Source organism: Astatotilapia calliptera, chromosome 13 (genome assembly GCF_964374335.1).
Source record: "Astatotilapia calliptera chromosome 13, fAstCal68.1, whole genome shotgun sequence".
Classification (NCBI taxonomy): Eukaryota; Metazoa; Chordata; class Actinopteri; order Cichliformes; family Cichlidae; genus Astatotilapia; species Astatotilapia calliptera.
In genome coordinates this window covers 10,041,334-10,185,512 of record NC_137434.1, presented here as the reverse complement: position 1 = coordinate 10,185,512, position 144,179 = coordinate 10,041,334, and the positions used below count along the sequence as shown (strand labels likewise).

At 40.2% G+C, this 144,179-nt stretch overlaps 2 protein-coding genes, 3 long non-coding RNA genes and 2 pseudogenes across 8 annotated transcripts in view; 6 read left to right on the top strand and 1 right to left on the bottom strand.

Moving 5' to 3' along the window:
* The window catches only part of LOC145419804 (interferon-induced, double-stranded RNA-activated protein kinase-like), a 10,208-nt pseudogene extending 402 nt beyond the window's left edge, over positions 1-9,806 (top strand). The window contains exons 2-13 of the transcript XR_013901141.1: positions 830-959; positions 1,044-1,183; positions 1,267-1,390; positions 1,494-1,782; positions 2,001-2,059; positions 6,826-6,945; positions 7,039-7,173; positions 7,272-7,476; positions 7,794-7,922; positions 8,238-8,339; positions 8,543-8,605; positions 8,831-9,806. The product of XR_013901141.1 is annotated as an interferon-induced, double-stranded RNA-activated protein kinase-like (transcript). The remainder of the gene's footprint in view (positions 1-829; positions 960-1,043; positions 1,184-1,266; positions 1,391-1,493; positions 1,783-2,000; positions 2,060-6,825; positions 6,946-7,038; positions 7,174-7,271; positions 7,477-7,793; positions 7,923-8,237; positions 8,340-8,542; positions 8,606-8,830) is intronic.
* Positions 9,807-24,772: 14,966 nt separating this feature from the next.
* On the top strand, positions 24,773-32,401 carry LOC145419662 (uncharacterized). The gene is made up of 4 exons (XR_013900980.1): positions 24,773-24,863; positions 26,625-26,860; positions 27,699-27,750; positions 32,082-32,401. It is a non-coding gene; the product is annotated as an uncharacterized LOC145419662 (long non-coding RNA).
* A 26-nt stretch (positions 32,402-32,427) lies between these two features.
* LOC145419803 (interferon-induced, double-stranded RNA-activated protein kinase-like) lies at positions 32,428-44,044 on the top strand (annotated as a pseudogene). The gene is made up of 15 exons (XR_013901140.1): positions 32,428-32,483; positions 33,474-33,612; positions 34,234-34,484; positions 35,051-35,180; positions 35,265-35,404; positions 35,488-35,611; positions 35,715-36,003; positions 36,222-36,280; positions 41,057-41,176; positions 41,270-41,404; positions 41,510-41,714; positions 42,032-42,160; positions 42,476-42,577; positions 42,781-42,843; positions 43,069-44,044. The product of XR_013901140.1 is annotated as an interferon-induced, double-stranded RNA-activated protein kinase-like (transcript).
* Positions 44,045-49,413: 5,369 nt separating this feature from the next.
* Positions 49,414-50,728, top strand: LOC145419663 (uncharacterized). Its single transcript, XR_013900981.1, has 2 exons — positions 49,414-49,618; positions 49,698-50,728. It is a non-coding gene; the product is annotated as an uncharacterized LOC145419663 (long non-coding RNA).
* Positions 50,729-57,662: 6,934 nt separating this feature from the next.
* LOC113034717 (double-stranded RNA-specific adenosine deaminase-like) lies at positions 57,663-70,830 on the top strand. Its single transcript, XM_026189624.2, has 17 exons — positions 57,663-57,754; positions 59,518-59,753; positions 60,381-60,432; positions 63,334-63,472; positions 63,561-63,703; positions 63,827-63,959; positions 64,044-64,111; positions 64,199-64,241; positions 65,626-65,789; positions 65,913-66,045; positions 66,130-66,197; positions 66,285-66,327; positions 69,118-69,281; positions 69,405-69,537; positions 69,622-69,689; positions 69,793-69,888; positions 70,115-70,830. The coding sequence occupies exons 2-16, from the start codon at positions 59,522-59,524 to the stop codon at positions 69,872-69,874; spliced, it is 1,665 nt and encodes a 554-aa protein (XP_026045409.2). The 5' UTR covers positions 57,663-57,754; positions 59,518-59,521; the 3' UTR covers positions 69,875-69,888; positions 70,115-70,830.
* Positions 70,831-85,533: 14,703 nt separating this feature from the next.
* LOC113034718 (uncharacterized) lies at positions 85,534-114,996 on the top strand. Of its 2 annotated transcripts, none has more exons than XM_080287901.1 (17): positions 85,534-85,704; positions 92,269-92,401; positions 92,502-92,591; positions 93,585-93,649; positions 93,843-93,906; positions 101,472-101,545; positions 101,685-101,748; positions 103,921-103,994; positions 104,134-104,197; positions 106,649-106,722; positions 106,824-106,940; positions 107,060-107,185; positions 107,257-107,458; positions 107,742-107,885; positions 113,229-113,327; positions 113,420-113,482; positions 113,958-114,996. In XM_080287901.1, exons 1-17 carry the CDS (start codon positions 85,604-85,606, stop codon positions 114,093-114,095), a joined length of 1,692 nt encoding a protein of 563 aa, XP_080144027.1. In that variant the 5' UTR covers positions 85,534-85,603; the 3' UTR covers positions 114,096-114,996. The 2 variants fall into 2 exon arrangements, with proteins under 2 accessions (XP_080144027.1, XP_080144026.1); XM_080287900.1 differs by having other exon boundaries at positions 104,134-104,203.
* Positions 114,997-121,674: 6,678 nt separating this feature from the next.
* On the bottom strand, positions 121,675-125,767 carry LOC113034719 (uncharacterized). The gene is made up of 3 exons (XR_003274215.2): positions 124,929-125,767; positions 124,773-124,827; positions 121,675-122,463 (listed from the first exon to the last, which is right to left on the bottom strand). It is a non-coding gene; the product is annotated as an uncharacterized LOC113034719 (long non-coding RNA).
* Between the last annotated feature and the right edge of the window lie 18,412 nt (positions 125,768-144,179).

Genomic DNA, 144,179 nt, shown 5'->3' with positions numbered 1-144,179 from the left:
GTATCTTGACAGAGAAACAATGCAGCAGAAGCTTCAGTTCAGACGGTTCCTAGCTCTGAGGACACCAGCTTTACAGAGACAGATTTCAAAAGTCTTTTCAACCGCTATTGTCAGAAAACCAAACGTTCCCATTCATATGTTGAAGTGAAGAAAGATGGCCAACAGACAATCTACGTAGCTGAACTAAACGAGTATGCGCAGAGAAATCGCTTGAAGCTGAAGTATGAGTACCTTGGCTCTGACGGCCCAGACCATAATAAAGTGTGAGTACATTTGTAGTACCTGAGAGCTTTGAGCATTATAATATATCGACGATAATAGAAGTATTGGGTGAGATGAGTGTTTGATAGCACGGTAAGTCAAAGCTAATCAGTACAGTTTAAGAAGAGGACTTATGTATCTTATCGGAAAAATGCACAAGTAATGATGGTGACATCAAATACAGACTGGTGTAGTCGTAAGCCTTTATTACCTTGCAGTTATATTTTAAATTAATTTCAATCTGTCTTTCAATTACAGGAAATAATAGCTGTTAGGCCCAAAGGCTCTATAATGGCGCTATGCTTTGCCAAATCTTTATTTCTAACTAGTTGAATAGTCATGTTATTATAAAGAGCCCAGCAAAGCACTGGAAACCCGTTTTAAAACTGCACCTGCTTGTCTGTTGCTGTATATATAGGATGTCTTACTATATATATATTGCATATACACGCAATTTACATCTCAAGTTTCATCATAAAGAAATATTGCCTCCCAGAGGTTAAAAGTGGAAGGAGAAAATTCAAGTTATTTCTTGCAACCTAACCCTAACAGGTCATTTCCTCTACAGATTTAGCCAGAAGGTGATCATAGATGGTAAAGACTACCCCAAAGGTGTGGGGAAGACCAAAAAAGATGCAAAGCTTAAAGCAGCTGAAAATGCTCTGAGGTGCCTGCTGGATGGTAAATGTCAGGACTTGGTAAGTTTATTTAACTTTAGCATGTTGGAGAAAAATAAGTGGTGCATGTGCCCATGGTGTTTGTTTGTTTTTTAACCTTAACAGACAGAAAATGCAGCAGAAGCTTCTACACCAGCTGAGACAGATATCAACTTCATATGCTGGCTCAATGAACATGGCCAGAGAAACAGGTTGACTATAAAGCCTATGGAGACAACAAGGCCTGGACCAAATAATGCTATCCCGTAAGCCTCCTGACTGTTTCTCAATTATAGCTATTCTGTGCTCATGTAAAATAGATTAAATAAATGTTATTTTATGGCATTAGGTGGTGTAGCTTCATGGTTGGTGATAAGGAGTACCCAGCAGTCTCTGGGAAAACGGCAAGAGAAGCTAAGGAGGAAGCAGCCAAGCTCGTATACGACATAATAAATGGCAACAAAACTACAGATGTAAGTTATAGTTCAGTCCATGCCATTCTAGCTTGATCATAATCCTAAAACATAAACATTTTAATATAACCACATTAAAATTGTACTTTTTATATTTTTCAAGACTGCAGATGAGAATCACAGCGATGGATCAGGTCAACAAAGTGAGGACTTGAGTCAGTGAGTATGCCTGACGTACTGGACTCTGAATACACACTGCAGACACTGGATGCTCATGACTGATGTTCAGTAAACTGTTAATGTACTGTTCAACTTCTTTGCATCTCAGATTTTTCTACAAATTACGGATTAACAACAAGCAATATCCTGTGGGGAAGGGGAAGAGTATCAAAGAAGCCAAACAAAGTGCAGCGCGACAGGCCTGGTTTGTTCTTCAGGAGCAGTCAAGCAAGGTGCTTATATTTTTATCTTTACTTTGTCTCATCAGATATAGTTGATTAAAGGTTCCAACAGACAATCTGTTCTTTACAAGTAATTAAAAGGACCAGCTTGGAGGGATAAACTTACTGATATTACTAGATGTGGTTGTATGCCCTAGTTCTTAAAGAGTATACAGCTGATCAGAGCAAATTTTATCCTTTTAATCGATGTATGCTTTTTATTCTTTAAGGAGGATGCCAAAGACAAGAACGTGGGAAATGGCCAGAATGAGATGCCAACTGTATCACGGTATTTTAAATAAGGAAAAAGAAATAGTACTAAGAAACTGCTATTCTGATTTAACTCATGTTTTTGTTGTATTATGTCCTGAGAGAAAGGTTTAAATCCATCCATCCATCGGCTTCCGCATATCCTTTTCAGGGTCGCGGGGGGCGCTGGAGCCTATCCCAGCTGTAATAGGGCAAGAGGCAGGGTACACCCTGGACAGGTCGCCAGTCTGTCGCAGGGCCAACACACAGGGACAGACAACCATTCGCACTCACATTCATTCGCACATTCACACCTAGTGACAATTTGGATTATCCAATTAACCTATCCCCACAAGCTGGTTTAGACTATGGTCTTAAATCTCCCTCGCTGCTCCATGATAGACAGAATCAAGCATTCTGAGCATTCTATATACTGTAAATCAAATCCCCATAATCAAGTACAAACATAAAGGTGAAAACAACAAGTCTATTTCTTGCCTCAAAAGATTAATAGGACTTTCAGATACTTACTCAGTCTGTACAGTTCTTGCTGTAGTGATATTATAACCCAGATTGTTTATATATAAAATTAATAACAGTAGCACTTTAACCTTCCATCAGTTCTTTTGTTACATTAAGGGAGGTAGCAAGTGATTTATTCTATCCTTACACACTGATAGTTGCAAGATAAATAACTTTGAAACCATTCAGTTTTTTCTAACAACACTGCACTGACAAGTCTTTACTTTAAAATTTCATAATAAATGGTGTCAAATACCTCATTTAGATCAATAAAAATAGCTTCACAATGTTGCCTGTTATGTACCAAAAAAGAAAAGTTTCAAATTATCTGGACCTCTTGATTTCCTAGAACCTAAAACTTTGAGGGTTTTGTGGACATCAGATGCTCGTTAAAGGAACCAAACATGTCAGCCTTGCCAGAAATGTGATTTTAGTCTTTGTCTATATGTGGGTGAGGTCTAGACCAGTCCTTCAAATTTTAAAGGGGTTATTGATATTATTTTAAATCTCCATTAGACAATGATCTGCTTTGGCTTTTATTTTGTTTTTCAAGTTAACAGATCATGCAGGGAAATTAATTAAATTCAAGTCAGTGCCGTTTAAAAAAATCCAGTTGATTTTTTTTCAATGCTTTTGTTTTAAAACCACCAAAACAAAGGAAAAGAAGAAAATGAAAGTCTAATCTTAACTTGAATCCATAACAAAGGCCATTCGAGATAACCAACCAGTTTGTAACTTGTTTTATTCATACAAAACTTTATGAATCTACAAAGAAAGATACATTTGAAGAAAAGGAAAAAAACATACCAGCAAATAGCTAGTGGCGTTGCTCTCAGTAAGAATCAATATTATGTATATAATTAGTACCTCATCAAAAGAACAAATAGAAGAAGAAAAACAGAGCTCAGCTGATACCTGTAAATCTTAGCCTAATCACAGATGTTATCAGTATCTGCAGTTTTTCAAAAAACAAATTGGCCAATGAGAGTATCAGTTGGGCTCCAACATAGTTGTTGTGAACATCTGCTTAGAAAAACTCTTGCGAGGTTATCAGTACCTCTCCCTGCCTTTTGTCCATTTTAATTTGCAATTCATTGACTGGGGTTCATTTGCAACTCACAGCAAACTTATAATTAAATACACTTTACATAGTGATAAAAAACAAACAAACTAATAAATCATTCCTATGACTGACTATTTATTTTAAGAACTCTTAAACCTAGCTGAAAGGTAAATATAAGGAATAGATTACCATCACAAAGACTGATCAGGAATCAGAATCAGTAATCAGAAGGGTTTTATTGCCAAATGTTGAGCAGGTTTACAACATTAGGAAATTGCTGCGGTTGTCATGGCTCGGCTGTGTGGCAGGCAGGATGAGGACCCAATCGCAAAACTCACAGACTCAGGGGATGAACTCAAAAAGCAGCTTTATTGCTGACAAAAAGATAATAGGAGATACAAAACTAAACTGGGAAAAACTAACAAAAAGCTCACCAGGAAACACAGGGGGAATCACACACAGCATGAGGGAGAACGCGACACAGAACTGAGGGAGACGCAGACATAAATACACAGAGGATTAACGAGGGAAGTGGGAGCACACGGGGAACACAGGTGACACTGATAATCATAACAAGACACGGCAGGAGTGAACGCAACACTAACGGGAGACGGGCAAAGTAAAACAGGAAGTACAGAGGTTCAAACAGGAGGAGAGAGAGCACGGGGAGAACGCAGACATAACGGGATGTGGAAAACATAGAATAAAACACAAGGAGGGGAGACGAGGGCTCACAGATACATAGAGGGGCACACAGGGAATAAAAGTCACAAGGGGAAAACACACAAGGAACAAAATACAAAAATACATGAAAACTAAGAATACTGGGCCAACATGGCCCAGGACCATGACAGCGGTGCTTCAGTGCAAACATACTGTCATAAATGCTTAAATAGACATGAAAATAAAAATAAGAATTAAAAGAATTAAAAGCACATGACAGTGCAGTGTCATGTGTTTGTGGTGCGAACAGTCATACGGTTATTGTTCATGTGTCCAACAGCAGAGGGGAAGAAACTGTTCTTATGGCGAGAGGTTCTGGTGCGAATGGACCGGAGCCTCCTGCCTGAGGGGAGCAGGTCAAACAGACTGTGTCCAGGGTGAGAAGGGTCAGCTGAGATCCGAGCTGCACGCCCCAGTGTCCTGGAGGTGTACAGGTCCTGCAGAGATGGGAGTCTGCAGCCAATCACCTTCTCAGCAGAGCGCACAACACGCTGCAGTCTCTGTTTGTCCCTGATAGTGGCTCCAGCGTACCACACGGATGATACAGAGCAACCTAAAGCTGGCTGGCTAAAAGTGCTTTGCTCTCAGAATGACTTGTAGTAGTGAGTAGTTGAAAGGTTGATGTGCACTGGATCACAGTTTAAGGCATATATTTCTATTTGTGATGAGGACTAAGGACAAAGCACTTCTTTTCCACAGTAAAACTGTCTCATGAAAAAGAAAAGGAAAAGACAGAGTTTTTCTAACCCCATCTTTGCACTAAATCATTCACTGAAAAGCTTTTATAATGCTATGATCATAATATAACTTGGATTAAAATAATTCAATTGATGAAAGATTTTAAAGATTTTTCTGGACACTTTCAACAATTTTAAAGAGATTTAGAGAGTTGCAGTCAGTTCCAGTTGAAGTCCCTCATGAGAAATATTTCCTGAAGACTGAATTTAGATTAGCACTTCATTAAAGAGGTTAGCACACCGTTGACAGCTGAGGGTGTTTTATACTAATCAACAACTAATGTAGATTTTTTTAAACTATCAAAACCTGAAATTGCTTACTCAGAGAGAGGCAAAATTTACATAGAATTTGTGTTTGACAAATATCGCAATCTCTATTGATAACACTATTGGTAATGCATTGGTTTAACAAGGTTTCAGGTTAAACATTAACATTAGCATCAGTAGAATGTGTCCACACATGAAGCAAACTTATTTGGAACATAAGCTATGTACATTCAAGTGAGGCCTTATCTAGATTTAAAATCCAGAGGAGTGTTAAACCTTTCACTAAAATTGGGGCCAGTATTTGGTTTAACATTCCCAGAAATAACAAGTAACAGAGCAGTTGAGCACCTCTGCTTAAAAGATTTTCTAGGACATTATTTTTTATTATTTAAATCTATGATAAAATCATGGCATCTGTGTGAAAGAAAAGTAAAATTCTCCTGAAGGACCATGACACAAATAATACGGGTCAAGTCTACAGAGGAGAATAGTATGGGGATAGGTAATAGAATAGACCTTTATTATCCCACGGATGATAAATTTGGGTGTTACACAGCTTTTATAGCAGGGGGAAATATAAAATATAAAAGGAAGACACAAAGTGGTCCTATATACATAATCAACTGAAGATCGTATATAATGTACAGAAATATATATAGAAAAAATTGTACGGAGATATGTATAAAATGTGCAATGAACAAACAAACTGATGAGTAAGATAATCAAAAGGATGTTAAACTGTGTTATAGAGTCTGACAGCTGCTGGTAAGAATGACCTGCGGTAGCACTCATTCCTACACTGTGGGTGTAAAAGTCTACTGCTGAATGACTCAATGGTCTGAGTCCCATTAGCTGTACATGATCCATTTCATACGGTATTACAATTTAAGAGCACTGAAAAGGAGTCTCAGCCTTTGTGATGGCGTTAACTACAGATCCACAAAAGTAGCAAACGCAGGTCGGAAAGGAGCAATATCATTTATGTATTCTTTCGTGTTGGGTTTTGGGCCCGTCAGGCATTTTGCCAGTCCAATTCCAGAAGGTGAGGAGGCATCATGGCCAAAAAGTCACTGTTGCACAGACCCCTGTGGTCATTTATGCAAGTCTACCTTTTTTGTATGAGAAAGGAGGATTTATCCTTCCTTTAGAAGGAAACATCCGAATTGGAAACAGTTGTTTCTTATGGAGCTACAGCTTGACATAGCTTGAGGTCAACTTGGAGAACTTTTTAGCTTCAGCAGCAATCTAATGACCACAGTCTAATTATCAGTTCAATGCAGGATTTTTAATTATTAGTCAAGGGTAAGTGTCAAGTAACCGTGCCGTGTAGAAAAACCTGCCAAAATCACTGGTAGTTTTCAGAAACATCGAAATCAGTCAGCACACACACAGACATGCTGCCATCTAGGATTTTGATTTCTGAAGTTTATAAGAGCTTTCTGTATTTGATCATTACGTTACATTGTTGCATAAATGTGTTGTTGCTGTCCACAGGTTTACTTTAGAATTTGAACCCTTGGATCATCTTGGTAAGGGGGCCTTTGGTTCTGTTTACAAAGTAAGACATAAACAGTTGAAGATAGAATATGCTGTGAAGGTCGGCTGCTATAAAGAGTTAAGTATGCCACAGTAGGATTCCAGCATTCAGTGTTATATGTACAGTACTTGTGCACTTTCTGTACTGACACTTTTCTTATTGTGTTTCAGAAAATCTCTTCGAGAGGTGAGAACATTATCAGACCTCTTCCACCGTAACATTGTTAGATATTACACGTTCTGGATGCAGGATACTGGATACGAGTGGGACCTTAGAGACAGTTATGACAGTTACGCCTCTTCACAGTGAGTCCTGTGGACCTACTTTTATATATTAACTTTTTGTTAAAAGGTTAAAGTTAAATATTTACATCACTTTTTCCTTTTCTTTTTTACATTTTTAGCACTGCAGATAACCCCGAGACAAAGTTCCTGTATATTCAGATGGAGTTATGTGCCAAAAACACACTGAGAGACTGGATTGATGAGAAGAATAAAGAGAGTGAACAAGACTCCAAGCGAAGAGAAGAAAGTCTGAGAATTGCTCAAGAAATAGTTTGTGGAGTCGAGTATATTCACTCCAAGAACCACATCCACAGAGACCTTAAGGTGAGACAATGCAGCGAATTTCAAGACAAAATAAAATTGTTCTGCTGAAATTAGAAGGTACTTCAAGTGTGTGACCCCTTAATGTGTCCTCTGGTTTACTATGACAAGGGTCTTTAGGCGCCCTGAGACACATAACAGACTTTTGTTGACTATTTTTAAATCTGCTTTTAGGGCATTCATGAAACTATCAAACAATAGATTGTGCAACATCTTTGCTAATTTTTTGGTCCCTAGAAATGATCAAATAAATAAACATAAATATACCTCTTTGATAATTTTGCTCAAACATACCTCATGTTCTTCTTTTGAATGCAAAGCCTGCAAACATCATGTTTGGAGTGGAAGGAGAAGTGAAGATTGGGGACTTTGGTCTGGTCACCAGTGATGATGATGATGAAGAGAGAACAGTGTGCAAAGGAACTCCATCTTACATGGCTCCTGAACAAGTGAGATGGTCTATACTGACAATAATGTTTACTTCTTGTGTTTCATTGGTTAACAAATAGGATTTTATAATTGGCCTAAGTACTACATGTGAGCCTTTCACACTTAAAGCTCAGTCTCACCTCTCTTTAGTGGTGAAAGCTGTAAAATCATCAGCTTTTCTTCCCGCAGAATTTTATTTGACCCTCAAATTTAAGCAATTAAACTGAAAGATGAAAAGATTTTTTTAATTCAAGCATAACTGTAACATTTAGCACAGTGATTGAGAAAAATATGACATCAGATACATTTGTCCTTTGTCTGTTTGTCTATCACAGAAGACTGAGAGGAAGTACGACAGAAAAGTGGACATGTTTGCTTTGGGGCTGATATTCTTTGAACTCCTTTGGAAACTTTCTACTGGCTATGAAAGAGCAAAGGTGAGATTCACTGCAGTCATGTTAACAATTGTGCATATGCATGGAGTTATTATATACCAATAACTAGGTACCTGTAGGTTGTTTCTTCTGGCACAGCTTTTTTGTGTGTTTTAAATGTTTTCATTCTTCAAACAAGTGTAATTGGAACAATTATTGTATAAACTAACGTCCTCTTTCTTCTTTAATCACTTCATTAACACCAGATTTGGCCTGGCGTCAGAAGGCAGAGGTTCCCTGAAGAGTTTTCAGTGACTTTTACCAAAGAGGTAAATTACCATATTCATACTATGCTTACATTTTGACAGGATGGTCATCAGCAGAGTAGTGATAAAACTTACATTAAGTGGTTTACTCAGTTATAAAAGGTCCTCTTTGATTGCTGAGTTGTCTGGACACAACATATGCATTTTTTAAATATATTTATTATTTATCAGAGGTTTCACTGCACAAGACATTACACATACACTGTGTTTTTTCTTGTTTTTAAACAGAAGCAAATTATTAACTCATTGCTGTCTGAGAAACCAGAAGACCGACCTGATGCCAGCGCCGTGAAGGCAGAGCTTGAAGAGTGGACTCAGATATTCAACTCACACAAAGCATCTCGCCAGGAAAATCAAACTGTCTGATAGTCACAAGAGAAAAGTTTCAAAAGTCACAGGAGCCTTTACAAATCTGTCTTGTTGCATCTGCTTAATGAAATGATTTGATGTACTGTGTAATATTATGTTGGGTAACTGTTAACGTGCAAAGTTAATATATGGAAGAGGTCACATCATGATTCCCGGCTATTTCAGGGAAGTTTGTATTGGATTTGGAAATGAAATGTGAAATCATGATTTTAAAATCTAACTATTCAAATCAGTTTCCCGGTGTAGGTCGTCACTTTGTAACTATTGTTAACCTGCTGCTGTCCTGAGGAGGAGGAACTGTGATGCTACGTGTACTTCTGATGGATTCATGTTGAATGTCAGAGATAAAAAAGCACACTCCATGTGGCTCAATTTTAGAAACTTTCCTAAATGTTTTCACTCATTTTTAACCCATGAAATACAGTTTAACATTTTTTTTCTTCCATTTTTTTCTTTTGTTCATTTTAATCTGATTGATTGCAATATCAGTCAGCTACGTGTGACTTGGAACAGCAGGAGAAAGGTCATTAATTCTGTACTAGAGGGTTGAAATAATGAAAAGGTGTATAAGAAACTGAACTAGTAAATGTCTCTCATTTAACTCTGATTGTTCTTGCAGAAGCACTTGGTATATAATAATTACCAAAGATTTTCATTTTTGGTATTTAAATAATGAGCAGAGTGGCAGCAAGAATCAACACAATCAACTCACCATTGCAGTGTTATTTTAATTCAGTCACACTGGAGGGTTTCCGACTATGAAGAGCTTGTTTAAGGTTGTACCACAGCATCTCAATCTGATTAAAGTCTGGACTTTGACTGGGACATAACAAAACTTTCCTGTTGTTATTTTATAAGCATTCAGAGGTGGATTTACTGGTGTGTTTTGGATGTGCTTGAGTTTTGAGGCACAAACTAATGGGGGACATTCTCCTTCAGGATTTACTGACAGAGAGCAGAATTCATGGTTCCATCAATAACAGTAAGTCGTCCTGGAGCAGCAGAGCAGCCCCAGACCATCACATGACCACCCAGGGATGGCTCTAAAGAAGGAAATCAAGTGGGGGTGGCAAAAGTAAAGCCATTTTTTAAACACATGTGCAAGTGGTTACATACGGTTAAAATGATTCAAATGCAGTAAGTATACACGTTTTTCATATAAATATTGTCTATAACCTAATTATTTTCTGTAGCCCACATAATTAAACATTTTAGTTACATAAAACATGCGAATTTTGATTTTATGTACTGTAGCCTGTATAATAAATAAGTATGTAGCCCAATAAGTATCCAATCCAGAAAGCTACACAACATGGGTGGTTCATTTATAAACACGAGTCTAACTTAAGTTTCACACTTTTTTTGTTAGCAAAAATCTAATTGTTACATGCTTAAATTTACACAAAATGTCAGGAATCTGCACTGGCATGAACAAAAATGTAAACCTAATTTTTCATGATTTGTTCACCCTCTAAGGTCCAAAACATAAATGGCCATTTTGGACTCCTTTTGATTTTACATTTGTATTACACCTTCAAATTGCTTTATTTATTTATTTTTTCCTCACCTTGCTTTGTGTTATTCTTTTCAGCACAACCTCACAAGTCTGAATTTTTCTTTTTGCTATGTCAGCTTAAATCAGTCATGTAATTTGGAGGTACAGCACACAGAGGGTTAATAAAACCTTGATTCTATTTCTGGAGTTTAACAACAAACATTTTTCCACCAACACAAAAGGGGTGTTTTTGTTTTGTTTTTTAATTTTTTGGTCATAAGCAGGGAGTGCTTGCTACCGCTGTCCTTAGTAAACGTGACGAAAGTATTCAGAAAAAAACACCATGTATATATATTTTATCATGACTCAATTTAAAAACTGGTATATGTCACCTTGTTGCTTTGTCATCTTGAATTGGTCATGTGATTGGCTTACCACGACTACTTTATTCTTCCTCAGTCAAACAGCAGTCAACAGAGGTGGAGGATAGCGGATATATTGTACAACAGATGTTAAAGATCGAATTGACAGGCAGGAGGAAAACAGGAAGACCATAGAGAAGATTCATGGATGTAGTGAGAGGCGACATGCAGAGGGTTGGTGTGATAGAAGAAGATGTTTCTGACAGGGGTATGATGGAGTCAGCTGATCTACTGTAGTCACCCCTAAAGGGCAACCAAAAGAAAAAAAACATTTATGCAATCGAGATTCAGTTTTTCACACAACTAGATATACTGCTTCCCAAAGGCTGAAACTTGCAGAAGAACACCTTTGGGACATTATGTTTCAGTTGATCTGTTACCACCAGGTTGCGCCTCAAACTATCCAGGAGCTCAGAGATCTGGTGACCTAGTCCACTTGTGAAAGCAGAACCCAGAGGACACCAGCCGTTGTATCATTACGAGCATGATGTTGTTCTTGCATAAAAGCATGTGGGGGCCATACAAACTACTGAGTTCCATTTTGAGTCGCTGCAGTGAAACTTCGTGAGTTCACTGGCGTGCTGCATTGTTTGTTTTTTTCACTTTAATTTTCTGCATATCTATGAATTCAGCTCTCTGTAGGTTGATAATTATTTTTTCATCAAATGATGTGGCATCCTCTCGTTCTTAACACCTTGTCCAGCCCACATCAGTATAAATATGCAGCATGTTTTTTTCCTTTGAGACCTGATGTGTTTTCAAATTGTTCCTATACTTTATTTGAGCAGTATATAACAAAAACTCATGTCTTTACCTTCATTCCATTTCTAGAGTGTAAGAAGAAACCACCTGTGTGAAATCTGAAATGCCCATGGTGTTATTCAAAATGTGCTCTGGCCAGTGTTGGGGAAGTTATTTTGAAAAAGTAATTACTTATAGTTACTAGTTACTTCTTCAAAAAAGTAACTGAGTTAGTAACTGAATTGCAAGATTCTAAAATTAATTAATTACTGGGAAAAATAAGTATTGCGTTACTTTAAAAAATGTTAAACCCTCTTTGGTCCAGGATATAATTGGCCATTTTTAACTACTTTTGATTTTCCCTCCACATTTTACCTTTAAAAACTATTTACTTTGCCTTGTTTGGTATCATCCTTTCAGCACAAACTAACATGTCTGAGTTTACAGTTATGTTTTCATTTTGACATACTGTAGTAACACAATAGATCTAAAATCAGACAAAAACATAATATCAGAGTAGAAAAAGTTATATTTTTTACTGTAACAACCACAAACATGTTTAATGAATCATATTTCATAACTTTAAATGCAAATATAAACAGTTTTAAAATCTTATACACAAAGTTTGCAAAAAACAAAGTTATTTGCACCCATTTTATCTTTTACCTTGTTTTTATAACCATTTCAAGCTATTTGCATAACAATCAGGTGTCCTGCATTAAATAAGATGCCACACAAATTATTTGTGCCACTCCAAAAATTTCTGTTCACTATAAAGAGAACATCACAGCCTGATACCTGCAGGTCTGACAGCAGCAGGTGTATCACTCCTGATCTCTACCTGGAGACAGCAGTCGCCTCATTGTTCTCACACACAATACAAAACTATACAAAAGACAACACATTAACTACACACTCCAAACACGCTAAACGTAACAAATCTCTCACATCTCAAAACTCACACTCTCTCTTTTTTCTGCTTTCTTTCTCTCTCTCACTCCTAAAATTTCCCCCTCTTCCTAAACAACCAAATGTCATGTTGCCATATCATTTGTCATAGATGGACATTGTACATTTTTCCACCAACACAAAAGGGCTGTTTTGGGGTTTTGTTTGTTTTTTAATTTTTTGCTCATAAGCAGGGAGTGCTTGCTAGCGCTGTCCTTAGACAGTAAAAGTATTCAGAAAAAAACCACACGTGTATATTGTTTATCATGACTCTGGTTTTACGTGGCCTATCAACACTATTTAAAAACTGGTATATATCACCTTGTCGCTTTGTCATCTTGAAGTGGTCATGTGATTGGCTTACTGTGGAGATTAGAAAATTATTTTACTGTTACTATTCATAACCATTATCATTACAATGTAGGAGGGCCAGGAGAGGAAGATGTCAACTCCACGGAGCATCAAGTGGTTACCTTTCTACGGTCCAAAGGTGTGGAAGTGGATTATAACAACATTGAGGCTTGCCACCCTCTACCCCGAAAAAATGACAGTAACAAACCAGCCATCATTGTGAGATTTGCAAACAGAAAACAGAAAACAGCACTGTTAAAACAAGGAAGGAAACTGAAAGGATCCGATGTCTTCGTGAACGAACATCTGATAAAAAGAAATGGGGACATTGCCAGGAAAGCACGTTACTTGAAGAAACAGGGAAAAATTCAAAATACATGGACCACCAACTGCAAAGTATTCATTAAACTCAATGGAACACCGGAACAAGCCAAAGTGTTGGTCATCAGAAATATGGAAGAGCTGGACAAATACTGAGGTCAACTTACTCTGGAGGTATGAATACACATGTGACGTGACACACAACACAACACATGGCACAGTCCAAAAGAACTTCATCTGCATCCGGCAACAATATCAACATGACTCATTGGAATTCTCTTTATGATAATCTGGAACTGAGAACATTTCGATACACAGACCATAATGTTCTAGACTTAGAAAAGGATATAGACCCGGAAAATAATTTCTTCTACAACATCAGCTGTAACTGCTGCTACTTCACTGATGAACAGTTTAAGCACACCATCAACACGGAAAATAAATTATCAATAATCCATTTTAATAGCAGAAGTCTGTATGCCAACTTCAACAATATAAAGGAATATCTAAATGAGTTGACAAATCCATTTGGAATTATTGCCATTTCTGAAACATGGATCAATGCGGAGAAAGGAATGGACTTTGGACTGGAGGGATATGAAGTGAATTTTGTAAATAGAAGGAACAAGAGTGGAGGGGGAGTAGCTGTGTATGTGGATAAAAACCTAAACTACAAGGTGGTAGAAAGTATGACAACTGTAATTGATAATTTACTAGAATGTATAACAATTGAAATTTATAAGGAAAAAGAAAAAAATGTAATAATTAGCTGTATATATAGAACACCTGGCTCTAGTATTCAAGTATTTAATGACTTCATAGAGGAAATATTCTCTAAAACAAATCAAAAAGTTATGTTTATCTGTGGTGATTTTAATATTGACCTGTTGAATCCAAAAAAGCATAAAATGACCGACGAATTCCTAAACACTATGTACAGTTTGAGTTTACATCCTAAAATAACCAGGCCTAGCAGAATTACACCACATTGTGCCACCTTACTTGACAATATTTTCACTAACAATATGGAAAACAACATTGTGAGCGGAATATTAATTAATGACATCAGTGATCACCTACCAGTTTTTGCAGTTTATGACACTAATTATAAGAAAAATCAGCATGAAGAACAACTGAGATACAGACGTGTAAGGACAGAAGAAACTATGACTGCATTTAAGAACGATCTATTAAATCAGGACTGGGACAATGTGTACAAAGAAGCTGATATTGATATTGCATATGGCATATTTTTAAGAATATTCATGGAGTTGTACGATAAAAACTGTCCAACAATAAAATACAACAGAAAGCACAAATATTCAGATAGACCATGGCTCACTAAGGGTTTACAAAATGCATGTAAAAAGAAAAATACACTCTATAGGGAATACCTAAAACAAAGAACAAAAGAAGCTGAAAATAAATATAAAAAATACAAAAATAAGTTGACCAATATTATACGTGTATGTAGAAAGGAGTATTATAGTAAAATATTGAACAACAATAAACATAATATGAAAGGAATATGGGATGTTTTAAACGGTATCATTAAAAATAATTCTGGACAACAAAGTTATCCACAATACTTTATCGATAATGGCAATATTATGGAAAACACTGCTGATAAGGTCAACAGCTTTAATCATTATTTTGTAAATATTGGACCAAAACTGGCAGAACAAATTCCTGAGTCACTGCCATCAGTAGAATGTAGTGAAAACCTGATTGATAGGAACCCTAACTCAATGTTCCTCACATCAGTGGAGGAAAAAGAAATAATTGACATTGTACACATGTGTAAATATAAAACATCCACTGATTGTAATGATATTGACATGAAAATCGTCAAGAAGGTCATTGAAGGAATTGTAGGACCTCTAACATATATTTGCAACTTATCATTTCAGACGGGAAAAGTGCCAAACAAAATGAAAATAGCTAAAGTTGTGCCACTTCACAAATTACAGGCCTGTTTCTTTACTACCACAATTCTCCAAAATCCTAGAAAACCTGTTTAATAAACGATTAGACAAATTCTTAGATAAATATAAATTACTCTCTGACAGTCAATATGGATTCAGATCAAAAAGATCAACATCTCTGGCATTAATCGAATCAATTGAGGAGATTACGAATGCTATAGATCAGAAACAGTATGCAGCTGGAGTATTTCTGGATCTCAAGAAAGCATTCGACACAATCAATCATGACATATTAATTAATAAACTGGAACGGTATGGGATTAGGGGGGTTGTACTGCAATGGGTGAAAAATTATTTAAGTGACCGGAAACAATTTGTGAAGCTGGGTGTCCATTCCTCATCATGCTTGGACATTGCTTGTGGTGTTCCACAAGGCTCTGTACTGGGTCCAAAATTATTTATTATTTATATAAATGATATTTGTAAGGCATCTGATATATTAAAATTAGTATTATTTGCAGATGACACAAATATTTTTTGTTCTGGGGGGAATCTAAAGGAGCTGCTGGATACAATTACTTCAGAAATGTGCAAAATTAAAAAATGGTTTAACAGGAACAAACTATCGCTAAATCTAAGTAAAACTAAAATGATCTTATTTGGGAATTCCCTTAGAAATGCACAAGTGCAGATTCATGTAGATGGTGTGGAAATTGAAAGAGTACTTGAACATAAGTTTCTTGGTGTGATTATAGATGATAAATTAAACTGGAAGTCTCATATAAATCATATACATAACAAAATTTCAAGAAGTGTCTCAATCTTGAGTAAAGTAAAACACATTCTGGACCACAAATCACTCCACATTCTCTATTGTTCCCTGATTGCACCGTATTTGAATTACTGTGCAGAGGTTTGGGGCAATACTTACAAATGTTCGCTATCATCAATCTTTATATTACAAAAAAGGGCCATAAGGATAATCCATAAAACTGGTTACAGAGATCATACAAATCCACTATTCTTAAAATCAAAAATTCTAAAATTCACAGATCTGGTTCATTTTCTCACAGCACAAATTATATATAAAGCAATAAATAACCTGCTTCCTGACAATATTCTAAAAATGTTTTCTAAAAGGGAACGGGGATACAATTTGAGGGGGGAATTAAATTTAAAACATCCTCGTATCCGTACAACATTAAAAAGTTTTTGCATCTCTGTGTGTGGAGTGAAGCTGTGGAACAGACTAAGTAAAGATATGAAGCAATGTCCAAGCATGGCGCAGTTTAAAAAGCGGTTTAAGGATATGGTTTTTACAGGGTACAGGGAAAAGGTAGAGATTTGATAGGGTGTTCTTGTCTAATATTTTCATGTGTGTGCGCATGCACGGGTTTGTTGGTATGGGTATATATGTATGTATATATGTATGTATGTATGTATGTATATATATATATGTGTATATATGTGTATATATATATATATATATATATATATATATATATATATATATATGTATGTATATATATATATGTATATATATATATGTGTATGTGTGTGTATGTATGTATGTATATATATATGTATAAAAAAAAAAAACACCCAGCACGCCCCTGCGGGCGGTTTATCCTTCAAGCTCGGGTCCTCTACCAGAGGCCTGGGAGCTTGAGGGTCCTGCGCAGTATCTTAGCTGTTCCCAGGACTGCGCTCTTCTGGACAGAGATCTCCGATGTTGTTCCCGGGATCTGCTGGAGCCACTCGCCTAGCTTGGGAGTCACCGCACCTAGTGCTCCGATTACCACGGGGACCACCGTTACCTTCACCCTCCACATCCTCTCGAGCTCTTCTCTGAGCCCTTGGTATTTCTCCAGCTTCTCGTGTTCCTTCTTCCTGATATTGCTGTCATTCGGAACCGCTACATCGATCACTACGGCCGTCTTCTTCTGTTTGTCTACCACCACTATGTCCGGTTGGTTAGCCACCACCATTTTGTCCGTCTGTATCTGGAAGTCCCACAGGATCTTAGCTCGGTCATTCTCCACCACCCTTGGGGGCATCTCCCATTTTGACCTCGGGACTTCCAGGTTATACTCGGCACAGATGTTCCTGTACACTATGCCGGCCACTTGGTTATGGCGTTCCATGTATGCCTTGCCTGCTAGCATCTTGCACCCTGCTGTTATGTGCTGGATTGTCTCTGGGGCATCTTTACACAGCCTGCACCTGGGGTCTTGCCTGGTGTGATAGACCCCAGCCTCTATGGATCTTGTGCTCAGAGCTTGTTCTTGTGCTGCCATGATTAGTGCCTCTGTGCTGTCTTTCAGTCCAGCTTTGTCCAGCCACTGGTAGGATTTCTGGATATCAGCCACCCCCTCTATCTGCCGGTGGTACATACCGTGCAGGGGCCTGTCCTTCCATGATGGTTCCTCGTCTCCCTCCTCTTTCTTGGGTTTCTGCTGCCTGAGGTATTCACTGAGCACTCGGTCAGTTGGGGCCATCTTCCCAATGTATTCTTGGATGTTCGTTGTCTCATCCTGGACTGTGGTGCTGACACTCACCAGTCCCCGGCCCCCTTCCTTCCGCTTAGCGTACAGCCTCAGGGTGCTGGACTTGGGGTGAAACCCTCCATGCATGGTAAGGAGCTTTCTTGTCTTTATGTCAGTGGCTTCTATCTCTTCCTTTGGCCAGCCTATTACCCCAGCAGGGTACCTGATCACGGGCAGGGCATAGGTGTTGATGGCCCGGATCTTGTTCTTACCATTCAGCTGACTCCTCAGGACTTGCCTGACCCTCTGCAGGTACTTGGTGGTTGCAGCTTTTCTAGCGGCCTCTTCATGGTTCCCATTCGCCTGCGGGATCCCCAGGTACTTGTAACTGTCCTCTATGTCTGCAATGTTGCCTTCTGGTAGTTCAATCCCCTCAGTTCTGACTACCTTCCCTCTCTTTGTTACCATCCGACTACACTTCTCCAGTCCGAACGACATTCCAATGTCATTGCTGTATAGCCTGGTAGTGTGGATCAGTGAATCGATGTCTCGTTCACTCTTGGCATACAGCTTGATGTCATCCATGTACAGGAGGTGGCTGACAACTGCTCCTATCCGTAGCCAGTCTTGTTAATGATCTCACTGAGGGGGTTTAGGCCTATGCATATATATATATATATATATATATATATATATATATATATATATATATATATATATATATATATATATATATATGTATATATATATATATATATATATATATATATATATATATATATATATATATATATATATATATATATATATATATATATATATATAAAATTGTAGGTTGTGTATCCTTCAGGTGTTAATGGGGTTATTGAAAATGTGTATATGTGCGTATGTGTGTATATACGTAGGTATGGATAGATAGAAACATATATGTGTATATATTAAAAAAAAAAAAAAAAAAAAAATTACACATAACATATAATGTAATTACAAGGAGGTATTTCTGTAGTCTGTTGATACTAGATAGTGGAAAAGGGGTGGGATTAAATAAGCTTATGCTTCTTCCTGCTCCTTTTTGAACATGGACGTTATTTGGAGTTGTGGTTGCTCGTTTTCCTTTTGTTTGCTTTGTTCATTTGTCTCTTTTAATTCTATTTTTTTTTTATACTTTTTCAACATGTTCAAAATAAAGATTCAATCAATCAATCAATCAATTACGATTGCGTTACTTATCATTTATCATTATCATTTCATCAAAGCATTTACTGAAGCTGGTGAAAGCATTTATTGAAGATGTTCTCACAGAAGAGAACATCTGTGATTATGTAGAAAGTGTCACATCACTCATAACTGTCTAGTTCTTTACAGCAGGGTGTTGAGACAACGCCGGTCTCTGCGATTCTTTTGGTCCTGGTAGAGATCACGCTGAGATGTTTCCATGTTTTACACAATCCTTTTATTACCCATTATTCTTACAGATGCATCTGGAGATCAGCACACTGCATTCTTATGCAGTCCTATGCTAAATGCTGATCTAAAGAACTCCACACAACAGTTACAGTTATAACCTCTGGTCTCCTCCCCCCTACAGTAAACACCCCCATAATGGAAATACACTAGTACAGTGGCCAAGGGTGCTGACCCCCTGACCCCCATCTCCTTTTATGGTAGTATGGAGCTTGATTTTTCAAGATGAGGAAGGGAAGCTGCAAAACAATTCAGCCAAAACGCAGGCTGGGTGTTTCTAATGATGTTAACCTACAATTTTCTTCCAACTGCTGCTCGTGGTGAATTGATCCAGGTCCATTTCCCCACCTGCAAGTGACACACTGAGACAACTTGATCATTCACTGTCCTGGTCCGGAGTCTGTGGACTCCGTGTTTATGTTTAAGTTTATTAACATTCTGTGGTTTTGTTTATTTTGGGTTGGTTGTGATTATCACTAGTGTTTGTGTCCTCTTTGCCCTCCTGTTCCACGTTTCAAGTTCCTATGTTCTGTCACCCCAGTCAGTGTTAAGTTTGCATCTGTGTTAGAGTTCAGTTGGTGTGTTTCCTGCTTTATTTTGAAGGTCCGTGTCTGTTTTCAGTGTTTCTAATTTCACTTCCCCTTGTGTCGTAATGTCCAATTAATTCCAGTCGTGTCTCTCTCCTGTCTTAAAAACCCCGAAAGTAAGATTTTAGTTGTTCTTGACTGAGAAAAACAAAACTCTCTTCATATTATTATTACTTATTTTCATCAACCACACTCCTATTCTGTTTTTCTTTTGTGTCCACTGCGGGGAGCTGGTGACCTGCAGCATCACCCGCTCCCCCCAGTTGGAGACAATTCCCTTCTCACACTTCCACACTCTTTTTTTGTTTTGTTTTCGTTACTTTTTCTTTTTCATTTTTACCCCCCCCCCCTTTTTTTTACCCCATTGTTTTAAACCCACACATTAACCTCTTAACTCACTTCTCCAACCTCTCTTTTCTTTTCTCTCCAACTGCTCTCATCTAGTTCTAGATTAAATTCTCCATCCATACTTGATCACCTTTAAATCTCAGTTAATTTTTGTTATTTATTTATCATTACCATATCACTAATCTACTGTTTATTTTATTTATTTATTTATTTTAGTTCATCTTCTCTTCTCTTATTTTATTACTATTATTGTTTCACCAATAATCCCCTGTAATCCGCTCTGTCTCCCCTTTTGCCCTTCAAAGGAGCACACACACACCTCAATTTTGCTCCTCACCTCCATTTTCCCCCTCAGGGCACTTACACACACCTCCTCCATTTTGGTCCTCAGGTAGCTTACACACACACATCTTTCCTTTGTCCTCAAAGGAGCACCCCCCTCCCCACACACACACACACCTACACACCTGTTGTTCTTCAAATTCAGCCACATGCTACTGTCTGCACATGTCCACAATCACACTTTGCAAACCTAAGTTTTCTTACAACACAAACTCACAACAAAGTAGAATTTAGGGAGGACTATTTAACCAATCTACTCCCTCGGCCTCAAACCGTTTTAGTAGAATTCGGGGGTCCGGAATTTCCCAGGCCTCAAACCTAGTTCCAGAAACGCCATCTGAGCCTATGAATTAGTCAACTCATAGGAGGGGCAGCCACATCCAAGGACAATGGAATTTAGAAAGTCCTGCTTTCCGGGACTCCAACCCTTACTTTTAGAGAAACCAGCTCTCTTCTACACACAACTCTTATCTAAATTTATGGACTTCTGCATTCAGGACACCTTTGGGTGAAATTTATCTTAATTTCCAATATGCAGATTTGATTAAACAGGTTCTGCTTACCTTGTTTTTTGCCGGCAATAACCTCAGTGTCCATTCCGCTTCAGCCAAGGTCCAAATGGAGATCAACTACCAAGATCCGGGTCACGGCACCAAATTGTTGAGACAACGCCGGTCTCTGCCATTCTTTTAGTCCTGGTAGAGATCATGCTGAGATGTTTCCATGTTTTACACAATCCTTTTATTACCCATTATTCTTACAGATGCATCTGGAGATCAGCACACTGCATTCTTATGCAGTCCTAAAGGCTGATCTAAAGAACTCCACACAACAGTTACAGTTATATCCTCTGGTCTCCTCCCCCCTACAGTAAACACCCCCACAATGGAAATACACTAGTACAGTGGCCAAAGGTGCTGACACCTTGACCCCCATCTCCTTCTATGGTAGTGCCCGTTTACCCTTTGTCTGCTCCTCACCCTCAGTAACTCTTTCTACTGTCCTGAGGGTGGGGGTTGATTGTCCTCCTGCCCTGTACCTCAGTTCTTTGTTCCAATCCCAGGCCTTTTTTTCCCCTATTTTGTATTCTTACACTCATTAACCGCAATATTATAATGTTGCAAGCAATCACAAACTATATTCTCTTTAACTTTGATGTACATGTTAATTTTATGAATACATTTAAAAGTTGCTTCGTCTGATTTATTTCAATCCGTGTGTTTTGAGGAGGGCATACAAATCTCGACAGGTACAACACCTGTAGGTGCTCATTTTCAGTTTCGTTTGTTATAAAATGTGAAAATCCGCGTAGGCTATGTGAAAACGAAACCTATACATACACAAGCTAGCTGACTCAAAATCAGATGGTGATTGTGTAATAAACGTATGAACATGTATTTATAAGTTACACTTTTGTTTGAATCGTGCAGCTTATCACATTTGAGTTCCATGTGTGACTGAGGGACCCACTGCTGCACATCAGCAGTGTGTGAGGAAGAGGAGGAGGAAGAGCCAGCAGCAGCTGACAGATGGAGAGAATAGACAGACTGTTCCCTGTTTGTGAAGGACTGCTAGAAAAGTTTAAAATCACTAATTGTCTGTCCTGAATCAGTCTTATTAGGTAATGTTCAAATAATTTTACCATTCCAGTGTTTTCAGTGTGGGAGAAAGTACTCAGGGCCTTCAAGTTACACACTATGAAAGGCAGCAACAAGTTTAATATTCAGAAACCTAAAGTATGTATCAGCAGCAGAATGGAGCTAAAAATAAATGTTTGTTTCAGTTCTATGAAGCTTTGAGTATTTTGGATTAGTAGCACTGCTGTGTTTGTTGCATCATATTACTGTAATTGTTTATATGCTTTATATATTCTGAGGTAAGTTGATCTATAGTGTTACATCATATTCTATAAGGATGTTATGTGTTTGTATACTTTCTGCCCAGTTTGACCCATTTAGCAGAAGTCAGCCTGTTTAAGGCTCTGATATCTATTCTTTATGACTTAAAGCAGTTATGACATGGTCTGATTTTCTCACCCAATAAAGGAATATTCAATATTTTCTCTTCATTTTATCAGACACAGTTATCACAGCTTGTACATTTTATTTTTACACATATATGTAAGCATTGAGCCAAATGTAATAATGCCAACAAATTAAACGAACAATATTTGTCTGTTATATATGATACATCTATATATACACTGTCAAAAATATTTGTCTTTGAGTGAAGATTTAAGGTGATAGGAAATATAAATAAATGCAATTTGAATCTTTACTGAAGCTCAGTATTTGACACAGAGTTCAAGTTCACTGCTGTAATAACTAATAATGATTACTATAATATTGGCCATATTATATTTACATTACCAAAGTGAGATGACCTTAGTCTCATGAACAACATTAGCTAATTGTTATTTACTAACTAATCTTATATGACTGTTCAGTACAGAAATGAAGCCCAACAATCATGTTTTTACAGTCCTGTGGTCTCAGCCTCAGATACTCAACAAATCAAAGTGATGCCATGACAAAAATGAATGAACAAAAAAACATTTTTTGTCCTTCATTTCTGTCAAACAATGCTGTATGAAACGTTACTCATGGTTAGTATGGTTGTTAGGCAACCTGAGCAGCGCAACGAAGGCTAGACCGTCCCATTTCACAAGCCTCTCACCAGAGGTGGGACCAAGTCATTGTTTTGCAAGTCTCAAGTAAGTCTTAAGTCTTTATCCTCAAGTCACAAGTCAAGTCTCAAGTAATGTCAGGCAAGTCAGAGTCGAGTCTTAAGTCACTGGTGTAAAAGTCCGAGTAAAGTCACAAGTCTGAAATTTTGAATTTCAAGTCCTTTCGAGTCTTTAAAAAAAAAAACGAAAAAATAATGTTGCAGTTATGCTAAATGTAAATATTAGACCATGTAATTTTTAAATCTGTGCTTTTCTCAACACATGACGAAATAGTGAACGTAGAAAATATACACAAATTGTGAAATTGCACCTCTTTAAAATGCAGCTCAATTAAACCTAGCTCCAAGAATAATTTTCACCGACGGTTCTGAGATAAGCTGCATGTTATTCTTGGATGCGGTTGTAGGACCGGCTTTAAAATCGCATGACAAAAATATCATACACATTTAAAAAACTGCATCACCAACGTAGCCTGGACAACATTTGCTAGTTAGATGAAGTCAGCTATCTCATCGTAGCATATTTATATGCATATTTATAATTATACGCTTCTTGGAGTGAGCGCATACACTCATGAAAGTTTAGTAACTTCCAGTCACTGCAACAAGCCCAGGTACAGTTTACCGATGGATGGGTACAGGACCTTGAAATGCACCGTGTAGAACGAAAGACCATCGTACGTATCATAAGTTTACCAGTCTCACAAATCGTCGTCATAAATACACATTCGTTAACCGTTTATTAATATAACCTTTGAGCTCAATGGTAATAATTAGCAGTGGAAATAATTTCTGGTACGCGTTACAGAAATGTAGCAGTGACAATAATATTGTATGCTGTAATCGTACTGGGCAATTGGTGATACAAAAAACTGTTTTATCCTGTGAATAAAAGTATATGTTTTTGTCAATGTGCCATAATAACAGAAGCGAAACACAATATTGTGTCAGGACAATTCACTATTTATGCACAATAAATAAAGGAGCATAGCGCGACAATTTCTGTTCAGCGCCAGACTTGCTTGTAACCTATATCACCAATTATGTTAAGAAAAATGACGCATTAACTACTACAGCAGACTGACCTTTGTGGAAATGCTTGGAGCAGACTAACCTGTGAGCTGGAGTGTTCTGGGACGTTATAATTGGTCTTTGAATGGCTGCAATCCAGGCCATCCGTCGCCTCTTTGTCACTTCGGAAACATGGCTCGAACAATTTCTCTTCCACGATGTAATCCGATAACAACCGATCTCTTTACCCGTCGGCTTCCCGTGGCTGTCATGCGACCGGCTATTGCAGTTAATAATACAACAGCTTCTTGACATTTTTGTGTTTCTTTTTATCGCTGTGTAACTGATTTCAATTGAAAGCCTGCGTACGCTAGTACCTCTTGCCACGAGTTCCCAGAATCCTTTGCGATTTTACCCCTGAATGACGTCACATTTTCAATCTCTATATAATATGCATGTTAAATTTTATATTTGGGGTGAAATATCAAGTCTTTTCAAGTAAACCGGTTCAAGTCCAATTCAAGTCCCAGGTCATTGGTGTAAAAGTCCAAGTCAAGTCACAAGTCTTAGAACATTTTTTCAAGTCAAGTCTAAAGTCATAAAATTAATGACTCGAGTCTGACTCGAGTCCAAGTCATGTGACTCGAGTCCACACCTCTGCCTCTCACTTCCGCACTTCCTGGTACACGCCGTAACTAGTACACGAACTGCGCTTACTCCAGAGCGTGAAGTCGCTGGATTGGGACACAGCCTTTGTGAAGAAACTGTAAGTTTGCTTTTTTCCTTCTTTAACAGTTTGACTCTTTGCTTCTGTGATGTCTGGACCAGATGTTCAGCTCTTAGTTCAGGATAAACTTTGATCACTGTTGTGTTTGAAGACAAATCCACATGATTATAAATTATTGATTGATTTGAATCAAACAGTTTTATTTTATTCTCGTGTTTGATTGATTACTTCATAAACAAACGGTGCCTTTTTATTTCTTGGAACGAAAACATTGTCTCACTATTAAATCACATACATCAGTGTCCAACTGTTTTCTGTCAGGCCTTTCAAAATAAAATGACATAAACGTTAGTTGTAATGTATTTGATTGCAATCGGGTTATAAATCATTGTGTTCCTGTTTGATTTGCATCAAAGAATCAGCCAACAAACTGGAGTAATAGCCTCTGAAAATCTGAAAACAAAGACAAAGTTGCTCCACACTGATAGGCCCAGATGAGGCACATCCTCATTTTTCAGGTGTGAGTCAGACAGTCAGACAGTTGAAACCATATCAACAACAATCTTTATTTATAGAGCACATTTAAAAACCAGCGGTATACCAAAGTGCTTAACATAAGAGACAGAGAAGTAACACGAGTATTATAAGGCCTTAGCAAAGTATCAAATATACTCACAGGTCAATGCCACTAATACACAGGGGTAATATAAAATGCATATCAAATAAAAACATAATTAAAGCGAAAGCCATAAAATATATATATATATATAAGGAAAAATAGAGTAAGTCTAAGAGTCAGGTGCGAGCATTAACAAGCAGGAAAGGCGAGATTAAACAAATAGGTTTTTAACCGAGATTTAAAAGATTGGATGGAATCGGATGCCCGGATCACAATCGGAAGGTTATTCCACAACTCTGGTGCAGCCAGGGCAAACGCCCGGTCACCTCTAGACTTCAGCCGAGATCTAGGCTGCACCGAGAGTAACTGAGTAGATGATCTTAATGCTCTGGCAGGAACATACGATTTAAGGAGTTCATTAAGGTAGCTCGGTGCTGTGTTGTTGGTAATTTTTAAACGTAAGCAGCAGTATTTTAAATTGGATGCGGTATTTATGTCAAAACAACTTAGCTCTTATCATGTTCCTGAACCTCCTAAGCTGGCTCTCTGAGAGGGTGCTCAGGTTTTTTGAGAATACCAACACAGAGTGGAAAAATCCTCTCACTCCCTCTTCTCCCAGCTGGCTGGGTCACTTAAATACTCAGCACCAATCCATCTGTCAATCTCCTGCATCCTCCCCTCACTCGTAAACAAGACTTGAGATACTTAAATTCCTCCACTTGGGTAGTAACTCATTGGGTATTCCACCATTTTGGGTGCTGAATCTCATTTCCATAACAAATGAGAGGTGAAGGCCACCACCTGATGAAGCCAACAGAACCACACTAACTGTGAAAAGCAGAGATGACATTCTGAGACCACCCAAGCGGAAACCTTCTGCCACTTGGCTACACCTAGAAATTCTGTCTATAAAAATTAAGAAGAGAATCAGTGACATAGGGCAACACTGATGGAGTCAATCACCCACTGGGAAATAGTCTGACTTTTTGCCAGCAATGCGGCAAAAAGGCCACAAAACACATGTAGACTGGTTGGTGAAACTCACATACACCTAAGTATCCTTGAGAGAATAAAGAGCTGGTCCAGTGACTGGGACGAAAACTCCGTCTTTCCTCCTGTATCCACAGTCAACTGATACTCTCTTGTTCTTTCAGATGAAAATGCCCTCTCGTTTTTTACAGATAAATGATGGCGACGTCTGTTCCATCACAACTCCTGGAAATGCTGGATGATCTGGGAGAGGAAGAGCTGAAAAGTTTCCACTTTTACCTGCAGAATGAACCTGTAGATCGTTTCCCAACCATCAGAAAGAGTCGTTTGGAGAATGCAGACAGGATAAAAACAGTAGATGTGATGATACAGAGTTATTCAGATGATGCACTGAAGGTGGCAAGGTCGATGATTATGATGATAAATGGTAAGTGAAAAAAAGACATGAAAACAACAAAATAAACACAAGTTTATTTTATTAAGCATGTTGAGAGTCAGGTTGTGTCAGTTTATGTTTTTAAATTTCTCACGTTTCTCCTGAATTAGAGGAAATGTCCTAAAGGTTTTTTTGTTTGTTTTTTGTTTAAGCCATGCAGGTTATTTCTAGTTTTATTTATTTTTCACCAATCCCAGTTACTCCCTTAATAAATAGCATGCCATTAATTTGTTAATTGTCCAGCCAAACTTTTAATACATTAAATAATAACATTTCTAAAAAGATTATCCTGTTATCCCTGTTTTACCTTCACCTCTCCAAAAACTGCATCAAGAAATTCACACTTTTGATTTCTGATATCTAAGAAATTCATCTTGCTTTTAATTTCATTTTCATAAACTGACTTTCTTAGAAAACATGCTATACCCAATGTTATGTTTTTACTTTGTCTACTTTTTATTATTGAGCTTAAATAAAGTTATAAAACAGTTAGTTCAGTGGTTCTTAACCTGGGTTCGATCGAACCCTAGGGGTTCAGTGACTCAGTCTCAGGGGTTCGGCAGAGCCTCCGCCATGACATGCATGGCTCATTTTGTGCACCAGTAAAAAAAATCACATTTTATTTTTCACTAAAGAGGGGTTCAGTGAATGCGCATATGAAGCTGGTGGGGTTCGGTACCTCCAACAAGGTTAAGAACCACTGAGTTAGTTACTACTGCAGTTCTCTGTGCTGTACATAGTTAGCAATTCAATTGAAATACCTTTTTTAGGTGTTGCCCACTGACTCAATATTTTTCTTTCTATTTTCTTTTTAAATTTAAAAATTAAGGAAGGGTGCTGAATAGTGGTCTCACTCAGGGCAGCAAAGTAACCCAGAAACGGTAAGTAAAGTTCAAAAATCCATTTTCTCTGTCACTCAATAAACTTCTCAGATGCAGACGTGGACAAAATCGTTGGTACCCTTCAGTCAAAGAAAGAAAAACTCATAATGGTCACAGAAATACCTTTAATCTGACAAAAGTAATAATAAATAAAAATTCTATAAATCTTAGCCAATGAAAGTCAGACATTGCTTTTCAACCATGCTTCAACTGAATTTGACAGGTACAACACCTGTACGTGCTCACTTTCAGTTTCATTTGTTATAAAATGTGAAAATCCGCGTAGGCTACGTGAAAACGAAACCTATACATACTCAAGCTAGCTGACTCAAAAGCAGTCACAGAGACAGGGAGGAAGAAGAAGACAAAATTTAATCTTGGGTGGTGAAGCGTTTTTGAGCCTTAACATGTGGAAATACATAAAGACTCAGCAGGGATGAACCTTTTCTGAGCAGACACGATATTTGTGCACCGCCAATTTAAGTTTGCCGATGCAAAGATTTTTCACTAGAAGTGACCAGAAAGGACAGTATGAGTAAATCAAATGAGTAAATCAGAGGGACAGGGCAAGGTTGAGATGGTTTGAACATGTACAGAGGAGGAGGATAGTGGATCTACAGTGGCTTGCAAAAGTATTCGCCCCCCATTGAACTTTTCCACATTTTGTCATATTACAGCCACAAACATGAATCAATTTTATTGGAATTCCATGTGAAAGACCAACACAAAGTGGTGCACACGTGAGAAGTGGAACGAAAATCATACAAGATTCCAAACATTTTTTACAAATAAATAACTGCAAAGTGGGGTGTGCGTAATTATTCAGCCCCCTTTGGTCTGAGTGCAGTCAGTTGCCCATAGACATTGCCTGATGAGTGCTAATGGCTAAATAGAGTGCGCCTGTGTTTAATCTAATGTCAGTACAAATACAGCTGCTCTGTGACGGCCTCAGAGGTTGTCTAAGAGAATAATAGGAGCAACAACACCATGAAGTCCAAAGAACACACCAGACAGGTCAGGGATAAAGTTATTGAGAAATTTAAAGCAGGCTTAGGCTACAAAAAGATTTCCCAAGCCTTGAACGTCCCACGGAGTACTGTTCAGGTGATCATTCAGAAATGGAAGGAGTATGGCACAACTGTAAACCTACCAAGACAAGGCCGTCCACCTAAACTCACAGGCCGAACAAGGAGAGCGCTGATCAGAAATGCAGCCAAGAGGCCCATGGTGACTCTGGACAAGCTGCAAAGATCTACAGCTCAGGTGGGAAAGCCATTGTTAACAGAAAACCATAAGAAGTCCCGTTTGCAGTTTGCCACAAGCCATGTGGGGGACACAGCAAACATGTGGAAGAAGGTGCTCTGGTCAGATGAGACCAAAATGGAACCTTTTGCGCAAAATGCAAAACGCTATGTGTGGCGGAAAACTAACACTGCACATCGCTCTGAACACACCATCCCCACTGTCAAATATGGTGGTGGCAGCATCATGCTCTGGGGGTGCTTCTCTTCAGCAGGAACAGGGAAGCTGGTCAGAGTTGATGGGAAGATGGATGGAGCCAAATACAGGGCAATCTTGGAAGAAAACCTCTTGGAGTCTGAAAAAGACTTGAGACTGGGGTGGAGGTTCACCTTCCAGCAGGACAACGACCCTAAACATAAAGCCAGGGCAACAATGGAATGGTTTAAAACAAAACATGTCCATGTGTTAGAATGGCCCAGTCAAAGTCCAGATCTAAATCCAATTGAGAATCCCTGGCAAGATCTGAAAACTGCTGTTCACAAACACTGTCCATCTAATCTGACTGAGCTGGAGCTGTTTTGCAAAGAAGAATGGGCAAGGATTTCAGTCTCTGGATGTGCAAAGCTGGTAGAGACAGACCCTAAAGGACTGGCAGCTGTGACTGCAGCAAAAGGTGGTTCTACAAAGTATTGACTCAGGGGGCTGAATAATTACGCACACCCCACTTTTCAGTTATTTGAAAATTTGAAAGTTATTTGTAAAAAATGTTTGGAATTATGATAAATTCGTTCCACTTCTCATGTGTACACCACTTTGTATTGATCTTTCACATGGAATTCCAATAAAACTGATTCATGTTTGTGGCTGTAATGTGACAAAAAGTTGGAAAGTTCAAGGGGGCCGAATACTTTTGCAAGCCACTGTACTGTACAACAGATGTTAAAGATCGAATTGACAGGCAGGAGGAAAACAGGAAGACCATAGAGAAGATTCATGGATGTAATGAGGGGCGACATGCAGAGGGTTGGTGTGATAGAAGAAGATGTTTCTGACAGGGGAAGATGGAGGCAGCCGATCTACTGTAGTGAGGGCAGCCAAAAGAATCAAAACATTTATGCAATCGAGATTCAGTTTTTCACACAACTAGATATATTGCTTCCCAAAGGCTGAAACTTGCAAAAGAACACCTCTGGGACATTATGTTTCAGTCGATCTGTTACTACCAGGTTGAGCCTCAAACTGTCCAGGAGCTCAGAGATCTGGTGACCTAGTCCACATGTGAGAGGAGAGCCCGGAGGACACCAGCCGTTGTATCATTAGAATAGAATAGAATAGAATAGAATAGAATAGAATAGAATAGAATAGAATAGAATAGAATAGAATAGCCTTTATTGTCATTGTACAGAGTACAACGAAATTGGAGTGCCACTCCCTTGGTGCAAGTTTCAATAATAAATATAAATGTAAAATATAAAAAGTAAAAAAAAAAAAAACAATCGTAAGTACTCAAACAATAGTATGTACAATATATACAGGATAGCAGCATTAATATAATGACAGTATGAATAGCAGCATAATATAATGACAGTGACGGTATGGAATAGGTTCAATTGTTTTTGTGCTTATTTACTACGGTGATAGCTCTGGGAAAGAAGCTATCCCTGAATCTGTTTGTCCTGGTTTTATGTGACCTGTACCGTCGGCCTGACGGTAATAGTTCAAACAGTTGGTTGCTGGGGTGAGAGTGGTCCTTGATGATATTGCCAGCTCTGCTGAGGTACCGAGAGTTTGCAGTGACCTCCAGGCTGGGCAGAGAGCAGCCAGTGATCTTCTGGGCTGTGTTGATGACCCTCTGCAGTACTTTCCTGTCTGCAGCTGAGCACCCTGCATACCATGTTGTTATGCCGTACGTTAGGATGCTCTCTATGGTGGCTCTGTAAAATGTCACCAGCAGCCTCTCCTCCAGGTTGTTCCTCCTGAGCACTCTCAGAAAGTGGAGACGCTGCTGGGCCTTTTTAACCACCGCTGTAGTATTTGCAGTCCAGGAGAGGTCATCAGATATCTGCACGCCCAGAAACCTCATGGAGCGTACCCTCTCCACACAGCTCCCGTGAATGTAAAGTGGGGCCGGGTCTGCTCTGCCCTTCCTGAAGTCCAAGATAAGTTCTTTAGTTTTCGTGGTGTTCAGTTGGAGGTTGTTAACTGAACACCACTCAGTCAGTCTGTTGACCTCATCTCTGTAGTCCGACTCATCCCCCCTTGAGATGAGTCCAACCACTGTGGTGTCATCCGCGAACTTTATGATGGTGTTTGAGAGATGGGTAGGGGAGCAGTCGGATGTGTAGAGCGTAAACAGGAGGGGACTCAAAACACATCCTTGTGGAGACCCGGTGCTGAGTGTGATGGTGCTGGACCGGTGGGGGCCGAGTCTGACAGACTGTGGTCTATTTGTCAGGAAGTCCTTGATCCAGAGGCAGATGGGGGTGGAGAGTCCCAGGTGAGACAGTTTCTGGACCAGGATCTCCGGGATGATATGATTGAATGCTGAGCTGAAGTCCAGAAAGAGCATTCTCACATAGCTTCCTCGGTGCTCCAGGTGACTCAGCGCAGTGTGGAGCGCTATGGTGATAGCGTCCTCGGTGGAACGATTTGTCCTGTAGGCAAATTGGTGGGGGTCCAGAGTGGGAGGCAGACCGGCCCTGATGTGCTGACAGACCAGTCTCTCAAAGCACTTCATCACTACAGGCGTAAGTGCAACGCCTGTAGGAGCATGATGTTGTTCGTGCATAAGAGCATACAAACTACTGAGTTCCATTTTGAGTCGCTGCAGTGAAACTTCAGTAAGTTCACTGGCGTGCTGCATTATTTTTTCACTTAAATTTTCTGCATATCTATGAAGTCAGCGCTCTGTAGGTTGATAATTTTTTTTTCATCAAATGATGTGGCATCCTCTCGTTCTTAACACCTTGCCCAGCCCACATCAGTATAAATATGCAGCATGTTTTTTCCCCTTTCAGACCTGGTGTATTTTCAAATTGTTCCTATACTTTATTTGAGCAGTATATAACAAAGCTCTCATGTCTTTACAGATTCAACCCGAGTCCAGTCACAGATGGTAAAGCCTACCCCAGTGGTGAGGGGAAGACCAAGAAGGAAGCAAAGCAAAATGCAACAAAAAATGCTCTGGAAAGCCCGTCTAAGCTTGGTCATCGGGATTCAGTGGAATCTGTAAGATAATGTTCATTTTTGCTCGAGAGAAATGAAAACCCAACCTGGGGCAATTGTCTCTCTGATGCATTTCTTGTTATCTTGACAGAGAAACAATGCAGCTTCAGTTCAGATGGTTCTTAGCTTTACAGAGACAGATTTCAAAGGCCTTGTTAACCACTATTGTCAGAAAACCAAACGTTCGTTGATGGAGGTGAGTGCGACAGGATGGTAGTCGTTAAAGACAACTTCTTTGGTACAGGAATGATGGTGGAGGCTTTGAGGCAACCACAACCTGGCTCAGTGATGTATTAAAGATGTCTGTGAAGACATCTGTGAGTTCTGCAGCACAGTCTCTCAGTGCTTGTCCAGGGATGTTACCAGGACCAGGGGCTTTGTGGGTATTGATCCCGAGAAGGGATCTCCTCATACTGTCTGGGGATAGTGTCACCACCCAGTTGTTGGAGGGGGGAGTCTTCTGTGCAGGGGCGGAGAGAGAGTCTTCTGCGCAGGGGTGTAGCTCTGTGCCTCAAAGCGAGCGAAGAATTGGTTTATTTTTGCCTAACTAGACCATGCTTGAGAGAAATGAAAAACCAACCTGGGGCAATTGTCTCTCTGATGTATTTCTTGGTATCTTGACAGAGAAACAATGCAGCAGAAGCTTCAGTTCAGACGGTTCCTAGCTCTGAGGACACCAGCTTTACAGAGACAGATTTCAAAAGTCTTTTCAACCGCTATTGTCAGAAAACCAAACGTTCCCATTCATATGTTGAAGTGAAGAAAGATGGCCAACAGACAATCTACGTAGCTGAACTAAACGAGTATGCGCAGAGAAATCGCTTGAAGCTGAAGTATGAGTACCTTGGCTCTGACGGCCCAGACCATAATAAAGTGTGAGTACATTTGTAGTACCTGAGAGCTTTGAGCATTATAATATATCGACGATAATAGAAGTATTGGGTGAGATGAGTGTTTGATAGCACGGTAAGTCAAAGCTAATCAGTACAGTTTAAGAAGAGGACTTATGTATCTTATCGGAAAAATGCACAAGTAATGATGGTGACATCAAATACAGACTGGTGTAGTCGTAAGCCTTTATTACCTTGCAGTTATATTTTAAATTAATTTCAATCTGTCTTTCAATTACAGGAAATAATAGCTGTTAGGCCCAAAGGCTCTATAATGGCGCTATGCTTTGCCAAATCTTTATTTCTAACTAGTTGTTCCTATACTTTATTTGAGCAGTATATAACAAAGCTCTCATGTCTTTACAGATTCAACCCGAGTCCAGTCACAGATGGTAAAGCCTACCCCAGTGGTGAGGGGAAGACCAAGAAGGAAGCAAAGCAAAATGCAACAAAAAATGCTCTGGAAAGCCCGTCTAAGCTTGGTCATCGGGATTCAGTGGAATCTGTAAGATAATGTTCATTTTTGCTCGAGAGAAATGAAAACCCAACCTGGGGCAATTGTCTCTCTGATGCATTTCTTGTTATCTTGACAGAGAAACAATGCAGCTTCAGTTCAGATGGTTCTTAGCTTTACAGAGACAGATTTCAAAGGCCTTGTTAACCACTATTGTCAGAAAACCAAACGTTCGTTGATGGAGGCGAGTGCGACAGGATGGTAGTCGTTAAAGACAACTTCTTTGGTACAGGAATGATGGTGGAGGCTTTGAGGCAACCACAACCTGGCTCAGTGGTGTATTAAAGATGTCTGTGAAGACATCTGTGAGTTCTGCAGCACAGTCTCTCAGTGCTTGTCCAGGGATGTTACCAGGACCAGGGGCTTTGTGGGTATTGATCCCGCCAAGGGATCTCCTCATACTGTCTGGGGATAGTGTCACCACCCAGTTGTTGGAGGGGGGAGTCTTCTGTGCAGGGGCGGAGAGAGAGTCTTCTGCGCAGGGGTGTAGCTCTGTGCCTCAAAGCGAGTGAAGAATTGGTTTATTTTTGCCTAACTAGACCATGCTTGAGAGAAATGAAAAACCAACCTGGGGCAATTGTCTCTCTGATGTATTTCTTGGTATCTTGACAGAGAAACAATGCAGCAGAAGCTTCAGTTCAGACGGTTCCTAGCTCTGAGGACACCAGCTTTACAGAGACAGATTTCAAAAGTCTTTTCAACCGCTATTGTCAGAAAACCAAACGTTCCCATTCATATGTTGAAGTGAAGAAAGATGGCCAACAGACAATCTACGTAGCTGAACTAAACGAGTATGCGCAGAGAAATCGCTTGAAGCTGAAGTATGAGTACCTTGGCTCTGACGGCCCAGACCATAATAAAGTGTGAGTACATTTGTAGTACCTGAGAGCTTTGAGCATTATAATATATCGACGATAATAGAAGTATTGGGTGAGATGAGTGTTTGATAGCACGGTAAGTCAAAGCTAATCAGTACAGTTTAAGAAGAGGACTTATGTATCTTATCGGAAAAATGCACAAGTAATGATGGTGACATCAAATACAGACTGGTGTAGTCGTAAGCCTTTATTACCTTGCAGTTATATTTTAAATTAATTTCAATCTGTCTTTCAATTACAGGAAATAATAGCTGTTAGGCCCAAAGGCTCTATAATGGCGCTATGCTTTGCCAAATCTTTATTTCTAACTAGTTGAATAGTCATGTTATTATAAAGAGCCCAGCAAAGCACTGGAAACCCGTTTTAAAACTGCACCTGCTTGTCTGTTGCTGTATATATAGGATGTCTTACTATATATATATTGCATATACACGCAATTTACATCTCAAGTTTCATCATAAAGAAATATTGCCTCCCAGAGGTTAAAAGTGGAAGGAGAAAATTCAAGTTATTTCTTGCAACCTAACCCTAACAGGTCATTTCCTCTACAGATTTAGCCAGAAGGTGATCATAGATGGTAAAGACTACCCCAAAGGTGTGGGGAAGACCAAAAAAGATGCAAAGCTTAAAGCAGCTGAAAATGCTCTGAGGTGCCTGCTGGATGGTAAATGTCAGGACTTGGTACGTTTATTTAACTTTAGCATGTTGGAGAAAAATAAGTGGTGCATGTGCCCATGGTGTTTGTTTGTTTTTTAACCTTAACAGACAGAAAATGCAGCAGAAGCTTCTACACCAGCTGAGACAGATATCAACTTCATATGCTGGCTCAATGAACATGGCCAGAGAAACAGGTTGACTATAAAGCCTATGGAGACAACAAGGCCTGGACCAAATAATGCTATCCCGTAAGCCTCCTGACTGTTTCTCAATTATAGCTATTCTGTGCTCATGTAAAATAGATTAAATAAATGTTATTTTATGGCATTAGGTGGTGTAGCTTCATGGTTGGTGATAAGGAGTACCCAGCAGTCTCTGGGAAAACGGCAAGAGAAGCTAAGGAGGAAGCAGCCAAGCTCGTATACGACATAATAAATGGCAACAAAACTACAGATGTAAGTTATAGTTCAGTCCATGCCATTCTAGCTTGATCATAATCCTAAAACATAAACATTTTAATATAACCACATTAAAATTGTACTTTTTATATTTTTCAAGACTGCAGATGAGAATCACAGCGATGGATCAGGTCAACAAAGTGAGGACTTGAGTCAGTGAGTATGCCTGACGTACTGGACTCTGAATACACACTGCAGACACTGGATGCTCATGACTGATGTTCAGTAAACTGTTAATGTACTGTTCAACTTCTTTGCATCTCAGATTTTTCTACAAATTACGGATTAACAACAAGCAATATCCTGTGGGGAAGGGGAAGAGTATCAAAGAAGCCAAACAAAGTGCAGCGCGACAGGCCTGGTTTGTTCTTCAGGAGCAGTCAAGCAAGGTGCTTATATTTTTATCTTTACTTTGTCTCATCAGATATAGTTGATTAAAGGTTCCAACAGACAATCTGTTCTTTACAAGTAATTAAAAGGACCAGCTTGGAGGGATAAACTTACTGATATTACTAGATGTGGTTGTATGCCCTAGTTCTTAAAGAGTATACAGCTGATCAGAGCAAATTTTATCCTTTTAATCGATGTATGCTTTTTATTCTTTAAGGAGGATGCCAAAGACAAGAACGTGGGAAATGGCCAGAATGAGATGCCAACTGTATCACGGTATTTTAAATAAGGAAAAAGAAATAGTACTAAGAAACTGCTATTCTGATTTAACTCATGTTTTTGTTGTATTATGTCCTGAGAGAAAGCTTTAAATCCATCCATCCATCGGCTTCCGCATATCCTTTTCAGGGTCGCGGGGGGCGCTGGAGCCTATCCCAGCTGTAATAGGGCAAGAGGCAGGGTACACCCTGGACAGGTCGCCAGTCTGTCGCAGGGCCAACACACAGGGACAGACAACCATTCGCACTCACATTCATTCGCACATTCACACCTAGTGACAATTTGGATTATCCAATTAACCTATCCCCACAAGCTGGTTTAGACTATGGTCTTAAATCTCCCTCGCTGCTCCATGATAGACAGAATCAAGCATTCTGAGCATTCTATATACTGTAAATCAAATCCCCATAATCAAGTACAAACATAAAGGTGAAAACAACAAGTCTATTTCTTGCCTCAAAAGATTAATAGGACTTTCAGATACTTACTCAGTCTGTACAGTTCTTGCTGTAGTGATATTATAACCCAGATTGTTTATATATAAAATTAATAACAGTAGCACTTTAACCTTCCATCAGTTCTTTTGTTACATTAAGGGAGGTAGCAAGTGATTTATTCTATCCTTACACACTGATAGTTGCAAGATAAATAACTTTGAAACCATTCAGTTTTTTCTAACAACACTGCACTGACAAGTCTTTACTTTAAAATTTCATAATAAATGGTGTCAAATACCTCATTTAGATCACTAAAAATAGCTTCACAATGTTGCCTGTTATGTACCAAAAAAGAAAAGTTTCAAATTATCTGGACCTCTTGATTTCCTAGAACCTAAAACTTTGAGGGTTTTGTGGACATCAGATGCTCGTTAAAGGAACCAAACATGTCAGCCTTGCCAGAAATGTGATTTTAGTCTTTGTCTATATGTGGGTGAGGTCTAGACCAGTCCTTCAAATTTTAAAGGGGTTATTGATATTATTTTAAATCTCCATTAGACAATGATCTGCTTTGGCTTTTATTTTGTTTTTCAAGTTAACAGATCATGCAGGGAAATTAATTAAATTCAAGTCAGTGCCGTTTAAAAAAATCCAGTTGATTTTTTTTTCAATGCTTTTGTTTTAAAACCACCAAAACAAAGGAAAAGAAGAAAATGAAAGTCTAATCTTAACTTGAATCCATAACAAAGGCCATTCGAGATAACCACTCATTCAAACCAGTTTGTAACGTGTTTTATTCATACAAAACTTTATGAATCTACAAAGAAAGATACATTTGAAGAAAAGGGAAAAAACATACCAGCAAATAGCTAGTGGCGTTGCTCTCAGTAAGAATCAATATTATGTATATAATTAGTACCTCATCAAAAGAACAAATAGAAGAAGAAAAACAGAGCTCAGCTGATACCTGTAAATCTTAGCCTAATCACAGATGTTATCAGTACCTGCAGTTTTTCAAAAAACAAATTGGCCAATGAGAGTATCAGTTGGGCTCCAACATATTTGTTGTGAACATCTGCTTAGAAAAACTCTTGCGAGGTTATCAGTACCTCTCCCTGCCTTTTGTCCATTTTAATTTGCAATTCATTGACTGGGGTTCATTTGCAACTCACAGCAAACTTATAATTAAATACACTTTACATAGTGATAAAAAACAAACAAACTAATAAATCATTCCTATGACTGACTATTTATTTTAAGAACTCTTAAACCTAGCTGAAAGGTAAATATAAGGAATAGATTACCATCACAAAGACTGATCAGGAATCAGAATCAGTAATCAGAAGGGTTTTATTGCCAAATGTTGAGCAGGTTTACAACATTAGGAAATTGCTGCGGTTGTCATGGCTCGGCTGTGTGGCAGGCAGGATGAGGACCCAATCGCAAAACTCACAGACTCAGGGGATGAACTCAAAAAGCAGCTTTATTGCTGACAAAAAGATAATAGGAGATACAAAACTAAACTGGGAAAAACTAACATAAAGCTCACCAGGAAACACAGGGGGAATCACACACAGCATGAGGGAGAACGCGACACAGAACTGAGGGAGACGCAGACATAAATACACAGAGGATTAACGAGGGAAGTGGGAGCACACGGGGAACACAGGTGACACTGATAATCATAACAAGACACGGCAGGAGTGAACGCAACACTAACGGGAGACGGGCAAAGTAAAACAGGAAGTACAGAGGTTCAAACAGGAGGAGAGAGAGCACGGGGAGAACGCAGACATAACGGGCTGGGGAAAACATAGAATAAAACACAAGGAGGGGAGACGAGGGCTCACAGATACATAGAGGGGCACACAGGGAATAAAAGTCACAAGGGGAAAACACACAAGGAACAAAATACAAAAATACATGAAAACTAAGAATACTGGGCCAACATGGCCCAGGACCATGACAGCGGTGCTTCAGTGCAAACATACTGTCATAAATGCTTAAATAGACATGAAAATAAAAATAAGAATTAAAAGAATTAAAAGCACATGACAGTGCAGTGTCATGTGTTTGTGGTGCGAACAGTCATACGGTTATTGTTCATGTGTCCAACAGCAGAGGGGAAGAAACTGTTCTTATGGCGAGAGGTTCTGGTGCGAATGGACCGGAGCCTCCTGCCTGAGGGGAGCAGGTCAAACAGACTGTGTCCAGGGTGAGAAGGGTCAGCTGAGATCCGAGCTGCACGCCCCAGTGTCCTGGAGGTGTACAGGTCCTGCAGAGATGGGAGTCTGCAGCCAATCACCTTCTCAGCAGAGCGCACAACACGCTGCAGTCTCTGTTTGTCCCTGATAGTGGCTCCAGCGTACCACACGGATGATACAGAGCAACCTAAAGCTGGCTGGCTAAAAGTGCTTTGCTCTCAGAATGACTTGTAGTAGTGAGTAGTTGAAAGGTTGATGTGCACCGGATCACAGTTTAAGGCATATATTTCTATTTGTGATGAGGACTAAGGACAAAGCACTTCTTTTCCACAGTAAAACTGTCTCATGAAAAAGAAAAGGAAAAGACAGAGTTTTTCTAACCCCATCTTTGCACTAAATCATTCACTGAAAAGCTTTTATAATGCTATGATCATAATATAACTTGGATTAAAATAATTCAATTGATGAAAGATTTTAAAGATTTTTCTGGACACTTTCAACAATTTTAAAGAGATTTAGAGAGTTGCAGTCAGTTCCAGTTGAAGTCCCTCATGAGAAATATTTCCTGAAGACTGAATTTAGATTAGCACTTCATTAAAGAGGTTAGCACACCGTTGACAGCTGAGGGTGTTTTATACTAATCAACAACTAATGTAGATTTTTTTAAACTATCAAAACCTGAAATTGCTTACTCAGAGAGAGGCAAAATTTACATAGAATTTGTGTTTGACAAATATCGCAATCTCTATTGATAACACTATTGGTAATGCATTGGTTTAACAAGGTTTCAGGTTAAACATTAACATTAGCATCAGTAGAATGTGTCCACACATGAAGCAAACTTATTTGGAACATAAGCTATGTAGATTCAAGTGAGGCCTTATCTAGATTTAAAATCCAGAGGAGTGTTAAACCTTTCACTAAAATTGGGGCCAGTATTTGGTTTAACATTCCCAGAAATAACAAGTAACAGAGCAGTTGAGCACCTCTGCTTAAAAGATTTTCTAGGACATTATTTTTTATTATTTAAATCTATGATAAAATCATGGCATCTGTGTGAAAGAAAAGTAAAATTCTCCTGAAGGACCATGACACAAATCATACGGGTCAAGTCCACAGAGGAGAATAGTATGGGGATAGGTAATAGAATAGACCTTTATTATCCCACGGATGATAAATTTGGGTGTTACACAGCTTTTATAGCAGGGGGAAATATAAAATATAAAAGGAAGACACAAAGTGGTCCTATATACATAATCAACTGAAGATCGTATATAATGTACAGAAATATATATAGAAAAAATTGTACGGAGATATGTATAAAATGTGCAATGAACAAACAAACTGATGAGTAAGATAATCAAAAGGATGTTAAACTGTGTTATAGAGTCTGACAGCTGCTGGTAAGAATGACCTGCGGTAGCACTCATTCCTACACTGTGGGTGTAAAAGTCTACTGCTGAATGACTCAATGGTCTGAGTCCCATTAGCTGTACATGATCCATTTCATACGGTATTACAATTTAAGAGCACTGAAAAGGAGTCTCAGCCTTTGTGATGGCGTTAACTACAGATCCACAAAAGTAGCAAACGCAGGTCGGAAAGGAGCAATATCATTTATGTATTCTTTCGTGTTGGGTTTTGGGCCCGTCAGGCATTTTGCCAGTCCAATTCCAGAAGGTGAGGAGGCATCATGGCCAAAAAGTCACTGTTGCACAGACCCCTGTGGTCATTTATGCAAGTCTACCTTTTTTGTATGAGAAAGGAGGATTTATCCTTCCTTTAGAAGGAAACATCCGAATTGGAAACAGTTGTTTCTTATGGAGCTACAGCTTGACATAGCTTGAGGTCAACTTGGAGAACTTTTTAGCTTCAGCAGCAATCTAATGACCACAGTCTAATTATCAGTTCAATGCAGGATTTTTAATTATTAGTCAAGGGTAAGTGTCAAGTAACCGTGCCGTGTAGAAAAACCTGCCAAAATCACTGGTAGTTTTCAGAAACATCGAAATCAGTCAGCACACACACAGACATGCTGCCATCTAGGATTTTGATTTCTGAAGTTTATAAGAGCTTTCTGTATTTGATCATTACGTTACATTGTTGCATAAATGTGTTGTTGCTGTCCACAGGTTTACTTTAGAATTTGAACCCTTGGAGCATCTTGGTAAGGGGGCCTTTGGTTCTGTTTACAAAGTAAGACATAAACAGTTGAAGATAGAATATGCTGTGAAGGTCGGCTGCTATAAAGAGTTAAGTATGCCACAGTAGGATTCCAGCATTCAGTGTTATATGTACAGTACTTGTGCACTTTCTGTACTGACACTTTTCTTATTGTGTTTCAGAAAATCTCTTCGAGAGGTGAGAACATTATCAGACCTCTTCCACCGTAACATTGTTAGATATTACACGTTCTGGATGCAGGATACTGGATACGAGTGGGACCTTAGAGACAGTTATGACAGTTACGCCTCTTCACAGTGAGTCCTGTGGACCTACTTTTATATATTAACTTTTTGTTAAAAGGTTAAAGTTAAATATTTACATCACTTTTTCCTTTTCTTTTCTTTTTTTTACATTTTTAGCACTGCAGATAACCCCGAGACAAAGTTCCTGTATATTCAGATGGAGTTATGTGCCAAAAACACACTGAGAGACTGGATTGATGAGAAGAATAAAGAGAGTGAACAAGACTCCAAGCGAAGAGAAGAAAGTCTGAGAATTGCTCAAGAAATAGTTTGTGGAGTCGAGTATATTCACTCCAAGAACCACATCCACAGAGACCTTAAGGTGAGACAATGCAGCGAATTTCAAGACAAAATAAAATTGTTCTGCTGAAATTAGAAGGTACTTCAAGTGTGTGACCCCTTAATGTGTCCTCTGGTTTACTATGACAAGGGTCTTTAGGCGCCCTGAGACACATAACAGACTTTTGTTGACTATTTTTAAATCTGCTGTAAGGGCATTCATGAAACTATCAAACAATAGATTGTGCAACATCTTTGCTAATTTTTTGGTCCCTAGAAATGATCAAATAAATAAACATAAATATACCTCTTTGATAATTTTGCTCAAACATACCTCATGTTCTTCTTTTGAATGCAAAGCCTGCAAACATCATGTTTGGAGTGGAAGGAGAAGTGAAGATTGGGGACTTTGGTCTGGTCACCAGTGATGATGATGATGAAGAGAGAACAGTGTGCAAAGGAACTCCATCTTACATGGCTCCTGAACAAGTGAGATGGTCTATACTGACAATAATGTTTACTTCTTGTGTTTCATTGGTTAACAAATAGGATTTTATAAATGGCCTAAGTACTACATGTGAGCCTTTCACACTTAAAGCTCAGTCTCACCTCTCTTTAGTGGTGAAAGCTGTAAAATCATCAGCTTTTCTTCCCGCAGAATTTTATTTGACCCTCAAATTTAAGCAATTAAACTGAAAGATGAAAAGATTTGTTGAATTCAAGCATAACTGTAACATTTAGCACAGTGATTGAGAAAAATATGACATCAGATACATTTGTCCTTTGTCTGTTTGTCTATCACAGAAGACTGAGAGGAAGTACGACAGAAAAGTGGACATGTTTGCTTTGGGGCTGATATTCTTTGAACTCCTTTGGAAACTTTCTACTGGCTATGAAAGAGCAAAGGTGAGATTCACTGCAGTCATGTTAACAATTGTGCATATGCATGGAGTTATTATATACCAATAACTAGGTACCTGTAGGTTGTTTCTTCTGGCACAGCTTTTTTGTGTGTTTTAAATATTTTCATTCTTCAAACAAGTGTAATTGGAACAATTATTGTATAAACTAACGTCCTCTTTCTTCTTTAATCACTTCATTAACACCAGATTTGGCCTGGCGTCAGAAGGCAGAGGTTCCCTGAAGAGTTTTCAGTGACTTTTACCAAAGAGGTAAATTACCATATTCATACTATGCTTACATTTTGACAGGATGGTCATCAGCAGAGTAGTGATAAAACTTACATTAAGTGGTTTACTCAGTTATAAAAGGTCCTCTTTGATTGCTGAGTTGTCTGGACACAACATATGCATTTTTTAAATATATTTATTATTTATCAGAGGTTTCACTGCACAAGACATTACACATACACTGTGTTTTTTCTTGTTTTTAAACAGAAGCAAATTATTAACTCATTGCTGTCTGAGAAACCAGAAGACCGACCTGATGCCAGCGCCGTGAAGGCAGAGCTTGAAGAGTGGACTCAGATATTCAGCACACAAAAAGCATCTCGCCAGGAAAATCAAACTGTCTGATAGTCACAAGAGAAAAGTTTCAAAAGTCACAGGAGCCTTTACAAATCTGTCTTGTTGCATCTGCTTAATGAAATGATTTGATGTACTGTGTAATATTATGTTGGGTAACTGTTAACGTGCAAAGTTAATATATGGAAGAGGTCACATCATGATTCCCGGCTATTTCAGGGAAGTTTGTATTGGATTTGGAAATGAAATGTGAAATCATGATTTTAAAATCTAACTATTCAAATCAGTTTCCCGGTGTAGGTCGTCACTTTGTAACTATTGTTAACCTGCTGCTGTCCTGAGGAGGAGGAACTGTGATGCTACGTGTACTTCTGATGGATTCATGTTGAATGTCAGAGATAAAAAAGCACACTCCATGTGGCTCAATTTTAGAAACTTTCCTAAATGTTTTCACTCATTTTTAACCCATGAAATACAGTTTAACATTTTTTTTCTTCCATTTTTTTCTTTTGTTCATTTTAATCTGATTGATTGCAATATCAGTCAGCTACGTGTGACTTGGAACAGCAGGAGAAAGGTCATTAATTCTGTACTAGAGGGTTGAAATAATGAAAAGGTGTATAAGAAACTGAACTAGTAAATGTCTCTCATTTAACTCTGATTGTTCTTGCAGAAGCACTTGGTATATAATAATTACCAAAGATTTTCATTTTTGGTATTTAAATAATGAGCAGAGTGGCAGCAAGAATCAACACAATCAACTCACCATTGCAGTGTTATTTTAATTCAGTCACACTGGAGGGTTTCCGACTATGAAGAGCTTGTTTAAGGTTGTACCACAGCATCTCAATCTGATTAAAGTCTGGACTTTGACTGGGACATAACAAAACTTTCCTGTTGTTATTTTATAAGCATTCAGAGGTGGATTTACTGGTGTGTTTTGGATGTGCTTGAGTTTTGAGGCACAAACTAATGGGGGACATTCTCCTTCAGGATTTACTGACAGAGAGCAGAATTCATGGTTCCATCAATAACAGTAAGTCGTCCTGGAGCAGCAGAGCTGCCCCAGACCATCACATGACCACCCAGGGATGGCTCTAAAGAAGGAAATCAAGTGGGGGTGGCAAAAGTAAAGCCATTTTTTAAACACATGTGCAAGTGGTTACATACGGTTAAAATGATTCAAATGCAGTAAGTATACACGTTTTTCATATAAATATTGTCTATAACCTAATTATTTTCTGTAGCCCACATAATTAAACATTTTAGTTACATAAAACATGCGAATTTTGATTTTATGTACTGTAGCCTGTATAATAAATAAGTATGTAGCCCAATAAGTATCCAATCCAGAAAGCTACACAACATGGGTGGTTCATTTATAAACACGAGTCTAACTTAAGTTTCACACTTTTTTTGTTAGCAAAAATCTAATTGTTACATGCTTAAATTTACACAAAATGTCAGGAATCTGCACTGGCATGAACAAAAATGTAAACCTAATTTTTCATGATTTGTTCACCCTCTGAGGTCCAAAACATAAATGGCCATTTTGGACTCCTTTTGATTTTACATTTGTATTACACCTTCAAATTGCTTTATTTATTTATTTTTTCCTCACCTTGCTTTGTGTTATTCTTTTCAGCACAACCTCACAAGTCTGAATTTTTCTTTTTGCTATGTCAGCTTAAATCAGTCATGTAATTTGGAGGTACAGCACACAGAGGGTTAATAAAACCTTGATTCTATTTCTGGAGTTTAACAACAAACATTTTTCCACCAACACAAAAGGGGTGTTTTTGTTTTGTTTTTTAATTTTTTGGTCATAAGCAGGGAGTGCTTGCTACCGCTGTCCTTAGTAAACGTGACGAAAGTATTCAGAAAAAAACACCATGTATATATATTTTATCATGACTCAATTTAAAAACTGGTATATGTCACCTTGTTGCTTTGTCATCTTGAATTGGTCATGTGATTGGCTTACCACGACTACTTTATTCTTCCTCAGTCAAACAGCAGTCAACAGAGGTGGAGGATAGCGGATATATTGTACAACAGATGTTAAAGATCGAATTGACAGGCAGGAGGAAAACAGGAAGACCATAGAGAAGATTCATGGATGTAGTGAGAGGCGACATGCAGAGGGTTGGTGTGATAGAAGAAGATGTTTCTGACAGGGGTATGATGGAGTCAGCTGATCTACTGTAGTCACCCCTAAAGGGCAACCAAAAGAAAAAAAACATTTATGCAATCGAGATTCAGTTTTTCACACAACTAGATATATTGCTTCCCAAAGGCTGAAACTTGCAGAAGAACACCTTTGGGACATTATGTTTCAGTTGATCTGTTACCACCAGGTTGCGCCTCAAACTATCCAGGAGCTCAGAGATCTGGTGACCTAGTCCACTTGTGAAAGCAGAACCCAGAGGACACCAGCCGTTGTATCATTACGAGCATGATGTTGTTCTTGCATAAAAGCATGTGGGGGCCATACAAACTACTGAGTTCCATTTTGAGTCGCTGCAGTGAAACTTCGTGAGTTCACTGGCGTGCTGCATTGTTTGTTTTTTTCACTTTAATTTTCTGCATATCTATGAATTCAGCTCTCTGTAGGTTGATAATTATTTTTTCATCAAATGATGTGGCATCCTCTCGTTCTTAACACCTTGCCCAGCCCACATCAGTATAAATATGCAGCATGTTTTTTTCCTTTGAGACCTGATGTGTTTTCAAATTGTTCCTATACTTTATTTGAGCAGTATATAACAAAAACTCATGTCTTTACCTTCATTCCATTTCTAGAGTGTAAGAAGAAACCACCTGTGTGAAATCTGAAATGCCCATGGTGTTATTCAAAATGTGCTCTGGCCAGTGTTGGGGAAGTTATTTTGAAAAAGTAATTACTTATAGTTACTAGTTACTTCTTCAAAAAAGTAACTGAGTTAGTAACTGAATTGCAAGATTCTAAAATTAATTAATTACTGGGAAAAATAAGTATTGCGTTACTTTAAAAAATGTTAAACCCTCTTTGGTCCAGGATATAATTGGCCATTTTTAACTACTTTTGATTTTCCCTCCACATTTTACCTTTAAAAACTATTTACTTTGCCTTGTTTGGTATCATCCTTTCAGCACAAACTAACATGTCTGAGTTTACAGTTATGTTTTCATTTTGACATACTGTAGTAACACAATAGATCTAAAATCAGACAAAAACATAATATCAGAGTAGAAAAAGTTATATTTTTTACTGTAACAACCACAAACATGTTTAATGAATCATATTTCATAACTTTAAATGCAAATATAAACAGTTTTAAAATCTTATACACAAAGTTTGCAAAAAACAAAGTTATTTGCACCCATTTTATCTTTTACCTTGTTTTTATAACCATTTCAAGCTATTTGCATAACAATCAGGTGTCCTGCATTAAATAAGATGCCACACAAATTATTTGTGCCACTCCAAAAATTTCTGTTCACTATAAAGAGAACATCACAGCCTGATACCTGCAGGTCTGACAGCAGCAGGTGTATCACTCCTGATCTCTACCTGGAGACAGCAGTCGCCTCATTGTTCTCACACACAATACAAAACTATACAAAAGACAACACATTAACTACACACTCCAAACACGCTAAACGTAACAAATCTCTCACATCTCAAAACTCACACTCTCTCTTTTTTCTGCTTTCTTTCTCTCTCTCACTCCTAAAATTTCCCCCTCTTCCTAAACAACCAAATGTCATGTTGCCATATCATTTGTCATAGGTGGACATTGTACATTTTTCCACCAACACAAAAGGGCTGTTTTGGGGTTTTGTTTGTTTTTTAATTTTTTGCTCATAAGCAGGGAGTGCTTGCTAGCGCTGTCCTTAGACAGTAAAAGTATTCAGAAAAAAACCACACGTGTATATTGTTTATCATGACTCTGGTTTTACGTGGCCTATCAACACTATTTAAAAACTGGTATATATCACCTTGTCGCTTTGTCATCTTGAAGTGGTCATGTGATTGGCTTACTGTGGAGATTAGAAAATTATTTTACTGTTACTATTCATAACCATTATCATTACAATGTAGGAGGGCCAGGAGAGGAAGATGTCAACTCCACGGAGCATCAAGTGGTTACCTTTCTACGGTCCAAAGGTGTGGAAGTGGATTATAACAACATTGAGGCTTGCCACCCTCTACCCCGAAAAAATGACAGTAACAAACCAGCCATCATTGTGAGATTTGCAAACAGAAAACAGAAAACAGCACTGTTAAAACAAGGAAGGAAACTGAAAGGATCCGATGTCTTCATGAACGAACATCTGATAAAAAGAAATGCAGACATTGCCAGGAAAGCACGTTACTTGAAGAAACAGGGAAAAATTCAAAATACATGGACCACCAACTGCAAAGTATTCATTAAACTCAATGGAACACCGGAACAAGCCAAAGTGTTGGTCATCAGAAATATGGAAGAGCTGGACAAATACTGAGGTCAACTTACTCTGGAGGTATGAATACACATGTGACGTGACACACAACACAACACATGGCACAGTCCAAAAGAACTTCATCTGCATCCGGCAACAATATCAACATAACTCATTGGAATTCTCTGTATGATAATCTGGAACTGAGAACATTTCGATACACAGACCATAATGTTCTAGACTTAGAAAAGGATATAGACCCGGAAAATAATTTCTTCTACAACATCAGCTGTAACTGCTGCTACTTCACTGATGAACAGTTTAAGCACACCATCAACACGGAAAATAAATTATCAATAATCCATTTTAATAGCAGAAGTCTGTATGCCAACTTCAACAATATAAAGGAATATCTAAATGAGTTGACAAATTTGGAATTATTGCCATTTCTGAAACATGGATCAATGCGGAGAAAGGAATGGACTTTGGACTGGAGGGATATGAAGTGAATTTTGTAAATAGAAGGAACAAGAGTGGAGGGGGAGTAGCTGTGTATGTGGATAAAAACCTAAACTACAAGGTGGTAGAAAGTATGACAACTGTAATTGATAATTTACTAGAATGTATAACTGAAATTTATAAGGAAAAAGAAAAAAATGTAATAATTAGCTGTATATATAGAACACCTGGCTCTAGTATTCAAGTATTTAATGACTTCATAGAGGAAATATTCTCTAAAACAAATCAAAAAGTTATGTTTATCTGTGGTGATTTTAATATTGACCTGTTGAATCCAAAAAAGCATAAAATGACCGACGAATTCCTAAACACTATGTACAGTTTGAGTTTACATCCTAAAATAACCAGGCCTAGCAGAATTACACCACATTGTGCCACCTTACTTGACAATATTTTCACTAACAATATGGAAAACAACATTGTGAGCGGAATATTAATTAATGACATCAGTGATCACCTACCAGTTTTTGCAGTTTATGACACTAATTATAAGAAAAATCAGCATGAAGAACAACTGAGATACAGACGTGTAAGGACAGAAGAAACTATGACTGCATTTAAGAACGATCTATTAAATCAGGACTGGGACAATGTGTACAAAGAAGCTGATATTGATATTGCATATGGCATATTTTTAAGAATATTCATGGAGTTGTACGATAAAAACTGTCCAACAATAAAATACAACAGAAAGCACAAATATTCAGATAGACCATGGCTCACTAAGGGTTTACAAAATGCATGTAAAAAGAAAAATACACTCTATAGGGAATACCTAAAACAAAGAACAAAAGAAGCTGAAAATAAATATAAAAAATACAAAAATAAGTTGACCAATATTATACGTGTATGTAGAAAGGAGTATTATAGTAAAATATTGAACAACAATAAACATAATATGAAAGGAATATGGGATGTTTTAAACGGTATCATTAAAAATAATTCTGGACAACAAAGTTATCCACAATACTTTATCGATAATGGCAATATTATGGAAAACACTGCTGATAAGGTCAACAGCTTTAATCATTATTTTGTAAATATTGGACCAAAACTGGCAGAACAAATTCCTGAGTCACTGCCATCAGTAGACTGTAGTGAAAACCTGATTGATAGGAACCCTAACTCAATGTTCCTCACATCAGTGGAGGAAAAAGAAATAATTGACATTGTACACATGTGTAAATATAAAACATCCACTGATTGTAATGATATTGACATGAAAATCGTCAAGAAGGTCATTGAAGGAATTGTAGGACCTCTAACATATATTTGCAACTTATCATTTCAGACGGGAAAAGTGCCAAACTGTCATGACCCTGTGCCTTCTCGGCTGACTCTGTATGGCTACAAGTGTTTTTGTTGTGCTGCATCTCTCTCTCTCCCCTGCACTGCGCTCTACCGGGGCGGAGTCATGACGGCTCCAGCCCCTGGCTCGGACACCTGCAAGCAATCATCTCACTCACTTCTTAAGGCGGCTGCTGAGAGTGCTTCCTCGCTGGATTATTGTGTAACACTCGTCAGTGTCATCACTTATCTAAGCCGTTTTTCGAGTTTCTGTCGTGCCACTACTCACCTGCCTTTCCTCTCTGTGCCAGGATTCTCGCCAGCCTGAGGACCGCCGTTGGTGAGCTAAAGCCGGAGTCCGAGCTACCTGAGCTTCAGTGGATGTTGTACATAGCCCTCTTCTTCCCGTGCCTGTGCTTCCCGGAGACCCTCTTCCTGTGCCCCCTCACCTGTATATATTCGCACCTGGTGTCTGTGTGTGTAAATAAATCACGAACTTAAGTGACGGTCTGCCTCCGAGTCCCTCCTGAGCCTGACACAAACAAAATGAAAATAGCTAAAGTTGTGCCGCTGTATAAAACCGGGGATAGACGCCACTTCACAAATTACAGGCCTGTTTCTTTACTACCACAATTCTCCAAAATCCTAGAAAACCTGTTTAATAAACGATTAGACAAATTCTTAGATAAATATAAATTACTCTCTGACAGTCAATATGGATTCAGATCAAAAAGATCAACATCTCTGGCATTAATCGAATCAATTGAGGAGATTACGAATGCTATAGATCAGAAACAGTATGCAGCTGGAGTATTTCTGGATCTCAAGAAAGCATTCGACACAATCAATCATGACATATTAATTAATAAACTGGAATGGTATGGGATTAGGGGGGTTGTACTGCAATGGGTGAAAAATTATTTAAGTGACCGGAAACAATTTGTGAAGCTGGGTGTCCATTCCTCATCATGCTTGGACATTGCTTGTGGTGTTCCACAAGGCTCTGTACTGGGTCCAAAATTATTTATTATTTATATAAATGATATTTGTAAGGCATCTGATATATTAAAATTAGTATTATTTGCAGATGACACAAATATTTTTTGTTCTGGGGGGAATCTAAAGGAGCTGCTGGATACAATTACTTCAGAAATGTGCAAAATTAAAAAATGGTTTAACAGGAACAAACTATCGCTAAATCTAAGTAAAACTAAAATTATCTTATTTGGGAATTCCCTTAGAAATGCACAAGTGCAGATTCATGTAGATGGTGTGGAAATTGAAAGAGTACTTGAACATAAGTTTCTTGGTGTGATTATAGATGATAAATTAAACTGGAAGTCTCATATAAATCATATACATAACAAAATTTCAAGAAGTGTCTCAATCTTGAGGATAATCCATAAGGATAATCCATAAAACTGGTTACAGAGATCATACAAATCCACTATTCTTAAAATCAAAAATTCTAAAATTCACAGATCTGGTTCATTTTCTCACAGCACAAATTATATATAAAGCAATAAATAACCTGCTTCCTGACAATATTCTAAAAATGTTTTCTAAAAGGGAACGGGGATACAATTTGAGGGGGGAATTAAATTTAAAACATCCTCGTATCCGTACAACATTAAAAAGTTTTTGCATCTCTGTGTGTGGAGTGAAGCTGTGGAACAGACTAAGTAAAGATATGAAGCAATGTCCAAGCATGGCGCAGTTTAAAAAGCGGTTTAAGGATATGGTTTTTACAGGGTACAGGGAAAAGGTAGAGATTTGATAGGGTGTTCTTGTCTAATATTTTCATGTGTGTGCGCATGCACGGGTTTGTTGGTATGGGTATATATGTATGTGTATATGTATGTATGTATGTATGTATATATATATATGTGTATATGTATGTATATATATATATGTGTATATGTATGTGTATATATATATATGTGTATATGTATATATATATATATATATATGTATATATTAAATATATATAAAATTGTAGGTTGTGTATCCTTCAGGTGTTAATGGGGTTATTGAAAATGTGTATATGTGCGTATGTGTGTATATACGTAGGTATGGATAGATAGAAACATATATGTGTATATATTAAAAAAAAAAAAAAAAATTACACATAACATATAATGTAATTACAAGGAGGTATTTCTGTAGTCTATTGATACTAGATAGTGGAAAAGGGGTGGGATTAAATAAGCTTATGCTTCTTCCTGCTCCTTTTTGAACATGGACGTTATTTGGAGTTGTGGTTGCTCGTTTTCCTTTTGTTTGCTTTGTTCATTTGTCTCTTTTAATTCTATTTTTTTTTTATACTTTTTCAACATGTTCAAAATAAAGATTCAATCAATCAATCAATCAATTACTATTGCGTTACTTATCATTTATCATTATCATTTCATCAAAGCATTTACTGAAGCTGGTGAAAGCATTTATTGAAGATGTTCTCACAGAAGAGAACATCTGTGATTATGTAGAAAGTGTCACATCACTCATAACTGTCTAGTTCTTTACAGCAGGGTGTTGAGACAACGCCGGTCTCTGCGATTCTTTTGGTCCTGGTAGAGATCACGCTGAGATGTTTCCATGTTTTACACAATCCTTTTATTACCCATTATTCTTACAGATGCATCTGGAGATCAGCACACTGCATTCTTATGCAGTCCTATGCTAAATGCTGATCTAAAGAACTGCACACAACAGTTACAGTTATAACCTCTGGTCTCCTCCCCCCTACAGTAAACACCCCCATAATGGAAATACACTAGTACAGTGGCCAAGGGTGCTGACCCCCTGACCCCCATCTCCTTTTATGGTAGTATGGAGCTTGATTTTTCAAGATGAGGAAGGGAAGCTGCAAAACAATTCAGCCAAAACGCAGGCTGGGTGTTTCTAATGATGTTAACCTACAATTTTCTTCCAACTGCTGCTCGTGGTGAATTGATCCAGGTCCATTTCCCCACCTGCAAGTGACACACTGAGACAACTTGATCATTCACTGTCCTGGTCCGGAGTCTGTGGACTCCGTGTTTATGTTTAAGTTTATTAACATTCTGTGGTTTTGTTTATTTTGGGTTGGTTGTGATTATCACTAGTGTTTGTGTCCTCTTTGCCCTCCTGTTCCACGTTTCAAGTTCCTATGTTCTGTCACCCCAGTCAGTGTTAAGTTTGCATCTGTGTTAGAGTTCAGTTGGTGTGTTTCCTGCTTTATTTTGAAGGTCCGTGTCTGTTTTCAGTGTTTCTAATTTCACTTCCCCTTGTGTCGTAATGTCCAATTAATTCCAGTCGTGTCTCTCTCCTGTCTTAAAAACCCCGAAAGTAAGATTTTAGTTGTTCTTGACTGAGAAAAACAAAACTCTCTTCATATTATTATTACTTATTTTCATCAACCACACTCCTATTCTGTTTTTCTTTTGTGTCCACTGCGGGGAGCTGGTGACCTGCAGCATCACCCGCTCCCCCCAGTTGGAGACAATTCCCTTCTCACACTTCCACACTCTTTTTTTGTTTTGTTTTCGTTACTTTTTCTTTTTCATTTTTACCCCCCCCCCCCTTTTTTTTACCCCATTGTTTTAAACCCACACATTAACCTCTTAACTCACTTCTCCAACCTCTCTTTTCTTTTCTCTCCAACTGCTCTCATCTAGTTCTAGATTAAATTCTCCATCCATACTTGATCACCTTTAAATCTCAGTTAATTTTTGTTATTTATTTATCATTACCATATCACTAATCTACTGTTTATTTTATTTATTTATTTATTTTAGTTCATCTTCTCTTCTCTTATTTTATTACTATTATTGTTTCACCAATAATCCCCTGTAATCCGCTCTGTCTCCCCTTTTGCCCTTCAAAGGAGCACACACACACCTCCATTTTGCTCCTCACCTCCATTTTCCCCCTCAGGGCACTTACACACACCTCCTCCATTTTGGTCCTCAGGTAGCTTACACACACACACATCTTTCCTTTGTCCTCAAAGGAGCACCCCCCTCCCCACACACACACACACCTACACACCTGTTGTTCTTCAAATTCAGCCACATGCTACTGTCTGCACATGTCCACAATCACACTTTGCAAACCTAAGTTTTCTTACAACACAAACTCACAACAAAGTAGAATTTAGGGAGGACTATTTAACCAATCTACTCCCTCGGCCTCAAACCGTTTTAGTAGAATTCGGGGGTCCGGAATTTCCCAGGCCTCAAACCTAGTTCCAGAAACGCCATCTGAGCCTATGAATTAGTCAACTCATAGGAGGGGCAGCCACATCCAAGGACAATGGAATTTAGAAAGTCCTGCTTTCCGGGACTCCAACCCTTACTTTTAGAGAAACCAGCTCTCTTCTACACACAACTCTTATCTAAATTTATGGACTTCTGCATTCAGGACACCTTTGGGTGAAATTTATCTTAATTTCCAATATGCAGATTTGATTAAACAGGTTCTGCTTACCTTGTTTTTTGCCGGCAATAACCTCAGTGTCCATTCCGCTTCAGCCAAGGTCCAAATGGAGATCAACTACCAAGATCCGGGTCACGGCACCAAATTGTTGAGACAACGCCGGTCTCTGCCATTCTTTTAGTCCTGGTAGAGATCATGCTGAGATGTTTCCATGTTTTACACAATCCTTTTATTACCCATTATTCTTACAGATGCATCTGGAGATCAGCACACTGCATTCTTATGCAGTCCTAAAGGCTGATCTAAAGAACTCCACACAACAGTTACAGTTATATCCTCTGGTCTCCTCCCCCCTACAGTAAACACCCCCACAATGGAAATACACTAGTACAGTGGCCAAAGGTGCTGACACCTTGACCCCCATCTCCTTCTATGGTAGTGCCCGTTTACCCTTTGTCTGCTCCTCACCCTCAGTAACTCTTTCTACTGTCCTGAGGGTGGGGGTTGATTGTCCTCCTGCCCTGTACCTCAGTTCTTTGTTCCAATCCCAGGCCTTTTTTTTTCCCTATTTTGTATTCTTACACTCATTAACCGCAATATTATAATGTTGCAAGCAATCACAAACTATATTCTCTTTAACTTTGATGTACATGTTAATTTTATGAATACATTTAAAAGTTGCTTCGTCTGATTTATTTCAATCCGTGTGTTTTGAGGAGGGCATACAAATCTCGACAGGTACAACACCTGTAGGTGCTCATTTTCAGTTTCGTTTGTTATAAAATGTGAAAATCCGCGTAGGCTATGTGAAAACGAAACCTATACATACACAAGCTAGCTGACTCAAAATCAGATGGTGATTGTGTAATAAACGTATGAACATGTATTTATAAGTTACACTTTTGTTTGAATCGTGCAGCTTATCACATTTGAGTTCCATGTGTGACTGAGGGACCCACTGCTGCACATCAGCAGTGTGTGAGGAAGAGGAGGAGGAAGAGCCAGCAGCAGCTGACAGATGGAGAGAATAGACAGACTGTTCCCTGTTTGTGAAGGACTGCTAGAAAAGTTTAAAATCACTAATTGTCTGTCCTGAATCAGTCTTATTAGGTAATGTTCAAATAATTTTACCATTCCAGTGTTTTCAGTGTGGGAGAAAGTACTCAGGGCCTTCAAGTTACACACTATGAAAGGCAGCAACAAGTTTAATATTCAGAAACCTAAAGTATGTATCAGCAGCAGAATGGAGCTAAAAATAAATGTTTGTTTCAGTTCTATGAAGCTTTGAGTATTTTGGATTAGTAGCACTGCTGTGTTTGTTGCATCATATTACTGTAATTGTTTATATGCTTTATATATTCTGAGGTAAGTTGATCTATAGTGTTACATCATATTCTATAAGGATGTTATGTGTTTGTATACTTTCTGCCCAGTTTGACCCATTTAGCAGAAGTCAGCCTGTTTAAGGCTCTGATATCTATTCTTTATGACTTAAAGCAGTTATGACATGGTCTGATTTTCTCACCCAATAAAGGAATATTCAATATTTTCTCTTCATTTTATCAGACACAGTTATCACAGCTTGTACATTTTATTTTTACACATATATGTAAGCATTGAGCCAAATGTAATAATGCCAACAAATTAAACGAACAATATTTGTCTGTTATATATGATACATCTATATATACACTGTCAAAAATATTTGTCTTTGAGTGAAGATTTAAGGTGATAGGAAATATAAATAAATGCAATTTGAATCTTTACTGAAGCTCAGTATTTGACACAGAGTTCAAGTTCACTGCTGTAATAACTAATAATGATTACTATAATATTGGCCATATTATATTTACATTACCAAAGTGAGATGACCTTAGTCTCATGAACAACATTAGCTAATTGTTATTTACTAACTAATCTTATATGACTGTTCAGTACAGAAATGAAGCCCAACAATCATGTTTTTACAGTCCTGTGGTCTCAGCCTCAGATACTCAACAAATCAAAGTGATGCCATGACAAAAATGAATGAACAAAAAAACATTTTTTGTCCTTCATTTCTGTCAAACAATGCTGTATGAAACGTTACTCATGGTTAGTATGGTTGTTAGGCAACCTGAGCAGCGCAACGAAGGCTAGACCGTCCCATTTCACAAGCCTCTCACCAGAGGTGGGACCAAGTCATTGTTTTGCAAGTCTCAAGTAAGTCTTAAGTCTTTATCCTCAAGTCACAAGTCAAGTCTCAAGTAATGTCAGGCAAGTCAGAGTCGAGTCTTAAGTCACTGGTGTAAAAGTCCGAGTAAAGTCACAAGTCTGAAATTTTGAATTTCAAGTCCTTTCGAGTCTTTAAAAAAAAAAACGAAAAAATAATGTTGCAGTTATGCTAAATGTAAATATTAGACCATGTAATTTTTAAATCTGTGCTTTTCTCAACACATGACGAAATAGTGAACGTAGAAAATATACACAAATTGTGAAATTGCACCTCTTTAAAATGCAGCTCAATTAAACCTAGCTCCAAGAATAATTTTCACCGACGGTTCTGAGATAAGCTGCATGTTATTCTTGGATGCGGTTGTAGGACCGGCTTTAAAATCGCATGACAAAAATATCATACACATTTAAAAAACTGCATCACCAACGTAGCCTGGACAACATTTGCTAGTTAGATGAAGTCAGCTATCTCATCGTAGCATATTTATATGCATATTTATAATTATACGCTTCTTGGAGTGAGCGCATACACTCATGAAAGTTTAGTAACTTCCAGTCACTGCAACAAGCCCAGGTACAGTTTACCGACGGATGGGTACAGGACCTTGAAATGCACCGTGTAGAACAAAAGACCATCGTACGTATCATAAGTTTACCAGTCTCACAAATCGTCGTCATAAATACACATTCGTTAACCGTTTATTAATAGGACCTTTGAGCTCAATGGTAATTAATTAGCAGTGGAAATAATTTCTGGTACGCGTTACAGAAATGTAGCAGTGACAATAATACTGTATGCTGTAATCGTACTGGGCAATTAGTGATACAAAAAACTGTTTTATCCTGTGAATAAAAGTATATGTTTTTGTCAATGTGCCATAATAACAGAAGCGAAACACAATATTGTGTCAGGACAATTCACTATTTATGCACAATAAATAAAGGAGCATAGCGCGACAATTTCTGTTCAGCGCCAGACTTGCTTGTAACCTATATCACCAATTATGTTAAGAAAAATGACGTATTAACTACTACAGCAGACTGACCTTTGTGGAAATGCTTGGAGCAGACTAACCTGTGAGCTGGAGTGTTCTGGGACGTTATAATTGGTCTTTGAATGGCTGCAATCCAGGCCATCCGTCGCCTCTTTGTTACTTCGGAAACATGGCTCGAACAATTTCTCTTCAACGACGTAATCCGATAACAACCGATCTCTTTACCCGTCGGCTTCCCATGGCTGTCATGCGACCGGCTATTGCAGTTAATAATACAACAGCTTCTTGACATTTTTGTGTTTCTTTTTATCGCTGTGTAACTGATTTCAATTGAAAGCCTGCGTACGCTAGTACCTCTTGCCACGAGTTCCCAGAATCCTTTGCGATTTTACCCCTGAATGACGTCACATTTTCAATCTCTATATAATATGCATGTTAAATTTTATATTTGGGGTGAAATATCAAGTCTTTTCAAGTAAACCGGTTCAAGTCCAATTCAAGTCCCAAGTCATTGGTGTAAAAGTCCAAGTCAAGTCACAAGTCTTAGAACATTTTTTCAAGTCAAGTCTAAAGTCATAAAATTAATGACTCGAGTCTGACTCGAGTCCAAGTCATGTGACTCGAGTCCACACCTCTGCCTCTCACTTCCGCACTTCCTGGTACACGCCGTAACTAGTACACGAACTGCGCTTACTCCAGAGCGTGAAGTCGCTGGATTGGGACACAGCCTTTGTGAAGAAACTGTAAGTTTGCTTTTTTCCTCCTTTAACAGTTTGACTCTTTGCTTCTGTGATGTCTGGACCAGATGTTCAGCTCTTAGTTCAGGATAAACTTTGATCACTGTTGTGTTTGAAGACAAATCCATATGATTATAAATTATTGATTGATTTGAATCAAACAGTTTTATTTTATTCTCGTGTTTGATTGATTACTTCATAAACAAACGGTGCCTTTTTATTTCTTGGAACGAAAACATTGTCTCACTATTAAATCACATACATCAGTGTCCAACTGTTTTCTGTCAGGCCTTTCAAAATAAAATGACATAAACGTTAGTTGTAATGTATTTGATTGCAATCGGGTTATAAATCATTGTGTTCCTGTTTGATTTGCATCAAAGAATCAGCCAACAAACTGGAGTAATAGCCTCTGAAAATCTGAAAACAAAGACAAAGTTGCTCCACACTGATAGGCCCAGATGAGGCACATCCTCATTTTTCAGGTGTGAGTCAGACAGTCAGACAGTTGAAACCATATCAACAACAATCTTTATTTATAGAGCACATTTAAAAACCAGCGGTATACCAAAGTGCTTAACATAAGAGACAGAGAAGTAACACGAGTATTATAAGGCCTTAGCAAAGTATCAAATATACTCACAGGTCAATGCCACTAATACACAGGGGTAATATAAAATGCATATCAAATAAAAACATAATTAAAGCGAAAGCCATAAAAAAAAAAAATATATATATAAGGAAAAATAGAGTAAGTCTAAGAGTCAGGTGCGAGCATTAACAAGCAGGAAAGGCGAGATTAAACAAATAGGTTTTTAACCGAGATTTAAAAGATTGGATGGAATCGGATGCCCGGATCACAATCGGAAGGTTATTCCACAACTCTGGTGCAGCCAGGGCAAACGCCCGGTCACCTCTAGACTTCAGCCGAGATCTAGGCTGCACCGAGAGTAACTGAGTAGATGATCTTAATGCTCTGGCAGGAACATACGATTTAAGGAGTTCCTTAAGGTAGCTCGGTGCTGTGTTGTTGGTAATTTTTAAACGTAAGCAGCAGTATTTTAAATTGGATGCGGTATTTATGTCAAAACAACTTAGCTCTTATCATGTTCCTGAACCTCCTAAGCTGGCTCTCTGAGAGGGTGCTCAGGTTTTTTGAGAATACCAACACAGAGTGGAAAAATCCTCTCACTCCCTCTTCTCCCAGCTGGCTGGGTCACTTAAATACTCAGCACCAATCCATCTGTCAATCTCCTGCATCCTCCCCTCACTCGTAAACAAGACTTGAAATACTTAAATTCCTCCACTTGGGTAGTAACTCATTGGGTATTCCACCATTTTGGGTGCTGAATCTCATTTCCATAACAAATGAGAGGTGAAGGCCACCACCTGATGAAGCCAAAGGAACCACACTAACTGTGAAAAGCAGAGATGACATTCTGAGACCACCCAAGCGGAAACCTTCTGCCACTTGGCTACACCTAGAAATTCTGTCTATAAAAATTAAGAAGAGAATCAGTGACATAGGGCAACACTGATGGAGTCAATCACCCACTGGGAAATAGTCTGACTTTTTGCCAGCAATGCGGCAAAAAGGCCACAAAACACACGTAGACTGGTTGGTGAAACTCACATGCACCTAAGTATCCTTGAGAGAATAAAGAGCTGGTCCAGTGACTGGGACGAAAACTCCGTCTTTCCTCCTGTATCCACAGTCAACTGATACTCTCTTGTTCTTTCAGATGAAAATGCCCTCTCGTTTTTTACAGATAAATGATGGCGACGTCTGTTGCATCACAACTCCTGGAAATGCTGGATGATCTGGGAGAGGAAGAGCTGAAACGTTTCCACTTTTACCTGCAGAATGAATCTATAGGTCGTTTCCCAACCATCAGAAAGAGTCGTTTGGAGAATGCAGACAGGATGAAAACGGTAGATGTGATGATACAGAGTTATTCAGATGATGCACTGAAGGTGGCAAGGTCGATGATTACGATGATAAATGGTAAGTGAAAAAAAGACATGAAAACAACAAAATAAACACAGGTTTATTTTATTAAGCATGTTGAGAGTCAGGTTGTGTCAGTTTATGTTTTTAAATTTCTCATGTTTCTCCTGAATTACATTAGAGGAAATGTCCTAAAGGTTTTTTTGTTTGTTTTTTGTTTAAGCCATGGAGGTTATTTCTAGTTTTATTTATTTTTCACCAATCCCAGTTACTCCCTTAATAAATAGCATGCCATTAATTTGTTAATTTTCCAGCCAAACTTTTAATACATTAAATAATAACATTTCTAAAAAGATTATCCTGTTATCCCTGTTTTACCTTCACCTCTCCAAAAACTGCATCAAGAAATTCACACTTTTGATTTCTGATATTTAAGAAATTCATCTTGCTTTTAATTTCATTTTCATAAACTGACTTTCTTAGAAAACATGCTATACCCAATGTTATGTTTTTACTTTGTCTAGTTTTTATTATTGAGCTTAAATAAAGTTATAAAACAGTTAGTTACTACTGCAGTTCTCTGTGCTGTACATAGTTAGCAATTCAATTGAAATACCTTTTTTAGGTGTTGCCCACTGACTCAATATTTTTCTTTCTATTTTCTTTTTAAATTTAAAAATTAAGGAAGGGTGCTGAATAGTGGTCTCGCTCAGGGCAACAAAGTAACCCAGAAACTGTAAGTAAAGTTCAAAAATCCATTTTCTCTGTCACTCAATAAATTTCTCAGATGCAGACGTGGACAAAATTGTTGGTACCCTTCAGTCAAAGAAAGAAAAAAACCTCATAATGGTCATAGAAATACCTTTAATCTGACAAAAGTAATAATAAATAAAAATTCTATAAATCTTAACCAATGAAAGTCAGACATTGCTTTTCAACCATGCTTCAACTGAATTATTTTAAAAAATAAATGCATGAAACAGGAGGGCATACAAATCTCGACAGGTACAACACCTGTAGGTGCTCACTTTCAGTTTCATTTGTTATAAAATATGAAAATCCGCGTAGGCTACGTGAAAACGAAACCTATACATACTCAAGGTAGCTCACTCAAAAGCAGTCACAGAGACAGGGAGGAAGAAGAAGACAAAATTTAATCTTGGGTGGTGAAGCGTTTTTGAGCCTTAACATGTGGAAAAAAAAAAAAAAAGACTCAGCAGGGATGAACCTTTTCTGAGCAGACACGATATTTGTGCACCGCCAATTTAAGTTTGCCGATGCAAAGATTTTTCACTAGAAGTGACCAGAAAGGACAGTATGAGTAAATCAAATGAGTAAATCAGAGGGACAGGGCAAGGTTGAGATGGTTTGAACATGTACAGAGGAGGAGGATAGTGGATGTACAGTGGCTTGCAAAAGTATTCGCCCCCCTTGAACTTTTCCACATTTTGTCATATTACAGCCACAAACACGAATCAATTTTATTGGAATTCCACGTGAAAGGCCAACACAAAGTGGTGCACACGTGAGAAGTGGAACGAAAATCATACATGATTCCAAACATTTTTTACAAATAAATAACTGCAAATTGGAGTGTGCGTAATTATTCAGCCCCCTTTGGTCTGAGTGCAGTCAGTTGCTCATAGACATTGCCTGATGAGTGCTAATGACTAAATAGAGTGCACCTGTGTGTAATCTAATGTCAGTACAAATACAGCTGCTCTGTGACGGCCTCAGAGGTTGTCTAATAGAATAATAGGAGCAACAACACCATGAAGTCCAAAGAACACACCAGACAGGTCAGGGATAAAGTTATTGAGAAATTTAAAGCAAGCTTAGGCTACAAAAAGATTTACCAAGCCTTGAACGTCCCATGGAGTACTGTTCAGGTGATCATTCAGAAATGGAAGGAGTATGGCACAACTGTAAACCTACCAAGACAAGGCCGTCCACCTAAACTCACAGGCCGAACAAGGAGAGCGCTGATCAGAAATGCAGCCAAGAGGCCCATGGTGACTCTGGACAAGCTGCAAAGATCTACAGCTCAGGTGGGAAAGCCATTGTTAACAGAAAACCATAAGAAGTTCCGTTTGCAGTTTGCCACAAGCCATGTGGGGGACACAGCAAACATGTGGAAGAAGGTGCTCTGGTCAGATGAGACCAAAATGGAACCTTTTGCGCAAAATGCAAAACGCTATGTGTGGCGGAAAACTAACACTGCACATCGCTCTGAACACACCATCCCCACTGTCAAATATGGTGGTGGCAGCATCATGCTCTGGGGGTGCTTCTCTTCAGCAGGAACAGGGAAGCTGGTCAGAGTTGATGGGAAGATGGATGGAGCCAAATACAGGGCAATCTTGGAAGAAAACCTCTTGGAGTCTGAAAAAGACTTGAGACTGGGGTGGAGGTTCACCTTCCAGCAGGACAACGACCCTAAACATAAAGCCAGGGCAACAATGGAATGGTTTAAAACAAAACATGTCCATGTGTTAGAATGGCCCAGTCAAAGTCCAGATCTAAATCCAATTGAGAATCCCTGGCAAGATCTGAAAACTGCTGTTCACAAACACTGTCCATCTAATCTGACTGAGCTGGAGCTGTTTTGCAAAGAAGAATGGGCAAGGATTTCAGTCTCTGGATGTGCAAAGCTCGTAGAGACAGACCCTAAAGGACTGGCAGCTGTGACTGCAGCAAAAGGTGGTTCTACAAAGTATTGACTCAGGGGGCTGAATAATTACGCACACCCCACTTTTCAGTCATTTGAAAATTTGAAAGTTATTTGTAAAAAATGTTTGGAATTATGATAAATTCGTTCCACTTCTACACCACTTTGTATTGATCTTTCACATGGAATTCCAATAAAACTGATTCATGTTTGTGGCTGTAATGTGACAAAAAGTTGGAAAGTTCAAGGGGGCCGAATACTTTTGCAAGCCACTGTACTGTACAACAGATGTTAAAGATCGAATTGACAGGCAGGAGGAAAACAGGAAGACCATAGAGAAGATTCATGGATGTAATGAGGGGCGACATACAGAGGGTTGGTGTGATAGAAGAAGATGTTTCTGACAGGGGAAGATGGAGGCAGCCGATCTACTGTAGTGAGGGCAGCCAAAAGAAAAAAAACATTTGTGCAATCGAGATTCAGTTTTTCACACAACTAGATATATTGCTTCCCAAAGGCTGAAACTTGCAGAAGAACACCTCTGGGACATTATGTTTCAGTGGATCTGTTACCACCAGGTTGCGCCTCAAACTGTCCAGGAGCTCAGAGATCTGGTGACCTAGTCCACATGTGAGAGGAGAGCCCAGAGGACACCAGCCGTTGTATCATTAGGAGCATGATGTTGTTCGTGCATAAGAGCATACAAACTACTGAGTTCCATTTTGAGTCGCTGCAGTGAAACTTCAGTAAGTTCACTGGCGTGCTGCATTATTTTTTCACTTAAATTTTCTGCATATCTATGAATTCAGCTCATCAAATGATGTGGCATCCTCTCGTTCTTAACACCTTGCCCAGCCCACATCAGTATAAATATGCAGCATGTTTTTTTCCTTTGAGACCTGGTGTATTTTCAAATTGTTCCTATACTTTATTTGAGCAGTATATAACAAAGCTCTCATGTCTTTACAGATTCAACCCGAGTCCAGTCACAGATGGTAAAGCCTACCCCAGTGGTGAGGGGAAGACCAAGAAGGAAGCAAAGCAAAATGCAGCAAAAAATGCTCTGGAAAGCGTGTCTAAGCTTGGTCATCGGGATTCAGTGGAATCTGTAAGATAATGTTCATTTTTGCTCGAGAGAAATGAAAACCCAACCTGGGGCAATTGTCTCTCTGATGCATTTCTTGTTTTCTTGACAGAGAAACAATGCAGCTTCAGTTCAGATGGTTCTTAGCTTTACAGAGACAGATTTCAAAGGCCTTGTTAACCACTATTGTCAGAAAACCAAACGTTCCCATTCATATGTTGAAGTGAAGAAAGATGGCCCGTCTCACGTTCCTCAGTGAGTATACGCCAAACTCTGTCCTTTCAGTTGAATCTTCAGACACCAACACCGGACTGATGTTCAACAATATTAAACTGTCAATGTAATGATCTAAAACATTCCCATTTTTTCACAACACAGTTTTTTCTACAAATTAATAATTGACGACAAGGAATATCCTGTGGGTGAAGGGAATAGCATCAAGGAAGCCCAACAGAAAGCAGCAGAGTTAGCCTGCTCTGCTCTTCAGGAACAGCCAGACTGGGACATCAAGGTATTTTCATATATTTCATCTTAATTAAATGCTTCCCTTTGGAGGAAATATGCATAAAATAAAGGATTTTGCTGTGTGTTTTAGGTGTCCATCAGGCCAACAGCATCGGAAGATGGTGCTCCACCTGAATCATTAGCCTCATCAGTTACACAGTAAGGCACTTACTGACACCAGCACTATATTATAACTATATAAAATGAGCATAGCATGCTAACAATGCCCCTCTTCTTCTCCCTAAGGGAGTCCATTGAGTCCTCATTGCAGGGCCTGACTATAGACCAGGTTTGTCATTTCTCATAATATTTAGTAAAAACTATGATACTGAAAGATTAAACGACATTTATAAAAGCCTACTAAATTTAAAAAAAAAAAAAAAAGCAATGCGACACTAGTGAGTATCATTAATCTTCTCTCATAAGTGGAAAGATGCGAAGTTGGTGTTATATTCAGAGTCAGGACTTTTCCACATTTAAAATCTATAAAATATCTTCACTTTATTCCCTAACAATGCTGTTGAAAATGAGAGCAATGAAAACAATACAAGGAACACATCAACCGAGTCAAGGTATGAAAAGCCTTTGGTGCAAGGCTTTAATATAAATGATGCACAATCATGTGCAAGACACTGCTTTTCACCTTCATGCCTAAACAACTTTGTATTTGCCTGCAGATTTTTATCAGACTTCAACTCTATAGAGCATCTCTTGCTGCAATACTAGGCCGGATTGTTAACTTTACTCCTGTTGTAGGTCTCATCATTGTTGCTGATGTGACCTACCACAGTTGTGTCATCTGCAAATTTGATGAATAGGTTGGATCTATGTGATGGTGTGCAGTCGTGCGTCAGCAGAGTGAAGAGAAGGGGGCTCACCACACATCCTTAAGGAACCCCAGTGTTCAGTGTTTTAGTGCTGGAAGTGTTGCTGCCGACCCGTACTGTCTACTGTCTTCCTGTCAGGAAACCCAGCAGCCAGTTACACAGCGAGGTGGTGATGCCCAGCAGATCCAGTTTGTGAATGAGTTTATGGGGAATGGTCGTGTTGAATGCTGAACTGAAGTCTATGAACAGCATTGTAATGTATGAGTCTTTAGTGTCCAGATGTGTGAGGGCTGAGTGAAGGGCAGATGAAATTGCATCATCGGTCGAGCGGTTTGACCGGTATGCGAACTGGTATGGATCCAGGTTGGGGGAAAGAGAGGTCTTGATTTGATGCATGAGTAACCTTTCAAAGCACTTCATAATGATGGAGGTGAGTGCGACAGGATGGTAGTCGTTAAAGACAACTTCTTTGGTACAGGAATGATGGTGGAGGCTTTGAGGCAACCACAACCTGGCTCAGTGATGTATTAAAGACATCTGTGAGATCCACAGCGCAGTCTCTCAGTGCTTGTCCAGGGATGTTACCAGGACCAGGGGCTTTGTGGGTATTGATCCCGAGAAGGGATCTCCTCATACTGTCTGGGGATAGTGTCACCACCCAGTTGTTGGAGGGGGGAGTCTTCTGTGCAGGGGCGGAGAGAGAGTCTTCTGCGCAGGGGTGTAGCTCTGTGCCTCAAAGTGAGCGAAGAATTGGTTTAGTTTTGCCTAACTAGAACATGTTTGAGAGAAATGAAAAACCAACCTGGGGCAATTGTCTCTCTGATGTATTTCTTGGTATCTTGACAGAGAAACAATGCAGCAGAAGCTTCAGTTCAGACGGTTCCTAGCTCTGAGGACACCAGCTTTACAGAGACAGATTTCAAAAGTCTTGTCAACCGCTATTGTCAGAAAACCAAACGTTCCCATTCATATGTTGAAGTGAAGAAAGATGGCCCGTCTCACGTTCCTCAGTGAGTATACGTCAAACTCTGTCCTTTCAGTTGAATCTTCAGACACCAACACCGGACTGATGTTCAACAATATTAAACTGTCAATGTAATGATCTAAAACATTCCCATTTTTTCACAACACAGTTTTTTCTACAAATTAAAAATTGACGACAAGGAATATCCTGTGGGTGAAGGGAATAGCATCAAGGAAGCCCAACAGAAAGCAGCAGAGTTAGCCTGCTCTGCTCTTCAGGAACAGCCAGACTGGGACATCAAGGTATTTTCATATATTTCATCTTAATTAAATGCTTCCCTTTGGAGGAAATATGCATAAAATAAAGGATTTTGCTGTGTGTTTTAGGTGTCCATCAGGCCAACAGCATCGGAAGATGGTGCTCCACCTGAATCATTAGCCTCATCAGTTACACAGTAAGGCACTTACTGACACCAGCACTATATTATAACTATATAAAATGAGCATAGCATGCTAACAATGCCCCTCTTCTTCTCCCTAAGGGAGTCCATTGAGTCCTCATTGCAGGGCCTGACTATAGACCAGGTTTGTCATTTCTCATAATATTTAGTAAAAACTATGATACTGAAAGATTAAACGACATTTATAAAAGCCTACTAAATTTAAAAAAAAAAAAAAGCAATGCGACACTAGTGAGTATCAATAATCTTCTCTCATAAGTGGAAAGATGCGAAGTTGGTGTTATATTCAGAGTCAGGACTTTTCCACATTTAAAATCTATAAAATATCTTCACTTTATTCCCTAACAATGCTGTTGAAAATGAGAGCAATGAAAACAATACAAGGAACACATCAACCGAGTCAAGGTATGAAAAGCCTTTGGTGCAAGGCTTTAATATAAATGATGTACAATCATGTGCAAGACACTGCTTTTCACCTTCATGCCTAAACAACTTTGTATTTGCCTGCAGATTTTTATCAGACTTCAACTCTATAGAGCATCTCTTGCTGCAATACTAGGCCGGATTGTTAACTTTACTCCTGTTGTAGGTCTCATCATTGTTGCTGATGTGACCTACCACAGTTGTGTCATCTGCAAATTTGATGAATAGGTTGGATCTATGTGATGGTGTGCAGTCGTGCGTCAGCAGAGTGAAGAGAAGGGGGCTCACCACACATCCTTAAGGAACCCCAGTGTTCAGTGTTTTAGTGCTGGAAGTGTTGCTGCCGACCCGTACTGTCTGCTGTCTTCCTGTCAGGAAACCCAGCAGCCAGTTACACAGCGAGGTGGTGATGCCCAGCAGATCCAGTTTGTGAATGAGTTTATGGGGAATGGTCGTGTTGAATGCTGAACTGAAGTCTATGAACAGCATTGTAATGTATGAGTCTTTAGTGTCCAGATGTGTGAGGGCTGAGTGAAGGGCAGATGAAATTGCATCATCGGTCGAGCGGTTTGACCGGTATGCGAACTGGTATGGATCCAGGTTGGGGGGAAGAGAGGTCTTGATTTGATGCATGAGTAACCTTTCAAAGCACTTCATAATGATGGAGGTGAGTGCGACAGGATGGTAGTCGTTAAAGACAACTTCTTTGGTACAGGAATGATGGTGGAGGCTTTGAGGTAGAGCTGGGCGATAGAACGATAACGATATGTATCGCGATATAACTTTTACTCGATAGAGAAATTAAGCTATCGCGATAGACCTCGCCGCTCTTGTCCTCTTAAAAAAAAAAAAAAAGGTCAGCCAATCCAAATAAAGTAGCGCAGAGCCGAACCAATCACAGCCGCAGTGTCACGTCGCGTCACTTGTTACGTACAGCACAAGTGCCAAGCCGCACGTGTGTTTGTTTGGGAAGCAGAAAGCGGGTAATGGAGCCAGCGCATAATGGAGGAAATGAGTGTGCCGACTAGAGAAATCAACCGAGCGTGACCGAAGAGAAAACAGATGATGGTTCCAATGCCGGAGAGATTGTCGAACGGAAGAGCCATAGAAGTTCCGTAGTTTGAAGGTATTTCGGCTATTTCAAGTCTGACAAAAAACAGAGTAGCGTGCACTGTAAATTGTGCCGAAAGCAAGTCTGGAAATACAATAAACTGGTGCATGCGTCACACTGTGCGCCACGTTATTGTTTCGGTGAAATGAATTTCTACAATACTGTTACTGTTAATTCTACTCTCTGCAGTGTTTAAATGCTTACACATACACACAGTTACTGTCTGTCCACACATACGACTCGGTTCTGCTTCTATGCCGCAGCTTTGTTTACTTTTTCCCACCGAGGCTTCTAGACTTCTGATTGGCCAACATTTCTGCACGGTTAGGAATCTAGCGCCACCTGCTGCTTTGGCATGTTCATAGCAGCGTTTTCCTTCATTTCTCCCTTTATGTGCGGACAGGATTATTTTTTAAAACGAAAACGGAAAATCTCCGTTTTCAAAAATACCCGTGTACGTGTGGACGTAGCCTCAGTGTCTGACTGGAAGCGCTAATTCATCATTCGGCTTTTGTCAGACTAAAGTAACTGTTACAACTGTTTGAAAAGCTAAGCTATACAACAAGGAGAGATTGAGAATTTCCTTTTAGTTCTCAGTTTATTTGATATTGACAAAAGTTAGTCAGTTTTGTCTGTTCTTCTGTAAAACAAACTAAGATTTATTTTTAGAATTAATACTTTGTTTCTAAGTGGAATTGACAATTTAGTCTGTTTCATTTGTTCTATTTTGAAACTTAAACGCTTTAGCGGCTGCCTTTTGTGTAGTTTGCAATATTTGCCTTTATTTATCTGAAAAAGTCTCATGTTCCTTAAGTACATCTACCCTGTTGAACTTATTATGGGAAATAAATATTTAAAAACAAGCTGCTGATTATTTCACATTTTACTTGTGAGCAACGGCACATTTAAATCTTACAAATATAGTTATTTGGCTTATATCGTGATAGATATCGTTATCGCCTGAAATGAAAAAAACATATCGTGATATGAAAAAATCTCATATCGCCCAGCTCTACTTTGAGGCAACCACAACCTGGCTCAGTGATGTACTAAAGATGTCTGTGAAGACATCTGTGAGATCCACAGCGCAGTCTCTCAGTGCTTGTCCAGAGATGTTACCAGGACCAGGGGCTTTGTGGGTATTGATCCCGAGAAGGGATCTCCTCATACTGTCTGGGGATAGTGTCACCACCCAGTTGTTGGAGGGGGGAGTCTTCTGTGCAGGGGCGGAGAGAGAGTCTTCTGCGCAGGGGTGTAGCTCTGTGCCTCAAAGTGAGCGAAGAATTGGTTTAGTTTTGCCTAACTAGAACATGTTTGAGAGAAATGAAAAACCAACCTGGGGCAATTGTCTCTCTGATGTATTTCTTGGTATCTTGACAGAGAAACAATGCAGCAGAAGCTTCAGATCAGACGGTTCCTAGCTCTGAGGACACCAGCTTTACAGAGACAGATTTCAAAAGTCTTGTCAACCGCTATTGTCAGAAAACCAAACGTTCCCATTCATATGTTGAAGTGAAGAAAGATGGCCCGTCTCACGTTCCTCAGTGAGTATACGCCAAACTCTGTCCTTTCAGTTGAATCTTCAGACACCAACACCGGACTGATGTTCAACAATATTAAACTGTCAATGTAATGATCTAAAACATTCCCATTTTTTCACAACACAGTTTTTTCTACAAATTAAAAATTGACGACAAGGAATATCCTGTGGGTGAAGGGAATAGCATCAAGGAAGCCCAACAGAAAGCAGCAGAGTTAGCCTGCTCTGCTCTTCAGGAACAGCCAGACTGGGACATCAAGGTATTTTCATATATTTCATCTTAATTAAATGCTTCCCTTTGGGTGAAATATGCATAAAATAAAGGATTTTGCTGTGTGTTTTAGGTGTCCATCAGGCCAACAGCATCGGAAGATGGTGCTCCACCTGAATCCTTAGCCTCATCAGTTACACAGTAAGGCACTTACTGACACCAGCACTATATTATAACTATATAAAAATCCTTGCAGCACTGTGTACAGTGCAGGCTATGAAGTAATTGTATCATCTTTTTCTAGGAACAACAGTGAATCATCTTCACAAAACACCAGATTTGGCCTGACGTCAAAAGGCAGAGGTTCCTCGAAGAGTTTTCAGTGACTTTTACCAAAGAGGTAAATTACCATATTCATAACGTACTTAAATTTCGACAGGATGGTCATCAGCAGAGTAGTGCTAAAACTTAGATTAATTGGTTTACTCAGTTATAAAAGATCTTGTTTGATTGCTGAGTTGTCTGGACACAACATATGCATTTTTTAAAATATATTTATTATTTATCAGAGGTTTCACTGCACAAGACATTACACATACACTGTGTTTTTTCTTGTTTTTAAACAGAAGCAAATTATTAACTCATTGCTGTCTGAGAAACCAGAAGACCGACCTGATGCAAGTGCTGTAAAGGAAAAGCTTGAAGAGTGGACTCAGATATTCAGCACACAAAAAGCATCTCGCCAGGAAAATCAAACTGTCTGATAGTCACAAGAGAAAAGTTTCAAAAGTCACAGAAGCCTTTACAAATCTGTCTTGTTGCATCTGCTTAATGAAATGATTTGATGTACCGTGTAATATTATGTTGGGTAACTGTTAACGTGCAAAGTTAATATATGGAAGAGGTCACATCATGAATCCCGGCTATTTCAGGGAAGTTTGTATTGGATTTGGAAATGAAATGTGAAATCATGATTTTAAAATCTAACTATTCAAATCAGTTTCCCGGTGTAGGTCGTCACTTTGTAACTGTTGTTAACCTGCTGCTGTCCTGAGGAGGAGGAACTGTGATGCTACGTGTACTTCTGATGGATTCATGTTGAATGTCAGAGATAAAAAAGCACACTCCATGTGGCTCAATTTTAGAAACTTTCCTAAATGTTTTCAATCATTTTTAACCCATGAAATACAGTTTAAAATATTTTTCTTCCATTTTTTTCTTTTGTTTATTTTAATCTGATTGATTGCAATATCAGTCAGCTACGTGTGACTTGGAACAGCAGGAGAAAGGTCATTAATACTGTACTAGAGGGTTGAAATAATAAAAAGGGTGTATAAGAAACTGAACTAGTAAATGTCTCTCATTTAGCTCTGATTTTTCTTGCAGAAGCACTTGGTATATAATAATTAGTGTTGGGCAAGTTACTTTGAAAAAGCACTTAATTATAGTTTCTAGTTCTTTTAAAAAGTAACCGAGTTAGTAACTGAGTTACAATATTCTAAAAGTAATTAATTACTTGAAAAGTAACTATTGCGTTACTTTAAAAAACGTTTAACCCTCTGGGGCCCAGGGTATAATTGGCCATTTTTAACTACTTTTGATTTTCCCTCCACATTTTACCTTTAAAAACTATTTACTTTGCCTTGTTTGGTATCATCCTTTCAGCACAACCTAACATGTCTGAATTTACGGTTATGTTTTCATTTTGACATACTGTATTAACTCAATTGATCTAAAATCAGACAAAAACATAAAATCAGAGTAGAAAAAGTTATATTTTTTACTGTAACAACCACAAACATGTTTAATGAATCATATTTCATAACTTTAAATGCAAATATAAATTGTCAATTTTAAAATCCTATGCACAAGTTTTGCAAACAACAAAGTTATTTGCATCCATTTAACTTTTACCTTGACTTTTTAAATAATCATTTCAAACTATTTACAGAACAATCCGCTGTTCTGCATTCAGTAAGATGCCACACAAATTATTTGTGCCACTCCAAAAAAGTACTTTCTGTCCACTATAAAGGAGAAAATCACAGCCTGATACCTGCAGGTCTGACAACAGCAGGTGTATCACTCCTGTTTCTACCAGGAGACAGCAGTGATAATAATTACCAAAGATTTTCGTTTTTGGTATTTAAATAATGAGCAGAGTGACAGCAAGAATAAACTCAGTCATGCATTTTTGATAACTGGCAATGAGTCACATAACTGCAGAGGAATTTTGACCCATTCTTCAATGCAGTGTTATTTTAATTCAGACACATTGGAGGGTTTTCGACTATGAACGGCCTGTTTAAGATTGTACCACAGCATCTCAGTCGGATTTAAGTCTGGACTTTGACTGGACCACTCCAAAACTTACCTTTTGTTATTTTATGACCATTCAGAGGTGGACTTGCTGGTGTGCTTTGGATGACTGTCCCATTGCACAATCCAAATGTGCTTGAGCTTTGGGGCACGAAATGATGGCCAGACATTGTCCTTTAGGATTTACTGATTGTGATGGCCAATCCATGGTCACACTCTAAAAGTCGGTAACTCTTATGTATTCTTTATTTTTTCATTTAAAATAACACACTTAAGTTTGCACTAAGATTATTGATTGGTTTAAATACCTTGGTTCTATTTGTAAGCGCGCACATTTATTTTACTTATGTATTCATAACATTCCATTACTTTTGTTTTATTTGTGACTGATCTATTTCTTTTACCTGTTTCTTACCTGCCATCATTCCTGGGAGCTGCCAGAAAAAAAGATTGTGGCCAGGGTTTAAAGCAGTTATATACAAAGAGGGGATGGTTGGACCACACCACCACTTCCTGCTGAAGGGGGAAGAATGTGTATTTTCTTTCATTTAAAAAAAAAAAGCTTTTGTATTTAACTAAATATTTGAGTTTAGGTTTAGTGGTTTTGATTTTCTTCTTTGGTGTTTAGTTTATTAACAGACTGGACTGTGCTCCATTGTTTTTGTTGTTTTCGATTGGTTTTTGTTTAGTTGTGTGTTGTGTCCAGTGTTGGGTAAGTTACTTTAAAATAGTAACTTAGTTACATTACTAGTTACTTCTCTCAAAAGTAACTCAGTTACTTCAAGTTACTCGTTACTTTCAAAGTAACTAGTTACTAGGGAAAGTAACTTTGGTTTTACTCAGAATTCTCTTGTTAATGTGTTGCTTCCATAACTTTGCCAGTCTTCTAGCTTGCTTACTTGCCACAAGTGCACTGTGCCACCTACCAATAGAAAGGAAAAGATAATGTGCATATTTCCACGAGAGAAATCCCACGCCTGGACCATCATTGACTGCTGCCATGATTCTAGCCTACGTCACAGCGTCATGTGCGCCTTTTACATCCAACACAGAAACTGCAGTCGTGGTGCTTTCGATTGTACTCAGAACTCGGAAATTCTGCCTTCTGAATAGGAAGATGTTGGTAACACCAGACTGCAGATGAGCTGCATACAGAGCTGCACTGGGACAGAAAATTGGCCCGGACATTTTGACTAGAGACCGGCCCACCATTATAGGAAAAATCATAAAGCCTTTGAATGAAAATAAACGCTGTTGTGACAGTGATGTACACTGTTTTGATGGTATATATGCATCAATCTATCAATCGTTTTGTTGTAAGATTCAGATAATTATTTTTTAAAAGCTAGATATTTTAAATGAGAATAACATAGAAATGTATTTCTTTGTGCCCACCTCTCCCTGTTAATACCCTACCTGGCCCCCCTGGCAAAACTTTGCTAGATCCGCCCCTGCACAGTTACCAGCTGTCAGCTACCTAAAAAAGGATCCTGGTGTTATTTGTCTCTCAGAAACAGTTCATAACTTCCCTTCAACTCATTCATGTCACCTAAAGGGTAAACCTGTTTCTCCATCACCTGTTCAGCTCTGATGATTCAGTAAGGACATCTCCTGGTTTCATCTTCATGTTTCCCTCTCACCAGATAAACAAACCGATATCATGACCAGCAGCTTTTTTGCAGCTGTGGCTCCAGCAAACATCAGCTGATACTAGAAATTAATATTAAATTCTAACAACAGCTGATCAAGCTTAAACGTGCTGCTGTTGTTTAGCGCGACATCTGCTGGTTTCCTCTTTCGGCGCAAAGTGAGCGATAAACAAACAAGAGAGCCAATCAGCTGATCATTGATCAGTTTTCATGATTGAAATAGAAACAGGAGAGGGAGGGGGGAGAATGAGAGGAGAAGAGGCAGCTGTGCAGCAAAGACACAGAATAACTCCAGCTTTGTGCCTTTTTCATTGTAGCTGAATTACGGGACAAACTGTTCCTTTTCACCTCAATAAGAAACGCGTAATATTTTCTCTGAATACCAGACGGGACGGTTGGCAACTCTAACAACTTATGAACAAAATAAAGTTCAACAACATTAACTTCATAGCACCCACCCAGCTGTATAGAAACTCCGTCATGCTAGCTAGCACGCAGTACGGAAAAAGTCAGAATAACGAAAATACACTCCCTAGCAGATCATTACATGGAGAAACCTTTGGAATGCAAGCATGCTGATCCACACAGGTATGCACACAGGTGTACACATGGGTATTCACAGACGCGGACTACAGCTTTCTTAGCTGCTGCCTCAAAGCACACTGTGTGCTGTCTACCTTGCGTGCTGCACAATATCGTTTATTATTTAGTAACTATTGATATCTACTGCTAGCTAGTTTATTGTGATGGTGGGTTTTTTTTCTTATTATGTTGCTCTTTGTTGTTTGCTGTCTCCTCTGTTTTTTTTTCTCCATACAGGTGACCCAGGAGTTTTGTTTTTTTTGTTTGTTTGTTTTTTTCTCTCTTCCCCCCCTTCTCACCGTCTCTTCTCCCCTTTGGTTTTCTTTCTTTCTCTCCCCCTCTTTCTTTCATTCTTTCTCCCTGTCCTATCCCACAGTCATGTCTGTCCCGTTTGTAGCAACTGAAAATAAAATAAATTCATAATTATAATAAAGGTCAATCAAATGGACCAATATGGCAAGGCCATGATGATCCACTTGGTAAAATAAATCCGCTTGGCATCTTTCTTGGCCTCAAGACAACAATTCTGATGGCTATAGATCCAAACGGGACAAAAAAAAAAAAAAGAATAACGAAAATAAACTCCACCTAAACTTGGTTTATATCTGACCCAGAGAGACTGGAGGTCATAACTTCTTACCTGAAGTTCAGTTCTCTTTTCCTTCTGCGTCCCCTTTCTCCAGCCCGAGAACGTGTTGCTTTCTCTCATCCACCTGCTGGCCTCCACCACTTGCTAATGTTACTGAATCTGTGGAAGCTCCGCGATAGCCACCACACGAAGTAACGAGTAACGACCCTATCTAAATCCCAGTAACGACTAACGCGTTCCTGATTTTGGCATAATAACTAGTTACCGTGCTCGTTACCACAATAATAACGTAGTTACTGTAACGCGTTACTTAATAACGCGTTAGTCCCAACACTGGTTGTGTCATAGTGGTCTGATCAGCCATTACCCTTGTATTTCATTTCTTGTTTTATGTCCGTATGTTTGTTTGGGCAGTCGTTGAGTTTAACTTCACAGTTCTTTGCCTGAGTTTAGTTTTGTTTCTTTGACCTCTTTTATGAGCTCAACATCTATTGTTTGTTAATATAATATTTCTGGTTAAATAAATGAAAACCCTCTTTTTCTTAGAATTCCGGTGACGACTCCTGCTTTTTCAACTCGGTCCATCGCACTGATATAGAGCAGAATTCACAAGTCATCCTGGAGCAGCAAAGCAGCCAGACCATCACACAACCACCACAATGTTTGACTAATGTTAAATTTGTTTGATCTTAAATATTTAGTTGTGACAAATATTCAAAACACGAGAAGTCAGGAAAAGGGCAGATACTTTTTAAAGCACTTTATATTTACTCTGGTCAGCAGACAGTAATGAGAGAAACCTTAAAGCCACTTATGGAATATCCTTTCCTTTACCACCCTGATAGCATGATGGCATCACAAACCTATCAATAAAACAGGAAAACTACTGCAGGAATTTCATTTAGCAAGCAGAAGCAAATAAGTAGGTTAATGCCATTCAAACCTGGCCTGCAGTCATTAAGATGAGCTCACAGAAACACCAAAGACCAAAACATAGTGTAATGTTCTTGGTTAGACTAGTAGAAGTGATCAGGAAGGAAGGACATGGATACATGTTTTATTTTAAACAGAAGAGCATAACAGTAACCAACTTTTTCCTTACTCATCAGGGATCATTTAAGGATTTGTACTGAGCTCTCTGCTGAGATCTTTCATGATGTTCATGATGCAGTTTTTCCAGTATTGGTGGAATGATGACTTTTTGTCCCCAAAGAATAAATCTTTTTTCTGCTGACAGCTGTTGTCTGCGTACAAAATAAGGCTTAAGTGCTTTATCTTGCCCACCGCCGTAGGGTGATGCATCACAAACTAACTTCAATGGCAGATTTGTGCTGTAATGCACCAACACTTTGTTTTGCAGCAGTAGACTTTTTGCATCTTTAAATGCCTTTGCACATTCCATGGTCCAAAACCATTTAGCATCTTTTTCTCAACAGGTTATGCAAAGGCTGAAGAATCTTGGGTGGATTTTCCAGAAATTCACTGGAGTAATTTAGAAGACCCAAGAAAGACTTCAGTTCAGTGACATTTGTTGATTCTGGTGCACCAGAACTGCTACTTTTTCCTCTAAAGGATGCAGTCCATCTTTCTCAATATGATCTCCCAGGTACTCCACACTGCTCTGAAGAAGATAGCACTTGGAAGGCTTCACTCTGATGCCATGCTTCTCCAGATGTGTGAATACTTCCTCCAACCTTAAATTGTTTCCTTTCAGATGAAGCAGTGATGAGAATGTCATCCAAAAAGCAGGTCACATGATCCATCCCTTGAAGGATTTGGTCCGTCACAGACTGGAAAAGAGCAGGAGCACCGGAAACACCATAGCTGAGGTGACTGTACTTATAGACACAGTTGTGTGTGTTGATGACCAGATACTTCTCTGACTCTTCATCTAATTGTAGCTGCTGATAGGCACGAAAAAGGTCAGGTTTAATGAAAGATCTTCCTCCAGCTAAAGTAGCAAACAAATCTTCAGTATTAGGAAGTGGATATCTCTCCTCTTCAATACACTGGTTGACACTGACTTTGTTTTAGCCAACTGACTGATTTTACAGGAAAATGAGTGACATGCGTCTGATAATACTTGTCTGATAACACCGACACAGCTGCACCAGCAACATGGTGGTGTTCTTGTTTCCCAGTGCAACATTCACTGTGTATCCGTATTCACTGGAGGTGATGGAGTAGACTGAATATACTCCAAAAAGCTCAGCTTCATCATTCCTACTTAAGCATTCATCCTGTGTTTCAACATACTGAGTTTGCTGATTTTTTTTAATTTCAACAAGCACGTGCAATGTGTCCTATTTTTGCACAAACATGACACTTTTCCCTTTTAAATTTGCACTCATGTGCTGAATGTTTTCCCCCACATCGATAGCATGGTTGCTTTGATCCTGTGTATTTTTTAGGTCCCTTCAAGATGATTATTTTGTTATTACCCTCTTGTCTGTTCTGTCCTTTCCATGCTTTGTTGGAAAAATTTGGAGCATTTGTCAAGGCATTTGCATAGTGATGTTCATGGTGTCCTGAGAACTCTATCGTATTCTTCGAAGCAAGTTCATTTTATTCGTCAACACGACCCACATGCATTGCCATGTTAGCTCCTCAATGCTACTGCTAAAATCTATTTAGTTGCAGAAGAATACATCTTTTTTTCTTACGTTTGAACACAGTCCCTCTACAGCAGAGGTCTCAAACTCTGGTGGCAGTGGCGTGTCTAGAAAAGTTTTCTTGGGGGGGCCAGGTAGGGGCACAGATTTGGAGAGGGGTGGCAGATGTAATTGGCAGATAATGTTTAAAAAAAATTCTACCAACCGTTAACCATAATTCAATAATCCTGTAAACTTAATAACTGAATGCACTTTTAACTCTTATTAGAATGAGATTTTAACCACTACAGTGCAAAGTTTTTAGATACTGCGTTGATAAAGTACAAGAGATTTAATCAGTGCTTTGTCAGTGTTTACTCAGCATTCAAGGACAGCAATATTTGCATAGTATTTTTACTGACATATAGTGCACATATGTTTTGGGCAAAAACATTTTTTAATATTAAAATATGAACATTTGTAACAAACAATTGACAAATTAGCCAATTCCAATGTAAAACTTTATCTGCCTGTTAAAAAAAGAAGATAATCTTCTCACAAACTGGTGTTTGATTTTGAAACAGGAAAAAAGTGGAGAAACAACTGAAAAGACTAACATTTGAATAAAACCTGAAAGCAAGTAAATACTTTCTATGCTGGCTTATGGTCAACTTTGGTAATATTGATAAAGAACAACACTGGCTGATGATGAAATACAGTCAGCTGGCATGGTGACACTGCCAGTATTAACCTGCAGGGCTGGACTGGGACAGAAAATCGGGCATTTTGACTAGAGACCGGCCCACCAGGTATAGGGCTTTGGAGCGTGATGTCACGGGGGTGGGCGTGGAAAGGATTTTGGCCCGATCCGCCATTTTGGGGGTCTAAGTGTGGTCGGCTGCAATGTTCGATCGCACAACCGGCACGGGAATAAGCTTGAAAAGGGTTTATCTTTTAATTCTTTCCCAACCTGGAAGCAACATGAGCAGCTCGTGTATCGATGTTACCAAACGAAGGCGTCCAGCCTGGATAGCAGCTGTGAGACGAGCTGACGTGCAGCTCTCTTCCATCTCCAAATATCTGTTGGTGCTCCAGACATTTTCATTCCGGTAAGTTCTCAATATGTTCATATCTCTCTTTATAGCCTATTAGTTTTATTTTTGATGCGCTCTGAGGTCATAGCAAATTAGAACAAACAGCCTACTGAGTGCAGAACTACCTTCTATTTAAAGAGTTGCTAATTATTTGGCATTATTGCAGCAAACCAGCCGATGAAATGGATGAAACATCGTGACTGGTTTCCAGCGCTACACGAATTAGAATTAGAATTAGAATTCAACTTTATTGTCATTGCACATGCACAGGTACAGGGCAACGAAATGCAGTTTGCATCCATCCAGAAGTGCTTTAGTGATATAGATATATTACAATATATATTAGCAATAATATAGATATGTGAGTATATTACAGAAATGGGTCTATTATGGTATGTTATAATGTACACGGTATGAAGTATGTTGTGAATATTCTATAACTATAAGTATGTACAGGCTGTAGTGAGTACAAGCTATGTACAGGATATGAACAGGATATAAATATGAAAAACTATACAGAATATGAAATAAATAACTTTACAGAATCTGGGATATACAGCTATACAGAAATGGGAACTATGCAAGTTGTAAACAGTTGTAGGATTAAAGATTATCGAATGTACAGAATGATTATTTACACAGAGCTATACAGTAGTGCAGTTAAGATAAGTGAGGGTGTAGATAGTTTCTACAGAGGCTATATAAAGTGCTAGTGGTTGTGAGTGGTGGTTCAGTCCATGTTATTATTGTGTTTGAGGGTACAGTTGTCCATTGTGTGTGTGTATGTTCAGTCCATGAGTTTAACGTGGGTCAGATGTCAGGAGGCAGAGTTCAGGAGTCTGACAGCTGTGGGGAAGAAGCTGTTCCGGTACCTGGTGGTCTTAGTCCGGAGGCTCCTGTGGCGCCTCCCAGAGGGCAGGAGGGTGAAGAGTCCATGTGATGGGTGACTGGGGTCTTTGATGATTTTCCCAGCCCTTTTCAGACACCGCTTCCTGTAGATGTCTTTTATGGCAGGAAGTGGTGCTCCGGCGATGCGCTGGGCAGTTTTCACGACCCTCTGCAACGCCTTCCGGTCCGAGGCAGAGCAGTTCCCGTACCAGACTGTTATACAGTTGGTCAGGATGCTCTCGATGGTGCAGCGATAGAAGTTCACCAGGATGTCTGAGGGCAGGTGGTTCTTCCTCAGAGTCTCAAGAAGAAGAGGCGCTGGTGAGCCTTCTTGACCAGCTTGGAGCAGTTGGTCGTCCAGGTGAGATCCTCGGAGATGTGGACTCCCAGGAACTTGAAGCTGCTCACACGCTCCACAGCCGTCCCCTTAATGTGGATGGGTGGATGTGGGTCAGCATTCCTCCTGTAGTCCACGATGAGCTCCTTGGTCTTCTCGGTGTTAAGCAGCAGGTTGTTTCTGTCGCACCACTCAGCCAGACGATCCACCTCCTCCCTGTAGGCGGCCTCATCGTTGTCACTGATGAGGCCAATCACCGTGGTGTCATCTGCAAACTTAATGATGGTGTTGGAACCATCAGCAGGTCTGCAGTCGTGGGTGAAGAGGGAGTAGAGGAAAGGGCTCATCACACAGCCTTGTGGTACACCGGTGTTCATTGTGATGGTAGATGAGCAGCGGTTATCCAGCCGGACATGTTGGGGGCGGTTGGTCAGGAAGTCCAGTAACCATTTGCAGATGAGGGAACTGATACCCAGGTCTGTCAGTTTCCTGATGAGTTGTGAGGGGTGGATTGTATTGAATGCTGAACTGAAGTCTATAAACAGCATTCTGGCGTAGGTGTTGTTGTTGTCCAGGTGTGAGAGGACAGAGTGCATTGCGATGGAGACTGCATCCTCTGTGCTCCTGTTCCGGCGGTATGCGAATTGGTGGGGGTCCAGGGTGGGGGGGAGACAGGATTTGAAGTGTGCTAGGACCAGTCGCTCTAAGCACTTAGTGATGATGGGGGTGAGTGCTACTGGGCGGTAATCATTGAGGCAAGATGGGTTGGAGTTTTTGGGTATCGGGACGATGGAGGTGGATTTGAAGCAGGCCGGTACCACAGCGTGGGCCAAGGACAGATTGAATATGTCTGTGAGCACTCCTGCAAGCTCCCCAGAACACGCTCTGAGAACACGCCCGGGGATGCCATCAGGGCCTGCAGCCTTGTGGACACGAGGGACCTGCTTCAAATATACCACCATGCCAATCAGATTACTTCTTCCATGTGAGGGTGAAGAGGTGACCCTTCTGGATAAGATGGTGAAGGTTTGCTGCGTTTGGTGAACAGTGTCATAATAAAACCAGGGAAAATGAAACCTGCTCCTGTTAAATATTCTTAAGTCTTTTGCTGTATAAATAGCAGTATTTTTTCAAAAGATACAGTAAATAAAGTAATGTTAGTAGTGGGTGATATTATGTAAACACTCATGATTTTGTGTGAACATTTTGTCATTTGTAAACTATCAATGACATGGATTCTACATTGTACCTGATGTGATGTTCTATAAAGTGGTTTCAATAAAAAAAAAAAAAAGAGGAAAAAATTAGTTTGTTTCTTTATTCAACATTTGAACAGTGGGACTCAGTCAGTACATATTCAGTAAATGCAAATTATTTACACAGCAGTGCACTACAGGCATAAATCTAGACCCCTAGATAAAACATCATGGCATTATAGCAGTGACAACTCCTCCACAGTAGCAGGTGGGATTTTTCTGTTTTGAGGCTCCTTTTACCTTTCAATACAGATGGTCTGTCTATGTTTTGATCAAGAGCCTTTTTTGGGCAGCTGAAGAGGAGAAGTCTATCTTATGGCCAACCTCTGGCTGTATCTTGGTCATATTACCCAGCAAAACCCAGTATGCAGGTTCATCTGTAACAGTCCTTGTGCCACGGATCAACACTGTTGCGTCTACTTTAGACAGAAGAGCAGCGACGTGGGTGCAGGTCTCTGCGACTCCGGCCATACAGGTGCAGCGGGCGGCTTCAACCTTCCCTGTGATGCTCACAGTGACCCATGGCTGCAATGCTGGTTCATTCAGTCTTTGAGAGTGCAGCACCTGAAACACACACAGACAAAGTTCATTTAAAGACAAGAACTATGAGCCAAGGCCGACACAAATGTGTTTTATCTACTTTATCATAAATGTAACAAAGTGTCTAGAAAGTTAGCACACACATGTAATTATGCATTTCTTTATGTGTCCATCTATAGAACGCTGCATGTTATAGTGTAAATCTGCCTGTTCTGTCAGAAACCTGCCAGCAGAAAATGAACCTAAAGTATGTAATGCAAGGATGTCATCACCTTAGAGATGGAGAAAGCATAAAGTGACAATTATGAATCACTTAATATGATAAGGAGATTCTGCAGGTCATTAATCAATGTATAAAACTAAAATAAAATGTATTTTTAGTGACACAAGATACAAATATGGAAGCAAGATGTATAATTAGAATTATAATAAACATTAATAAATCATAAGATAAGATAAGATAAGATAAGATAACCTTTATTAGTCCCACATTGCAATTTCTTTAACCATAAAGAATAACTAAATCCTTCAGGACAATGTCTCATCAATGCACTGAACTCACTATGTTATCCCTCTAACAGCCTCCACATGTGCTCACTGTAATTTCCCCTCATGAATGAATTTATGCTGCACTAATGTGAATGTTTGCAGGGAAATCAAACGCATTTCACACGCAGTACTCGAGCTGACTTACCTTTGTTTGAATGACGACTTGTACGCGCTGATTCCACAGATAAGGTATGAAATATATCAGGCTACGTCAATAGCGGTTGGTCTTCAGGGTTTCTACTCCACGGCCGTATTTCATACGGGTCCACATTTCCAATGCACGCTATTTTCTGCAAGTACCGCCGCTTCGCCTCTGGACGCAATCGGTCTCTATACAGTCTATTCTCTATTGAGCTGCTTTTAAGCATCTTGTAATCGTCGTTCCAACACAGTGTGTTTGATTTGATTCGTAGACCCCGAAAATGGTGCCGTGCTCCCACAATGCATTGCGGCGTGACGTCAACTCCAAAGCCCTATTAAAGCCATAAAGCCTTTGAATGAAAACAAATGCTGTTGTGACAGTGATGTACAGTCTTGTTGGCATATGTATGATTTCTATACATTTTACGTCAGATAAAAACTTTGGTTGTAAGATTTAGAGTTACCAGCTGTCAGCTGCTTAGAAAAGGATCCTGGTGTTATTTGTCTCTCAGAAACAGTTCATAACTTCCCTTCAACTCATCCATGTCACCTAAAAGGTAAACCTGTTTCTCCATCACCTGTTCAGCTCTGATGATTCAGTAAGGACATCTCCTGGTTTCATCTTCATGTTTCCCTCTCATCACATAACCAAACCGATATCATGACCAGCAGCTTTACAGCTGTGGCTCCAGCAAACATCAGCTGATACTAGAAATTAATATTAAATTCTAACAACAGCTGATCAAGCTTAAACGTGCTGCTGTTGTTTAGAGCGACATCTGCTGGTTTCCTCTTTCTGGCGCAAAGTGGGCGATAAATAAACAAGAGAGAAAAGCCGATCAGCTGATCATTGATCAATTTAATGATTGAAGTAGCAACAGGAGAGGCAGGGGGAGAGAATGAGAGAAGAAGAGGCAGCTGTGCAGCATAACGACAGAATAACTCCTTTGTGTCTTTTTTTCATTATAGCGAAAGTCCGGGACAAACTGCGTCTCTTCTCAGCTCAATACGAAACGTGTAATATTTTCTCTGAATGAGGGACCATCCCATTTTTTTAAGGAGCCGTTGGCAACTCTACTAACCTTATGAATAAAATAAAGTTCACTATCAGTAACATCATAGCACCCACCCAGCTGTATAAAAACTCCGTCAAGCTGGCTAGAACGCAGTACGAGTTATTGTAACTGACGGTAAAAAGTCAGCACAACGAAAATAAACTCCACCTAAACTTGGTTTATATCTGACCCAGATAGACTGCAGGTCATAACTTCTTACCTGAAGTTCAGTTCACCTGACACTCGGACTGGCGGCTGCCTCGGGTCTCTCCTCCTGCCTCCCCTTCCCTCATCCACCAGCAGGTGGATGAGGGAAGCCACCGCCATAGCCACCACCAAACAACTGAGTTATTTTTACACATCAACCTGCATCTGGCCAATCCACCACCTCTCATTGTTCATGCCATTACAAAAAAAAATAAGTCACCGGGCATATGCCCGGTATGCCCGATGGCCAGTCCAGCTATGTTAACCTGCAACCAAATCTGCAGCTCCATACAGTAGTGATGTGTCCTGTGTGTCGAAGCTTCGAATCGCGCGTCGGGTAATCGCGGGGGCGTTTTTCTGAAGCGCGTATCGAGGCTTGCGTTGATTACGTATGCAGTGACGTTCGAGGCCTCGCGGGCAGTCCGTACCACGTGACTGATTCGGGAACTGGTTCACCGGTTCGCGCCAGATTCGAAATAAAATGGGCAGCAAAACACAGATGATTCCCCCATCACATCGTGTTGTGGAATTGGATTACGTATGTGTTACATAGCTACTGGAGTACTGGACACAAATTTCTTTATCCAAACTTGTATAAACTTGCTGTGGTTTTTCTTGCAACCCCTGCTTCATCTGTGCCCTGTGAGAGGATATTTTCAAAAGCAGGAGAAATCCTCTCAAAAAAGAGGAACCGTCTTAAGCCCAGCACTGTGGAAAAGCTGCTATTTTTGAATAAAAACAAATGAAAACTTTTCCCTAGTGTCATGAGCACTGTTATAAAGTCACAAGCACATTCACATCACAACTCCCTCCCTTTTTGTTTCCATGTACATTCCTGTGTTAAGCTGCCAATTTATTATACACAAACATTAATTAAATTAATATAATATAAAATTAGTATAATATTAAATATAACTAATATTTAGAGTTCAGTTATTGGTGTCATGAACAATAGTAATTCCTTTATTCATTCAACTTGAAGTGCCACACACTAGTTTGTGTCATTATTGAGATGTACATAAGCATGATTACGCAGTTACACAATCATCCCAAAACCTGTGTACTGATAGTTTCCACTTTCTCTTTTGTATCAGACATACTGAGACAATATTCGGGATAAATAACCATGAAAAACAATTTATTTATTCAGTTTAGCGGTTTACACATCACATCATTATAATCATTGAGCCCGTTTCACTTGAATTGTCCACTTGATGGCGCAGTAGAGCAAATGAATCATCACAATGCTTCGAACCATGAGTCGACCAGTTGGATGGGAAGCTTCAGTTCATCATGAGGCTTCATCTCACCATCACTACCATACAGCAATGTTACGACTTAGATTATATCTTATAACTCATAACTCTTATGTTAGCTGCCCTCAGTAGCATACTGTCTGAAATATTCCACAGCTGCAATAATTCTTTAAGTGTTATTTTTTCCTTGGTATTCTAATTTCACCGAAGTTTACTAAACTCAACAAACTTAATATTACTTACCGGGACATTTATTCTGTCCTCATTTTCTTTCACCGAAAAATTGTTTCCTGCAGTGCCGTCTTTCGTGCTTGGCTCTCCTACCTTTGCTAACGTGATGCACGTAGCGCAGAAGCCGATGCTGCATTCACTTACACTCGGATATCTCAGCTTCACCGTGAAAACATAATCGGACATTTGATATTTGATTGAATTTTATTGTTTTGCCTTTGGGGTGGCACCTGGGGTGGCCAGTCTGGTTGGGGGGGTGGCCTGTGCCCCCCAGGCCACCCCGCTGGACACGCCACTGTCTGGTGGCCAAAAACATGAAGAGCAGCTAGAATCTAATATTCATAATGAACTGCTTCATTATGATTGCCCACTCTACACAACAGAATTGACATTTTTTGTTTGATATCATGTGACAGTTCTGTTTGACATTGGGCTGATATTGTGCTTTAAACATGTATCTTTTTTGGGGGGATGAAAAATTATGTTATGTCTTTTTTAATAATAAATCATTTTTATGAATATACCTTACTTGTTTAAACATGTGCCATGGTGTGTTTTCATTTTGCTTGTGACTTGTTGATGTTTTTTAATAATAAAAAAACACACAATATATAAATGCTTATGCTGTGAGATCCCTGCCCCCACGTGATTATGTAATTAACCAGTGGGCAGGTACGTTTGTCTTCTGACATAATTGATCACGTGACTCTCCGACGAATCAAGTCTCGAAGTGTGTCACGTAAGGAACGTGCCCTCACTAGCCGGCGGTGGTGGGAAATTTAGATCTGTGTGTGAGCAAGTATTTGTCCGACCAGGGTTTCGCGATTTAAGATGGGCAAGAATAAGTACACAACACGATTGAAAAAGTTTGCACGGAGGAACGATTTGAAGCTGGAATATGAGAACGTTTTAGAGAGACCTGGTGAGAAAAGGTGAGCTAAAACCGGATAAATGTGTTCGGCAGCTGCAATATATTAAAGAGGGTATGCTGCCATATTGTGCATTGGGCCATGCAAGTGCTAAACCAACTACTAAGTCCTTGTAGTCTTATATTAGTTTAATAATAGCTATTTGGTTTAACTTGGAATACGCGGGACTCGCTGTGATACACAACGGCTGTGTTGTCGGAGCCCATTACTTCGCACAGTCCCGAAAAATCACTGCGGTCAAGTGAGCCCTCACTTACGAAGTCGCAGTCAAGCTAGCCGCCCCGCCAGCCGCACCTAAAATGTTGTTGCACTACTCTTACGCATATTACGGTATAGGTGCCGACTGGCTTAGAAACGCAGTGTTTTCTGTCCTGACACTATTTTACTTCACAATCCACTCCCAGTTTTGGTTAATCTCCACTTTCACCCCTGTGATCCACAGCCCAAATTACTGTATGATTCAGAGAAAATTAACAATAAAATTTACCCAATTTACTCAACTATACTTTTAATGTCCTCATCTTTGAGCTCAGATTACAGGAAAACTGAAAGAGGTGACGCAGATATTTCACTGGATTCTGAATCTAGGCTGTCGCCACTCTTCACCCTGTCATCCACAGCCAAAATTACTGTACAGTTTTTGAGAAAATTCATGGTAAAATCTTCCCATTTTGCTTTACTGTACTCTACATATTGACATCTTTGAGCTCCGATTACAGGAAAACTGTAAGAGGTGACGCAGATATTTCACTGGATTATGAATCTAGGCCATCTCCACTCTTCACCCTGTGATCCACAGCCAAAATTACTGTACGGATTTTGAGAAAATTGATAGTAAACTTTGCACAATTTACTCTACTGTACTCTATATATTCTCATCTTTGAGCTTAGATTACAGGAAAACTGTAAGAGGTGACGCAGATATCTCACTGGATTATGACTCTGGGTGACCCCCACTCTGCACCCTGTGATCCACAGCCAAAATTACTGTACGGATTTCTGATAAAATTAAATCCTATTCCATTACCAAACAAAATGAGTTCATTGAAGTATTTGCTTAACTACAAGAAATGTCTTTCCACACACAATTTAAATTTTTCAAAATGTCATTCACACACCACCTCAAGTATCAACTTCAGTTTTAGACATTATTTATTCAGTGCTTAATCACAACAATAGTCAACTTAAGGCACTTACATAATAAGTTAAACCTTACAATAATACATACAGAGAAAAACCCAACAATCATATGACCCCCTATGAGCAACAGTGGGAAGGAAAAACTCCCTTTTAACAGGAAGAAACCTCCGGCAGAACCAGGCTCAGGGAGGGGCGGCCATCTGCCTCAACCGGTCAGGGTGAGAAATTACATTTCTCAGATTACTGATTTCTCATATTACTACTACACAGTTTAGATACACTCAACAAAAATATAAACGCAACACCTTTGTTACTGCTCCCATTCCCCATGGGATGGACGTAGAGACCGAAAATTCATTCCAGATACACAATATAACCATCCCTCCCAAACAGTGGTCACAAATCAGTCCAAATGTGTGGTAGTGGGCACATCTGCCATATTGAGATAATCCATCCCACCTCACAGGTGTGCCACATCAGGATGCTGATCTGACATCATGAGTAGTGCACAGGTGTACCTCAGACTGCCCACAACAAAAGGCCACCCTGGAATGTGCAGTTTTGTCTCACAGCAAAATGCCACAGATGCCACAAGCAATGAGGGAGCGTGCAATTGGCATGCTGACAGCAGGAATGTCAACCAGATCTGTCGCCCGTGCATTGAATGTTCATTTCTCAACCATAAGCCGTCTCCACAGGCGTTTCAGAGAATATGGCAGCACATCCAACCGGCCTCACAACCGCAGACCTCGTGTAACCACACCAGCCCAGGACCTCCACATCCAGCAGGTTCACCTCCAAGATCGTCTGAGACCAGCCACCCAGACAGCTGCTGGAACAATTGGTTTGCACAACCAAACAATTTCTGCACAAACTGTCAGAAACCGTCTCAGGGAAGCTCAACTGCATGCCCGTCGTCCTCATCGGGGTCTTGACCTGACTCCAGCTCGTCGCCGTAACAGACTTGTGTGGGCAAATGCTCACATTCGATGGCGTCTGGCACGTTGAAGAGGTGTGCGCTTCACGGATGAATCATGGTTCACATTGTTCAGGGCAGATGGCAGCTGAGAATGTCCCAGTTCTTGCATGGCCAGCATACTCACCGGACATGTCACCCATTGAGCATGTTCGGGATGTGCTTGACCGGCATATACGACAGCGTGTACCAGTTCCCACGAATATCCAACAACCTCGCACAGCCATTGAAGTGGAGTGGACCAACATTCCAAAGGCCACAATTGACAATCTGATAGACTCCATGCGACGATGTGTTGCACTGCATGAGGCAAATGGTGGTCACACCAGATACTGACCGGTTCTGGGTCCCCAGACCCCCAATAGCGCAAAAAACTGCACATTCCAGGGTGGCCTTTTGTTGTGGGCAGTCTGAGGTACACCTGTGCACTACTCATGATGTCAGATCAGCATCCTGATGTGGCACACCTGTGAGGTGGGATGGATTATCTCAATATGGCAGATGTGCCCACTACCACACATTTGGACTGATTTGTGACCACTGTTTGGGAGGGATGGTTATATTGTGTATCTGGAATGAATTTTCGGTCTCTACGTCCATCCCATGGGGAATGGGAGCAGTAACAAAGGTGTTGCGTTTATATTTTTGTTGAGTGTATCTAAACTGTGTAGTAGTAATATGAGAAATCAGTAATCTGAGAAATGTAATTTCTCACCCTGACCGGTTGAGGCAGATGGCCGCCCCTCCCTGAGCCTGGTTCTGCCGGAGGTTTCTTCCTGTTAAAAGGGAGTTTTTCCTTCCCACTGTTGCTCATAGGGGGTCATATGATTGTTGGGTTTTTCTCTGTATGTATTATTGTAAGGTTTAACTTATTATGTAAGTGCCTTAAGTTGACTATTGTTGTGATTAAGCACTGAATAAATAATGTCTAAAACTGAAGTTGATACTTGAGGTGGTGTGTGAATGACATTTTGAAAAATTTAAATTGTGTGTGGAAAGACATTTCTTGTAGTTAAGCAAATACTTCAATGAACTCATTTTGTTTGGTAATGGAATAGGATTTAATTTTATCAGAAATCCGTACAGTAATTTTGGCTGTGGATCACAGGGTGCAGAGTGGAGACAGCCTAGAGTCAGAATCCAGTGAAATATCTGCGTCACCTCTTACAGTTTTCCTGTAATCTGAGCTCAAAGATGTCAATATGTAGAGTACAGTAAAGCAAAATGGGAAGATTTTACTATCAATTTTCTCAAAAACCGTACAGTAATTTTGGCTGTGGATGACAGGGTGCAGAGTGGCGACAGCCTAGATTCATAATCCAGTGAAATATCTGCGTCACCTCTTACAGTTTTCCTGTAATCTGAGCTCAAAGATGAGAATATATAGAGTATAGTACAGTAAATTGTGCAAAGTTTACTATCAATTTTCTCAAAAACCGTACAGTAATTTTGGCTGTGGATGACAGGGTGCAGAGTGGCGACAGCCTAGATTCATAATCCAGTGAAATATCTGCGTCACCTCTTACAGTTTTCCTGTAATCGGAACTCAAAGATGTCATTATGTAGAGTACAGTAAAGCAAAATGGGAAGATTTTACCATGAATTTTCTCAAAAACTGTACAGTAATTTTGGCTGTGGATGACAGGGTGAAGAGTGGCGACAGCCTAGATTCAGAATCCAGTGAAATATCTGCGTCACCTCTTATAGTTTTCCTGTAATCTGAGCTCAAAGATGTCAATATGTAGAGTACAGTAAAGCAAAATGGGAAGATTTTACTATCAATTTTCTCAAAAACTGTACAGTAATTTTGGCTGTGGATCACAGGGTGAAGAGTGGGGGTCACCCAGAGTCAGAATCCAGTGAGATATCTGCGTCACCTCTTATAGTTTTCCTGTAATCTGAGCTCAAAGATGAGAATATATAGAGTACAGTAGAGTAAATTGTGCAAAGTTTACTATCAATTTTCTCAAAAACTGTACAGTAATTTTGGCTGTGGATCACAGGGTGAAGAGTGGCGACAGCCTAGAGTCAGAATCCAGTGAAATATCTGCGTCACCTCTTACAGTTTTCCTGTAATCTGAGGTTAAAGACGAGGATATTAAAAGTACAGTAGAGTAAATTGTGCAAAGTTTACTATCAATTTTCTCAAAAACCGTACAGTAATTTTGGCTGTGGATCACAGGGTGCAGAGTGGCGACAGCCTAGAGTCAGAATCCAGTGAGATATCTGCGTCACCTCTTATGGTTTTCCTGTAATCTGAGCTCAAAAATGAGAATATATAGAGTATAGTACAGTAAATTGTGCAAAGTTTACTATCAATTTTCTCAAAATCCGTACAGTAATTTTTGCTGTGGATCACAGGGTGCAGAGTGGGGGTCACCCAGAGTCATAATCCAGTGAAATATCTGCGTCACCTCTTACAGTTTTCCTGTAATCTGAGGTTAAAGACGAGGATATTAAAAGTACAGTAGAGTAAATTGTGCAACTTTTACTATCAATTTTCTCAAAAACCGTACAGTAATTTTGGCTGTGGATGACAGGGTGAAGAGTGGCGACAGCCTAGAGTCAGAATCCAGTGAGATATCTGCGTCACCTCTTACAGTTTCCCTGTAATCTGAGCTCAAAGATGAGAATATATAGAGTACAGTAGAGTAAATTGTGCATATTTACTATGGATTTTCCCAAAAACCGTACAGTAATTTTGGCTGTGGATCACAGGGTGCAGAGTGGAGATGGCCTAGATTCATAATCCAGTGAAATATCTGCATCACCTCTTACAGTTTTTCTGTAATCTGAGCTCAAAGATGAGAATATATAGAGTATAGTACAGTAAATTGTGCAAAGTTTACTATCAATTTTCTCAAAAACTGTACAGTAATTTTGGCTGTGGATGACAGGGTGCAGAGTGGCGACAGCCTAGATTCATAATCCAGTGAAATATCTGCGTCACCTCTTATAGTTTTCCTGTAATCTGAGGCCAAATATGTCAATATGTAGAGTACAGTAAAGCAAAATGGGAAGATTTTGCTATGAATTTTCTCAAAATCCATACAGTAATTTTTGCTGTGGATCACAGGGTGCAGAGTGGGGGTCACCCAGAGTCATAATCCAGTGAGATATCTGCGTCACCTCTTACAGTTTTCCTTTAATCTAAGCTCAAAGATGAGAATATATAGAGTACAGTAGAGTAAATTGTGCAAAGTTTACTATCAATTTTCTCAAAATCCATACAGTAATTTTGGCTGTGGATCACAGGGTGAAGAGTGGCGACAGCCTAGAGTCAGAATCCAGTGAAATATCTGCGTCACCTCTTACAATTTTCCTGTAATCGGAGCTCAAAGATGTTAATATGTGGAGTACAGTAAAGCACAATGGGAAGATTTTGCTATGAATTTTCTCAAAATCCGTACAGTAATTTTGGCTGTGGATCACAGGGTGCAGAGTGGGGGTCACCCAGAGTCATAATCCAGTGAAATATCTGCGTCACCTCTTACAGTTTTCCTGTAATCTGAGGTCAAAGATGAGGACATTAAAAGTATAGTTGAGTAAATTGGGTAAATTTTATTGTTAATTTTCTCTGAATCATACAGTAATTTGGGCTGTGGATCACAGGGGGGAAAGTGGAGATACACTAAAAATGGGAGTGGATTGTGAAGTAAAATAGTGTCAGGACACAAAACACTGCGTTTCTAAGCCGGTCTTCACCCATACCGTAATATACGTAAGAGTAGTGCAACCACATTTTCGGTGCGGCTGGCGGGGCGGCTAGCTTGACTGCGACTTCGTAAGTGAGGGCTCACTTGACCGCAGTCGAAAAATCTGGGCTTTGACAAGTCGTGTTTTGACGTAGTTGACTGTGGCAATGACCTCGCTTATTACATTATTTAACTTGGGATTCAGTTCTTTCTTTTCATAACCAAACCATGTAAAGAGAGAACTTTAAGAACTTAATATAGCCACTACACTGACCATCAAAACGATAAAAAAGCCTCCGTGGCTTCACATTTCTGCGATCGGCATGATCAAAATTTCGCCCTTCTCTGACAGATTTGTCATGTTGTGCTCGCTCCTGCAACATCATCATCCCCAGAAGTTTCCCCGCGGTTATGTTGCCATGTCCTCGCATAGCTCTAGAAACATTCAGTTATCACTTATCGCTATTTCAGGTGACTACCTTATGAAGCTCATAAAGTAATCAAAGCAAAGGGTGGCTATTTTGAAGAATCTAAAATATAAACCGTTTTTTTAGTTGTTTCACACTTCTTTTTTTTTGTTTTGTTTACTACACAATTCCATATGTGTTCATTCATAGTTTTGATGCCTTCGGTGAGAATCTGCAATGTAAATAGTCATGAAAATAAAGAAAAACTGTTAAATGAGAAGCTGTGATCAAACTTTTGAGTTGGAGTACATCAGCAATGTTAATTAGAGCTTTTAAAATTCTTTGTCAGAGTCATCATGAGGGCTGTGATCAATGGGCAAAGGTTTCCTGATGGTGAGGGGAAGAACGCTGAAAAAGCAAAGCAGAACGCAGCTCAAAATGCCCTGGAAAGTTTGAATGAGAAGGAAAATCTAATCGTGGAGGTAAGATGGTGCATGTGCCTGTATATGGAACACGTTTCACAAATTTGTTGCTCTATTCTTAACAATGATGTCATTTCTGAAAAATCTGTTTTTCTTTCAGATGAAGAAAAAAGATTCAAATGCGCAACGTTCTCACCTGAAATGCAGAAAAACTCTGTTTGATGGTATATCTGAACGCAAAACTAACTGGGTGAGTAGCAATACATTATAACCTGTGCTGGTTTAAATCAAACACTAACTTGTATGCATGGTGGAGCATGTAACTTGGAGCAAACAGTGGATCTTGTTATTACTGTAAATGTTAAGGGGTCAAAATGAAGTACCAGGAAATACTGTCTGACTTGTTAAGATCCAGTGACTACGAAGGCCATTTGAGTCTGAATTTGCACACAAAATTACCTTCCAGTTTACAATGCATGTGTGACCCAGAGGAAGTACTGTTTAGATAGAGAAGATCCGTAGGCATAGAGTCAGTTCACAAAGTTTAATGCTAGTACAAAACAAATGTTTTATACATGTAACAGTAGCACCAAGAAAACAATGAAATTAGTAATATTTAGCTTTTTTTTTCTTTTTCTTTTTTTACAAGCTTTTTTTTTTTTTTGTAATTCTGAGCATTTTGTAGTCTGTGGTGTTTTGGAAAACTGTAAATGACCAAAAGTAATAACGACAAATAAAAATAAAGTCTTTATTATTGTTATTTCTTTTTTTGCATAAAACTTTCCTACTCCAAATTTGCACACATATTTGTTTGTGCACACTGTTTGTAAATCAGGCCCATTGTCATGTTCAAGAAACCAGTTTTAAATTGGTTTAATCTTTACAGGGGCGTGGCTACCAGTGTGGTCTTTTGCTGCTGTTTCAGAGATGCTCTTCTACCTTTATGCTTATTTGAGTTAATGGTGCTTTCCCTTCAACACAAAGCATTATTGACGTTCTCCCCTGGCATCAGCTAGACCTTTTCAGAGAACTACCACTCACTGGATATCTTCTCGGTTCCTGGCCGTTCTCTGTAAACCATAGATGGTTGTGTAGGAAAATCTCAGTAGATCACTTAAATTATAAGACCGACCATAAATAAATGCATTAAGTTGTTGCCTGCAAATGTAATTAACATAACATACAAAGATTTTAAGGAGGACGATATGGTACAGAAGTTAAAGACTTTCTGCTTGTGTTTCAGGTGTCGCCCTTCGAAGTGTTTCAAGATGGCGCCTCAGCCACGCTGCCCACGCCACAGACTGAACCGTAAGTCACAAACTGAAAGCAGTGGTAGATTTGTGAAAATGGTAGACTAGACTGGTACCTGTCCAGGATGTACACTGTCTCTCGCCTTATGACAGCTGGGTTAGGCTCCTGCCTCCCTCAACCCTGATGAGGATAAGCAAAAGAGAGAAAAAGGATGGAGTGTTTCCTAATTTACCTCTTTGTTTTCTCCCAGGGATTCCTGTGGTGCTTCATCAGAACCTGTGGCGCAGACCTGTAATTCGTCAAAAAACTCCAAGGTTCAGGTCTTGTATTACTTTTCACACTAACAGTGCTATTTTGAGTAAAAACTTTAAAAGCTGCTGTTAGGTTTGTAGCATAAACCTATTCGCTGGAACGTTGAAGGCAATATAATTACACCGCAAAGCAAGACACGAAGTAGGCAAGTTCTTCATGTTACTCGTGCACGGGAGAGACTGGACAGAGCGCCGTCCCTTCGCTTGACCCCAGTAGCTCTCGTCCGTTCTCCCGTATCACTGTCCTTTTATTGTGGTTACATGAATATGCATAAGTTCATTAACATATGACGTCTACAAACACAAAGAGTACCTTGCCTGTGTGTGTGTGTGTGTGTGTGTGTGTGTGTGTGTGTGTGTGTGTGTGTGTGTTACTGCTGATCGAAGGGTCATATAACATCCTTGGTCAGGAAGAGGGTAGACTAGACCCCCCCGGTGAGGAAGTCCAGCAGTTCATCTAAACAGAAAAGCACTTAGACTAGAACAAATGTAACTACGTTAATCCTACCATAAAACTATAAGGCAAGATGCAAACTTTTCCCATGCCCCCAAGATGCAGGTGTGCATTCCAGGAATGCACACCAAGCCTCTGTAGCCTGTTAAAGATCACACAACTTATCACTACACAATTAATTATACACTTCTAAGCATCTATGGTTAAATATTTCTAAGCATAAATGAGTAAATGTTTCTAAGCATAAATGACAATCAACAATACAACTCTATCATTCCCCCCTTTTCGACATTTATGCTAGAAAAGTTCCCAGTTATGAATACCTCATGTCTGACAGCTTTAAGGCAAACATTCTTATACTCAGCATATGTCAAATCACCCTAAACTACTGAAAAAGTACACAGTTTAACAAATGCATTAGCGGTTATCCCATTCATCGAGCTCATCTCATGGCAAACTGCATCTTACGAGCAACCAAAGAAATTGTTAATTTAATAGTGAAAATAAAAAAGTAACATTTTCAAAAACATCCCAGCTTGGTAATGCTTCCTCCGGGTGTGCACATCACATGTCTCTTTGCAGAGTGGTTTGAGTTCTGCAGGGCGACATAAATGTCTCTTCCAGTTGTTTCATTGTCCACAGGACCAGAGTCCAAATGTATGTAGGATAGACATTCAAACATACCAGTTGGTTTTGTTGTTTGTCAACATGGGTCTCAGCTATTTCCAAAGCTGCAGACCTCTCAGCACTCTAGTTTTATGGCCTCTCATTACCCCATTCAAGCCTTCGTCCTGTGAGGGGGATATTTATGACTCCTTAATTGTCCACGCTCTGCAGAGAAACACCTCTGTGGAAAGGGTGCAGGGTTCAGTTGTCTTACTGCTATTATAATCCCAGCAGCCTTCAGAGTGTCATCGTATGCACAGTACAGTGGCACATTAGGTGATTTTCATAGTAAACTGCTGTCATCACCACCATAGTTTCTGGTTCCTGTGCTTTCACAGAATCATGATGTCATCCTCGAACTCCTTCTGCGCTGTCGATGGAGCTTGGCACGCTCCTCATCCCCTGAGTGTTTATGTTCCAACGCTGCTGAAGGTTTAAGGCAGAGCACGTCGTACACCTTAGTCGTCTTCCTCAGCGTCAATATTGAATCTTTCATTGTATTTAAAATCTTGCTGTGGGAAGTCTCCTCTTGATTTCCTGGAAGCTTAGTAGCACAGCTCTCTGTGTCATGTCTGCTGTGCTGAAGATGATCTCTGATCCTCCTGAAGTCTCTCTCCCATCTTGTGGACGATCCTCTCCTCTATTTTGCAGGCAGTTTCATGATCCTTGCTGTGGCTCCAAGGTCTGATTTCATGATGGGCCCCAACCAGCTTGATCTTTGACCTCAACCACTGCCTGGGCTGTCCGCTATGCCTGGAATGTTTCTCCTCACTGCTGCACCTGTATTTCAAAAAAACTTCTATTTGGACAGCATGTCAACAATCATCAAACCACATTCTTTAGTTCAGTGAACTTCACTATAGGCCATCATAGCCTCATCTGAACATGGATGCACCACTTGCATAGATTTAATACTTGTAAATAAACAGCTAATCACACAAATCACTGCAACAATAATAGTAAACATTGTTTAATATTAATTCTGGACCCCACCTCTTGACGCATGGACACGCTCATGCGTCAACTCACCAAACCTGGATCCCTGTCTTAAAAACTGGCTCCACCAGGAGCCCGCATACACAAGATCTGGAAATAAAATCAAACTTCACACGTATAAACAATTATATCAAAAGAGTAACGAGCATTCAGCACGGGCAAGACAAGTGTCATGTGCAAGTTTTCTCAAATCATTAAATCACTATTGTTACCATAATTCGCCTAAAACATGGATCATCCCATGTGCTCAGTTAACATTAATGTAATCGGTGACTTCTCTTAAGCAAAGTCACTCCACTTTACATATTATTATTATTATTATTATTATTATGGGCTCAAAGTGGCCAGCAAAGAGCCCACAATAAACTATTCCATAAACACGTAAACTCTTATTTGTTTTACTCATGTCACTTGTCCGTTTCAGCTGAATCTTCCACAGCATTCTCAAAGAAACAAACCTTAGCAATACACATTGACTGTGGTCAGACAGAGGTCAGACACAGGTCAACAGGTTCCAGAGGTGCCATAAAAACACCATAAAGTCAACCCTAGCTGTGGAAAGAATGTTAGTCACATGTAAACCCAAAAATCCTATAGTAGAAAAACATTAACTAATCCTCTTATAAACCACATAATCAAACACATAATTAACTGTAATGCTGTAAAAAAGAAAATGCAAATGTTAGCGCTGCGCAGTGTGTACACACTTTTCTCACAGTAACTTCTGTGCAACAAAAGGTAGGGAATATCACCCTTGGTAAATGCACAGACACAAAAAGTGGCATTTCACAGGTTAAATCATCATGCACTCTCGAATGTTGCTGTCATCTTACTGCTCCTGTAACAAAAAACACATAGATTCATCCACCCTTTTGTCCTGTCTAGGTGGAGATTAACTTTGAGTCGTGATCAAGTCTCGTCAGCTTTTACCAGTCGGTCAGTCAGTTTGTTTTTATTTTATTTCCATTCATACATTCATTCATTCTTTCTTTGTTTCTTTGTTTGCTGATAGTGGAACCTGTCGTCGCATTTTAGTTTCCACTCGCAGCAAAATGACATCATTTCAAAAAAAGAAAAAGAACTTTAGATAGGATTACATCGCTGAATCCAGTTTTAGGCTGGGACACTTATAATAAGTGGCCTTCCCCAGAACCCAATTTAATGTGGAGAAAACTCACTTGACACAATTTTCTCGACGACGTGTAGCATTTTTAATTCCCGACGTGCGGATCTGCTTAAAGAAAAGAAATAGACAAACAAAATCAGTGTCTGTTCAAAAGATAAAAATGAAAAATAACAAATTATTAAACCAAACTTTCAGTGCACTGTGAAAGTATCAAAATAAAAAGGCCTTGTTAAGTCATGACACAAACTCCTCATCTCAGGTAAATCATACCATTAGCATGGTTCCTCATACCATCATACTAATCGGCAGGCTCGACTTCACAACAGAAGAAAAATCATCAGCTAGATTCACTCCAAACCAACCATCAACTGCACAACACACAACAGTCTAATGTCTTATTAATTTATGAGTTTAATCACCAGGTCTGTGCTCTTCACTCATTTAGGCCACAGATCTATTTTATTCAATTTTCCTTTTCCCTTCATCATAAAACATGTGACATGCTGTGATGCACTTCATAAAAAAAGTTTGTTCTGACATATTCAGAGTTGTGTATCTAGATACAGAATTCACTCGCACATCAAAGCAGGAAACTCAGTGTTTTAGGGTCTCCATTTAACACAACAAACTCCAACACATCTCATTCACTCGTGCTAAAATTCAGTCACCTTTCATTAATCTAAGAACCGATCAACTAATTTGCATATCAGCTATTAACCCACTAAGTTGACAGGACGACAGGAAAGCATGTTCAAAATAGTATCACAAAAGACAATTTCCCTCATACAGTAAATTACTTGTGCTGCATTAATCAAGCAGGAAGCTTCTCCCAATTTACCATTTTAACACTAAATTTATTGCCTGGTCACTGATTTATCAAACCAGGATTTTTTTTTTCCCCCACAAAAGTTAAATTGTTGTCCTGCAACTTGGAGAGTCAATTTTTTTTTTTTTTTTTTTTTAGGATAAATTCAGTATTTGATAACAAGTGTCTGCTAAATTGACACTATTTTACACTGATGAAAGATAACAAGCTAATTTTCATTGCATGTGTGTGGAGCTGTATATCCAGCAGAGGATGCAATGTGCTATGAGTTTCACTGGTCTTTACATCACACGAGGTGACTTGGACAAGATAATAAACAGACTCACACACTTAAAATGTTGTCTAATCTTCATAAGCTATTTTGTGTTTGGAATTGTTAGTAGGGTTAATATATGTTCTGTTTTTATGTATCTTCTGAAACAGGTTACCATCGGCAACCACACTGTGTGTTGTTAACCCCTTCTACAAATACCCTCTTTTAATGTGTAACACTTTGTGTATGGTCTTGTGTTATCTCTGGTGGATATTAGCTGCATGTGTGGTGTCACCTTTCCATTTTCTAACAGCACACTTGCATACCTTAGTGCTCGTCCTCTTCCCCCTTTTGTGGTGGTCTGGACACTGTGTCAATCCTCCACTTCCAGGCAGTCGCTTGTCTCCCCGAATTCCTTAACCTAATTTGATTGCCCACACTAAAACAGCAGCCTCAGCCCTCTTCTGCTCCTCTCCTTCTCTCCCACTTTTCAGTCCAATGGCAGTCAGCTTTTTTTCCAGCTTTGTCCCGTGTCTCTCTTTGTCCCACTGTCTCTTTCATTGCCATCTCACTCCAAACATGGCAAATGTCAAACTCAGACAGTCTTCTCAAAAGTCCTTCACACACAGTGAGGTTGCAGCTGGCTGGAAACGCATCTCCATCCATCCAATCTAGATGGTGGTTCTTCTCTTTCTGATGCCGTTTGCCCACAGCGCTGCTGGGCCTCTCTGCTCAGATTGTCTCTTGGACTCCTGTCCACTGTTAAATGTTCATGCTCGTGCTTCTGAAACTGCACTCGGTGTCTTCAGGGAGAGATTCGTTTCCTTGGAGCTTGCTTGTTCAGGATGAGGACGGGAAGCTGCAAAACAATTCAGCCAAAAAATTCTGGCTGAGTGTTTCTAATTTTTCTAATGATTTCAACCTATAATTTTCTTACGACTGCTACCCGTGTAGGATTGATCCAGGTCCGTTCCCCACCTGTAAACGACAGACTGAGAGACTTTCATTATTATCATCACTGCTTAATCATCACACATCTCTCTCTGTCTGTGTTTGTATGAACAATCCTTTCTTAAAAGCAGAAAATGACATTGTAGTTGTTTTTCGGCTGATCAACACAAAACCTTTTTCCTATGATTATTATTATTATTTTTTTCGTCTACAATGTAATTTGTCTCTTTTTCACTCTTTTTTTTTTTTTTTTTTTCACAATAGCTGGTGGTCTGCAAAATCACTGCTCTCACTCACAATCAAAGGCAATTACTTTTGCACAGTGCACAAAAACACTGTGATGTCAGACACATTCACACTCACTTTTTCATCTGCATAAATAAATCATATGGCTGGAGATATGTGCCATGCTGATCCATAGGCATGATCACCAGTTTAATTATTTTTAATCCAACAAAACAAATAAACAAAAACATGATGCTGATGCTACACACACACTAGTCAAGGTGCAGGAAAACTGCTCATGGAAACGCTGCACACTCCAGTTATCATAGTTATCATAACTCTGTTTCTTTCATATTCAATACAGCTTCTCCATCATGGACTTTTAGATGTTTCATACAGGGTTCAGAATACTGGTTGTTTTCACAGACATGCTCTATATCTCAACAATGGCTCATAATAAGACGACAGTCTTTCACACAGGTCAAGTGCCTCTATGCACTTCATTAGTTTAAATATTTACCCATATCACTTCACCTCACATGTCATTGTACTGAATTTAAGCAACCACAAGCTTAATGTAGATTACTTTTAACAACTATCCACCTCAGTGGTTTGGCACACAGGCTGTTAACATTTTGTGTCAGGAAGGGGTGGGGGGAAAGCCACCCACCAGAGCACAGCTGCTGATGTGGGCTGGCCTTTTCCACACACTCCTGGTTGCTTAGGAAACCCATGATAACAACAACAGCTGCTGACGTCACACACCACGCGGTCTGCTCCGCACACACAACAACAACAACGAGACGACGACGAAAATGACAATAACACAAAATAGGCCTACTCCGGACTCACACCGGACCGCTCGGGACCCTGACCCACTCGCGCGACAAAACCCAATGAAGGGACGCTCGGGACACACACCCAGGGCGATTTCAAAACCGGACACACACCGGACATTGGGACCCTTGGGCGATTTAACCAAAACTTCTTTTTCGGGACACTAACCCAGTTATCGCTCCACAAAGCAGCGAACTTCTCAACGCCTCACAAAATGGCGGAGACTGCACAACGACACGGTTATAGAGTCGGCCTCTTTAAACTTACTTGGCGTTACTTAGCGTGTAATATCAGCCTGAATCCCGCCGATCGCCATTCATCGAGGAGAAGGACAGACAGCGAATCCACAGGAACTTCCTGGCTGACGTCAGTCTTTCAGCGTGCCTCTCCCCCCCTCGGTGAATGCGATCCCAGGGAGCCGGCATCGAAGGACCAATTAATGTTAGGTTTGTAGCATAAACCTATTCGCTGGAACGTTGAAGGCAATATAATTACACCGCAAAGCAAGACACGAAGTAGGCAAGTTCTTCATGTTACTCGTGCACGGGAGAGACTGGACAGAGCGCCGTCCCTTCGCTTGACCCCAGTAGCTTTCGTCCGTTCTCCCGTATCACTGTCCTTTTATTGAGGTTACATGAATATGCATAAGTTCATTAACATATGACGTCTACAAACACAAAGAGTACCGTGTGTGTGTGTGTGTGTGTGTGTGTGTGTGTGTTACTGCTGATCGAAGGGTCATATAACATCCTTGGTCAGGAAGAGGGTAGACTAGACCCCCCCGGTGAGGAAGTCCAGCAGTTCATCTAAACAGAAAAGCACTTAGACTAGAACAAATGTAACTACGTTAATCCTACCATAAAACTATAAGGCAAGTTGCAAACTTTTCCCATGCCCCCAAGATGCAGGTGTGCATTCCAGGAATGCACACCAAGCCTCTGTAGCCTGTTAAAGATCACACAACTTATCACTACACAATTAATTATACACTTCTAAGCATCTATGGTTAAATATTTCTAAGCATAAATGAGTAAATGTTTCTAAGCATAAATGACAATCAACAATACAACTCTATCAGCTGCAGTTCACAGTATTTTAAAAAAGATACTGTGAACTGCAGCTTAGTAGTTCAATGATTTAAGCAATTTTTAGGTAATTCATGCTACATGCTTTGGTGTCTTTTTTTTTTTTCCTTTCTTTTTTTACACTATGCACTCTGTATTGTTTTGTCAAGGATATGTTGTGTCCTGAAGAAAAGGGTTCAGGAAGCTCCCCCAGTGACATGTCAGTTGATTCAGTAATCTTCAGGTATGGAAAATAAAAATATGAGAATGCAATATTATCAATATTATCACCTTCTGTTCAATTGCAACCTGCAACCCTGAGGAGGATAAGCAAAAGAAAAAGGATGGAGTGTTTACTAATTTACCTCTTTGTTTTCTCCCAGGGATTCCTGTGGCGCTTCATCAGAACCTGTGGCACAGACCTGTAAATCGTCAAAAAACTCCAAGGTTCAGGTCTTGTATTACCTTTCACACTAACAGTGCTATTTTGAGTAAAAACTTTAAAAGCGGCCAGTGTGTCTGAGTGACTCCAAGGTCCAGTCTGAAATCCTCCTAAAAACAAGAAGATCAAAAATTGAGTGAAACCTGAAGAAACTGACAGTAAAGCTTGACAACACATTTGATGTTTCACGCACACTGTCCTATTTTAAATCAAACGTGAATATTAGAACAAAAACAAGTTCTTTTTCTAACTTCAGTGTTTTACTATGGGAATTGCCTTGGCAGAGCAGGTCAGCCACTAATCAGAAGATCGGTGATCCCACGCTGCCTCCTGGCTGCATGCCAAATATCCTTGGGCAAGATACTAACCCCATGTTTGCCTACTGGTGGTGGTCAGAGGGCCCGGTGGCGCCAGTGTCCGGCAGCCTCGCCTCTGTCAGTGCGCCTCGGGCAGTTGTGGCTACAACGTAGCTTGCCATTGCCAGTGTGTGAATGTGTGTGTGAATGACTGAATGTAGTGTAAAGTGCTTTGGGGTCCTTAGGGACTGAATAAAGCGCTATACAAATGCAGGCCATTTGCACCAGCGTGCGTCTGCTCTTATATAACAATCATTAGCTTACAGCTTTATGTGTTTAAGGTATGTGCTAACTAAAAATAAAGACAAGATGATAGTTTATTAAACTTTTAATGAAATTTGCAGATTGTTTCAGTGGAGTTTAATAAACTCAGCCGTCTGCTCCTGACTACCTAAAATATAACAGGACACTGGAGTAAATTCTCGATCATCTCACTCTTCTGTTTGATGTTTATTTAGCTGTGAGAAAACTATAACTTTAATCTCAGCCAAACCGATTTACTCAGAAACTAATAAAACACTGAAAAAAGCCAAACACCAACATTTTTAAATGATCTGAACGACTTACATTCTTGCTTGTAAATATCTTAAGTTTATTTTGTGACCCAGAAAGATTAATATTTAAACTAAGTAGCTGACGCCATTGTTGGAATTGGCTGGGCCACGCTATGAATTCTGGGATAGGTTGGGCCATGAAGGATACACCCGACCCATCCTTCAAATCTGGGGAAATGAAGGCCGCATTTGGAGGAGTCTTCAAATTTGGACAGTCTTCGTTGTGTTGCTGTAACGTAATCGGCCTACAAATGCGGCCTCCGAAGGATGCGGCCCCTGAATTTGGGCACAGCTATGATACCGGAGACTGCTGCTTCTTTTTCTTCTTTCATGTTTGGTGGCAGCTGGCATCCTTGTACATGCAGTGCTGCCATCTTATGTTTCAGTACGTTATTACACTTTTAAATCCTACTAGTTATTCCTGCATTTTGCAGGATCTTACAAAGCTTCAGACACGTCGACTATTAAATTAGTGGTTGACGATTTTGATAGTAGACATAAATGTGACAAGTCGACTAATCGTGGCAGCCCTACTGGATTTTTGCATAGTTAACCCTGGCTCAGGCAGTGCTGGAATCTAGTGCCTAAGGTCTGACCTGAGATCCTTTGCTATACCTGGTGTAGTCCTGGAGCGTAGCTTCAGGGGGCTGGTGCAGTTTGGGAATGGGCTATATCTCCCATAGTGAAACACCGAGCAAAGGTAGAAAAAGAGCGCTTGGTTACTTAACGTAATCCCTGGTTCTTTGATAACAGTGTTTCACCAGCACTTTCATCCTTTACTTGCGGACCAAAAGAAATCTACTGAGAATGAGTCAGGAGGGGCACGGCTCGACAGATCTGTCATGGACAGACAGGGTGTCACTGGAGCTTCCATAGTTAGTCACACCAAGGTGATTCCCATAGTGAAACATCTCACTCCATTATCAGAGAATCAGGGATTACGTTAAGTAACCCAACATTGCTATTTATATGCAGTAAATATTGAATTACTTTAATTTACTGTTGCTTTATATTTTCTAGCAAAATCTTCTGTATTTACTCAAATTTGCAGAGCAACAAAAAGCTTATATGAAGCCCAAAATCTGTGAATATCTATTCAGACATGCTACTAAGCTGCAGTTCACAGTATTTTAAAAAAGATACTGTGAACTGCAGCTTAGTAGTTCAATGATTTAAGCAATTTTTAGGTAATTCATGCTACATGCTTTGGTGTCTTTTTTTTTCCCTTTCTTTTTTTACACTATGCACTCTGTATTGTTTTGTCAAGGATATGTTGTGTCCTGAAGAAAAGGGTTCAGGAAGCTCCCCCAGTGACATGTCAGTTGATTCAGTAATCTTCAGGTATGGAAAATAAAAATATGAGAATGCAATATTATCAATATTATCACCTTCTATTCAATTGCAACCCGCAACCCTGAGGAGGATAAGCAAAAGAGAAAGGATGGAGTGTTTACTAATTTACCTCTTTGTTTTCTCCCAGGGATTCCTGTGGCGCTTCATCAGAACCTGTGGCACAGACCTGTAAATCGTCAAAAAACTCCAAGGTTCAGGTCTTGTATTACCTTTCACACTAACAGTGCTATTTTGAGTAAAAACTTTAAAAGCGGCCAGTGTGTCTGAGTGACTCCAAGGTCCAGTCTGAAATCCTCCTAAAAACAAGATCAAAAATTGAGTGAAACCTGAAGAAACTGGCAGTAAAATTTGACAACACATTTGATGTTTCATGCACACTGTCCTATTTTAAATCAAACGTGATTATTAGAACAAAAACAAGTTCTTTTTCTAACTTCAGTGTTTTACTATGGGAATTGCCTTGGCGTAACCAACTATGGAAGCTCCAATGACAACCCATCTGTCCACGACAGACCTGTCAAGCCGAGCTCAGGACTCCGCCCCCTTATTCTAACTCGCCGACCAGCGCCTCCTAACTCATTGTCGCTTTCTTACCGTGAAAAACTACTTTGAGTTTCCTTAGCGTGTCCAGGCTAACTTGATTAGGTGCTTAACAGTTCTCCATTGTCCTCTATAGGAGTATATCGCAGAACAGTTTTTCCAGTCCCAGTTTGGATTATGGTAAATCCTTTGGAAGAAGTCCACTTATAGTTACACTCTATTAAACAGCTGTGTCGTGTCAGGCAAGTTGTTCCAGCAGTTCCTGGTTTTGTTTGGCGAGATGGCTGATGTTTGTGTCAGGCAATTGCGTTACAGCGAGTCTTGTATGGTTGCTAAACATGCTCAGTCCGCCAGTAAACATGCTTTACAGGCGGACCCCATGAGAGTCTTTGGGACATGTGGACAGAAGTGCTGGGTTCAGAATATCAGATCAGCTGTTTGTTTCCTGGGCCTCCCCTGACAAGGGCGGGCTCCTGTAACGCCACAGGCTAGCTCATTGGATTGTAGAGGCCATAGCTCTGGCTTACAGCTCTAAGGGCTCATAGGCCTCCTGGGACTCCAAACTCATTCTACCATTGGTATTGTCACATCCTCAGCTTTGTTCAGAGGTGTATCAGTCCAGGATATATGTGGCACACATTTGTATTTTTGTGGGCTGGATTTTAGGGCTGCTACAAACGACTATGTTGATAGTTGGCTAGTCAACAGTTTTTTGGGGGGGATTAGTCGACTAATCAGATCATGCGTACATTGGACGTAAAACGTACAGCTTATTGCACCAGCAGCGTCTGCTCTTATATAACAATCATTAGCTTACAGCTTTACGTGTTTAAGGTATGTGCTAACTAAAAATAAAGACAAGATGATAGTTTATTAAACTTTTAATGACATTTGCAGATTGTCTCAGTGGAGTTTAATAAACTCAGCCGTCTGCTCCTTGCTACCTAAAATATAACAGGAAACTGGAGTAAATTCTCGATCATCTCACACTTCTGTTTAATCAGTTTTCTGTTTGATGTTTATTTAGCTGTGAGAAAACTATAACTTTAATTTCAGCCAAACCGATTTACGACTTACATTTTTGCTTGTAAATATCTTAAGTTTATTTTGTGACCCAGAAAGATTAATATTTAAACTAAGTAGCTGACACCATTGTTGGGATTGGCTGGGCCACGCTATGAATTCTGGGATAGGTTGGGCCATGAAGGATACACCCGACCCATCCTTCAAATCTGGGGAAATGAAGGCCGCATTTGGAGGAGTCTTCAAATTTGGACAGTCTTCGTTGTGTTGCTGTAACGTAATCGGCCTACAAATGCGGCCTCCGAAGGATGCGGCCCCTGAATTTGGGCACAGCTATGATACCGGAGACTGCTGCTTCTTTTTCTTCTTTCATGTTTGGTGGCAGCTGGCATCCTTGTACATGCAGTGCTGCCATCTTATGTTTCAGTACGTTATTACACTTTTAAATCCTACTAGTTATTCCTGCGTTTTTCAGGATCTTACAAAGCTTCAGACACGTCGACTATTAAATTAGTGGTTGGTTACTTAACGTAATCCCTGGTTCTTTGATAACAGTGTTTCACCAGCACTTTCATCCTTTGCTTGCGGACCAAAAGAAATCTACTAAGAATGAGTCAGGAGCGGCACGGCTCGACAGATCTGTCATGGACAGACAGGGTGTCACTGGAGCTTCCATAGTTAGTCACACCAAGGTGATTCCCATAGTGAAACATCTCACTCCATTATCAGAGAATCAGGGATTACGTTAAGTAACCCAACATTGCTATTTATATGCAGTAAATATTGATTTACTTTAATTTACTGTTGCTTTATATTTTCTAGCAAAATCTTCTGTATTTACTCAAATTTGCAGAGCAACAAAAAGCTCATATGAAGCCCAAAATCTGTGAATATCTATTCAGACATGCTACTAAGCTGCAGTTCACAGTATTTTAAAAAAGATACTGTGAACTGCAGCTAAGTAGTTCAATGATGTGAACAATGAAAGTTCATTGATTTAATTCATGCTACATGCTTTGGTGTCTTTTCTTTCTTTCTCTTTTTTTACACTATGCATTATATTGTATTGTTTTGTCAAGGATATGTTGTGTCCTGAAGAAAAGAGTTCAGGAAGCTCCCCCAGTGATATGTCAGCTGATTCAGAAATCTTCAGGTGTGGAAAATAAAATATGAGAATGCAATATTATCAAAATTATCACCTTCTGTTCAACTGCTTTAAGAAATTGATATTTAATAAAAGATTTCTGTCAACAGTAATTCACAGTTTGACTACGTAGAGAAGCTGGGTAAAGGAGCTTTTGGTCGAGTAGTCAAGGTAAAAGATAAACTGGTGGAAAAGTATTACGCAATAAAGATCATCCGCTGGAACGAGTAAGTGAAGTGTTCTGTAATATTGCATGATTTCACTGCGTGCTTTATTGGTTTATATTGTTACAGTTAGTTATAGTAAAGTTGTATGATTCAGTTTTTTTCCCCCCTCTTTGAATTAGAAAAGCTCTACGAGAAGCCATGGCGTTGTCAGACCTCGAGCACCCTAATATCATTAGATACTTCTCGTGTTGGACGGGGTATTCAGGATACCAGTCAGACAGCACTGACGAAAGCTGCAGTACACAGTAAGACTTGTGAAAGTAATTCTTCGCTTCTTTTGTATCATTTCACTGTTTGATCATTCATCCTGTTTTAGGTCTTCCACTGGTTCACCCAAGAAGTACCTCTACATTCAGATGGAACTGTGTGACACCAGAACACTTCTAGACTGGATAGAAAACTGGTATACGAAGAAATCAAACTCCAAGAGAAGAGAAGAAAGTCTGACCATTGCTCAGCAGATGGTCGGTGGTATCGAATACATTCACTCCAAGAAGCTCATCCACAGAGACCTGAAGGTGAGCCAGACGAAGCAGATAACGGGCTAACCACAGGTAGCGCACAGCTGTGTGTGTGTGTGTGTGTGTGTGTGTGTGTGTGTGGGTTAAAACCTGACAACAAGGTGTAATGTTCGAATGTGACTTTACGTTTCTAAAATTATTCGGTTTACTCTTTTACCGAAATCCACAGAAACCCAGAGATTCTCACTCGTTACTGTTTATTGCAACACCACACCAACACTCCCACAGCCTCACAGGATGTAACAATTGGTCACATGTTTGCTTTGTTTCATCCGGCTAGCCTGCCAACATCCTGTTTGGGCAGGACACAAAAGTGAAAATCGGAGACTTTGGACTGGTCACTGCTGAGAACGACGACGATGACAAGTCCCCGATCAAGAGAACTGAGGAGAAGGGAACACCATCATACATGGCTCCTGAACAGGTGAGTCCGTCGACATTATTATGCTAATTTCCAGCTGCTCCATTTTATTTTTGGGTTCTACTAGAGTAGCTCTGCATTTTGAAAAAGTATCCTCTCTTCCTGCAGCTTAGTTCAGTTCAGCCTTCACTTCTGATTGGCTGCTCTTTGCAAACAAAATCAACAGCTAGTTGGGCACACAGATCTGCTTAAAGGTCTGTGTGCCCAACTAGCTGCACACAGATCTGCCTTTAAGCAGATCTGTGTGCATGAGATGACCGTATCAGGAATAACCCTGCTCACTGACATCATACAGAGCAAATAATCTGTCTTAATTAATCCTAAAATTGAATTTCTGTCTCAAAGGGATAACTTCTATATTTCGTAGTATCATAATAATCATCAGTTTGAATATATCTGTATCATTGTTATTCAAATTTATTCTACTCTTAAGTGGTATCTGTCACTGAAGCCTTTGATGACTGGATTAGTGAAATGATGGTGACTTCATGAGTACAGGCTGTGTTGTAATAAGTCATGGTGAAGAAGAATTCAGTGTATTGTTTCCTCCACCAAGGAGGTTCTGTTTTTGGTAGCGTTTGCATACATGTTGTTCTGTCTGTAAACACAACAGCTTTAAAACGTTTGAATATATTCTGATAAAACTTTGTAGACGTGTAGAGTGGAGTCATCTTAACAACCCATTCAAATGTGGCATACATCCACCAAGTTCAAGTTTATGATTTATTGCGATGTATTTAAAAATTTACAAAAAGCCTTATAACTATGATTCTTATAAGTGTGGTGTGTATCGTCAACATAAAGTATTGTAAAAAGATTAAAAATAAATCATTCTTGACCTCTGACCTCTCAAAGTTCAATAGAGTGATCGGATGTTCAATTGATGATATTTCCATAGAGCTATTTCTTGAAACTATGTTTTTATGGACAACATATAGGGAATCATGCAATATATTTGCCAAAAGTATTTGCTCCTCTGCCTTGACTCGCATATGAACTTGAGCAATATTCAATTCTTAATCTATAAGATTTGATATGAAGCCGTTCTTTGCACCTGGACAAGCAGTGTGTCTATAGGAGTGTGTTTATTGAAAACTGGCTCGCATTTACCGCTCTCATCTTTGTATGGGGGTTGAGGTCGGGACTCTGTGCCAGCCAGTCAAGTTCTTCCACACAAAACATGCTCATCCATGTCTTAATGGGCCTTACTTTGTTCACTGGTGTTGGAACAGGAAGGGTTTATCCCCAAACATTTTCCACAAAGTTGGGACCATAAAATTGTCCGAAGTTTCTCATTATGCTGAAGCATTAGGAGTTCCTTTCACTGGAACAACTTCCTGAAAACCAACCCCACGCCTCCACCAGACTTTACACTTGGCACAGTGCAGCCAGACAAGTACCATTCTCCTGGAAACCACCAAGGTGTGATTCGTCACACCAGAGAACACGTCTCACTGCTCTAGAGTCCAGTGAAGGCGTATTTTACACCACTGCATCTGACACTTTACATTGTCCCTGGTGATGTAAGGCTTGGATGCAGCTGCTCAGCCATGAAAACTTATTCCATGAAGCCGCATTGATTTTAAGCTAATCTAAAGGCCACATGAAGTTTGGAGTTCTGTAGAAATTGACTCTGCAGAAAGTCAGCAACCTGTGTGCACTGTGTGCGTCAGGATGTGACTGGAACATCTGAATTCAGTGATTTGGATAAGTGGTTTAGTACTTTTGGCAATACAGTGTATAAAGAGATTCTAAATAACCCATTACTTGATCTCCGATTCCTTCAAAGTCAAATGAGGTCAGACTTTTATAAAATGTCTTTAAAAATATTTAAAACGTTGCTTAAAATTGTACTGTTTGTTTATACGTTTTCCATTTAGGAAATGATACTGGTATATGTGGCTTCTAAATATCACATTATAGTTTACATCCAAATATGTCACATTTAACCTTTTGACCTCACTTTTGCATTTTACATCTGCATTTCTTTCACATTGACCCCACAACATATTATATCTTTAAAGAACACGTCAAGAAAAAGATTGAACTGCTTAGTTAGTTAGAAAATTGTATTATTACATAATAAGCCCGGGGCTCTAATTTCTCAATGATGCAACTAAAAAAAATCATCCAGTCATTCGATTAAAAAGAAGAAAAAAAAAAAAGTCTCTGCTACTCTGAAAATCTCCATGTAATCAACAACAAACGCACATTATGCCCCTATCGTGGTCTAAACCAATCAGAGATAGTAAGGGAGAGGACCTCTGATTGGTCCTGGGGTCCGTTCTTCGTACCTCGCTAAGTAAGTTAGCTGGATTTGATTGTTGACGATTTTGCGTGATCTTGGATCGTTCGGTTCTCCGAAGCTCATCCGGGTTCACTTTATGTAAACAGGATTAGATCGCGGCCAGTCGGGTATGTCCGCTTCATTTATACGAAAGCAACAGCGATATTTTACCACTGTTTTGCCATAAATAAATATTATCAATGTAACTAAAGGTAATGCAGTATTTGATTCTTTTATTGATTCCATACAGATACATACAGGTCATTTCCTAAAAAAGGGAAATGTGCTATTAATCATTCTATTTCATGTATTTGATTATTTCAGATGTAATTCATATTTCAGAGTAGTAATTGTAAATTACGTCGTGTAATCAAGATGAGAGACCACGGCTATAAAAGCGAAGGTGGATTTGGGAAGCCTGTCGCAGCCATGTCCTGTCCGTATACGCGAGCAGCCCATTGCGGAAGGTGCAAGATTGATAAGGAGAGTCCTCAGAATCCAGCGTATATTGCGGGACAGACAGGATCCTTTAGCTCAGCGCGACAGTGTGCTCATAGAGAGATATCGATTTTCCCGTGAGGGTATTATTTACTTAACCAACTTGTTGACGAGGGGGTGCAGGACCACCACCTGTCTTTTTTTCCTCTGCCCTTTTCCTGGTTGCTGTTATAAACAAACAAACAGATTATTTCAGGGTCTCTTTTCAAGAGACTAAAAGCAATATAAGTGATAAATATTACCATTCTGTAGAATATTCTTATATTATCCGCTTACGGATCTGTTGCTATGACAGCAAGTCCCGGATGAGCTTCGGAGAACCGAACGATCCAAGATCACACAAAATCGTCAACAATCAAATCCAGCTAACTTACTTAGCAAGGTACGAAGAACGGACCCCAGGACCAATCAGAGGTCCTCTCCCTTACTATCTCTGATTGGTTTAGACCACCATAGGGGCATAATGTGCGTTTGTTGTTGATTACATGGAGATTTTCAGAGTAGCAGAGACTTTTTTTTTTTTCTTCTTTTTAATCGAATGACTGGATGATTTTTTTTAGTTGCATCATTGAGAAATTAGAGCCCCGGGCTTATTATGTAATAATACAATTTTCTAACTAACTAAGCAGTTCAATCTTTTTCTTGACGTGTTCTTTAAAGATATAATATGTTGTGGGGTCAATGTGAAAGAAATGCAGATGTAAAATGCAAAAGTGAGGTCAAAAGGTTAAATGTGACATATTTGGATGTAAACTAATGTGATATTTAGAAGCCACATATACCAGTATCATTTCCTAAATGGAAAACGTATAAACAAACAGTACAATTTTAAGGGTTGCCGATCAATGTTTCTACTATCGATGCGTAGCCCCTGTTAAGCCACCCAGTGATCTCACATTACTTCATCCAGCTGTACTAATCGTCAACAACGGGTGTGTTCGGAGAACCGGGATAGCGAGCTCAAAGTTAGCGCGATGATTTGATCTTGGATGTAGTAAGCGAGGTACGAAGAACGGACCCCTGGTCCAGATATTCCTTTCGGCCTACGTGTGTGTACGTTTGAAAGTTTAGGTGGATAGACGGGTGAGTAGTAGGGCTGGGTTTCAATAGTCGAGTTTCCAATTAAAGTGGATTTTAGCTTGAATAACGCGATGTTGATTCATTAAATCCTGAATCAATTTTTAAATATTGTTTTTTTTTTTTTTTTTTTTTGCCAGAAAAGCCAGGAGCTCACAAAACTATTTGAACAACCACCAAACAGATAAAATAGTAAATGAGAGCAAGTAAACAGATTCCACACAAAGCCATAAACGGAGCGTGGAGCCGACGTATCAGTGAGATGACGGCTTTCTTACCTGATGGCACGAACCCGTTGGGGTTGAAAGTCGTCAGCTCACTGATTCTGAGCAACAAGTTTTGTCCCTCTTCGACCAAAATGTATTTCAAGAACAGTTTCCCATCTCAAATCTGTTTTCTGTATTATTCATTTGCTTATTTACCGTTGTTTACAGCGCTGTCGGGCGCTGTTTTTCTCTTTTCCCCCAAAATGACCTCTGACCAGAAATCCTTAATTTTGCTGTTTAATACTTTGGTATATTTCTAAAAAAAATAAATATATTGAAAAACTCTTAGCTTGCAGAATATTTTTAAGGTGGTTATCTGATATAAAAAGTCAGGCCAGGAAAATCCCTTTCATGTTTTCTGTGTTTTATCCTCAGTTACTTTGACACAAAGGCATCTGCTGTGATGCTTACATCCCTGATGAAGTCTCACAAGTGTCAGTACTGATAAATGATCAGATTTATAATATTTCTGACTGAGTCAAGATTGAATTTAATCAAATCAATTATAGAAATCAGTGACAATACCCAGCCCTAGTGAGTAGCCTAAGCCCTACAGAAGTGGATGTAGATGTTGGGTAATGACAAGATGAATGACTGAAAACACATTCTAAGCCGCGATAAATGCAAGTGTCCCCTCTTCCCACTGCCTTTAAACTGCAGGCAGCAGCGAAACAGGTCGTCAGAGGAGGCCGAGATGATGATTAAGTTTAACATTACCTACAATACTGCCAAAGCGCTTTAAGCACAAGCACTTTTTCAGTAACTTGTCTTTCTTGTAGAATTGCGCTCCAAAAAAAGAACTTTGTGTTGACAAGATTGTTACAAATTAATATTGCCTGTATGGACAGCAACCCCCCCCCCCCCCCCCCCCCCAAAAAAGTGCACATGTAAAAACTGCAGTGTTAATTGATGCGGTTGAAAAATTTGGGTGTGCCTAACTTTTGTGTTGGTGGACCTAAGAAGAACAAACGTTAGGCACACAGTGCAACCGTGGGAAAAAGGTTAGTCTAGAGCTCTGTAAGCTCAGGTTATTCATGCCCAATTATTTACAAATCAGTACCGATTAATACTTATTAACCATGCTTACAGAATTTCTATATGCAAAATACAGTACTATTCCCTTAAATGTAAACACTGACCAGAGAGTGAGCTGCCTTGGTGGAGGTTTGTGCGCTCAGTGCTTCTTGTTATTAATGCTGTTTAACTGCTTTAACACAGAAGGGCAAGAACTACGGCAGAAAGGTTGACATATTTGCTTTGGGGCTGATCTACTTTGAGCTTCTTTGGAAAATCTCCAGTTGTTATGAAAAGTCCAAGGTAGGTTGCTGTGCATGGTAGCTCATAATCTGTAGGAGGTCAAATGTTTTGTCTTTAACTATTCATTAGAAATTTCCTGAACTATATTTCAGACATGGAAAGACATCAGAAAACAGGAGCTTCCCCAAGAATTTGCATCCACTTTTATCTCGGAGGTACATCAACATTTTCTCAGTGTATTAGCAAATTTCAGTATGCATTTCTCACGACATGTGCTGGCAGAGTAAAGGCTGTGATCCAAAACCTCTCTATTTTTTAGGGTCACTTAGAAATGTATGTGTTTGATTTTAGATGGATTATTTATATCAGCTAACAGAAGACAATTTCCAGCAAACACCTCTCCAGTATTCCAGTGTCTGAAAGGCTACTTAATCATTAGAAAAGGCCTTTTTGTTTTTAGTTGTCACAGAAGCAAGGAAAGTCTGTGGAGCATCAGGACGTTCAGGTTCAAACATGAACATGATGGCGATGAGAACAAAATCAGAAAGGGATGATCTTCATATTTAGGGAAATAAGACTCTGGATTTAAAAGATATACACTTAGTGGAAAATGTCTAAGTTGAGCTCTAGAAATGGTGCAAATGAAAGATTGTTTCTAATAAATGTTTTATTGCTCTTTTTATGCTACAGTACATCACCATCAGATCAATGCTGAGTATGAATCCCGAAGACCGACCTGAAGCGTCTAAGGTCATAACAGACCTGGAAGAGTGCGCTAAACAGATAAACGCTGAAGAAATAGCGCGTCGTGGAAGGGCCACTGTCTAAATAGCGGGAATACAACAGAAGAATTTCATCTGCACATGTGGGGGGGAAAAGATCCATTGGTGCTCTTGAATGACTTTCAGAATGATGTCAAATATTTACATGCAACTTACAAATCATAAATGATCGTTTTTAGAACATACCACCAAACATTGAAGCTACAGAAACCTGTAGTTTTCATTTTAAAATTTAAATGACCAGTTCTGCCCATCCTTCCAGGAAGTGTGCAAACCATGCCATTTGACACATGACTAGATATTTTATTGATCACATATTGAATTTACAGTTGCAGGATAAAGAATAAGCATAATATAATATTTTATATTACCACCGGTCCATACTGACTTTTCTTAAAAGTAATGTAGTACGTTACTTAATTACTCGCCAGAGAAAGTAATTTGCTGCACTGCTAGTTGCATTACTTTCGCATTACACCATAAACACACCAACACAAATTTGTGTCCTAATGAGGACACGTGTACAGCCTCATAGTTTTTAGGTATGAACAAAAAGCCGACAACACAAAGCAAAAACATTTCTACTGATTCTATTTTAAAATCATGAACAGGTAGAAACAGAGCTTCATGATGAGACTAACTGCTCATCGATGTCTGTTACTTGTTGAAGTTCAGGCTCTGACCTCTGAGTGGGGGTCGGCAAACTCCTCCATTGCAGTCTGAGGTGCACTGGGATGTGAAGCTTGGGGAAAAATCCTCAGTTTTTCTGACAATCCTTTCTTTTTTCTGTCTTTCTTCTGTCTTATTGTCATTTGCATTTTTAAAAAAATCTTTTTGTCCTTTGTATACTTTCTATATGCATTTATGTCTGTGCGTCACCTGGTGATTGCACCGTTTCCTCTTTTGAGTAACGTTTTCTAAGTCAAATAAAAAGAATTTTTGTTGTTGTTGTCTTTTGTTCTTTGGCCTGTAGGGGGAGCTGTGGCACTGCATAGGTCGGGCAGTTCAAATTGCGGCTGCAGGCTCCAGGCCCTGTCTGCCTGTGGGTAAGAGAGGTTTATTCACAGTGAGAGGGCCAAAGCTGAGGGCGCTGCGTGACATTTAATCATGCCCCTGGCGCATGCTGGATGATTAACATCTCAGTGGAAAACCGCAGTAACAAGTGCCAAACGCAGGATCCCACACAATCACCTGGACCCGGTGCCCACAGTCACATGGGCCCGCTAATCAGCACAAATCAGCTCCTGCAGCTCAGTATGTTACCTCAACAATCTCCACAGTGCAAAGAGCCTTAAAATTTGCTTGCCGCCTGTGGAGAGGCCATAGGTGAAGGACTGATTTCTGTCTTATCAGCTACAGCACTACCTCATTGTGACAGCAGCAGTAAAAGGGGGGAAAGCTCCTGAAAGAAACCACGCAGATCCAGATCCTTATCCTCTCAGCAGTGAACATGGGATATTTTAAACCTCCCTCACTGATCTTCCCCCCTAGACCTTGGGAAGACTCTCGTAGCCTGCATGAATGACTTACAGTAACTTGCAGCTGTTGGTGTTTGCTGAGAAGTGTTAGTAATGCTACTTAAAAGATTTTTAACCACACAAAATGGACGCGAGTAATATTACAGTTCCTTTTTTCACGATGTGATAACTTCGGATATAGAGGCACGTTTGTCTCAGCCCGATAAAGCCCAATATGTTGCATCTCCTGTGAAATATTTGGCTCTTTATTTATAGACACATGTTCACAACTGACCTGACTACAAGGACTAAACGGGTGCTGTATGGAAGCAAAAAAAGGCCTTAAGTGAACGTGAGAAAAACATTTTGTTGGAATCCATTCAAATGCATAAAAGCATCACGATCTGTGATATGTAACTCAACCACACTTAGTGAGCAAATGGAAAAAGATTTGCACAAATAGCAGTATGCAGTATTGCAGGTTCATTGATAAAATCAGTACACGCAAAACGTGTACGTGTGTCCATCCAAAAGTTAAAAAACAAAAACATCACTTCACTAACAGATCACAGAGCTGAGGTTGGGCCACCTTCGCAGTGTGTGGCTGCAATCAGGCTTCATCTTTGTAGTGAACAGTGTGAATTCACAAACCCAAACAACCATCTTATGTAGTCTGCATTTTACAAATGACTCTTATCATCAATAAAATCATTACTTCTTTACTGTGGATTTTAGCACGTAGACACAATTAGAAATTTGTTGCTATTTTCTATTCATTGCCTTTAAATTCTTATTTTTTCAATTACAATCCAAAATTATTCAAGCCAGTCGACTTTTCTTTTTTTACTCTGCAGATGTCATTTAGATAGCGACTGCATGAGAAAACTTTGAGCTGTTCTTCCTGTGACATTTACACCACCAAAACAATGTACTTTCTCATTTTAGCAGCATCTAAGATAAGAAACCTGGTGTGTCTCCAATCTTCTGCAGCTGTCGCGCTCCTGCGAGCAGGCTTATTGGATGTATTGAGGTCACTTCCTCTGAGAGCACTGTGGGCATTGAAGCAGTGCTTCTAGTCAGTGGCTTGAACCATGTTGCCGGGGGTAAAATGGACTCACAAGTCAGAGTGTCTCCCCACAGTCCCTGGGGGTCGGGCCAAACGATTACTCTGTGCATAGCCTCATTTCAGAAGCAGCAACCGGAGTTTGCTTTGCTCTGTGCGCTTTAGAAATCAGCTCTGCTGCAAAGACAACGCTGTTGCCCACCTGCAGACCTCAAAATGAAACGTGACAGTTCAGAATACATGTGACCGGTGAGATATGGATTTGTCATCTCCCCCTGCCTATGCATATATTTCAGAAGTTCCTGTTAAATTATAGCTCACTTAACCTTTGGTGCACTCAGGTTAACTGGAGCATGAGCGCATGCTGTGTCTTGCCCGAGGCTCCACTTGGCTTTTACGCTGTGCTTTCCACCTCTCCAGAACCACATCCAGCCACCGTCCACTCCACTCAAGGGACGCTGTAGGGTTTAAAGGGCCACACCTGTGATTTTTCAGCATGCTGTTATGTTACATGCTGGCAAAAGATTTAAATGACTATACAACTTGCAAGAACTTTGCTGCTCTGAATTCTGTACTATGTATACATACACGTACATCCTGGCAACACTTTTCCAGTCTTGTGTTTCCCAGTTTTGGTGAGGTTGTGTGAACTGTAGCCTCTATTTGTGTTGTGCATTGACAGATGCTCTTGTGCCTTCCTATCAGCTCAAAGCAGTGTGGCCATTCTCTAACCTCTGGCATCAACATCCACATCCACAGATTTTCTCTTTTTTGGACCATTATCTGTAAACCTCAGAGACGCTTATGTGGGAAAACCCTTTATTTTCCATTCTGATGCTCACATTCGGATTTCCTGTTGCTGTCTCAAACGTGTCTGCCTTTTTGCAGTCGGCTGATTTGATATTATCAGTAACAAGCAACTGAGAAAGTCTATTTAGTGAAGTGGCTGGTGAGCAGGGGGAAATTATAATGCAATGTATGAGCAGGGGGAAATTATAATGCAATGTATGAGCAGGGGGAAATTATAATGCAATGTAAGAGCAAATTATTAGCACTCAGCACTTTTTCTTAACATGTACATGATTTCTGGCTCTTCTGGTTTTAATGGACCGTTTCAGTTCATGTTTATTAGCTCTCCTAGCAGGTCACAACAGGCAGCTGCTTCACACCCTGAATCCTTAGATAACCACATTTAAAGTCCCAGGTAATAAATTCACAAGTTGAAGTAAATGAGTTTAAACATGGAGTCTCTCTGAGAGTCATTTTAAGTTACAGTGTAACCCTTTAACTGGGTGTCAAACAGGGACAGGGCTACAGCTGGGAACATCAGTGTTTTGTCTCCTGCACATGTTCTAATTTAACGATTTCATCCGGTTACTTTATAAAAAATACTACACATGGTGAGCACCTCCTGTGGTACTTTCCAGGGGCTTTCCGGGCAAATCTGAATCCTAGAAAGTGTTCCATCTTCACCATAAGTAAAGTCATATATAAAAATATGTAGTTCTGTATCAAGATGTGTTGTGTTATTCAGTATCATGGTCTCGGTATGAAATGTCTTTCCAAACCCCGGCTGTTGTCAGATTTACCCTAGGTGTCATCAGCTCAAAGGTCGCCCTAATTAGAAGTTGTGAGGGGACCTGTTTGCGTCATCATTGCACAAAGTCAAGGATTTTGTTGTTTCCTTGCAAAAGTTGAACTACTACATGAATGAGTACGGTGACCTCGAGAAGTCAAACGGACTGCACCTTAAGAAAACACCAGCAAATAGAAAAATACTGTAAAAGGACACAAGACTCAACAGAAGTTGAAAAAAAAACCCCCACAAATAAATGAGAATAAAATTGAACAAAATCTCACAAAACACAACAGAAGTGTTTTTGGGGACGCAGCAACAGGACGGAGCGGCTGCGGAGGTGACAGAAACCAAAACGTGAAGGATCGCATTGAGGTACGCTTAAAAGAAGGGAGGGTCTCATTGGCGTCGTAAGGGAGGAAAAGATGGAGGTAATGCGTGTTTTAATTACATGATTCATATCATACTGTTAGCTTGTAAATTCCACCGCTGTTCCCTCACGTTATTGTCGCTTCCGTTTAGTTTCGGGTTGTTTTCTTTCTGTTTCCGTTGTGTTTTGTTTGCTTTTGCAGCGTTTTTTCCATTTGCTAGTGTTTTCTTAATTTCCCACCATAAACGAGCGGTTATACTGAACACAGGACAAAAGTTCTGCCATTCTTTTATGTTCAAGCCGTTACAGCTGAGCTGCGATTTGAAAGGAAAACACCTCATTCACTCAGACCCACCTGATTCAGCTCTAACTGGCAGGTCCGCGCATTACATCCTCTTCCCAACGCCTACAGTGAATCCTCCCCCGAGTTCTTGTACTCTGGTTACATAAAACCTATTCACAGGAGAACTCCCAGACGGCCTGTGGCGGGTCCATAACTGCGCTGACAAATCAAAGACAACTGACTTTTCAGATCTGGCTCCACGTCAGCCAAATATTCAGTGGAGATTTTCCATCCATTCTAACTTGTTATATTTATCCCTCCAAAATACCAGCCCGCTGTCTCCTGAGAGCAGGCCTGTCAGAGGTAATAATGCACATCACATGATTTTAGCTGCTGCTATTTATCACTGCTACAGAGACTTCTCTTATACCTCTTGACTTGGTTTGAAATTTTGAAAAGTCCCTAAACTCTAAGGTATGTTCACTGTAAAGAGTTGTGATTTCTTTTTTACAATGATTTTCTAAAGATGGTCCCGTTGTTGCAAAAAATGAATACCCTGTTTGCGTAAATTTGGTGAAATTGGTCTAACGGTGTGTTTTGTTGTTTTTATGGGCACGTGGATACAAGTGAGATGCATGTGTGGGCATGCGTCCTCTTTTCTTGGCAGGTGTGCGTTTGTGCTTCAGCTGAAGGGGCTCTGCGTGGGTTTGTAATTTACTACAAATGATAGTGCTTTCTCTCTGTTGACAGCCACCCCACACAGTCCATCCAACAAAGTCGTTTGGTGGCTTCCTGTCCTCAAATGCTTGGCATCTTGGTGCAGCGTCCCCCTCATCTTGCAGCTTTGAAGGTCAAGAGAATGATGCCAAACTCACCTGGTAAATCTTTAATAAGTCAAAGAGTCAGCCCCATCTGGAGTTCAGCAGTTCATCGTAGAGCAGCAGGAGGGGGGGTAGGCGGCAGCGTGTCTGGAGGATCCTCTGAAAGCCTGCGCAGCCAGTTATTCCCCTGTTTCCTTTTTGCAAAAACGACACCTTCTGACAGCCCAGCTGTTGTGCTGATTTCATGCCCACAGGAAAGACGTGTGTGAGGTGATGCAATCATGATGTTAGAGTGGATTTCTCATGCAAGCACAAAGAAAGAGAAGGCAAAACCAGAGAACAAGAAGAAAATGAAGGTTTCTTAAACCACAACCAACGTGCTCTGCGGAGAAAAAGGCTTTATCAAACAAGGTTCGAGCTGAAGATTACAACACTGCATCCACTGCAACCGCCAACGCTAATGTTGTTTACGGCTAGACGGATTCTTCCAAATCGAGGACAGAGACATCCTCCTCGTTGCTGTCATAAATATATCACAGCCGTGGCGAAAACCAGACAGCCTGCACTTCTTCAAAGACTGTGAAGTTACAGTTTTATTTGCCATTAAATGATTCACAGGGAAGTATCTGCTTCTGCTCCCCGCACCTCCAGACTGAAGCCGTGAGATAGGATTCAAGCTTTTCCTCTCCGTGCTATTAAAGGCTGTGTGGTGAAGTGTTTATAGTTGACAAATTAGAATATTCAGAGCTGAAAGGATCAAGCAAGGTGACTTTGTTGCGTAATTTGAATGATAAGTGACAATAAATCTGGGTTTTCTCTGTTCTTTTATCAGGCTTTGCAGGGGAAATAAGACGGGGAGGTGGGGGGGAGCAGGCAAGCTCATCAAACCGGCAGATGAATCGAAAGATAGTGAATCGACGGGAATTAATTACTTTAGTAATGTTTGCGGATTCATGTTTGCTTCCTTCTCTTTGTGTCAGTAGTAATTACGCAGGCACCTATGGGAGAGGCAGGGAAGGGAGATGAAAGGCGCCGTGAAACCAGGACACGAACAAAGCCAGAAACAGAAAGAGGGCGCCAACGCTTGAACACCATGCCATGACAGACAGCCTTTGGGGCTGTTTTATTCAGCTGCCAGGAGCTTTTTAGGATTCGTTTTATCTGCTCTGCCTTCCCACCCACCCACACGCCCACCCCTCTGGATGGTGCTCCAGATGATTTGTGTCCAGTTTGGCTTCACTCGAGCCAACACAGCCTCTAAAAGCAGACACACTCTGCCTCCTTCCCTGCAATCAGCCCTGCCTGTCTTGCGTTTGAGAGCTGTTAAACCTCTTTTCTGAGTGAGTGGGTTAGCTCGTGTTTAAGTGAAAAGGTCCCCTTAGGTTGTACGTTTTTAAAGATGAATTTAAAATCGACTCCATTTTTTTCCCTTTCCTTTGAAGGGTGTCTCACACGGAAAATATTCAGCAGTGCACATCACGACTTACTTGCAGATGCAATGCATGTTATGATTAAAGGGCTAACCACAATAGCGGAGGTTTTTGATGGAGGAGGTAATACCACCAGCAATTTTCAGCACACGGTCACGTATTTACACAGCGTTGCCTGTTTCCTGGTTTTTCCTCCTTTAAAAAGTGATTTCTCATAAATCGGCCCTAACTTGTTGGTGTAATTTGATAGTTGAGATGCTTCAGAAGCCGTGGACCGAAGGACAAAGCCAGACTCAAGATTTCAAACGCTGCAAGTAATTCACAGCGAGGGTCGGGGAATGACGCTGATCACATATCCATTCAGAGACAATGCTGCCCTAGACATCTGTATTGATCTTTATTGGAAAAGAAGCCTTTTCTGTCTGGTACCTCCAAAAACAACAAATCAATTGTTGTGTGAGTGTGTACATCGCTTGAAGGTTGCATTTGATTCCAGCGGGGTTAGTTTTAGTTGCTGATATTTTTCAGGATCTTTGTAAATTTCTTTTTATTATTATTTTAATTAGTAAAATAGTTGCCTATGTGTTGCATTGGAAATTTAAAGCATCAAACTATTGCTAACCTCTGTTCTTTATATTTTTATTAACAAAATAAATATCTCAATTCTCATCAAAGGTCATAAAAATGAAATGAATTCAAGGGCAGACAGTCGCTCCCGTATATAAAAGTCAGCGTATAACCTGATAAGATGCTCTTTAGGGACGAATGCAGTCGAATTAAATTCATTGCACACCACATCTGGTCTCTCAAAAATCCTTTTAGAGATGGCTGAAAGTCTCCGCTGCTGCCACACGGCTCCTGTGTTCTTCATCAGACCCAAATTAGTGGCATTACACTCAGAGAGCCATCTCATAAATAGATTTCTTGTTGTGTGTGAAGCCTCATAGGGGAATCGGTGCACCATGTTGCCATCTGTCTTTGTACTTCCAGCCTCCGGAGCCACTTTCCCAGAAATCAACACCCTGTGGTCTGAATCACACTTGGCATTCTGTCGTCCGCATTTCTTTTTTGTCCCCCCACCACCTCCCAAATTGAGGTTTGTAAGCACTATCAACAGAGAGCATGCTGTGCTTGGTCATTACAGGCATGTCAGTCTTCAGAGAACATTGGAGATAATGTCGTCCCTAAGAGTCTTTTTGTGCCGTATTATCACCAGCAAACGACACACAGAGACACGAGTGGTACCTTGTTTCACTGGAAGGGGGCTTGCTGCAGTGCATGTTGGGCGATTAGTTAGTGACATCACATCCATGTCTTTGGAACATTTTTTTGTTTGGATCCTCTTTATAAGGGCTCAATAAAAATCAGCAGGCTCTCGAGGTGTGGGTGGCAGATGTGCATTCAGAGGTTGAAGCTGTGAAAAGCAGATGCATCACTTCTTTAGCTACACTGAGGCATATTTTATATTACCAGTATATTACATTGTTTATGTAAAAGACTGAGTCATTTAAATGCAAATCCAATGCAACATTTAAAAATAAGTTTGAACATCTGTTTACAAAGAAGCAGCACTAGCGAAGAAACTAGGTCTCTCTTCTGAGGAACCATATCCCAGTTTGGATTCGGGAGACAGTCACCATGTGAGAGTTGATCGAGTGGTGGAGGCGGAAATAAACTGTTCAGAAGGCCAGTATTTTTATTATATCCTTCACATCTGTGATCTAATGTGTCATATATGCAGTGCAGCCAACTAAAGAAGAAATCAAAGACTTTACAAAGGGAAAAAAGGAAAAATAACTCAAAGATAATCCTAAACTAAGCAGAGACAGCTCTGCACTGGGCTGAACCCCTTTAACGAGGGCTCCTGACAATAAGCCATTATGATCGATGATAGTCCCATGAGTGCTTCTAACCCTTTTTTACTCTAGGTTTATAAACCACTTTACATTCAGTCATTAGTTATTGGTAACCTCTGCCTACCTTCCAGTCTGTCCTTTGTCCCGTCTTCCTCTCCTGTGTTCCTCCCCTCACCACTTTTAACTCAAAAGTACAGTTTTTAAATTTAATGTTGCTGTAACAACAAAGTAATAAAATAATAAATCTATCTGATTGAGAAATCACTCATCTTTGGAAAAGAGAGTTTATTACAGAGAAATGGCTCTTTCCAAAATAAAAGCTATGCTATACGCTTCTTCTGGGCTATATTCTCTGCAGGGTATTAAACATATCAGGTCCCCATAAGGAGAATCATGTGCTAACGGCTGTCTAAATGACTCGGGTAAAGTTTGTAGCATGCGTGCTTGTTGTTTTTGTCTGCTTCCACTTGTCTTTGCACTAGGATAATGTCGGCGTAAATGTGCAGTCATATCCGTTGTGTTCCCACTAGTGCTGTCAGCGTTAATCTGAAATGACGTTAACGCCACAACACGGCAAATCTCCGTTAACGAGCTACCGCGGATCAGCCCGTGAGTGGGGCTGGACAGCGTCAACACGTTAACACGTTAACGAGCTAACTGCGCTAATGCACTATAGTTCCCACCAATGTAATTGAGCATTGCGTGGCACATCCAACATACTGTTTTACTTTTGTCCATGACGCGCTTACCTTCAGGGTCATACGTCACATGAAAACCAAAATAGTTCCAAACGCCAGATCTGAATGAGGGTGGGGGAGGTTCAATTTGCCATGTTGCAACGAGCTTAGCTTCTATCTTGCTAGCTTGCGCTGCGCTCAGTGGATCTGCGCTCGACAGTGCAGCCTAGGCGGAGTAGTCGAAAGCAGATCCACTGAGCTCTCAACACAGACAGCATCGTCAGAAGAAAAGTTGATAAAATAAATGAAAAAATTTGTATTGTTCGATACATATGCGTACCGAACCGAAAGCAAGCTGGATTTCCTCAGATCCTACAATCTCCCTCCATGAATAAATATCATACTATCACTCCATCATTGACCTCTCAGCACCTGGTTACATTGCTGTTCTGGGTGCCTGTGAGGACAATGTCTGGCTTTACTGAACCTCCCGGGAAGTTACTGGCCAAATTGGCCGAGTCCATTTGGAACCACACACCAACTTGGCCTCCCAGTGGAGTGGCACTCGGATATTTGGTGTGCTCACTTCTAACTGTGCAATAGCAAAGAACGCTTTGGCAACAAAGACCACCCCCCATCACTCCATTGTGCCTTTTTTCTCTCTATTTTACCAATGCCAGCGCCAGCCTGGTGGGACTACAAGGGTACAGAAAAGCCATATTTGGACTGCCTCTCTTTGTTTTTTTTTCCTTAACACAGTTAGACTAATTCAGTGCAGCAGCTGTAATCAGACAAATCTTTATTTAACCTCCTAAAACCTGAACTCTTCCATGGCATGAATTTTTAATTTCTCTTTGATTTTTGGGCACGTTGGGACCTGATGAATGTAAAAACAAAGAATTTCCAGATTTTTTTTTACCTGATTTTTGTTTCTGAGAGATATGAGATCCACATATAAGGACATTTATTTTAAATTTTGATAGAACAGTTGCAGTATAATGTCCTCTTATCTGGATATCAGGCCCTTGTAGAGCAAAATGTATTATTTTGGTCTAGACAAGCCAAAATGTGATGTCCACATACGTGGACGCCAGGTCCTAGGAGGTTAAGGGCACCATGCAGATTACATTATATAAACATTATATTCTGAATGATGTTCAGTTTAGGAAAAAACACCTGGGTTTACTCACTGCAGCAGGTTCACCAGGGGGCACTGTTGTTCCAGCCTACGTCCCATTCTAAAACCTGGAGAACAGAAGAGGTAGAGCTGTCTACCACCCGATCTGTGTTTGTTTCCTCACTTTGTAAGATAATGGCACAATATTCTTATCCAATCTAAGCTCTACCTGGATAAGGAGACGGATTGCATGTCACTTTCCCTCCTGCAACAAATTAAATCAGAATGCATTTATAGAAAAACGGATAACCCTTTCACAATCCCATACCACTACTGTATGGCCAAAACAGGAAATATGGCACATGTTGACTGTAGGATATATATCATTTCGGGGGGCGAATAATGGAACAATCGATGCACGCCTGATCCTGAATGATAACCACTCTGCTAATAGAGCTGACGAGCTCATTTGAATTACGGTTGCATTACCAGAGGAACGCTGATCCGCGAGAGAACAATGGATTCAGTCCAGAGAACATAGCAGTGATATGAGCATGTGTAATTAGTTACAGGTTACATGTGTTGTCTATATTTCTGAAGCGGAGCTCGAAGCATCCAGATACTGGATAATGTGCTGTATAATTTTCTCGACCTTGCCCTGACTATTTTATCGCGTTGGCCTCCTCAGAATCTTTGATTGGCCTGCCCTCCACCACCAACACCGCCGCCGCCGCATCTCACCTTCGCCCCCTTTCACTACTAGTTAAATCCACTCGCTTCTCAGGTATTTGAATATGGATGCCATCTTTCACGGTGTTATTGGCCTGCTTCTCCCTTCCCCGTCCTTCATTTTACAAATGATCTCTCAGCAGTAATGAGTACACGTCTAAAAATACCCTCCTTGTCCAGAGAGCTGGATGTGTCGTCGTGCGTACTGGGCTTTAACAGATGTTAATGGTTATAGAACATCAGAGCGGTGTAATGAATAGAGGCGCAGCTACTGCGACTTCATTTAGAGCGAATATTTTAAGATTCAACACGCATCCTCACCCACCCATTGAAATTCCTCAACCATGGATTCAGTTTAGTCACCCCCTCCCTCACAACCCCTCCTGGCTACCTTTTTAACACACCGGTGGTGTTCCCCATTGCTATGGTAACACTGCGTGACCTTTACCGGGGAGGTCGAGCTCATGTCAGTGTGTTGCTGAAAGATTTCATTCCAGCTCTCCACTCATTTGTGGTCCTTGCAGTTGGAAATGTGGTGCGATTTGACGGATGAGGGAAGTTTTCTTATTGGACTTGATGTTCGGGGTGTAGGGGGGAAGGTAAGGTGATGGATGAAGCCGTCACCTCCCTCTTCTAATTAACTGACAGGGTCCCCTCACTGTCCACATTAGGTTCAAATGGCTCAATTTGTGGAGAAATGTGTAGTTTGCTTGTGCAGCTTGTTTGCTTTACCCAACATTTGCCAAACAGGTAAAAAACAAAGCAAACTTAGATCAAGTTTATCTTTGCGACCTTCTTTGAGGCCACTCAGCAGTCAATATTGGAGAGGTGACCAGCTAGACTACTGTCAATGGCAAGCGGCTACTGTAAGCTATGGATTTGGCCATGAATTTGCAAATAAAAGTGCTATATACGTGTCTGAATAGGCTAGACTCTCCTCACAGTCTCAAAACCCGTCAGCTAGTGTGCTGGCTCTCTTTTGTTTGGACCTCTGGATATCTGAATAATGGATATGTGGTTCATGACTTCCTGCTCCATGTGGCAATCATCATTTATGAAAGCAGAACCTGAAGGTATAATTAATACAAGCTATAATCAAAAGCTAAACCTCTGTGAGGATGGCTGATGGCTGGGAGATATCAAACGTGATTGGTCAACAGAACTTAAACTACAAGAAAAGCTTGTGGAGCCAAAAAACCTGATCCTTAACTTATGGATTCTGCATTTTCATATGCAAATAATTGACATATTGCCATAACAATGTATTGAAATTTACTAATAATTTAAATAACTGTCTAATTAGTCTTTTTTGCAGTTCTTAATTTGCACCATGAACACTCCACAAACTCAGCTATAGATGAATTTTAATGACAGGATTATTGCTTTTTGCTGTTGTTTAATTTTTCTAAAGATAGCACCGTTATCATGAATGGTTTTTGACCACAAACACTAGGAAGTGAAAATCTAATCTCATGATAGTCCCAGCAGATATCTGCTTATAGAGAATACGCTTCTCAGCTGACCAGGCCTTTGCACATGATAACACACTGTACTGTGCTTAATATGTTTAAAGATAGCTGCTAGGTTACATAATAGTTGTAATACTTCCATCACATCATTGGAAATTCACCTTTTCATCCTTTTATTTGGTGACAGAATAAAAAAAATCACATTTCAGTACATCCTGCTGACGTAGCTAATCTATGAGTTTATGCTGAAATTTCCCAGTTCAGTGAAACAGAGCTTATAGTGACATTAAGAGTCGATTAGTTTGCCGCAGCTAAATAAAGGATGAAAAGAAAACAGGGGAAGTCAAAAGTTTAATTGGTGCTTGCAACAGCTACAAAAACTTTTCTCTAGGAAAGCAAACAGAACTACGTCAAGTGGTTAGCACAGTTGGATCACACCAAGAAGGTTTTGGCTTCACCCTAACCTGGATAAGTGGTTAAAAAGATGGATGGATGAATAAGAGTGGTGAGAAGCCTCTAAAAAAAATAGAAGGAAGGAAAAAGCCCCTTGCTTGGTTTTGATTTCTGGAGCAAATATCTGGAGCACTAACATTAACTCTAAGTCTCCTTTCATGATTTAAGTGGTAAAGGATGGTCCTTTTAAACTAGAAATACAAGGCAAAATAATAAGATTGGAACCACATGCCTGTTGGGAACAAACTAGTCATGCTTTCATCTGAATCAGGCTTAGTTGACGAGCCAGTCTGCAGTCAGATAGCAATAATTTGAGTTTACAAACCTGGACTTTACACGGTGATAAATGATGACTGTGTTACCACGTGGGGAAAACACTGGATGATATCATCGGGCCTCTGAGTTCACTACGACCGGCTTATAAGTGCCAACCCGGCAAAATGTCTGCAGCAGTAGAGTCAGCTGTGAGTGGGACCCCACACCTACCCTTTCTTCTCTCTCTCTCTCTCTCTAGGATGGAGACATGGAGACCCCAACCCCCACCACTAGCACCACCTCCGTTTCCTTACCGAGGGTTAGAGTCTAATTCAGACAAGATGTTGAATGTTCAACAGCCTCCTTTTCTCATTTGTGGTACAGACCTAGATGAAAAAGCAGTGAGCAGTAAGAGCAGACCTCTCTGAAAGGGTTTCATTAGATATTACAGTCTAAGCTTCCTCCAAGGTCGAGGCCAAAGATGGCTCCTATTTGCACCTTATTTCATGGCCAGGAAGATAATCAACCCATGCAGAGTCCATCTGGTTCATATGGAGGTCTTCTTTCGGCGTGGCTATCGTAGCACGCAAAGCAAGAACAGCTTGCACACAACCTAAATGAAAGACAAACTATTAGAAGGGAAACAAAGAGAGATTTGTTTGTGATATCAGAAAGTAACTTTGCCGGCGTAACCAGACGACTCGTGGACTCATGCTCGTGTACTGCAGCATGTGACAATCTCACGAGTTTCCGGGCCCCGGCTATCAGTGAGTCTGTTATCTTTGCACAGTCTCGCCGAGCCTCATAATGCCAGTGTAACCTCCCCATGTGTCCTCATGGTCTGCTTAGTGTCCTTCACAGGCGGTAATCAGATACAGTGAACTGATTGTGGAACAAACAACCCGGGGCAGTCCAGCTGCACAGGAGTACCATTTCAACCCTTAAATGATGATGTCACTGCTCCCATGTGACAGAGCTCAGTTTCACTGTCAGATCAATTATTCACAGCGTTTAATTGGATCAGCTGAATCCAGATCGCCCCGAGGATCCATTTCCAGTAACAGCAGCTGCAAATAAATCCCGAGCAAGCACACAAGACATGAGGCTCCAGATCAATATCGCACTTCAGCACACCTCACTGACTTTATAACAACTACCTAAAAGACATGCAAGTTTGCCTCGCTGGAAGGGTTTAATCCATATGTCAAATCATACACTTCCTTTTTTCAAATGAATCTGGGCGACGACGGGAGAGACGGGAGGGGAGGTGATGATCTCAGTGCACTGGGTGAAGGCCAGTATGTGATGATGCTGCATTCATTAATCACACAGTTTGTACAGTGGTGTTCACAGCCCCTTAGTCATCAGATATTCCCCCGGCCTCTGCTCCACTTCTGCCTTCAACTCATTATGAGGCCTCCCAGTCAAAGATGGCCTTTGTGCTGGAGGTGGGGTCAGAGAAGACAGTCTTACTCCCCCCCTGCTAGTCTCAGGATACAGCGTACAGTGCAGGGAGCCTATTCTCAAAGCAGGGGTCAGACCATAAGGCCTGCGTCTCTGTGGAAAAGGGGGGGAAAGAGCAGCACATTCATCTACAGTTGCACATAGTAGGAGTTGGAAAAGTTCCTTTTCCAACTAAACACAGTGGCCTCTGTTTTACACGAAACCCAGTGTTTATCTTGTCTCTTTTTTCACGTGTTTCTCACTTTACAAGCCATGTATTCAGCTTGTGCTCCATTTTTTAAACCTGTCTCTGTCTTATCAATTAGTACACTTGAATGGAAGTACTCACATAGATCATGGAGTGGTCATGCTAGTCACTGAAAGCCCATTAAAAAAGCTTTATGGGGCCTCTGGTTCCCATCATGATGAAATTACCCTGAAAGCATGAATACGGCTCTTTCATGCCTTCTGTGTATGTTGTTATATAACGAATATAGAAGCGGAGCTCACATAGTCCCGGTGTCACTTGGCAGGTTTTCAGACATGTTCTTTGGTAACAAAAATTAGCCTGGCTCGGACTTTAGCGACATTCATGTCATATTTTCTGACTGAAATCATTGAATGACAGATAGAGCTGTTCGATATAACGCTATATATCGGATGACGATATGAAAACCTCTACCGTTTCATATTACGCTATTGTTTGTTTCGTGGTGTCGCAAAATAAACTGTTTACGGCAATATTTTTTTCATCGTTTTAATGGCCACTGTAGTATTAATTTCTTAAAGTTCTCTCTTTCTCTTATATTTAAAATAACCACACTACGGACGGACAAGCGACTGTTTTTATGCGCTGTCGTTAGCAACAACGGAGGTGAAGCCATCACGTGGCTCCACCGTCCGCTTGTTTATTTTCCAGATAAACCTTCACAATAAAGCTGAAGATCCTGTTGAGATTTTTCAAAATAAACTCAATCACGTGAAAGAGTACGTAGAGCGTTTACGGATGAGAAGCAAAAAAGAGCCGTTAGGTGAAAAAAATCAACCCACACGTACCCGGGTATTTTTGAAAACGCAGATTTTTCTATGCGTTTGCACCTTTCGTCCACACGTAAACAGCGTTTTCGGTCACTGAAAACGGAGATTTTTAAAAACTCCGGCCAGGGTGGATATTTTTGAAAACTCCGTTTTTGCATTTACGTGTGGACGAGAAAAACGCAGAAAACGCAGCGTCAAAGGTGTGCGCCTTTTTCGACGTCACACTGTGCGCCACGTTATTGTTTCGGTGAAATGAATTTCTACAATACTGTTACTGTTAATTGTACTCTCTGTAGTGTTTAAATGCTTACATATACACACACGGTTACTGTCCCTCCACACAGACGACTCGGTTCTGCTTCTGTGCCCCATCCTTGTTTACTATTTCCCACCGAGGCTTCTAGACTTCTGATTGGCCAACATTTCTACACGGTTAGGAATCTAGCGCCACCTGTTGCTTTGGCATGTGCCTAGCAGCGTTTTCCTTCATTTCTGCGTTTGCGTGTGGACGGGATTATTTTTTAAAACGAAAACGGAAAATCTCAGTTTTCAAAAATACCCGTGTACGTGTGGACGTAGCCTTAGACTCGAACGTTAGAACAGGCTTTTCCCCACAGCACGCCGTGTAATAAATACTCACAAAGAAAATGTCTAAAAGTGTATAGTTTCATGCATCGGTCAAAAGAACTATCTCCAGGTACACGACCAGCAAAAAAGAAAAACTTCACGCAAATCGAGTTCCCCGAGATTCAGAGAATTTACAGAAAATGTAAAAAGAAATGTGATATATATCGTTGTCGGGACAATAAATGTCTTATATTTATTTTTATATGACTTTGGTCATATCGCACAGATGTGCAGTCAGTTCACACCTCGCCAGTCTGATTTTTTGCAAATATAACCAAAAAATAACAAAACACCTAGCTAGTTGTTAGCCTATCTTTAGGTCTATTTTTCTAATAACTTTTAGTATAGCTGTTTATATTAATACATTAGCATAAGCAGCAGGTAAAGTAGTGAGCCAAACATGATTAATAATCACTGGGGTTTGTGCTGATAAATGTCTCCCAGAGTCTAACTATATTAATCACCATATTAATCATAAGTGCTGAGAGGAGGGTGTTGGTCCACCTCAGTTTGTACACCAACCAGCTCCACAATGACCTTGTGACTGGTGACCCTTCTGTTTCTTTTCAACCTAAGGGGACAGGCTGTGGAGACTCAGCTAATCGGCTTTGTTCCCCACCCAACTGCAGCTCTAATAAGCTTATTGATGTGGATCTGCATTGATCCGATGTAGAGGCTGGAGCCAGGTTGGGTTAGCAGGTCGTATGTGTGTATGTGTGTGTATGAATGGTGAGGCGAGATGGGTTTGTAATTGGCATTTGATAATCAATGTGCCTTTCTTTTTTTGGCAGTTGTGTGTGGGTTATTTTTAGGAAACAAAGCATTGTGTTCTGTGAAAATTAGCCTGACTTTAATCTCAGTTAGCTGCTTGAAACACTCTGAAGACTTGACAGTGCCTTTATATTTGTATGAGTTACTGTAGATGTCTCTCTGTACGCAAGAAAGTAGATCCCAGTGATTAACAGCTTACAGTGTAAAGCTTTCATGTTAGTGATGATGCTAGTGATGGTAGGTGTAAGATAGTTTACATATTCAATATGCTGCACGTATATGATGAAAGGGGCATTTTATCAGGTCAACAGAGACACCGCTGTGGAGTTTATTGCCTGGCTGTGCAATAATAATGCAGCATGTGAAGTGCTGCATTTCTCAGTTGCTGCTGTTTATTCATGTTTTGAAATATGTGAGTCAATTTGGTGGTTTAGTCGCTTCAGCATGCACTGTAATGTGAGTAATTCACACCAGGCGCTGACTGAAGTTTCTTAAAAGCTACTAGACAGAAATCTGGGAGAGATTCATAGTCATAGAAGAATGAAGCCTACAGAATGTTGAGAAAAAACATATTTCTGTCTGACGCCACCGTGAGGCTGATATTTGTGTTTCAGAGTTAAATGTTTTGCCACAATAAGGATTAGTATTTTTAGTTAGTAGTTTCAGCTTTCAATTAGTTATTATTTTTAGTCCACTTCTTGTGTAATTTAGCTTACCTCAGCCTTTTCCGCTTAAGAAGCCACCCTTCCACTGAAGCCATTTCTGATGAGGCTTCAGTGAACAGGGCTTTTTAAGACAGGCTGCTAGTCACAAAGAGCCTAAAGATCCTATTTATAATTGCTCGTTCTTTGCTAAGTTGTCTGTTGACACAACACTGGTTCATCCTTTTGAGTTTGGAGCCTTTAATTTAACGATTCGTACGTCAGAGTTAGGTGGCTTTAAAAATCATTCTGGTGAAAATGATCGAGTATCAGTGTTGGACTGAAAAGCAGCCAATGTTTAAAAAAATCTTTAAAGAACTTCAGCAAGCCTGAAGAACACTCTTGTAAAACAACAACAACATAAGAAGGTCTGCCTCTTTGGAAGCAAGATAAAAAAGAAATAAGCGGCGTCTCGGGAAGAAATAAAAAAGGGGGCCACATTGAATGGCTGCTTGACGCTGCGCTGACAGAGTCGGTGAACTCATGACTAACGTTAAACATGACAAAATCCGCGGCCTATTTCCGACCTCTTACATAAACATTGTCTGTTGTGCCCTGAGACCTGACAAGTCTATTTCATAGCATCCTGCCAAAAAAGGGCTGTGAGACTGGGCTGCTGTCAGGACTGCACACAAATCCTGGGAGAATCCTCCAAAACAGAATGACTCAGACCGTGATTGGTTAGGAAAACGAGTTGTCTAAAAATCATCTGCACCGAGCCACACCTTGTTTACTCATGGCTCATGCTCTTGACCGGCATTCAAAGAGAATGATTGCTTCCTCACATACTGTAACCCAGCAATCATCATACGTCTGATGTTCACAGCGCTTCCTGGATAAAGGGGAAAAAAAGGAATAAAGTCAACTCTTTTGTAACAAACATAACTTGACAGGAGAAAAGGCTACGATAAGGGAGCGAGGGTAGTCGGAGCTGACACTGGGTTAAATACATTCGAGTTGCAGAAGTGAATTAGGGCAAAAAAAGGGAGCTCAAATGGAACAGACAAGCCTCGCTTCCTCCAGGGTGATTATGAAACTAGTCTTTACAGTGAAATGATTCTCCATTCTGATGTTTTCATGAAACATTTCTATTTCTGGACTGTCCTCCTATCACCCTCTCTAACCAAGCACACAAGCATCAAAACACGCTCGGCACACTGAGCATCACTCTGAGAGTTATTGCGGACGGCAGATGCAGTCATCCAAACATGGAAAGAGTGCAACGGTGAGTCTGCTCCTCCAATTCGAGACGCGCACTTCTATCAGTGGGGGAAAAAAGGGGGGAGAGTATAAAAACTGTACATGTATGCATGCATAGCCTTTTCCTGGTGTTCACAGAAAAAAACAAAAAATGTAATCAGGGTTGAGTAACATTAGCGTTGCAAAATTTGTCTTTGTTTCCTCTGGGACCGATGTGGAAACTGTACTGAACAAAAAGTCTTCTAACATCTATGTCTCGTTCCCTCCCATCTCCCCACAAAGCACAACAAGCTCTTCCCCCCAACCCCCTTTCTGCCGTCTTGGCCCTGTGGCGACAAATACTTCATGTTCGCCTTCCCTTACAGAGTGTAATCACCAGTCACTATGTGTGTGTATGCGTTGCAAATATTCTCAGATCACCCAGCCAAGTCTGCCCTGCCCCCGTCAGACAGCAAAACGCTTGCATGTGTAATTTTTGGCCCAGAGGGTTGATGAACGAAAAGAAACAGTTGGTGTGCATGTGTGTGTTGTCTACTTGTGCCAACATGTTTGTTTTTTTTCCTCTCTCTCTTATTCGTAGATGTGTGCGAGCCTGGAACGCTTTGTGTTTTTGGATCGCAAATCTCTGAGTGGTCTCCGGCCACCACCTCCGAGGAGGGTCAGAGGTCACGCCGCATATTGTCCCAATATGGAAGCCGCTCCTACAGCTCGGCAGCACAAAGGCTGGCCACACTGAGCCCTTTTGTCAGGCCTGCCAAAGACTCCAGTCGGGTCAACAACTCTGCCTTCAAACCAATTAACAAAGCATTTTTTGTTTGTGTCCCAAATACACACATTTAAAAGTGTGTTGCTCTAAAAAAAAAAAGAAAAAACACGCAAAATAGCAGAATCCTTCCCTCTTTAGTCTGTGCATAATCTCTAAAATAGTATCAGAACCATCTGGCTCAGCCCCAGCTGTTATGAGAGGATGGAGAGGAAGAGATGTAGTTGCTAGGAAGAGGATGGGTTAGGGGTGGTGGTGGTGAGCAGTGCATAAAAGGATGGAAATGGAGGGAGAGCCATGAAGGAGGAGGAGGTATCTGCTGTAAAATCCGGTTATGCAACCCTTTTTGTGTGGCTGGCGTATTGCATCTGTTAAAAATGGAGGAGGGGGAGAGGGGAAAAAAAAGGAAAACGGCTTTGCAATTAGCGCTCTGTGTCCTGAGGGTCCCGGTCTCCCCCAATCACATCGCTCTGTCCTACTCTCCCCGGCGTGCATGTTGCTAAGCAGATGATGTGACTCAGGAACACATGTGCTGCCATTCTTATGGTGTCAGCGTGGAGCGGGCACGCTGATCGCAGTGATCTGACGGCGCCTGCGTGCACGGTGATGTTTACTGGAACAGACCGGTCGTGGAAATTAATCCAATCTGGGTCGTTGTTTTTCCTCTGCCCAGAAGTGCTGTGAGAATGGAAGATGTGGATGAAGCCCCATGGGCCCCCCTTTCTTTTCCTCATATTTAAAGGTTTACCGCGACGTTGGGTGTGGTCTCCGATACGCGGGTGCTTCCTCTGTGGTGAGTCGGGTGTTTATGGGTCTGGCCCTGTTTCCTGACTCTCAGATAAGGACCACCCACCGAGTTAGGCTTCATCACTCCAAATCCGTCAGCAGCTAATGATCCTGTGGGAGGCTCCAAGATTCTTATGGCAGAGGAGTGATGCAATTACTCAGCATTTATCAAAATCCCCAGTAACACGACTGCTAAGAAAATCATAAACAGTAATATGTAATAAAGGAAAAGTGTTTCCCTTTCTTTGCACGATGCCTTGTTAACATATCTTGTTAGAGATATGTTAACAAAAGATATTAAAAAAATCTGCTGTGGTAACTCCTTTCATAAATACAACATGGAGGCATGTGTCCCCTCAGGCTTCGTTGTTGAAAGGGGCAAAATATGTCAGGTTCAAACAACCTAGCTTCGCCGAGGCCTTTTATCTCCATTGTTGCGCTAATTGTTATAGAGTTCTTTTCAGAGATTAATCCAAGCTGAAACTAGGCGGGTGTGTAATCTGAGCCTGAAAAGATTGGATGTTGAGGTTGTTCAATTAGGTCAGACAGCACTAAAATGATGCCTCGCAGAAACACTCTAGAGGAGGAAAAGTGCTCGCTAGCTGCTTGCATTGTATAAAAAGGAAATAAGATGCTGTATTTCATTGTTGCACACGGCCGTGGTTAATGGTCTCCTTCCAGAGTGTGAATGGAAGGTATTTGTGTGAGAGTGTGATGCATTATTTAAGAGTAAACACAGTGGAGACAGGGAGGCCCAGCAGTGCTGGGGTAGTATTGATTGTGACAGGCCAGAGGAGACATGCACACCTCTCTTAAGTGTCTGGGGCTTCTCACAATGCCCCCACAAATCAACTTTTATTGCTCCGGCTTTGGAGTCTCCACAGTCAGCAGCATATCGGGCAAAGCAGCTTAGCAGAGATGGCCTGCGGCAGTCCCACCGTGGGCCTTAACGCTATCAATCGATCATTCTTCACCAGTCCCTAAGAAACAAAAACAAGCAGCCAAAAGACAACCAGGGGAGGGAGGTGGCTGAACTGGACTGTGTCACGCTGCTCCTGGCTGAGTGGAAAAACCCTGTCAGGTTTTATTTGTGAACAGTCCACCGCCTGTTCTGTGCTGCAGAAATTGAAACATTTGAGGGAGGAGAGGGAGAAGAAAAGTAATGAGAAAAACTTTCTGAAAGAGGTCGAATGAAATGTGGCCCCCCGGTGCCCCCACCCACCCGCTCACCCTCGCCTCCCCGCTCTCATCCTCCCTCCTCCAGCCCTCCTGCACATTCCTCTCCCCTCAGCAGATCTGGCATGCCCCACAGGAGGCGGCGGCAGCAGCAGCACAGTAATCTTTTCAAAAGGGCGGATTTGAGCGGCCGCCAGGGCAGCCGGCCAACTATTTCTCATTTGGAGCTGGCCTGGAGATGACCCTCCTGTTGGAGCCCCACTCTCAGGAAAAACAAAAACGCCAGTACCGAGTAAGGGAGCGCCTTGGCAACGCTGGGGAGCCAGGAACAGACTAGCTAAAGGAAAACAGGGAAACCGCAGGCCTGCTCTCAGGAACATCTGCACCGCCTTCCTGTGTAAAAAGAAAAAAAATTAAACCTAATACTGTCTGCATGAGCCCAAGGGACTTAACAAAAACATGGGAGGGCTGTGTTTCATTCTTTGTTTCTTGGAACTCTGTCTGTATGTCTTTTTTTTTCTCCCCTTTTGTCCATTTCCCTCTCTAACAATTTCCCGAGCCCAATAACCCCCCCAGCTTCTCTTCCCTCTCCACAGTCCTCCTCAGAGCCCTGGAACCTTGCACTTTCAATGGAAGCCCACCCTTGGCTGGGGAGGAGTTGGTCTGGGTCCCTGTTATGCTTGCTCAATGATGGATGGACAGGAAAACTAAGAATCCAAGTCCTGCATTCCTGCTTTTACAGTGGGGTGTGCGGGTGGGGAGAATTCCTGCATGCAATCACTATGTTTGACAGCGACTGCCATGACCTCCATCCAAAGCTGCGGTCAACCCTCAGACAAGAGTGCCCAGTAATTATTTGGGTGTTTCTTGCAAAAGTATCTGAAAAATCCAGCTTCCAGAAAAAAAGTGAAAACCAAGAATAAGAAGGACAGGACACGAGGAATTTCTGGAGGCTTAAAGGCTTTGAGTCAGACCTAAGACATCAGATTCCACATGCTGGGTTCAGATATCGTGTCTGTATGCAATGTTTAGTGCCACAGTGAGCCCTTACTTGGCCACTTGGCCAATAAGACACCCCTGTGGCCAGCTTTAGGAGAGAGACGACAACAAAGAAAGCCCTTATGTTTTCCCTCTAAACCCCATCTCCCCTTCCACCCCCCTCGCGCACACATACTCGCCACTAAAAAAAAAAATGCTCCAGTAAAAACTCATCACACATCTGCCAGATCCGCTGAGGCCTGCCTCCAATTATCCGCCCACCACGCTGGAATCCCAGGAAGGCTCTGTCCGGCAGAGCGTTTGATGTTGCCACGCAACATTTGACAGAGAACAGGGCGGCTTTGAAAATCGGAGTGTAAACTTGCCTGCCAAGTTTGACGTGAAGAGAGAGGGGATGGTGATGGTAGCGGGGGGGGGGGGGGGGGTGGTGCAGCATTGAGGGGGTAGACAAGGAAAATGCCACTAGATGGAAAGCAGCTGCTGACGGCTGGGAAACATTGCTTTAAAAGGGCCCAAATGTTGTGCAGGCTTACCAAACCTCAGCCAAGTGGCCAGCATTTACCCTTCCGAGGCCCTCTGCTGATGTGTACAGAGCTGATTTGTGCCTACTAAAACTATTCACATTCTGGGCCTCAGACAGGCTTAAGCTGAACAGTCTTTGTGTTTAAGTGCAGAAAAACGAAGTGCAGGAAACTGGCGCAAAGGTATTGTTGACTTGCTGTTCTTCCAAATTAATGTTTATGTTATACTTTAGAGTTTTAGCAATGAGCTTCTAATAGTTCCTGTTAGAGCGAAGGTGGACCAGCACTACTTTGTCTATCTTTAGCACTAATTATAGTTTCAGAGCACTGTGACGGATGTAAAGTGAACCCATACCTGGATGCTGTGAACCTCCTGAGGCAAATGAGGTCACTCGAGCTTCAGTTTGTTTGGAGTCTTTCCCCATTACTGTATCAACATGATGATCTGGGAAGGTGACACCTAGGAGGCGTGCCTGTCATAAGAAGGGGTGGCAGCGCTTCACATAATGGCCAGGCCACGCCTCCAACACAAAGGAAAACAAGTACAGTGGAGGAACTGCATTTTTTCCCACGTTTACTGGTACAACCAGGTAAGGTGAGCCAAATAAGGCGCTGTGCAAATAACCGTCACTGGGCGCACACAAGCTTACACCCACCTCAACTAGTTATCAAAGTTTTTCTTTTGACCGTAAGTTTAGGTGTTCTTTAAAAAAAAAAAATGCAAAAACTCCCCCCTCGCCACCAAATTTGCATAGAAATACCATTCATTTCCATTTCAAGCTAAACCAAAGTCATACATGGGCACTCCTGTTCCCATGGCTGTTGAAAATGTGCCAGCGATCATGACAGATAATGTGTGAGATTTGAGTTTCACTGGCTTTAAGCCAATTTGTAAACTTCCCAGCTATCAAACAAGCTCAGCAAGATCTTCCTCCTTTGTTTACTGTAATCACCTGGAGTCATTATGTGAAACCATGGTATTCTGGCCGCGACTGACTAGCCCTGAAATAAAGCGCAAGTGAGCCGTGCGACTACGTAACGTTGCTCCCCTGTCAGTTGTAGCATGATATACCCTCATAATAAGCCCGAGTTGGCTCACATGGTGTAAGAATATCATTGATGACTTGCACATAACAGCAAATGGAAACTGAGCGATGACCCACGCCCACTGTTGTCTCCTGCAGGAGAGCAGCAGAAGTGATACACGACTCTTTATCTCTCTCCGTTTAAGCTACAGATAGTGTTTCACACTCTCTTCCGCACCAGAAAAGATCACATTGTCCTCTTTGACGTGCTGGGCCACACTATCTGCACAAACAGGTCCAGCTCACCGCCGCTCACACAGACATCGGCTTGTTTGACCGACACATAACACACGGAACATGTGACTCACACGGTGACATGCTGAATGCATTAAGACAGAGTGTAACATAAGGAAGAAGGCTAAGAAACTGAGGGCCTCTCTTTTCCAGAGGCAATAAAAGTAGTAATGTTAGCTACAGCGTTCCACAGATAGGGAAATCTTCAAATACGCGGCTGCTTGGGGGAAACTTTGAAACGTCTTTTCACATATGCTTCCATTAAATACACAGAAATTGATTGGAAATGCTTTAATCATTAACAATAAATCACATGATTAACGGAACAGCTATGTAGGTGTTAAAAGGCCCATTTTTCACAAATGACACGGTGTGTGGGATTTGTGGCTTTTGTGGTTAGTATATTTTTAAGTGGTCCTAGTTTCACTATTACTGTAGAATGACAGTTTTCAGATGAACACTATTAGGATGAGTGTTTCCTGCATCATCTCCTCTGTCAAGTTTGTTCATGAATCTGTACTTCTGTATTCCTTTCCTGTTTTACTATGTTCGGTGGCCCCCTGCTGCCTCCCCTGTTTCATTGTTTTGATTGTATACACCTGTGTCTACTTTGCTCCAGCTGTCTCCACTTCCCTAATCATCCCATGTGTATAAATAGTCCTGCCTCGGTCGTCATTCTTGTATTTGTGTGCTTGTTTGAGAGTTTTTTTTCTTTTGTTTTTTGAGTTTGTCCTTCATGATGTGGACAGTGTTGGACAAATAATCATCTTTTGTTTATTCAGTCTTTCTGCATTGTCCTCACCCCCCCATTCAACACACTGTGACAATAAACCGCTGATTAAACTGAAGGGGGTCGGCTAAATGTCTGAAACAGTCGAATGAAACCTGCCAAAATGTGGAAAGTTTTAATAAAACGTGAGTTCGACCCAGTGCACAACCGAGCAAGCTCCTCTCTGTAGTTTGCGAAAATGTTTCATAGTACCTGACCTGGCTGCTTCGTGAAATGTTGCCTTTCACAATCAGATTATCACACAACAGAGCAAATATATATATATAGCACGGCATGGGAATGGTTGGCAGTTTAATTTTATTTGGGGCTATGGCTGGGAGGCCATGGTGGGACTTTGAGATGCTGCAGTGGGAGCAGGAGTCAGATACAAAGTGCCGCAAGCAGACCTCAGACCTCTGGCTGACCTGTGAGTATTGACATAGTATAGCTAAATTTATTGCTTTTTTAACCATTGCAACAGCTTTTCAGCTGTGCCAACAACATGCAGCCTTTTCATCATTAAGCTGCGGTAGGTAGGCTGCTGAAAATGGGCCCACATAAAATGAGTCAGTCAGTATGATCATTGATTACAGTCATTGTCACTTACGTGTCAAGTCAGTTTCATGATATATTAGATAAAAACACCCAGAGTGCTTGTAACACCAAATATTTATATTTATTTTAGTTATATAAAATAAGACTCATATTTAAGAACATGAAAACTATTATATATATATATATACATATACTCACTTGTAGAGTCATCTATTATAGCTAATTATATATCTGCATACATAAAAATAACAAATCAAGTAAAGTGTGATGCAAACAGCTGTCTGCCTGCACACGCTCGGTGGACACAAAATGGCGGAGGCAATTTGTGCACCCAGAGAAGGCTCTCTCTTCAGTCGAAAGTGAAAATAAATAAATAAGGAAGCAAATCGTGTTTGAATGGATTTACCCAAAGGGCATCAGCTGACTGTCTACAGCTGCTTTTGGCCCACTGGAGTGGTCTCCATGGCAACAGTCATTCCAAATCTGGCCGCTGCCTGCCTCGCTCCATCACAACAACAAATCCCATTGATGCGTCTCCGGAATGCGTCGGCCCGTTTCTATGGGAGACCCGAGGCCGTTTGTGCAGCTGCTCGGCGCTGAGTGAATGTACAGTTTCGGTGTTGACTTCGCCTCACTCTGCTGAAAGTAAACCACACAGAAAATACAAAGGTGGGCCTCTGGCAGTTTAACTCGCATATTTGCAAAGCTCAGAAAAGTGCATCTTCAAAGATTCTGCTCTGCCTGCTGCCCTTCGGTCCTTAGCTTTTAAATAGGGCCCTTCAAGTTCCTTATGAAAATTCACTGAATACAGACTTCAGTTCCCCCCCACCCCCAACATGAATCACACTCTACAGGATAATGTTTGAAGATGAAAATGTGTATTTAGCCCACACATGTTGTCATATCGGCCTTTTCTCTGGGCTTAAAAGCTATTTAGCACCAATCCAGCTGCATCTCAATCATTTGACACTAAGCTTTTCACTCATTAAGATGTAATTGCTGTTGTCAAGCAACTGGCACATCATTAGTCAAAAATTAATTGCTTCTCTGTGTAAAGCAGCCTCCCAATAATAAGTCGGTGTGTAAATAAAGACTGGAGGGGGCCTTGAAGTCAGACTAGTCAGGGCGAGGTACATACTGCACATCCAGTGAAGGATGAGTGACAAATTATGGAGCCTAATGAGAGAAAACTTACACCAAAGAGCTTCAAAGATGGTTTGTTTGACGACTGCTACACGCAGTAATTTCTGTGTGCAAGATTAATGAAACCTGCTTCAGATCTCTGGGGAAAGCACATTAAACTCCATTGCTCCCCTTTAGTCTAAGCTATGTGATTGCAGCATGAGGTTAAGGTAAATACGTGTCACCAGGATCCGCGTCAGGAGTGATGAAGTCAGCCCATCGTTTAACAGTTTATTCATGGTGTGTGGAGCTTGGCAACGATGAGAGATAGACGGGGAGGGACTGATATGGCTGTTCTAAAAGCATCTCTGGAAACCTAACTCGTAATATTGAGTTACTCTAATCAACTACTTCATGCTATTGATCCCGTTTCCTTCTGTGGCTGTCCAAGCAGTGAATGGATGTGAAGAGAACAGTGTGGTCTTTGTGCAAAGTCCCACCCCGCCCTGCTCAGTCCTCACTCCATCCACAGAGACTAGTAACCCAAGCTTCAAAGTCACGAGCTCCCCCCCCCTCCCTCTAAGCAGGTAACAAGACCAGCTGTCGCCATGGTTACAAGCCACAACCAGTCTCGAGACGAAGGGCGAAAGGACGGGAGGCGAGGTTCCAATCACAAGGACGACTCAATCACCCCTCTCCCAGCATCGGCTCTGCTGCACACAGGCAATTTCTTTCTTTGTGCAACATTTCTGCGCACACAAGATTCAATCTTCTTGTTGCCATCCGGCTAAATGACGTTCATCGGGGTGGGGGGAAAGGCAGGAACGCCTCAGAATAGCATGATTAACAGGCTGTAGTGGAGAGCAGAGCCTCAGCAACCAGTTACTGTGAGTCAGCTGTAGAGACACACACAGGCCATCTGCTGCTAACTCACAAATGATGCTTTCAGCCAAAAAGGGAAAATATGTAAAGGGCATCATGACATGATGAATGCGCAGCAGTTCAACAGGATATTGGCTCATCAGTGTTTTCTGCATATTTTTTTTTCCAAGACTTGCCTCGGGAGTTTCAAATGGGCAGAACTTGAAATCCCCTTATGTAGCATAAATATGATTCATGCTGTTTCATGCAACTGTAAATATGTTTTGAATAGTATGATATAAAGCACTTCCCAGCTGTTTCAGTAACATGTAATGTTGTCCATGACGACACAAATAAGGCAAAACAATGGCCGGTAGACGCCACAGGAAGTCCTGATCCAGATATTTACTAGCTAGACTGGAAGAATTGGCCATTGGATTCCAGTGTTTCTCAGTGGATTTCAAGGCCAGTATTGCAGATTCCGATTTTAATGACCACTAAATCACTTTGATTTTTACATTTCACAATAATTAACACAAAAAAACACACACAGTGCATGTTTGAGGTGTATTTTTTTCACTCTCCACACTTAAAAAAAGTTATTTAACACAATTCAGTGGGCTACACACTGAATTTAGAGGATAGGAAAAAAGCATAGATCCTACATTCTAGTACTGATCCATTCTAGTGTCAATATTTAGATTGATCTGACCACCTCTATCAGTAGCTAACCACAGTGATATCATCATACAGAATGTGACAGCCGATATTTCACCTTCATTTATTTTCCCAAAAGCTAGGACACCTGTCACAGGGATAATTCACACAGGGTGTAATTTAGCTCGGGATTATCATAATGTATAATCATACATCCACACCAGGCAAATAGATGAACTGTTCATAGATCTGTTTGCGCCTTTATCGTGTTTATTTATCATTAATTAAGTGTTTAAATGTAGCTCATGAATGCTAAGTGAAAGGGATTAAACTAAAGTGTAGCATCTGTAGTAAACGCTCTGTCTGTCCACCCATCCATTCATCCAACCCCCAGCTCTGTTAGACTGTTGCTATGGAAACTGAGAGAGGGAGCCAGCTTTGAAATGTGATTCTGCCATAAAATTACAATGAATCCTATTTATATGGATACCTCATCAGCACTACAGCGTGTGATGACAATGCTCATCTACCTGCAAGGGAGATCTCCATATATATATATATATATATATATATATATATATATATATATATACACACACACACACACTGTAATATCAGAGGTGGGAATATGCGAACTCCTATCAGCTACAAATGCAGGTGGAGCATGTTCTACACATCAGCAGCAACCAGTTCGGCCCCAGATGTTAACAACATTTTGATTACAGAAAAAAAAAATCACAGAGCAAAAACAGATGAGGCATTATGAAATATTAATCAACTTTAAAAAGCTGCCCGTCTGATTATAATTTATTCAATCACACAATTAGCGCTGGTTAATTAGCATTGGTAACATTCTTGCATCAATCCTAATAACAACAATGCCGCCAAGTCTCTTTGAAATGCAAAACCTCTGGAAATGCTTTGTCCCGAACATGAAAGACATTTAGACAGCGAAATAATAAATTCCCCACAATGCTTGTCTCATCAGCATTATCATTATTCTTGTGAATAAGGATCTCTTGCAGACGTCTGTGAGGGATGAATCACTTCCATTCCCAACCCACGTTTCCTCATGCATAAATTCTCATTTGTTTCTGTATTAGGGTCATTCTGCAGTAATTGTTTGTTTTACTTCTGATGATTGAATAACAACCTCGCGGCAGTGCCATGCTGTGTTTACCACATGTTGCTATGGTTCATGTGCTCCTTTAATTGGATTTTGTTGTTTCCTGGGAAACAAGGTAACCCACTGTATTGCTCAGCAAC

Coding starts and splice junctions, on each gene's coding strand:
- LOC113034717 (XM_026189624.2), top strand. CDS start 59,522: ATGATGGCGACGTCTGTTGCATCACAACTCCTGGAAATGCTGGATGAT. Junction 63,960..64,043: donor AGCCAGACTGGGACATCAAG/GTATTTTCATAT, acceptor TGTGTGTTTTAG/GTGTCCATCAGGCCAACAGC. Junction 65,790..65,912: donor GGCCCGTCTCACGTTCCTCA/GTGAGTATACGT, acceptor TTCACAACACAG/TTTTTTCTACAAATTAAAAA.
- LOC113034718 (XM_080287900.1), top strand. CDS start 85,604: ATGGGCAAGAATAAGTACACAACACGATTGAAAAAGTTTGCACGGAGG. Junction 92,402..92,501: donor AGGAAAATCTAATCGTGGAG/GTAAGATGGTGC, acceptor TTTTTCTTTCAG/ATGAAGAAAAAAGATTCAAA. Junction 92,592..93,584: donor CTGAACGCAAAACTAACTGG/GTGAGTAGCAAT, acceptor CTTGTGTTTCAG/GTGTCGCCCTTCGAAGTGTT.